Here is a 144179-nt window from a genome sequence, read left to right on the forward strand (position 1 = left end):
AGGACAAAAGAAAGCTAGTTGTCGTGTCCAAATGGTCCATGTACTAGAATCAGAGCTCCAAAATGAATGCATTTTTTATGAGTCTCTCACTGTAGTACAATTTGATCTATCACCTATGGACCCTTCCTCAACCAACCAAAAGAACCTGTGAACTACTAAATCAAGAGCCCCCCCATGATAATGCTAAACTACACAAATCAACAATGCTATGAGCATCAAGAAGCTCTGCTCCTAAAATCTTCAATTGCTCCTTAACTAGAGCTTTCTTCACACATGCTCTTGCTCCATCATGTTCCCCTTTCCCATGGACAGACTCAAAAAAACTCTAAATATGAGGCACCCCCTCTCTACGTGCATCCTATGCAACCAATAAGACATGGGAGCATTATTGAATTGACATGTATAGTTGTTTGACCAAATGATATATCTGCCCATAGCAACCGCATGCTCCTGTAAGAAATCAAAAAAATTCTTGAAACAATGTTGCACAAACTCGTGAGATTGAGATCTATCATCACTCGTATAAAAATGATACTCTCTAATAATCTTATGATTATCTTTCACACTATCAAGGGCATGTCTATATGTTATGTGGATGAAAATAGCAATCTGAATAGAGTTGTAATACTAAGATTGTGTCTCATTTTGAGGTTGCAATGTGTAGTTCTCAACAAAGTCAACAACTGATATAATAGTGTCAATGGGAAAAGTCTCCTTACACATTCTAAATTGTTGATCTAACCACTGAGACCTGTGACTATGTCTTGCATACTTGTAGAAAAGATTTGTCTTGAAATCTAAAATAAAACTAGCCACACTAGTTTCTTTTGCAACCAATTCACATCTAGAACCCTCACCTCCACTCTTCAATGTGTATTTCACCATTTCATATACCTTTTTTTAAACTATTGTCTTTCCAAGATCTTGTTTGTACACCTCATGGAAACATGTGTCAAACTTGGATAAGCCACCACATTCTAAACACTTCTCATTTAAGCAAGCATTTCTATAAAAGAAACAACCATCAACTCTACGACATAAAAATTGGTCTAGCAAGTCTCTTGATAATTTTGGAGGCCCACTAGCACCACAATTCTCCAACATTTCTTTACTATGCAAAGTAGAACGGATGGAGCATAATAGTTCATGGTGCATGGAAAACTCGACATGATATTTGCAACAATATGTATTTCAAATTTTAAGTGGCACACAATAAAATGGCTTCAAAGATTCAAAAACCCTTTTTGATATATGAAGACCTGGATGACTCTCTTTAAATTGTTTAAACAACATAGTTTGACTTACCTCCAAATAATGTTTAGGATGTGGCATGCAGTCGCTGATGTCAATTCTCACCTTTAACATGTCTTTAACATTGGGTGATACTCTTGAGCTAGAGTGTCAAAATTGTGTAATTTCTTCCTTCACATCATCAAATAGCTTCTTATCAAAATGTGGAAGTCTCCCACCAAAAGTCCATGTTTCATTTTGAAGAGGATCATCAATTCTCTCTAGCCTACTAAGTGCTTTTCTCAAAGTAGTATGATTTAGGTTCAAGTCAATACAAGTTTGTCTCATATATCTACCCTTTCTCAAATGATGACTTACCAAAGAGGTTGTAATAACCCTTCGAGCAGCTCTCGTATCCTTCTCCCTGCTATTTTTTCTAATGCTATTGAGAGAACTAAAAAGATTCTTCATAATAATGACATTTCTTTTCAATTTTTTATTGACACGAATCTTCAATTTGGAAAGCATAGGTCTCATCATTTGTGTCTTTAATAAGTGCATAAAAAGCTAACATTGCTCCACCACTATCTTGTTGTCGAAAAACAACTTATATAGTCTTGAAGCCCATTACCAAATGGTTCTTTCTTATTTTTTCCCTTCCAAATTGGTAATAATCATTTCATCAATTTCAACTATCCATTTTGGTGTTCTAGAACCTTTCTGTCGATTATAATTAGTAGATATGTAAGGTTCTTGTGCATTGTCATGTTCAGCATGGTCAATCATGCAATTTACATTATGACCTAGTAGCATTTCATCCTCCAAATTTTAATTCTCTAAATTTCCAATCCTGATATTATTTTTATCAATCGGTACATTTTCATTCCCCAACTGCACATATTCATTATCTGACTCTATGATTTCACCTTCGACCAATACATCGTCAACTTGACTCGCATTTAATATACCTTGTCTTTTCCTTCAGTGATTTACATTGTCCTTTTCTCTATATGCCATAATGTCTTCATTGGATACCTTCCTTTTGTGTTTAGTCTTTCGACAACTAATGCTCCCCATTCATATGACAATATTGGACACCTAATGATATATTATCAAACCTTTTTCAATCGTTTGGGCTCCAAAAAGTTAGTTTTTCCAAAACTTGTGAAAATGACCCACAAAAAGTGATGTCCTCAGGTTTGCAGTGACAGGAAATATGTTGGAAAAATCATGCTAGTTTAATCGGGTATCCGATCTAAGATCCGATACCCGATAATAAATTAGATATCCGATTTCAGATCATTTGGAGGGAATTATGGGCAATGCATGATGATTAATATATATATAATTATTATATATATATATATATATATATATATATGATTAATATATATATATATGATTATTATTATATATGATTTATTTAGGATTATTATTATATTATATTAAATTATGGTTATTATATTATATTATTATTAAATATAATATTATATGTTATTATTATTATGACCTATAAATATTATATATATATGTGTGTGTGTGATTATAATATTATATTATTAAAAAAATTACTATAATTATTAAATATATTATAGACAACATATATTATTGTTATTATTATTATTATTATTATGGCCTATGATCCATTTGGTTGGTTCCAATGCGTCGAGAAGGGTCGTAAGTTAACTTATGACCCTTATTAATGCATTTCATGACCACATATGTCCCTAGGGGCCCTAGGACCCCTAGGAAAGCATTTGGTTGGTTCTAATGCGTTGAGAGGGGTCATAGGTTAACCTATGACCCCTCTTGATTCATTTCATGACAATGTATGTCTCTAGGGGTCCTAGGACCCCTAAGGACGCATTTGGTTGATTTTAATGCGTCAACCTATGACCCCTCTCGACTCATTTCATGACAACATATGTCCCTAGGGGTCATAGGCCCCTAGTAACACATTTGGCAGGTTCCAATGTGTCACAGGTCCCTAGGGACACATTTGGTAGGTTCTAATTCTGTGACCCCTAGGGATGCATTTGGTTGGTTCTAATGTGTCGAGATGGGTCATAGGTTAACCTATGACCCCTCTTGATGCATTTCATGACAACATATGTCCCTAGGGTCCCTAGGTCCCCTAGGGATGCATTTGGTTGGTTCCAATACGTCGATAGGGGTTATAGGTATCAACACATTTCATGAAAATGTATGTCCCTAGGGGCCCTGGGACCCCTAGAGAAGCATTTGGTTGGTTCTAATGCATCAAGAGGGGTCATAGGTTAACCTATGACCACTATCAATGCATTTCATGACAACGTATGTTCCTAGGGGACCTAGGACCCCTAGGGACACATTTGGTTGGTTCTAATGCATTGAGAGGGGTCATAGGTTAACCTATGACCCCTCTCGATGCATTTCATGACAACGTATGTCCTTAAGGGTGCTAGGGCCCCTAAGGATGCATTAGGATGGTTCCAATGCCTCGAGAGGGGTCATAGGTTAACCTATGACCCCTATCGACGCATTTCATGAAAATGTATGTCCCTAGGGGCCTTAGGACGCCTAGGGACACATTTGGTTGGTTCTCCTCTCGACGCATTAGAACTGACCAAATGTGTCCCTAAGGGTCCTAGGGCCCTCAGGAACATATTTTGTCATGAAATGCGATGATAGGGGTCATAGGTTAACCTATGACCCCTCTCGACACATTAGGGCACTTAGGAACATATGTTGTCATGAAATGCGTTAATAGGGGTCAGGTTAACCTATGACCCCTCTCAACGCATTAGAACCAACCAAATGCGTCCCTACGTGCCCTACGCGTCGAGATGGGTCATAAGATAACCTATGACCCCTCTTGATGCATTGGAACCAACCAAATGCGTGTCATGAAATGCATCGAGAGGGGTCATAGGTTAACCTATAACCCCTCTCAATGCATTGGAACCAACCAAATGCATCCTTAGGGGCACATTTTGTTAGTGTAGTTTTTTTATTTTTCCTATTTTGCTAGGTTTTTCCTACACTTTTAATAATCTTGCTTAGGTTAATAAAGCATGTCTTATTAGGTGAATGGCTGTGAGGTGTCACCTTCCTACATGTGAGCATCCATTAGCTATCTTAGGAAGATACTTTGCTATCTTTAGTCCAATAGATGGTTGCTCCTCATTGGTTGGTGTTGTCACCTCCTCCCTCTTCCTAGCCTATATAAGCATGCTACCTGGCTTGTATTTGTATCTCTTGTTTTTGCACCCTCTTAATGCTATTTTGCTTCCAGCATTTGCATTACTCTCTTGGAGACTAACTCTATGATGCTATTTTGATTTTGTATCATTTGCATTCATAGTTTAGATATTTACTCTTTGCACTAGTTTTCTGGATTATTAATCTTTTCATATTCTAACACATTTCATGACAATATATGTCCCTAGGGACCCTAGGGCCCCTAGGGATGCATTTGGTTGGTTCCAATGCATCGAGAGGGGTCATAAGTGAACCTATGACCCCTATCGATGCATTTCATGACAACATATGTCCCTACGGGCCCTAGGACCCCTAAGGAGGCATTTGGTTGGTTTGAATGCATCGAGAGGGGTCATCAGTTAACCCATGACCCCTCTCGACACATTTCATGACAATGTATGTCCCTAGGGGTCTTAGGGCCTAGAGGGATGCATTTGGTTGATTCCAATGTGTCGAGAGGGGTCATAGGTTAACCTATGGCCCCTATCGGCACATTTCATGACAACTTATGTCTCGAGGGGCCCTAGGACCCCTAAGGATGCATTTGATTGGTTCTAATGCATCGAGAGGGGTCATAGGTTAACCTATAACTCCTATTAATGCATTTCATGACAATGTATGTTATGCATTTGGTTGGTTATAATGCATTGAGAGGGGTCATATGTTAACCTATGACCCCTCTCAATGGATTTTATGATGACGTATGTCCCTAGGGGTCCTAGGGCCCCTAGCGACATATTTGGTTGGTTCCAATGCATCAAGAGGGGTCATAGGTTAACCTATGACCCCTATAAATGCATTTTATGACAACGCATGTCCCTAGGGGCCCTAGGACCCCTAGGGATGCATTTGGTTGGTTCTAATGTTTCGAGAGGCTCGATGCATTTCATGACAATGTATGTCCCCTTAGGGATGCATTTGGTTGGTTCTAATGTGTCGAGAGGGGTCATAGATTAACCTATGACCCCTATCAACATATTCCATGACAACGTATGTCCCTAGGGGCCCTAGGACCTATAGGGATGCATTTGGTTGGTTCTAATGCATCAAGAGGGGTCATAGGTTAACCTATGAATCCTATCGATGCATTTCATGACAATGTATGTTGCTAGGGGCCTTCAAACCCCTAGGGATGAATTTAGTTGGTTTTAATGTGTCGAGAGAGATCATAGGTTAACCTATAACCCCTCTTGATGCATTTCATGAAAATGTATGCCCCGAGGATTCTAGGACCCCTAGGGATGCATTTGGTTGATTTTAATGTGTCAAGAGGGGTTATAGGTTAACCTATGACCCCTATCGACACATTTCATGATAATGTATGTCCCTGGGGGCCCTAGGACCCCTCGGGATGCATTTGGTTGGTTTGAATGCATCGAGAGGGGCCACAGGTTAACCTATGACCCCTCTCTATGGATTTCATGACAACGTATGTCCCTAGGGGTCTTAGGGCTCCTAGAGATGCATTTGGTTGGTTCCAATGTGTCAAGAGGGGTCATAGGTTAACCTATGATCCCTATCAATGCATTTCATGACAACGTATATCCCTAGGGGCCCTAAGACCCCTAGGGACATATTTGGTTAGTTTGAATGCATCAAGAGGAGTCATAGGTTAACCTATGACCCCTATCGACACATGTCATGACAACGTATGTCCCTAGGGGTACTAGGACCCCTAGGGATGCATTTGGTTGGTTCTAATGCATCAAGATTGGTCATATGTTAACCTATGACCCCTATGACAATGTATGTTCTTAGGAGCCCTAGGACCACTTGGGACACATTTGGTCAGTTCTAACGCGTCAAGAGGGGTCATACGTTAACCTATGACCCCTCTCAATGAATTTAATGACAACATATGTCCCTAGGGGACCTAGAGCCCCTAGGGATGCATTTGGTTGGTTCCAATGCATCGAGAGGATTAACGCATTTAATGACAACATATGTCCCTAGGAGCCCTAAAACCCCTAGGGACACATTTGGTAGCTTCTAATGAGTCAAGAGGGGTCATAGGTTAACCTATGACTCCTATTGATGCATTTCATGGCAACATATGGTCCTAGGATCCCTAGGGACACATTTAGTTGGTTCTAATGTGTCAAGAGGGGTCATAGGTTAACCGATGACCCTTCTTGACACATTTCTTTACAACGTATGTCCCTAGGGGTCTTTGAACTACTAGGGACACATTTGGTTGGTTCCAATGCATACCTATGATCTCTATCGATGCATTTCATGACAATGTATGTCCCTAGAGGCCTTAGGACCCCTAGGGATGCATTTGGCTGGTTCTAATGCATCGAGAGGGATTATAGGTTAACCTATGACCCCTCTTAATGTATTTCATGACAACATATTTCCCTAGGGGCCCTAGGACCCCTAGGGACATGTTTGGTTGGTTTTAATGTGTCGAGAGATGCATTTCATGGCAACGTATGTCCCTAAGGGTCCTAGGGACCCTAAGGATGCATTAGGTTGGTTCCAATGCATCAAGAGGGGTCATTGGTTAACCTATGAACCCTATCAATGCATTTCATGATAATGTATGTCCCTAGGGGCCCTAAGACCGCTAAGGACGCATTTGGTTGGCTCTAATGCATCGAGAGGGGTCATAGGTTAACCTATGACCCCTCTTGACAAATTTTATGACAATGTATGTCCCTAGGGCCCCTAGGGATACATTTAGTTGGTTCTAATGCATCGAGAGAGGTAATAGGTTAACCTATGACCCGTATTGATGCATTTTATGACAATGTATGTTCCAGACGCATTTGGTTGGTTCTAATGCATCAAGAGGGGTCATAGGTTAACCTATGACCCCTCTGAATGCATTTCATGACAACATATGTCCCTAGGGGTCCTAAGGCCCCTAGGGATGCATTTGGTTGGTTCAAATGTCAAGAGGGGTCATAGGTTAACTGATGACCCCTATCAACACATTTCATGACAATGTATGTCCCTAGGGGTCGTAGGGCCCCTAGGGACATATTTGGTTGGTTCTAATGCATTAAGACCTATGACCCCTATCGATGTATTTCATGACAACATGTGTCCCTTGGGGTCCTCAGGCCCCTAGGGATGCATTGGGTTGGTTCCAATGCATTGAGAGGGGTCATAGATTAACCTATGACCCCTATCGACGCATTTCATGATAACATATGTCCCTAGAGACCCTAGGACTCCTAGTAACGCATTTGGTTAGTTCTAATGCATCAAGAGGGGTAATAAGTTAACCTATGACCCCTCTTGATGCATTTCATGATAGCCTATGTCCCTAGGGCCCTAGGATCCCTAGGGACACATTTGGTTGGTTTTAATGCGTCGAGAGGGGCCATAGATTAATTTATGACCCCTCTCGACATATTTCATTACAACGTATGTCCCAAGGGGTCCTAGGGTCCCTAGGGATGCATTTGGTTGGTTCCAATGCATTGAGAGGGGTCATAGGTTAACCTATGACCCCTCTTGAAACATTTCATGACAACATATGTCCCTAGGGCTCATAGGTCTGCTAGGGATGCATTAGGTTGGTTCCAATGCGTCGAGAGAGGTCATAGGTTAACCTATTACCCCTATCAATGCATTTGATGAGGACGTATGTCACTAGGGGCCCTAGGACCCCTAGGGACACATTTGGTTGGTTCTTATGTGTCAAGAGTGTTGGAATAATGATACATTTGTCATTAGTTACAACACTTATTTGATTCTGAATGCTTATCGAGTTCATCACTCAGTTTACAGTTCATACCGAGCATTCGTTGGTTACCAAGTATGTTCAGCAGTGTTTACCGAGTTAGGAAGGTAAACAAAGGTTTTAGTGTTTACCGAGTCAGAAAGGTAAACAAAGGTTTTAGTGTTTACCGAGTCAGAAAGGTAAACGAAGGTTTTAATGTTTACCGAGTCAGAAAGGTAAATGAAGGATTTAGTGTTTACCGAGTCAAGAAGGTAAACGAAGGATTTAGTATTTACCGAGTCAGGAAGGTAAATGAAGGTTTCAGTGATTACCAAGACAGAAAGGTAAAAGAAGTATTCAGTGTTTACCAAGTGAATCGAAGGAGTTAGTTTCTACCGAGTGACACAATGTTTACCGAGTCACCAGTGGTTACCAAGTTCCAAGCTACTCAAAGTGATTAGTATGGACCGAGCCCCTACCTCTACCGAGTGCATGACGATGCTGTGTAATGTAGTGGATGCCGAGTGTCAGAAGGTCACCGAGTGAGTTTGAGGAACCTGAGTTTTCTACTATCTGGCCGACTCAGTAATGTTTTGTCCACTTGTGTTTGGCCGACCTTGTTGCTGTAAATATTGGAATGGTATATATGTAATGTATTGTGCCATTTGCAATAGAGAAATGATGAAGAGAAGTAACAATGAAGTAAGAGCGAATTGAAAGAGAATCAGCAGCGGAGTATTCAACAAGGTTATCAAGGAGCAGCAAAGATATATCCATCACATCAAGTGATCAGTACATAAGATCTAATCAGCAAACCAGTTGCAAGCAGATCCACTGCTTCATCCTAACAGGTGAATCAGTTTTGTAAATCCTTTAACAGGGTAGACTTAATAGTCTTTTGTAAATCTCCTAACAGAGTGCATACTTCATTGTATGTTTGTAAATCCTCTAACAAGGTGGATCTAGCAGTCCTACTTGCTCCTAACAGGGCAGATCACCAGAAGTGATCATTGTAAGCCTTAACCGGCCAACTTTATACTGCAGTATTGAAGTTTTGTGGGCATCATCCCCACCCCAGTTTTACTTTCAATTTGAAAGGTTTTTGGGTCACCAAATCAGTGTGTTAATCTTTTCATACGTTCAGTAAAGTAGATGAATGAATGGTGAATTTGTTATTATGCTGAATTGGTTTAAATTTTAAAGCTTACTGATTCACCCCTCCCCTCTCAGTAACATTGTTAGACCTGAATATTTCCAACAAAGAGGGGTCATAGGTTAGATGCATTTTGTGACAACATATGTTCCTAGGGGCCCGAGGACCCCTAGGGACGCATTTGGTTGGTCCTAATGTGTCGAGAGGGGTCATAGGTTAACCTATGATCCCTCTCGACACATTTCATGACAATGTATGTTCCTAGGACCCCTAGAGACACATTTAGTTGGTTTTAATGCGTCGAGAGGGGTCATAGGTTAATCTATGACCCATCTCAACGTATTTCATGACAACATATGGCTAGGTCCTAAGACACATTTGGTTGGTTCTAATGCGTCAAGAGGGGTCATAGGTTAATCTATGATCCCTATCGACACATTTCATGATAACCTATGTCCCTAGGGGCCTTAGGACCCCTATGCACCCATTTGGTTGGTTCAAATGCATTGAGAGGGGTCATAGGTTAACCTATGACCTATGACCCCTCTCGACGCATTTCATGACAACATATGTCTCTAGGGGCCTATGACCCCTAGGGACACATTTGGTTGGTTCCAATGTGTCAAGAAGGGTCATAGGTTGACCTATGACCCCCTATTGACACATTTCATAACAACATATGTCCCTAGGGGCCGTAGGACCCCTAGGGACCCATTTGGTTGGTTCAAATGCATCGAGAGGGGTCATAGGTTAACCTATGACACCTCTCAATGCATTTCATGACAACATATGTCCCTAGGGGCCTATGACCCCTAGGGACGCATTTGTTTGGTTCCAATGCATCAAGAGGTGTCATAGGCTAACTTATGACCCTTATCGATGCATTTCATGACAACATATGTCCCTAGGGGCCCTAGGGCCTATAGGGATGCATTTGGTTGGTTTGAATGCATTGAGAGGGGTCATAGGTTAACCTATGACCCCTCTTGATGCATTTCATGACAACATATGTTGCATCGAGAGGGTTCATAGGTTAACCTATGACCCCTTTTGATGCATTTCATGACAATATTATATTTAATAATAATATAATATTGTATATTGTAATATAATAATAATATAATACTGTATATTTGAATATAATAATAATATATTATTAGATTATATAACAATAATAATCATATATATTACTAGATTATATATTTAGTAATAATAACCATATATATTATTATATCTAATAATAATCATATAATATTACTCTATATATTTAATAATAATAATATTTATCAGATATATTACTATGTTATATTTAGTTATAATAATAATATTTATAACTATATTATAATTATTAATAATAATCATGCATATTACTATACAATAATAATTATAATCATATTTAATAATAGTTAATAATAATAATCTTAATCATATGTAATAACAGAGGTAAAGCACCAGGACTTCCTAGGAGGCCACCCGTCCTAGTACTACTACAACTTGAGTGCTTAGTTATGGAGTTTCCTCCATGGTTAAACCCACTCTACTTGCAGCCCCATTTCTGAAACCTTCACCAAGTGTTATGTCTTATGAACCATTCATTAACAAGCCCCTTAAGCTCATCAATTGAGGAGTAGAAGATATTTTCCACAAGTCAAATTGTGATATTGCTATCAAGATTTAACTGTGTAGTTTTTGAGTCAAACTCATTGACCCATGTTTCATGAGTAGCGATTCACTGAATCCATATCTCATGAGAATAAATGGAACACTTAGCACTCATTGGATCTAAGTGATGCTCACAGAGGTGAAGCATTGGGACTTCCTGGGAGGTCACCTATCCCAGTACTACAACTCGAGTGCACTTAACTACAGAGTTTTCTCCATGGTTAAAGCCACTCTTCTTGCAACCCCATTTGCAAAACCTTAACCAAGTGTTGTTCCTTATGAACCATTCATTATAAATCCCCTTAAGCTCATCAATTGATAAGTAGGAGATATTTTCCACAACAAGTAAAATTGTGATATTGTTATCAGGATTTAACTGTCTAGTTGTTTAGTCAAATTCATTTTACTCATGCTTCATGAGTAGTGATTCACAAAATCCATATCTCATGACAATAAATGAAATACTTAGCACTCATTGGAACTAGGTGATGCTCACAAAGGTGAAACATCGAGACTTCCTAGGAGGTCACACATCCCAGTACTACTACAACTTAAGCACTTAGCTACAAAATTTTCTCCATGGTTAAACCCATCTACTTGCAATCCCATTTGCAAAACCTTCACCAAGTGTTGTTTCTTATGAACCATTCATTAGAAAGCCCCTTTAGCTCATCAATTGATAAGTAGGAGATATTTTCTATGTCAAGTCAAATTGTGATATCGCTATTAGGATTTAGTTGTGTAGTGTTTTAGTCAAACTCATTGACTCATGTTTCATGAGTATTGATTCATCGAATGCATATCTCATGACAATAAATGGAACACTTAGCACTCATTGGATCTAGGTGATGCTCACAGAGGTGAAGCATCTAGACTTCTTGGAAGGTCACTCATCTTAGTACTAATCTAGCTCAAGCACATTTAACTACAAAGTTTACTCCATGGTTAAACCCACTCTTCTTGCAACCCCATTTGCAAAACCTTCACCAAGTGTTATGCCTTATGAACCATTCATTAGAAAGCCCCTTAAGCTCATCAATTGAAAAGTAGGAGATATTTTCCACAACAAGTCAAATTCTTATATTGCTATCATGATTTAACTATGTAGTTTTTTCAGTCAAACTCATTGACTTGTGTTTCTTGAGTAGTGATTCACTGAATACATATCTCATGACAATAAATGGAACATTTAGCACTTATTGGATCTAGGTGATGCTCATAGAGGTGAAGCATTGGGACTTCCCCAGAGGTCACCCATCCTAGTACTACTACAACTCAAGCACTTTACTGCATATTTTCCTCCATGGTTAAACCCACTCTGCTTGCAACCCCATTTGTAAAACCTTCACCAAGTGTTGTGCCTTATGAACCTTTCATTATAATGCCCCTTAATCTCATCAATTGATAAGTAGGGAATATTTTCCACAGTAAGTCAATTTATGATATTGCTATCAGGATTTAAAAACTACTCATGAGTCAATGAGTTTGACTAACACACTACATAGCTAAATCCTCATAGCAATATCACAATTTGACTTGACATGCAAAATATCTCCTACTTATCAATTGATGAGCTTACGGGGCTTTCTAATGAATGGTTCATATGAAACAACACTTGGTGAAGGTTTTGCAAATGGGATTGCAAGTAGAGTGGGTTTAACCATGGAGGAAATTCCATAGCTAAATGCTTAAGTTGTAGTGGTACTAGGATGGGTGACCTCCTACGAAGTCCCAGTGCTTCACCTTTGTGAGCATTACCTAGATCCAATGAGTGCTAAGTGTTCCATTTATTGTCATGAGATATGGATTTGGTGAATCACTACTCATGAAACACGAGTAAAATGAATTTGACTCAAAAACTAGACAGTTAAATCCTGATAGCAATATCACAATTTTACTTTTTGTGGAAAAGATCTCCTACTTATCAATTGATGAGCTTAAGGGGATTTATAATGAATGGTTCATAAGGCACAACACTTGGTTAAGGTTTTGCAAATGAGGTTGCAAGAAGAGTGGGTTTAACCATAGAGAAAACTCTGTAGTTAAGTGCACTCGAGCTGTAGTACTGGGATAGGTGACCTCCCGGGAAGTCTTGATGCTTCACCTCTGTGAGCATCACCTAGATCCAATGAGTGCTAAGTGTTCCATTTATTCTCATGAGATATGGATTCGGTGAATCACTACTCATGAAACATGATTCAATGAGTTTGACTCAAAAACTACACAATTAAATCCTGATAGCAATATCACAATTTGACTTGTTTTGGAAAATATCTTCTACTCATCAATTGATGAGCTTAAGGGGCTTTTTAATGAATGGTTCATAAGACATAACACTTGGTGAAGGTTTTTTAAATGGGGTTGTAAGTAGAGTGGGTTTAACCATGGAGGAAACTTTGTAGTTAAGTGCTTGAGTTGTAGTAGTACTAGGATGGGTGACCTCCCAAGAAGTCTTGGTGCTTCACCACTGTGAGCATCACCTAGATCCAATGAGTGCCAAGTGTTCCATTTATTATCATGAGACATGTATTAGGTGAATCACTACTCATGAAACATGTGTCAATGAGTTTGATTGAAAAACTACATAGTTAAATCCTGATAGCAATATCACAATTTGATTTGTTGTGGAAAATATCTCCTACTTATCAATTAATGAGCTTAAGGGGCTTTCCATCGAATGGTTCATAAGGCACAACACTTGGTGAAGGTTTTGCAAATGGGGTTGCAAGTAGAGTGGGTTTAACCATGGAGGAAACTCTGCAGTCAAGCGCGCTCGAGCTGGAGCATTACTAGGATGAGTGACCTCCCCAGTAGTCTTGATGCTTCACCTCTATGAGCATCACCTAGATCCAATGAGTGCCAAGTGTTCCATTCACTGTCATGAGATATGGGTTCAGTGAATCACTACTCATGAAACACGAGTCAATGAGCTTGACTAAAAAACTACACAGTTAAATCTTGATAGCAATATCACATTATGACGTAGTTATGAACATTGGATATGGAATGTATAATGATCTTGATGTACTGTTTAACCATGCATATGATGGCCATATGATAGATGTATGATGTGCATATCAACATCTAAGTCAATGTATTGTAATTACATTTGATTATGGCAAACTAAACTGTTAAATCTTGATTATTGGACAATGAATGATTATTGACTTTTCAACTGAATCTTTATTTGTTTAATTCCACATTTCTCACATTGTATGATGTGGCAATTGTCGAATAGAACATAACTCTTACAAAATTTTCTTCACATACAATGACAAACATATATGTATTGAAAGTCTAATCATGCTTAATATAGAATCACACCCGTTACAGAATATGGTGTAATCATGTTCCAAACACCATGACTTTTTCTCAAAATGTCACTTTTAACAAATCTTAAAATTCACAATGCCAATCCATCTAATTCAACTTTTACCGATATAAATTGAAAAGAAATGCAACACAGGGAACCCATCGCAATTCTGTCATCAGTTGGATGTTCACAGGCCTCGTCCTTCCACGCTTGAAGATGAAATATGAAATACTTAATAATTCTCTTAACCTTTTTTCGAAGGCACGTTAGGAACTTTTTTTTGGCAGTTTTCTCTAATATTTAATTTAAATCACAGTCAAATGTATAAAATTCAACAAAGGGAGAGAAAAGTAATCCGGGTTGCCTACTGTTCACTGAAATGTAGCAAATATGAATTTCGAAAAGTTGTAAATGCGAATTAAACTCACCCACAATTCTTCCTGTGCACAATCAAGTTGAACTGAACTGAATTTGGATCATTAAGCATGATTCGAACCCGCAACATCGATCGATTTTCTCTAATGGCAACGATTTTGGGTGTATTAGTAATTTTAAGTCTCTCCTTGACAGTTTCTGGGCGTCAAATTCAAGGGCCAAAACGCTGGAATGAACAGTATCAAAATTCCAAGTATGGAAAACTTCAACTTAATAATGGACTCGCCCGCACTCCACAGATGGGCTAAGGCTCTTACGCCGATACAGTTCTCTTTCTTTAATTCATCTAGTTTTCCGTCTTTGCAGTTTAAGGTCTTATCTCTGCACAGCATCTAGGTTATCGAGTTTTTTAGAAATTTCCTGATACCGATTATTCAGAAGATAATTTGTTGTCAATTAATTCGGAGGACGGTATTGAGAGGGCATTTTGTTTTGATAGCTGGAATTTCTTAGTGCTCGTGGTAAATTCTTTATTCTTGTTAATTTTATAGGTGGAACAGCTGGAATTTCTTTGCCTGTGCTATAAATGAAACTGTCATTCGGGAAACAGGTGCGTCAAGTTAAATTTAGCATATTTGAATATTAAGAATGATTATCGGGGAAGATTATTTTGTTTAGCATTTGGACGTAAATTTAGTAGTTCAATGAGTAAAATTATGCTCTCTGAAGCAATTTTATTAGTAAAGATTATGTTTTTCCCTGGTAAAAATGATTTTACGTTGTCTTTAAAAGAAAGTAAAATTATTTTGACACTTATTTGTTGGAAAATTTTGAATTTTTTTCTTATTTTGCTTATGAAAGCATATTTACTCAATGTAATGAGTACATTTATGCATCCTTAAGTCTATTGATAAAGATTATGCATTTTTTTATGTTGAGATTAAATTTACCGATTTTGGAAAAGTTTATATTATTTTACTTTTCAAATAAATAAACTTTATGTTATTATGCCGAGAGGCATATATAATGGGAGAAACACTTCCGCACAAAGAATATTTCAAAGAATAATCCGTGTAAGGAAAAAAGATTTGGTGAGAGTTACAAACGAAATTAAAATATGGAATCTCATTTGGCAATCAAAAAGATTTGGTGAGAGTTACAAACGAAATTAAATAATGGAATGCCATTCGACAATCAAAATGATTTGGTGAGAGTTACAAAAAAATAATAGGCCCGAAATAATAGGGCCCGAAAAAGTAGGGCCCGAAAAAGTAGGGTCGAAATAATTTCAATATGATTTTTTTTTTGTTAAATATAATTTTGCATGCACATTCATACTTGTTTTTTTGTGGGGAGTGGAAGAATTTGAAACAAATTCGTAGAGTGTGAAGAGACGTCTGTTGAGAGATATAAAGAGCCTCTCAGAAGTTATAAAACCAAGGCTCACCATTTCATTTTCATTTTATGTTTTTGCAGGAAGGAAGAGGTGGAGGTTATTGGAGGATTAGATTGGAGTTTTTGAATAGGAGTAGATTGAAGTTTTGGAGTAACATTTTTGTAAGTGAAATTTCTATTTTTTATTTACATTTTCATTTAGATTTAGATGTAAATGTAAATAGAAATTCAAAATTAGTTATAATATTCTACTTTGATTTAGATTTCAATTTTAATTAATTTCATTTAGATTTAGAATTTTGTTCATAACTATTTAGGCTTGCATTTAATAGTTTAGTCTTTCATGTTTGATTTAGATTTAGATTTGTATTCAAAATCTATTTGATTTATATATTTTATAATACTTTTCATTTACATATTTTAAAAGTGCATGTTTCAAATTAGTTTTATATTTGCATGTTTCATATTAGTTTTAGATTTTCATATTTCAAAATAGTTTTGGTTTGCATGTTTTAGATTTGAATGTTTCACAATAGTTTTACATTTGCATGTTTCTAAGTATATATATTTTCATATTTCAAAACATAATTTTATCATTAATCTGGATGAGAATGCCACCATATCAATAAAATTTATAGTTTATTAAAGTTAATGATTTATTTAAAGTAGATAAATCATATATTTAGTATATATTTTAACATTATTGAATTATAAAATAAAATAAAATTTTCAAAATAATAGCTAGCCAAAATAATATTAAGCCAAATGGATGCTGAAATAATAGAACTTGAAAAAATAAGGCCAAAAAAATAGAATGCAAGAAAATAAGGCTGAAATAACTTAATTAAAATTTTAAATATAAAACATTTTCTTTTTGTTAAATATATTTTTGCATGCACATTCATGCTTATTTTTTATGAGGAGTGGGGGAATTTGAAACAAATTCATGGAATGTCAAAAGGCATCTATTGGGAGATATGAGGGTTCTCTCATAAATTATAAAACAAATGCTCCTCATTTCATTTTCATTTTGTGTTTTTGCAGAGAGGAAGAGATGGAGATTATTGGAGCAATTAGAGTTTTTTAACAGGAGTAGATTAAAGTTTCATATAGTTTAGCCTTGTATATTTGATTTAGATTTAGGATTCAAAAACTTTTTGATTTAGATATTTGATAATACATTTCTTTTGCAGATTTTTAATGTGCATGTTTCAATTTAGTTTTACATTTGCATGTTTTACATTAGTTTTAGATTTGCATATTTCAAAATACTTTTGGTTTCCATATTTAGATTTGTATGTTTCATAATAGTTTTATATTTGCATGTTTCAAAATATTTATATTTTTAATGTTTCATAATTAAATTTAATCGTTGATGCGGACAAGAAGTTCACCTTATCAATAAAATTTGTATTTTATTAAAGTTAGTGATTAATAATAGTGGCACGTTGTGATGGTTAAGTTGTTGCGTTGTTATCCTTGCCATCAAGGTTCAAATCTCATGGGGATGAGGTCCCCCGTTTGTGGCCTCACTGGTTCATAGCTCCAGGTCAAAGCATTGGTGGTACCGGTGGGCATGTCGCGCCAACGCTACCGGCCACGTTAAAAAGTTTACCAGGCGCATTTAAAAAAAAAAAAAGAAAAAAAAAGTTAGTGATTAATTTAAAATAAATGAATCATATATTTAGTTTATATTGTCATTATTTAATCAGATTATATATGTGGCTACTAAATATATTAATTAAGAAAGAAAATCATAAGTCTAAATAGATTCCTTAATGATAGGGAGATTTATTGATTACAATTCTTAATCATTGCAATAAAAATTGCATTAGTATTATTAAAAATTCAACAATATATAATGTTCTCACATCATCATGGAGAAATAATTAGAGTTAGAACTAGAGTTAGAGTTAGAATTAGAGTTAGAGTTAGAGTTAGGGTTAGAATTAGAATTCGAATTAGAGTTAGAATTAGAATTAGAGTTAGAATTAGAGTTAGAGTTAGAATTAGAGTTAGAGTTAGGGTTCAAGTTAGAGTTAGAGTTAAAGTTAGAGATAGAATTGTGATCAGGGTTAAATTAGGTTTAGGGTTAGAATTAGAGTTAAATTAGGGTTAAATTAGGGTTAGGGTTAGAATGATAGGGAGATTTATTGATTACAATTCTTAATCATTGCAATAAAAATTGCATTAGCATTATTAAAAATTCAACAATATATAATGTTCTCACATCATCATGGAGAAATAATTAGAGTTAGAGTTAGGGTTAGAATTAGAATTAGAGTTAGAATTAGAGTTAGAATTAGACTTGGAGTTAGACTTGGAATTAGAGTTAGAGTTAGAATTAGAATTAGAATTAGAATTAGAGTTAGAGTTAGAGTTAGAGTTAGAATTAGAATTAGAGTTAGAGTTAGAATTAGAGTTAGAGTTAGGGTTCAAGTTAGAGTTAGAGTTGAAGTTAGAGATAGAATTGTGATCAGGGTTAAATTAGGGTTAGGGTTAGAATTAGAGTTAAATTAGGGTTAGGGTTAGAATGATAGGGAGATTTATTGATTACAATTCTTAATCATTGCAATAAAAATTGCATTAGCATTATTAAAAATTCAACAATATATAATGTTCTCACATCATCATGGAGGAATAATTAGAGTTAGAGTTAGAATTAGAGTTAGGATTAGAGTTAGAATTAGAATTAGAGTTAGAGTTAGAGTTAGAATTAGAATTAGAATTAGGGTTAGAATTAGAATTAGAATTAGTATTAAAATTATAATTAGAGTTAGAGTTAGAGTTAGAGTTAGAATTAGAATTAGAATTAGAATTAGAGTTAGAATTAGAGTTAGAGTTAGAATTAGAATTAGAGTTAGGGTTAGAATTAGAGGTAGGGTTAGAATCAGGGATAAAGTTAGAGTTGGAGTTAGGGTTAGAGTTAGAGTTAGAGTTAGAGTTAGATTTAGGGTAAGAATCAGGGTTAGGATTAGAATTAGCATTAGAGATAGAGCTAGGGTTAGAATTAGGGTTAGGGTTAGGGTTAAAATTAGAGTTAGAGTTATAGTTAGGGTTAGAGTTAGGAACAGAGTTATAGTTAAGGTTACAATTAGGTTAGGGTTAGAGTTAGAATTAGGGTTACGGTTAGAATTAGGGTTAGAGTTAGGGTTATATAGGTTTGGGTTAAGATTAGGGGTAGAATTAGAGTTACAATTACAGTTAGAGTTAGAATTAGGGTTACATATTGAGTTAGAGCTAGAGTTAGGGTAAGGGTAATAATTAGGGTTAGGGCAAGAATTAGGGTTACAAATAAAGTTAGGGTTAGGGTTAGGGTTAGATTTAGAGGTAGGATTTGAGCTAGATTTAGAGATAGAATTAGAATTAGAACAAGAGTTGGAGTTAGAGGTAGGGTTAGAATTAGGGCTAGGATTATGGTTAGCATAAGGGTTATGGTTAGAGTTAGGGTTACCATTAGGGTTAGGGTTATAATTACTGTTAGTTTTAGTGTTAGTGTTAGTGTTAGTGTTAGGGTTATAATTGGGGCTAGAATTGAGGCTAGGGTTAGGGTTAGGGTTAGGGTTAGAATTAGAGTTAGAGTTAGGGATCAAGCTAGAGTTAAAGTTGGAGATAGAGTTGGGGTTAGGGTTAGATTTAGGGTTAGGGCTAGAGTTAGGGTTAGCTTTAGGGTTATATTTAGGTTTAGAGTTAGAGTTAGGGTTAGAATTAGGATTGGGTTTATGATTAGAATTAGGGTTAGGATTAGAGTTAGAGTTACATATAGTGTTAGGGTTAGTATTAGCATTATATATAGTGTTAGGATTAGGATTATGAGTAGGATTAGGGTTAGAGTTAGGGTTAGTGTTAGGGTTACAATTAGAGTTAGAGTTATAATTATAGTGAGGGTTAGAGTTAGAGTTAGAGTTAGGGTTAGAATTAGGGGTAGGGATAGGGTTAGGGTTAGAGATAGAGTTGGAGTTAGAGTTAGGGTTAGAGTTAGAATATGGGTTTAAATTAGGGTTAGATTTAGGGTTAGAATTAGCATTAGAGTTAGAATTAGAGTTAGGATTAGAGTTATAGGAAGGCTTAGGGTTAGGGCTAGAATTAGGGTTAGGGTTAGAATTAGCATTAGATTTAGGATTATAAAGGGTTAAGGTTAGGGTTAGGGGGAGAATTAAAGTTAGAGATAGAGTTAGAGTTAGAGTTAGGGTTAGGGTTAAACTTTTATATATATATATATATATATATATATATATATATATAATGCCGAGAGTCATCCTTCTCGAGGCACCTATTTTAATTCAAATCGTATCCAACACAAAAAAACCATTACGATTTAAATTAAAATAGGTGCCTTGAGAAGGATGACTCTTGACATTTTATATATATATATATATATATATATATATATATATATATATATATATATATATATATATATATATATATATATATATATATATATATATAAGCTAGTTTTACTTTTCAAATAAATTTATCCATCCAATAAGAAAATTTTGCAACTTCTGTGTGAATTTTTAATTTGTAAATATCATGTTATTTTTTATTCTATATAAATATCTTTATTGGATGATTCTTTTAAATTATGAATATTGGTAAAGATCAGTTTGTTTTACTTTAATGATTAATCTTTGGAAAGTAAATTTAAGTATTCATGGAATGATTCAAGTTATTGCCAATCTATTGACGATTGTTATTAAAGATAACTTTTTACTCTTTCTGAATCAATTTATGCTTTGATCGATTAAATTTAACCCTTCTATTGGAGTGTTATTGGTAAAGGTTTTGCTGTATGAGTTTTGAGAGTAAATTTAGTTGTTTCTGGAGTAATAAAGGAGAACTATTTAGGAGGTTTCCTCTTTTTTTCAAGGAGATCTGACAGTTGAGCAGATGATTCCTTGGGGGACCACAGAGCCGAGGAGGTGCCTTTGAGCAGTTTCTGGAGATCGGAGCGAGGTTCCTACTTTTCAGGGCGAGTTCCTATTTTTTAGGAAGAACTGTTACTTAGCTTGCAGGGTCCAGTCAGCATCAAAAATCACAGTACTTTAAGACAAAATTCAAGGTCTAGAATGCATTTTATGAATTACAAAAGGAGATATTATTCCCTAAGGTGTGGATATCAATAAATAAATAAATATTAAAGTGATATTATAATTAGTTTATCATAAAATAAGTTATAATAAAACACGTCCCTTTATCCTAGGGGGAAAATATTATAATAATAAAATATTATAATAATAAATAAATAATATTTAAAGAAAGGCATTGGGAGGTCATTTTACATATCCAAGTTTGAGAAATTTTCATCTACAGCAATTTTGGAGAGCTCCTTAATGAAAACTCTTGAGATTTGTCAGGTTGAGCGACACCGCAGCTTTCAGGAGAAAGGAATTTCAGTGTTATCATCTTATTGGAGCAATTGGTACTTGAATTTGCTTTTAATTATTCATATTGGATAGAAATGGAGCGAAATTTATCACCAACCATACAAATTAGGTTTTTTGCAGTGGATAGTAGCATTCCGGATCACCATACAGGCCAAAAGCTGACATCATTTACTAAGGAAGGGTTCTTTTGCATATCTTTGGAGTTTGTGGAGGTCAGAAGGCTATCAGATTACAGATCGCTTGTATAAGAGGCAATTGTGATAGTTTGGTAATCATTTGTCAGCAAAGTAGAAACCTCTAAGGCTGCCGTACAAACCCAGCACGTCTGTAATTTTATCTACAGCAGAAACTGCAGTTTCAGAAGTCAACTTTAGGCACTTAGAGGTCAAATTTAGAGCATAGACAGCCTATACTAGCTGACGCCAGCCCTGGGAAACCAACAGCAGTGTGATGTGGAAGAAAAATAAGAATTTGTTTATGTATTACACCTACATATTGAATCAAATGTGCATTCTTGGCCTGGTACTAATTCTTGGAATGATCATTTGTTTGAAATTTAAGGAGTTGACGTGATTTCAGTTTAGTGCTATTAGATTACAGTTAGTTCTTTCAATATTGTTGTTTATTGCTTCTCATATTTGCAAAAACCACAAAAAAATCTGAAAATTACCAAATAACCCCAAAAATCAAAAGAGTAGAAAACACAAATTCTTTTACATTGGCTGGTCAAAGATTACGATTCAAACAAAAGTCAGTGATTTTCAACACACAAACCTAGTCCGCATCTTTCAGCAAAACCCCCAGAAATATAAAGATTGCTTATAAGCCTTCAGGCACCAAAAAGACCAGTCTTTATTGAACTAAAATACAAGTACAGACCTATCATACTGCATTTAAGGATTTTGAAGTAGACAGAACTGCTTGCAGTATTTACTTGTTTAAATAATTGCACAAAGCCTGGGATTTGTTTGTGGCATCTGGGCCAAACAGGTGAGTCAAGAGAACTGAACTCACCTCAAAATTGGTTTTCGTGTGTCATGTCCCTCTCTTAGCAACATAATTATAACAGGAGATTTGCCTATCATTGACTCTCGTAGGCAAATAATTATGGGAAGAGGGTCGATTTTGTCTTCCAATTAAGTAAGCGGGGCCTACTCATTCGAATATTAAATAAAGGTTGTATTCTAACTTTATAAAGTTAATTATTTAATTTTATAAAGTTAATATTTGTAGTGCAAGATGATTCCGGATAATTTCCAGAAACTTCCCGGCAAAGAGATAAATAGAGGACATAGGGCTCCCTTTGAAGGAAGCGATTAGTGGATTCAATTTCTTTTTCAATTGAGGCAATTTGTAGCCATCGGTCTGCAAATTCCCAGAGGTCTCTGAGAACGAAAACTCTCTTAGATCTGCATAACTGAGGAGGTGGGATATCTTCCGAAGGGTTGCACATTGGAGATGGTCTTCAGCCATTTCATGCTGAAACTATTTTGGATCGTTGCCGGAGTGACATCTTGGAGCTCCGAGGATTGGAGAAATTAGAATCATTTGGCCAACAACAACAGTCAGGGTATTTGGGAGGAACAAACAATGAGCCAACCAACGCATCAGGAGCAGATTTATCGTGCATCCGTTTGGGGACATTTGATTTCATGAACGGAGCCGTTTTAACAGAAGCGCACTGGATTCACATACTGGTCAAACTTACCCTGCAATCCGTGGTCTTTACATTTCCGTTGGGGCGCAATAATCAGCGCAGTCTTCCCTCGTCACCACCGAATCGCTAGGGTTACTGTGGGCACGAAGTAACGATCCGTCGGCCGACCAGATGATTGGGAATCGGCGGTTTGATTAGCAGACTTCCAAGTTTATTTGCGGAGGGCCAAAAAAAGGATTAGCGGGTGTTCCTTTCGAAATCCGACCAGGATTCTCTCCCCATTAGCCGTCAGATCACCATGAACATGGAGGACGCGGAATAAGTCAGGGGACAGTTGGGTCACGAGCCAGTGGAGATTGTGGATCGACTTTCAGGGAAAAAGAAGGACAAAACAATAAGGTGCGGGAGCCGGAATTCCATCTGAGACAGCAATGTATTCTCCGGACACTGATTGCGATTCATGGTAACCGCCACTGTCAGGTCTCTCTCTTTTGACATTGTAAGTCAAAGACCTCAGCTATTCAGATTGTTTGCAATAAAGTTATTTTCTAAAATTTGTTGTTACTAAACTAATCCGCTGCATTTAGCTGCAACTTGATTGAGTGAAATAAACAAATCATGGATTAATTATGTCTCATGCCAAGTGTCCGACAAATTGCCATACTTCAGCATCGGCATTTCTTTTTAACTCATATAGTGAAGGTCAGAAACATCAACCCCTCAAAATATTAAGATTTTTGGCAATAACCTATTGAGGGTTATTTCAGTGGTATCAGAGCAGTAATCCTGCCATCCTGATTGGGTAAAGATACTTTAATTCTCAGTATTATATTCAAAAACCCTATTCAAGAACAGGGATATGGGTGAGAGACAGAGTCCGCCAAGATTTCCCAGAGTCAACGAGGATGAAACCAGAGAATTTTACAGAACCATGACTAACGGACAACAAGAAATAACTCAGACACTTCAGGCTTTGACTACCATAATGGAAAGAGTTATTCAGCCCAGGATTCAAAATCAAGGAAGAGGCACATCTGATCACGATGATAGGAGTGTGGCAGGATCACAAGGTGCTCCTAGACGCAGATCATGGACAGCAAATAGGCCTACTCGTCCCACCTTCCTAAGGGAAGAGGCTCAGGAGATAGGAGAAGATGATGCACCAGAAGATTTTCAGGATGATCTTAGGGCTGCTACGGCAGAATGGCAAGCATTACCCCCGCATGTGCGTGAGTTATTAAACTTTGATCGATAGCTAAACCAAAGAAGAGAACATATGAGGAATAACCGCCAGAATAGGAGACCTAGAGGAAGTCATGAAAGTGAGTTACAACGAGCTGTCAGTAAACTTACTTTGCCTTTCTTCGATGGGAGTGGTCAGATGACAGCACAAGCTTGGATTCATAAGTTGGACACCTTTTTAGCGTTAAGGCCTATGTCAGAAATAGACGCCATCAGGTATGCCACCTTGCATTTGGAAGGCGCAGCTCATGATTGGTGGTCACATGGAATGGTTACTTTACAGCACAATCAGGTAACATCATACCAGGACTTTGTGGATAGATTGGTTGAACGTTTTGATAAGAAGGATCCAGAAATTTATTTTCGCGACCTTGCTCAGTTAAAACAATTTGGCAATTTAGAGGTTTATATTAGTGAATTTCAAAGGTTGTCAGTCATGGTACCCGATGTATCGGAGAGGAGGTTAGTCATCTTATTTACAGAAGGATTGTCTGAACCCCTCAAGGGATGGATTAAGGCATTTGACCCACCAACACTGCAGGAAGCCATGAGGAAAGCCCGAAGTATGGAACTTACAGCCCCTTCTAGCCGGTTCCCTCCCAGGAATACTACCTCTTTCAAAGACAATAGGAAGTTTGATAAAAATAAAGGGAAAAGCATTGAAGCCAAAGGGAAATCTACCACACCCCTAGATACAGAAGCATTAAATGACTTGTGAAGGAAGAAACTATGCTTCTATTGCAAAGGTCCATATGACAGGGGTCATGATTGTCCCTTGCGACCAAAAGGAAAAGCCAATAGAGTTATGTGGGCATACTACGAAGGATCAGACTCCGACGGTACGGCAAGAGAGGATGAACACACTGGTTCAGAATCTAAGGAAGAGACGGGAAAGCCAGAACAGAAAGAAGAACCTGAATTGCATCTACAGCAAGGGCGTTTGTCTAGTATTCAACAGGAAGGATCTTTCAGGTTACGTGGTGTCCTAGCAGGGCAGAAGGTGATTACATTGGTTGATACCGGAGCCACACATAACTTCATTGACGCAAGATTGGTTGAGCGTCGTGGTATTAAGACGGAAGAATTTGAAGGTCTTCGTGTACAGGTTGCTGACGGATACACTCTTAAGTGTAACAAGATAGTCAGAGACATGCCTTTACGCCTGAATAATTATGAGTTCAAAGCGGATTACCACGTGGTCAATATGGGTGATTTGGATATCGTTTTGGGAATGACATGGTTACGTTTATTGGGTGAGGTTACTTTCCGACTCAGGGACATGGATATTAAGTTCGAAGTAGATGGGAGGCAGCATGTATTGAGAGCTATTCGGAATAGTGATATCCAAACGATCTCTCTTAGACGGTTGGAAAGATTGGTGAGACATGAGGATCTTGAATGGGCAGCCATGTGTACTCTCATGCCTACACAGGAGGAACAACCCAAGACAGAATATCATCCCGACATACAGATATTGAGGGAAAAGTATAGTAAGGTATTCAGCGATATCCCACCTGGTACACCACCTGATAGAGGGATCGAGCACATCATCGAATTGGAAGAAGGCGCAAAACCAGTCATGATTACTCCATACAGGCATCCCAAAAGGCTTAAAGATGAGATAGAGAAAACCATCAAGGAACTCCTCGCGATGGGACACATCAGACCCAGTAAGTCTCCTTTTGCTTCCTCAGTAGTTTTGGTTAAGAAGAAAGATGGTTCGTTACGGATGTGTATAGATTACAGGATGCTGAATAAGAAAACCATTAAGAATAGATATCCTATTCCACGGATTGATGAGCTAATAGATGAACTGCATGGGGCATGCTACTTTAGTAAGATTGATTTGAGATCAGGTTACCACCAGATTAGAGTCAGAGAACAGGACATTGAGAAGACGACATTCAGGTGCCACTGTGGGCATTTTGAGTTTGTAGTGATGCCATTTGGATTGACCAATGCACCAGCTACTTTCCAGTCTACCATGAACAAGGTTTTCCATCATCAGCTGAGAAAATTCGTGTTGGTATTCTTTGATGATATCTTGGTATACAGTCGAACATGGCAGGAGCACATGGCGCATCTTGAAACAGTATTGAAGACTTTGCAAGAAGAATCCTTGTATGCCAAAGAATCCAAATGCGATTTGGGAATGACTGAGTTGTTATACTTAGGTCATATTATCAGCCGAGAAGGTGTACGGATGGATCCTGATAAAATTCGTGCTATTGTAGAGTGGCCTACTCCTGAGAACCTAACTCAGTTAAGGGGATTCCTTGGTTTGTGTGGATTTTACCGCAGATTTGTTTGCGGGTATTCACGACACGCGGCTCCTATAACCGATTTGCTTAAGAAGGGAGCTTTCGTTTGGACAGCAAAGGCACAGGCTTGTTTTGACAGGTTCAAGGAGATCATGACTTCGTGTCCGGTACTAGCATTGCCTGATTTCTCGAAACCATTTGAACTCCAGTGTGATGCCTCAGGAGATGGTATTGGGGCTGTTTTAATGCAGGATAAACACCCAATTGCATATGAAAGCAGGAAACTCCGTGGGCCAGAGAGATCATTCAGCATTTACGACAAGGAGATGTTAGCTATCATGCATGCACTAGCTAAGTTCAGGCAGTATTTAGTAGGTGGCAAATTCTGCATAAAAACTGACCACAACAGTTTAAGACACTTCCTCGGGCAAAGGGATCTCAATGATAGGCAGCAGAAATGGGTCAGTAAGTTACAGGCATATGACTTCGATATATCTTATGTTAAGGGCACATAGAATGTGGTAGCAGATGCCTTGTCACGCAGGCCACATCTTAGTTCAATGATTGAAATCTCTGAGGATTGGAAGCATCTGATTATTGCAGAATATGCCCGAGATTCATGGGCATCAAGGATAGTTGATGGGACCCTTGTTGATACCAGGTACACACTTGTGGATGAATTGATTATTTACAAGAGCAGGATATTTTTAGTCCCAGGATCGAAGGTGAAACAATTCATTATGCGAGCTCTTCATGATTCACCTATAGCTGGTCACCCCGGATACTTTAAAACATATAGACAGGTGCGAGAACGGTTTACATGGAAGGGACTTAAGAAGGATGTTTTGCAGTATGTTCGTGAGTGTTCCGTTTGCCAACAGAATAAACAGGAGCACACCTTTCCAGCAGGGCTTCTACAGCCACTTCCCATTCCGTGTCAGAAGTGGGAATGCATATCCATGGACTTCATTACCGGGTTGCCCAAGGCTCAAGGACGTGATTGCATTTATGTGGTGGTGGATAGGCTAACAAAATATGCTCATTTCTTTCCCATCACCACTACTCATACCGCAGTACAGGTAGCTGAAGTATTCTTCAGGGAGGTTTTCAGGTTACATGGGATACCCCGCAGTATTGTCAGTGACAGGGATAGTAGATTCTTGAGTCATTTCTGGCAAGAGGTGTTTCGATTATGCGGCACTGAGCTCACACCCAGTACTAGTTATCACCCGCAAACCGATGGTCAGACGGAGATAGTAAACAAATGGGTGGAAGGCTACTTGAGGAATTACGTAGCTGATCAGCAGAAGGCTTGGGTAAGATGGATTTATTTGTGTGAATATTGCTATAACACCACTTTCCACATGTCTATCCAAATGACACCTTTTCGAGCATTATACGGCTATGATACACCCAGTTTCATTGACTTATTGATGAGTGATGTTCGGGTTCCACGTGCTGGGGAATTACTGCAAGAAAGTAAAGATATCATTAGCTCTCTACGTGATAACATCGCTCGAGCACAGAATCAGTATAAGCAATATGCAGATCAAAAGAGGACGGAGAGAAGCTTTGAGGTGGGCGACATGGTTTACTTAATGCTCCAACCATTCCGACAATCTACTCTCAAAAAGAGTGGGTCAGAGAAGCTTAAACCCAGGTATTATGGACCATTCAGGATCAGTAGGCGAATAGGGGAATTGGCTTATGAACTTGAGCTTCCAGCAGACAGCAAAGTATATAATGTGTTTCATGTATCACGTCTCAAAAAGGCATTAGGACAGAATGTGATACCTTCTGCAGTCTTGCCGCCTCTGGATGATGAAGGGAAATTGATCATGGTACCGGAATTCATTTTAGAAAGCAGAGAAAAACAGCTTCGCCGAAGAGTAATCAGAGAATATTTGGTTAAATGGAAGGATCTACCAGTCGAAGATGCTACTTGGGAGAATGAGACCATTTTGCAGCATCCAGCTCTGAAATTGCTTGAGGGCAAGCAATATCCGGAAGGGCGGACTGTCATGTCCCTCTCTTAGCAACATAATTATAACAGGAGATTTGCCTATCATTGACTCTCGTAGGCAAATAATTATGGGAAGAGGGTCGATTTTGTCTTCCAATTAAGTAAGCGGGGCCTACTCATTCGAATATTAAATAAAGGTTGTATTCTAACTTTATAAAGTTAATTATTTAATTTTATAAAGTTAATATTTGTAGTGCAAGATGATTCCGGATAATTTCCAGAAACTTCCCGGCAAAGAGATAAATAGAGGACATAGGGCTCCCTTTGAAGGAAGCGATTAGTGGATTCAATTTCTTTTTCAATTGAGGCAATTTGTAGCCATCGGTCTGCAAATTCCCAGAGGTCTCTGAGAACGAAAACTCTCTTAGATCTGCATAACTGAGGAGGTGGGATATCTTCCGAAGGGTTGCACATTGGAGATGGTCTTCAGCCATTTCATGCTGAAACTATTTTGGATCGTTGCCGGAGTGACATCTTGGAGCTCCGAGGATTGGAGAAATTAGAATCATTTGGCCAACAACAACAGTCAGGGTATTTGGGAGGAACAAACAATGAGCCAACCAACGCATCAGGAGCAGATTTATCGTGCATCCGTTTGGGAACATTTGATTTCATGAACGGAGCCGTTTTAACAGAAGCGCACTGGATTCACATACTGGTCAAACTTACCCTGCAATCCGTGGTCTTTACATTTCCGTTGGGGCGCAATAATCAGCGCAGTCTTCCCTCGTCACCACCGAATCGCTAGGGTTACTGTGGGCACGAAGTAACGATCCGTCGGCCGACCAGATGATTGGGAATCGGCGGTTTGATTAGCAGACTTCCAAGTTTATTTGCGGAGGGCCGGAAAAAGGATTAGCGGGTGTTCCTTTCGAAATCCGACCAGGATTCTCTCCCCATTAGCCGTCAGATCACCATGAACATGGAGGACGCGGAATAAGTCAGGGGACAGTTGGGTCACGAGCCAGTGGAGATTGTGGATCGACTTTCAGGGAAAAAGAAGGACAAAACAATAAGGTGCGGGAGCCGGAATTCCATCTGAGACAGCAATGTATTCTCCGGACACTGATTGCGATTCATGGTAACCGCCGCTGTCAGGTCTCTCTCTTTTGACATTGAAAGTCAAAGACCTCAGCTATTCAGATTGTTTGCAATAAAGTTATTTTCTAAAATTTGTTGTTACTAAACTAATCCGCTGCATTTAGCTGCAACTTGATTGAGTGAAATAAACAAATCATGGATTAATTATGTCTCATGCCAAGTGTCCGACAAATTGCCATACTTCAGCATCGGCATTTCTTTTTAACTCATATAGTGAAGGTCAGAAACATCAACCCCTCAAAATATTAAGATTTTTGGCAATAACCTATTGAGGGTTATTTCATCGTGGTGCCACCTCTCCCTTTGCTGACGATATTACTCTAGTAGACCCACTCTTTAGACTTGTTTTGTCAATATTAGCCATTGATTGTTGTTTTGACAAAACAGGTTGACCTCTGCACATTGATGTCATTTTTTCATGTTGAAATAACTCTTGGATTTTTCACTGTACCCTTTCGTCTGATTATCTATTGTTGGTTGTGTCTTTTTTAATCTTTTTTCAATTTCTGCAGAAAGTGACTAAATTTTAGTAGCAGTTTTTTTATCCTGTGGAAATTGAAACGAAAAGCCAGGGGAAGTGAGATCTAGACTCATGAATGTATCTATAAGTGCTCATCATGTCTCTATCCTTTTATGAGTACTTCAAGTCAGATTCCTTCTCAGGCCTATAAATAGAATGGTTTTAATGTTGCGAGGGATTGTACGATTACCTGTGGGTCATACTTTGCTAAACATTGCCTATATCTTTTTCAGCTGTTGATGTGCTCATGTTAGTCATTTCTGGTGTGTTATTTACTTCATGCTAGTTGATTAATTGCTTGAGAGTGTTCATTGTCCTTTTGTTGGTCTCTTAGCAATGGATTAACTGATATTGCTCTTGCAAGATGTCTTTTTCTGAAGTCACTTGTATCAGTGAGGGCAATTTGATGATTATATCCATTTCAGTGAGTTTTGTTTTATTTCTAGTCAGGTATCTGCACTTAGTTTCTTTTACATACATTCTAGTCGTTTTTGTAGTTTCTGGTTACATCCAGAGTAGTATGAAAGGTTCAGGTTTACCACTGTACTGATTATTGCATCAAAATTTTATCATCTCATCTAACATAGATAGTCATTTTTCATCGTATGCTCAGTTTCCTCAGGTAAAATGTCTTATTTATTTTCATAACTTGCTTACCAAGTATTTGAGTTAATTACATTCTTGCAAGTTTGTAGGTCTTTTCAATCCACTATAAGGGTAGGGTGAGTATAGAAGGGCTACTATAGCCATAGTAGCAGAGTGGTTCCTTTTTGTCAACAGAGCCAGGTCAGTGATGGGTCCTCTCATTAGAGTTGCTCTGTCCTATACTATAGATTCTGTTCAACTATAATTGAGTAGGATGTCCAACAACTAGTATAGGTGATAAGTTCGACACTCAATGAGCCTAGCAAAGCAGACTTTAGAACCAAACTATAGTATCATCTGACAGGAGAGATAGTAGGAGCAGACCTATCCATATTGGTGGGGATTGCATGTGGGGGTTGGCTCTGAGTCTAAAGATCCATTTCCCTTGTCTGGTTAAGGTCTGATACGTAACACTAAGCATCATATCAGTCTTATTTTATTTCTGTTACACCCATAAAACATATTGCATCATTTAATAAAACCAAATAAACTTACATAACTATCTGCAGGTCTAGCTTTCAGTCTAAGCTTGGTTTTAGAACATCCAATAAATCATCCTTTGCTTGTATATTTTCAAGTCTGCATTTAACATCTTTCAGATCATTTTTTTTATGCAAGATATTTGAAATTAGAGCATTTAAGCCTTAAGGTGTCATTTTCATCTAGTTAGAACCCATTTTGCATTTCATATAATTGAGAAAAGTCTAATTCACTGTTCTCAGTCATATATGTTGCATCGCTAGAAAAGTTTCAAAAGGAAATATGTTATAATTTGTATAAGGCATGATTTATTTCGTCTTAATTCACATAAATGTTTTTTAATTTATTCGAAAAAGTTTTAAATCACTTAAATGTTAATGTATTTATTTTAAAATTTCTCATTATTCCCACAATCATCTGCAGTGTCGTGTCCCCCATTTGAAACCCTAATGGTGATGTCACCATCATTCTCACATCAATTTTGTGTAGTCGCTAGAAGAGACAAAATTGTAATAGTATATCTAGAGTTCATTAGCAACAAATAGAGATATGGAAATATTAGTGTACGAATCATTGATGCAAATTATTGAATAAGTAGAAAGATGCCATGCATCACGTCCATGTAATAGAGACTACTAAAAATATTAACAGTAGCAATCAAGATACTTACGACTTCACTCGATTAGGCAGTAACTCTATTGGAAAGGATTGCCCTTGAAGATAATTAAAGCATTATTAGACAGTGATGTTGAGCAATATAGACAATACAAAGCAAATATACTGATATATGTAATGCAGCACTGAGGAACCATGAGACAAAATGATAGAGGGGATTACGTAGTGATCACTATCATAAAACAGATAAGACATAGCACTCATAGAGGCAAATCCATAATATGCAGAAATAATATGATATAACAGTCTTTGGAAGAAAAGACAATTATAGGGGGGTTGAATCAGTCTAATAACAACATTGGCAATTTAAAACTTTTATTCAAATAATAACTTTAAATAGTGAAATAAACAATTATGCACATCAACACAATGACGCAATGTTTTACATGGAAACCTAATGCGAGAGAAAACCATGGCAAATAATTATTTTATATATAATCTTGTTCTTTGACAATGTTTTGGAGGCTTCAACCTACTAGAGGCTCCAACCCCTATGTTTATGAGCACCGACTCATTCGAAATTCCAACTCCCACACTGCGTAGGCACCAACCTACTGGCGGCACCAACCCCACTACTGTCTTTGCGAGCACCAACCCACTGTACACAAACTGCTTTTCCACCTTAGCGATGTTGCTTATTCAACTAATGATGGATACTATCTACAGATCTAAATACTTTTTCTTCCTTAGTCTAAATTTTTTTTTTTTAAAACATATTCTTCTCATACTCTGAATTTAATATATAACAGCTTAATAAATCTATATATTTATACGCACTACCTTTTTAATACCTTATCATAGTCCTCTCCACTGCTTATTCTTTTGCATTTCTTATTTTCATTATTTTCTTCTCTCTCATTTATTCTACTTCACATATATTTTATTCTCACTCATCACACACACATATATGTCGCGGGTGTCCCTTTTAAATAGATGTGCCTTTCCATATGATTTACAAATCTCATTGTATAATCAGACCGCAGCTTTTCATAGATCGTTTAATTTATATCTAATCACTCCTTTAATACTCAGTCTTTTATTATAAAATATAATCGCAACTTTACAATATTCAAATTAATCGCTCCTCTTGAAATTTCTATCCCACAAGCTTTTAATTTCTTTATAATTGCAGATTTATATTATTGGCTATGTTTCTTTCATCCATCGTATCTTAATTTTTTGTAATATCCTTATATGCTGGCACCGTTATCTTCTAGTCTATATGTTGATCATTGTCTTTAATTTCATCGTCAACGCTATAAAATTCGCTGCCTCTTTATCTTTCATCGGGCTGCGTCTTCCTTAGTTTATTGTCGTTTGTATGATTTATAAATTGCTGCAACTATTGGTCTTTGGCCTGTCAATTACTTATTCCTGGAAACTATCGTCTTCATTACTGATGATATCGCAGTCTAATGAATTATATTTCTGCCGTATATGTCATGCTTGCTTTAGTGTAAACATCTCATTCTGAGGCATCTTCTATAGATTTTGATAGTGTTTGCTGCTGTAACTTCTTTTTATTTGTGTTCACCATGTTTATTTTGGATGGAGAGACGACTCATTATTGTCATTGCCGTAGCTCTGTATATTTGTCCATTCGAATCTTTTCGTCCCGATAAATTTCTTTGATTACTCCCGATGGTTGCTTGTCACACATCATTATTGCTGTTTGATACTTTCGTTTTATTCCCTGTTATTTGTTGAATATGCTATAAATACATGTATGAAAATACCACTGAAGACTCAATGCTGATTAGAGATCCACGAAGATATGGCATATGATCACTCCAGAATATCTGACATTGTTGCTGCATACTCTAGACATATCGAATGCTGTGTATAAATATACATTGGTAAAATCCCCACAAGCATATTTTAATGCTTACTTGGGAACTCTTGACACCATCCGTATACTTGCGTATATTTTCTTTTGCCGAATGGAATAAATTATGCATTCCTTTGTATCCAATATGAGGTTGACTTACTTTTCAATTACCAATATGATTACATTTTAGTTTTCACAATTCCATATTTCATAATAGAGAAATGTATCTATGTTTCTCACATGTGATAGCAAAGAGCTGCAATCTTGTGCTGAACTTTCGACATTTTTCAATATGACGTTACTATGCTTGGCTTGATTATTTTATTAACTGGACCTTTCCAAGTATCGGGCTCGACTTACTCTATTTTATAATTTCATTTTGTTTGCTGGCAACTCTTTTGTCGTTTATTTTTTATTTAAACATATCTGCTTTCTTGTCAACAATCTCTTCCATGCAACCAATGTTTGCACTCATTCTATCTATCAGTCTTAGCCATACCTCTTTCATACACGTCTTTCACATTTTATCCCTTTGACATTGATGATGCTTATAGTTTAGCTCATACTTTGACATCAATGACATTGTCCTTATCATTATCATGGGGAAATAAAGATTAATCAGACTGAAGACTCTTATCAGCAGAGATACCTCAGTTGATATGACCGAATATATTGTTAAACATCTATGATATAGTTGACTATACTAAGTTCGAATATTATCGTACGCGATACTCAACGACTAATGTAAAGATTGCTTCCATGGCTTTGTAAACTAAATATAGCGAATAGCTGTTCATACAGTAAAGCAGGATATTAAGTGATGCACATGTATACTTTAGCATTCAGAATCTGTGGTTATGAAGGGAAAATGACACAAGGTGATAGCAAGAGAGTTAGAATTAATTGGTGACATTCAACAAGTCAATGATTACGATTAGTAGTGGTACTGGTGACTATCAAAGAAAAGAAAATTCATATATTAAATAACCGACTATCCTGAAGAGGTACACTTTGCATGTTATGGGAGTTACGATGGAGAAGACACATAACGCGTGCCTTCTAGTCTGGCAATCCTTCCCTTCGTTTAAGAGCAAAGTCAATCACACTTCAGCAGGATTGGAAGAATCAGTTCATAGATTATATCTGGTATTCACCCAAGAGGATATCAGAAAGGAATAAGTCCATCTTAGTTATTAGCAAGCACTGGTTATCAGCAAGTATATGCTGTAACTTAGTACAAAATCAAATCCAGAAACAACAGCACTCAGCATTATGGATTAGTGGAATCTAATAGCGTTAATTATGTGGTATTCTTGTGCATCTTGCCAAGAAAAGGGCTTAAGTCCTAATGAGGGGTCTTCTTTCCCTCTTTGGATCTTGGTTGGGATGGGAACATGTAAGGTTTGAATGCAGTAGAATTGGAGATTGATGGTGAATGGGTGATGCTCAGCAACCTTTAGTGGAAAATTGGGGTGTGTGTAGGGAGAATCTATAAGTTACTTTGGTTTCTGCAACGTGTTCTTGCTTGTGTGTTGGGTGGAAGCATCTCATGATCCTTTGTTTTGGTGTCTCTGACTATGCAGCATTCCTTTGATAGGAGCAGTTCATTAAGGAAGTCATGTAGTTATTTTGTCTAATCGTCCTTTTTGATGTTAGGGCCAGTCCTTATGATATTGTAATGCTTTTCTATAAAATATTTTTGGATGATGACCCCTATAGCGTGTGCCTTATCTCTGTACAATAAACTTTCTTTGAGAAGAATGATATTTATTTCAATTTTGCTAGAATCAACGTCATTTTAATTAAATTCAAGATGAAATCCATGATTATTCATCACACAAATGATAAGTTACCTGTTTATATTGATAATGGTTACAAGTCAAGGGGACCTAGTTGCACACAAAAACCCTTAACTTATAACAGGCTAGACCAAATGAGGAATAATGAAGTTTTTTCATTTGTGTAAAGACTTTCGATGGAGCTCATCTTGGGATAACTTAAAAACATATGGGTCAAATTCCATAAAAAATTGGAATAATTGAAAATGTTCATGAAAGCTTTCGCTTAATAGAGAACTATTAATACTTAATTTACTTGATTTTTAACTAGGATGTTGTATTTACAGCTGATGCACTTATATCTACCGGCTTGGCTGATCTTGGCTATGTATATGTTGATATTGGTAAATACCTATTTGCAAATGTTCTTTTCTTCTTCAGCAAAAGCTTTTTCATTATTATTTCAATTAATGGAAAATAATCCCCTCTCATCTTGTTTTCAAATGTTTATACAGATGATTGTTGGTCATCAATAACACGCAATTTAAAGGTTTGGATTTTCTTGAAGCACTGTGTAATCAAACTGAAGTAGTTTACAAACTCGCAGAAAATATTTGCTATTAATTCTATAATTATTTCTTATTTTCCTGAAATATAGTACACATTGAAAGAATCTTGTGGAGTAATAATTCTTTCATTCTGAAGCACTACACACTGAAAGTTATTTGGGTACTGGCCATAGGTAGAGCTTTAGCATTAACACTAAAGCATGCTCATCCACTAACAAACTATCCATCATTGCTCAGAATATGACTCAAGTGTTGAGCTAGCATGGAATAGTTGGCAGATCATTTCAATTACTGCTAGCAGAATTTGATGGCAAATGAACATTAAATATTAATTTATTACCATAGTTTGAATGTACCTCTACCAATCAAATAAAGGAGACAGGCAGAATAAATGAAACCTCATCCCTGCATAGGTTGTTCACAATGTATAATAAAAAATGCTAGGATGTATACCTAATAAATATATGTTTCTATCTACGATGCTTCATGTGGATTTGTTAAGTTTTTTTTTCTGTCTACCATGTGATCAAACCTATTGAGATCCCAGAAAAATTTCATGAAGGATAAAAAGAAAGCTCACTTCTAGGATACAATGGTAGCGATGTTTGTTGAAGCGTGAGATGTGAATGGCTCAAACTTAATAAAGTGCATTTAGTTTAATACATTTGGAAAAGAAAAACACTTGAATAAAAATGACATTGAATTTTTTGAAGTATTCATGCCAATAAATTTGGGTCTTGTAACTGACTGATGGATTGGTAGATGCATTAAGGGAGCTATGAAGAATTGAGCAGAGACTCCGTTAGACTTTCAACACAAGGCCATTGATGCTAACCGTTCTTCCTAGGATCGAACAACAAGAATTGCAAACACCCACTTTGATTGAATCGATGAAGCAAATCAAGCAGGATTGGGTTTTTCGAGGATGACATAAGCACATCTCTCACAGATTATATAGAACTACGAGTGAAGTATTCATCCTTTGAGAGTAGAATATGCTACAACAATAATCTGAAGTGGCAGATTGACAAATGGCTACACGACACCTTAAATCCTAAAGAGGATAAGATGTACTCCCAAATCCACCTCAACAACATGAGGGTACGGACAAACAAAAGACAATAATTGTCCCTTCAAGTGAAGAATGCCTAAACTCTCGAGTTAGTCGCAAAGGTGAAGAGGATTCTTGCACAAATTTCATCAAATCAACATTCGTTGATCAACTTGATGAAAATGCAAGTTCTATCAGTAACCCTTTCAATGTGTGAACTCTATTGGTGGTTGTTCAGTCACTTAGTGATACCGACTTTATCTATGATTGTTTGCGAGATCAATCTCTACAGTTGGTTGAATATGGAGTTTACTCTCTGGTTGGGCATGAGGCGTGAATGATTGCCATCTCTTCATGTGAAGGGCTTCCTCATGGAGACAAGTTGCACTTGAGCAATGGGATTGCATAAGAGTTGGATGAGCATGATAGCATTGAGGCTTTTGATCTTAGCATCGATGTGTTTTATGATTGGCTTCTATGAGATTCTATTGGTTCCAGGCATGACAATTTTTATATTAGAGTGGCACAGCAGAAACTTGATGGTGATATACGTCTCAAATACATTCAATTGTGTGCCTGTGATCATCATGAAGCTTGGAGCTTTTAGCGGATACGAATACTATCATGTATTCTTGGTTTGCAATCCTGGAGCTTCGTAGTGTGCAATCAGTTTGATGACAGATTGCTTAAGGGAAAGCAATCTCTAGGGAGGATCTGTAATGTCCCCATTTTAGCAAGATGTTTTCATTAAATTAACTAATAAAATATGAGAATTATTTTAATAAAAAATTATACTCAAATATAAATATTTAAGATATATTTTATAATTAGATAAGTTAAATAAAAATAGTTATATAATAAAAATATGAATTAGTAGATAATACTTTTAAAATATTTATCACTAAAATTTTCTTAATATATTTAAGAGCACAAAGTTGGAGAATGGTATTGATTATTACTATCACAATATAAAATTTGTTATTAAGAACTTTTACAATATGTAGATTTAATAGGTTAAAAAGTGGAAAAGTGGAAACACATTTTGTGTGGTGATAAGACAAAGTGTTAATACCATTCATTAACCAATATAATATTTGCTAGCTCAATCTAAGTTTTAACAAACATGTCACTGCAATTGAATTGGGATTTAGTGTCACTATTTTTATTAACCTTTAAAAAAGGTAATTTATGTGGAAGATTATGAAAATGACAAACATTTTGGTATTAGAATTTATTTACAGCATTACATTTAGTCTTTTTTGTTATTATAATTTCTCCTTTTGCTACATATTTCTAATAAGTTTTTAAATTTATTATTTAATACTTTGGCATCTGATGGAGACATAGATGTGCTAATATCCGAATTAAGATAAATTGAAATCATAAATGACAACTATGAAGCTCTAAAATTCAACAAAGAAGGTGCAACAATAATAATTAAAAATGAATGTAAGAGAAGGGTGAATTTAAAAGGAGGAAATAAGTAATAATAAAGATATCAAATGTAAAATCTCACACATGAATAGAACTTTAAATATATTTTAAAATTATTTATTTATTATTAATAAAAGAATAACTTGAATACCAAATCTTAGAATCTAAAGGGAGAGTTACTAATTTACGTTTATAAATAAGAACATTTTAATATAAAATATAAAATCTTGCACATGTGAACTATAAAAGTTGCATTGAAAACATAAATTCTAATATAAAATATCATGTTTTTTATTAAATTCAATTTGCAAAGTTTAATATACACTGTTATACATAATGTCTCTTCAGACTCTTGTAAAACACTACCCTTTCTTTTTATGTTTGTCTTTTCTTTATTTGCAGATTTCTACGAATCTCATCAGCTCTTCAACAATTCCAATGAAGTGCTAGTGCTCTGTTCTGGCACCAACCTGTAATTAAGTGACACTATCATTATGCCATTGGTTTTCATAAAGTGCAAATAAATGTGTGGCATTCCACCCAGGCTATGGAAGGAACCGCAAAACCTCTACTGTGAAAATAGATCAGCAGTGACAGTTTGCAGTTTTCTTCATTTCTCAGTTTTTGTTTAGCTTTTTAAAATTTCAGAATTGTTTCTCTACTAAATAAATTTCACGAACCTAAACATCAAATTAGAGTCTTTACAATATTGATAATTTTACACAAGATAATTTTATTATTCCACCTAGCACTTCTAGCGATGCAACAAGATGTAGATTTTTTTTGGAAAGGCGAATTGGAGATCAGTTCTTGTCTTCTTTAGTATGGTGCCTGCTCTTATCTTCTAGAAGAAGGAATTGAGGATTTTGTGCGGAGAAAGGGTATGAAATGTTGAGTTGAATCCAATTTGTATCGAGCTCCTCAAATTCATGCCGCCGGCCTGGACAAAGCTTTTATCAGGCTGTTAATGGGAGGCAGTAAACACACTTTCTGGTAAATTGCTCGCCGTTTAAAACTTTTGGGTGAGACATCATGATTTGTTGTGGGAAAGTCTCTGCATAGGTGGTCTATCGACTTATTAAATAATTAATTAATTTAACTATTAAATAAAGGGGGCCAAATAAAAAATTAATAAACTATTGTTGTGTCTGTGTCATTGTAACTTTGTCAATGCTTGGAGTGTTGATGTTTGGTAGCTTCAGTCAGATAAATCTATAGCTATATATAATTATATATGAGATATAAGTCTATATAACTATGATTATATTTGTTATTATATTAATTTTCAAATTAACAAATAGACATGTCCCATGAAGGGACATGTCTCTTCTTAGCCTTTGTTCATCATAAATAAGAGGTCGCTGCCATTTGGAAAACACATACCAATCCAACAATGCTAAGTACATTTGCAGTAGATCCTCTGAAAATCAACATGGTATCGGAGCCAAACTGCAAATGTAATTGAGCAATCAAATACATAGTAGAAAGATTTTGCGTCTTTGATAAGAGATGGACAAACATTGGACTTTGCAATGTGTAAATGACCCGCAAAATCTTCGAAAGAGTCAATATCCCTATGAATGGAAGCATCCAAATTAAAACAACAATTCAAACTCAGTCATTGAGTCAGGCATATAGCCAAAAAAAATCACCACATCCCACTAGAGGGGATTCAATGATCTAAATTTTGGTTTTTGGATGTTGGATCTCTATATTTGGATTTCGAGACCTTTGAGACTTTGTGTTCACTCAAATGGGTCCACTAAGAACTAAAATTCGTTTCTTGTCATTGCGTAAAGCACTTTCCAAGTAGATAATGCCAAGTGATGAATCAGGCACAAAAGAATGAACAAGGAAAGAACTAAATGTACTACATATTGTGAAAGGAACACAGAGAACACTCAGTGCATAACTTGTGTCACTTGAGTCAGAGTAGAATTCAATCCTGAGACCTACATTGAGAAATTTCAACGTTTAAGCAAGACAAAGGATGGTTGATTGTTGCAATAGGAGTTGAATGGGCATGTTAGAATTGACATTTATAGACAATACATCATCACGACCTAGATGAACCCTCCTAGGGGTCTACACCAACAGATGGCTTGCGACTACTATGAGCACTTCTTGGAGACACGTGACAGGATTATTGTGCATCCCTTCTACTTGAGCCGATGCTAGAGCTACACCCTCTGCTTCTCTCTGGGGTCTTTCAGAGTTGGTTCCCATCGGCTTCGTTGCCAAACAAATCATCATTTGACCAGGGACGAATAGATTCGCCGCCTTTGCACTTTGTCCAAGGTAGAGACTGAGATCCACTTCATCTTCCAGTGCCCTATTTATTATGAGATTAGAGACAGGTTCCATTGTTTATTCAGAGACTACAGATCCCTTTCAGTCTTTTTCATTTATTTCAACTAGTGGTGTCTTGCCCTTTACCTTCGGGAGACTTCACAGCTCCATGATCTTAGTTTACAACATAGTTATAGGACTCGGACTCGCCTTTGACTCGAAAAGTCAAAATTTGACTCAGACTCGAACTCGACGACTGGACTGGGCAAAGACTCGAAAAATTTTAAAACCCATGAAATTCAAAGATTTTTAAAGATTTTAAGATTGTTTCATGCATCTTACAGTCAATTAACATCAAATACACAATAATTGAAATAAATAGAAGCTACTTAATACACATAAACAATTTTGCATAGATCACATAAGTATAAAAGCGAATTTCTGAAAGAAAAAAATTGAATAACACAATATATACTATAAACTATAAAGTATAAAGCATAATAAACATAGTGTCACTCCAATGTCAAAGACTCAAATGTCTACAATATTCATGGATTATGAAATCCATGGTATCAAAAGTTCAAAACATATATCAAAATAACAACTAGAAGACTAAGGCTCATAGTTGTCTATGTCCTACAAGTACGCCTAAGATAAGTCATGGAAGATCGTAGAGCCATCCTCTCTCCCTATGTCTGAGGCTAAACCTCGTCCTCATCCTCACCCACATAATCCTCATCATCATACTCGAATCCATCACTCCTAGCTTTAGGGTCCTACACTCCGTCTCCTGACTCTCCTCACGCTCTAGCCACCTCCATTGCCATCGTTGCTACCTCAGACTCCTGATCCACCTGATCTACCCACTCCACATCTTCATCACTGAAGATATGATCAACAATCTCTATGTTCCACTCTGCATGTGGATCAACATTCTCTAATACAATTGGTGATGTATCAGTGCCCAGGATCTATCTATGGTGCAGGCGAAGGTTGTAGTGAACAAAGACAAGATCATTCAATTTTTTCACCACCAACCTATTGTGCTTCTCCAAGTGTATGTGCTCAAATAGACTCCAATTACGTTTGCATCCTGATGCACTAGATGGCTGGCTCAAGATGTGAATCACAATCCTTTGTAAATTTGGCACCTTTGTGCCAAACATCTCCCACCATGCATCTAAAATAAGAAATTTTAAAATCATATCAATAAATTTGACTTTATCAAATTAAAATGGTAATAGAATTAGAAATTAAGATGTAGAATCAAAGATTTTTACCAAACATCAATTCTGTCCTATTTTTCTTGCACAACTCCCATGCAAATAAGTTCCCTTGAGCTTTCTTAAACAACTCAATCTCACGGACTACAATTGTTCCAACTTTTAAATCAAGTGGCATTCTCTCTACAACATCGTAGAGGCTACTCCACACCTCATCATCAGCCTTGAAATGTGGGCTGAATTGGTATGCTAGATTAAGGAAGTAGGCTACTGCATGTATAGGCCTGTGAAGTAGATTGTGTCAATGTCTATCAATGACATCCTATATAGGCCCATGCCTATCTCGATTCCCTGCAAAAAAAGAGCCAATGGCCTCCTTCACCCTATCCATGCCTTCATAATGTTGCCCATTGAGGGCTTCTCTCCATCAATAGTTCGTAGGAGAACAAGCGGCTTTACAAACTGCAATCATTATGAAAGTTGGAAGAGAAGTAATCGGCTTTAATTTTTTTTTTTTAAAAATGAACAATAATTTATAACATAATTTCATAAACAAAATAAAGTTGAAATAAGGAAAAAAATTACCATAACAATATCAGCAATCGATGTCCAAAAGGAAGCCTCATAAAAAATGTGATCAGATGTATCAATCTCTGTAGTGGTCTTTGTATAAGATGATGCAATCGACTCTTCACTAACAAACATGCATCTCAAACCTCCCTTTGAATCAAGCAATGATTTCAATGTGAGAAAATTGGTTGCAAATCTAATGACCCCTGGATGAAACAACTCTTTTTTCTCATTGTGTTTCCTCATGAGGTTGATGACCCATGTATGATTATATATGAATTTGCATACACTCCTTCCTTGCTCTATAATTGTTTTTATCCAAGGTAATTTACTAAGATCCTCTAACATGAGGTCAATGTAGTGAGCAACACAAGGGGTCCAAAATATGTAAGGGTGTCTCTCCATAAGAAGCTTTCCTGCAGCAATATAATTTGTTGTATTATCTGTAACTATCTGCACCACATTCTCCTCGCCCACGTCCTTTATTACTTCATCCATTACCTCATAAAGATATTCAACATTCTTTGTTTTTCCTGAGGCATCGATTAATTTCAAAAAAATAGTGGCACCTGAAGAAAAAGAAAAAAATTAGTATAATGATTAATGATGAATCATGATTCATAATTTCTAAAGTTATAAACTTAATCACTTAAGTACATGTTCTACTTCTATATTTATAATATGTAAGACTCTAAGTACAATTACTTGATGAGAAGACAAGAAAGTTGAGTTTCTACTCCTTCTATCAGTCCAACCATTAGTCATGATGGTGCAACCCTTCGTCTTCCACACCTTACGCTACTCCTTGATTGCACCTTCTACATCAACCACCCTTTGGGTCAAAATAGGCCTCCTAGCTCGTCAGCACTAGGGGCTTTGAACCCCAGACCACAAACAGTAACAATATCAATTGCAATTTGCCAATAACGGGACATAAAACAAATTAAATAAAATTTAAAGTTAAACAAATTAGTATATTATAAATAAATTTGAAAAAAAAATACAAATTAAAATAAACAAAATAAGCATATTATTGTCTCTTGAAAGTTAAAACTTGAAAGCAAGAGAAGACATAAATTTAAATTTAAATAAATCTATGCTCCATGGAGTTTCTGGGATGGGGATGTTTTAGGGGACGGGAACGTGTTTTCGATACGGGTATGGGTCAAGCCAAAATTTAGGGGACATGACCTTAGGGGACGGTTATAAAATATAGGGGATCTAAAAAAATTTATATATGGAGAATTAGACTTCTTTAGAGATATATTTCAAATATGCATATCATAATAATGATAACATTGATAAACCATTCACCATAGAATACATGAAAATTGAAAATTATCAAAATTAAAATCAAAATGAGAATATGAAATGATGATATATGATATATCCGAATATCGCATACAATTAGCAAAAATGCGCAAAGGCTCCAAGTATCAATGGATCATCATCATGCTTGAAATCAAAATAACATAATGAAAGTAAATACTAGAAGTGTAAATGGGATGTCCAACTCCATAATAATCAAAAGCAATAATGTATCTGAGTATCTACAAAGCGGAAAGCTAAATATATGGCTGTCCTCTAGGAATCTAAATCTCTATCTAAATCAAAATCATCGTCAGTCTCTTCCTCTGAATCACTGGTAGGGGTAGGCAGAGGGTTCTCATCCAATGGAACACCAAGCAACCTTGGAGATGTGTTATCCTTATCACTCGCAATGCATTCTCAGGATTAACATCCCAATGTAGTGTTGGAGTTTGTCGATACTCAAGACTCTATCGCAACTATAGTCGCGATACACTATGAATAGCCACAAGCTTCTCCGATCGTCTAGAGGTAAGGTTGTTCCTCTTGACTGATTAGATGAAGCTATATGTAGACCAATTCCTCTCTGCAACAGAGGAACTTGCAACCTGTGAGAGAAGACAGATGGCAAGGCCTTTCAGCTCAGGTGCATCTCTACCATGCCATGTCCACCATCGAATCGGGTCCCTTTGAGCTAATGTAGCTTATCAGTCCTCGCCTCTAGTTTGCCAAATGTTGAACCACGAAGATTGGAAAAGTCAAGCCATTTCCCTCGAATTTTTGCAGCATCCTCCGCATTGCACGTTTTTGAAAGGGCCTTGAAGAAGCCCTCCATCACCTCTATTGAACAAACAAAAAATAAGAAGTTAAGAGTTTATAAACTTTACAAATAAAATAAAAATTTTAAAAACATATTATAAAATCATAAATCTTTAATATAAATTAAACTCACCTCCTCATCACTAGATGGAGGCACTCTCCCAGGCCTTGGTGCATACCATTTTGGATTGACTGCATAGGCTGCCATATGAAGTGGGGTTTTCATAGTGTTCCACCTTTTCGTTACAATAGGCTTAAGATGCTCCTCATAGAACTCCAAAGTAGGTTCCTTCTCTTTAATACCTTGCTTGATCTGCCCAAGCATGCTATCAAAAGTCTCATAAATCTCTCCAAGGCTAGGAGAGTCAGTATCAATTTATCTAATGACCTGCACAATAGGGTCAATGAAGGAGAAAATGAAAGAAAATTGCAAGTGAGAAACATCATATGTTAAAAAAATCAGCAAGTGCTTAAATTAGAAATATTTTTATTAAATTAACAATAACAATTATAATGTCAATTATTTAAGTTCCTTACCTCATTGTGGTCCACCAATTCTCATCCAGGATTCTTTGTTTGACAAGTCTTCCATCCGGGGTGCTTGATTCATGCCATCTATTCCATTCTGCATTGACCACCATGGATTGTAAGGCCTCTTGGACCTGAAGCATCCTGTCCAACAAAATGAAGTAGCTAGCATATCGGGTCTCCACAAGCTTGAGGAATTCTTTTTTGGAAAATGTCCTAAATAATGCAAGAGATGTGTGATGATTGCAAATAAACATTTGCACATCTCTAGCCTTAGAAACCATAGACTTTATCCAATCAATTTTTCCAGAGTCCTTCAAGGTGTTATTTAATGCATGTATACAACATGGGGTCCAAAAAATGTGTCTATAGGTGCTCTCTACTATCAATCAAGCTGATTTACACACTTGGGTTGAATCAGTGACTAATTGCACAACATTTGAAGCCCCTACCTCTTTTGTATCATCCTTCAAAATCTGAAATTGGAAGGATGCATCCTTCTTTTTCCCCAAACAATCAATGGCTCTAAGAAAATAAGCCCCTGCTGTACTAGTGACAATAAGATTGATGAGTGGCTGATGTTTGATATCGGTCCAACCATCCATGATGATAGAACATCCATCACTCATCCATGTTTGTCTCATATCCTCCATCAAAATGTTTAGTTTTGAATACTCTTTGTCAAGGATAGTGGTGCGTAATTTAGTCTCTCCTATTGGTACATATGAGGGATCAACAGCACAAATATCTTTGCACATTTGTTTATAGAATGAGGAACGAGAAACATGGTATGCTATGCCACAAGCAACAAGAAATCTGTCAATGGACTCTTCAAATCTCTCCTTTGCTTGTACGTTAAATAAATCAGCCACATTGGTATCTCTCTTAGTCTTGTCCTTTCCCTTCCCTTTACTAGCAGTGCTAGCGGGAGTGAGTGTGGGAGTGAATGAGGGTGTGGGTGTGCTACTTGTAAGACCCTCGGATTTCAATAACTCCCCCTCCACATACAACCTATTGACCTCAAGTTTTTCATCATCCTTGATATTTTTTGCAACCTTTCACCCCTTCCCCACCTATCCATAAAAGATGACAATACACTCTTGTGTAGCTCTCAAAATAATGCTTCTTACATATATGACACTCCCATTCCCTACTACCCCCCGAATTTTTCTTCTTATTGTTGTCTAGTTTTGTGGCAAATTGTAGGAGAGATTTCTTAGGGTTGAATGGGCCTTTGGCATATTCCTTTAGGGCTTTGGAAGGGCACTCAAATGGATTAGGCATTGCATCTTCCATAGGGACATCTGTATTGGGCTTATCATCCATGGCTGCCCTAGGTCTTTTTCTTGGTCTTTGTAAATGTGACACTTGAGTTTCTTGCATGGAAACATCCATTCTATCACTTCCCTCACTCTCACTACTGCTCATATTTTTGCCTTTGGATTTTACAATGTTTTATACTGCTGCAAGTTATGGAAAAAAAAATATTTCAATGTTCCATTCAACATGCCCTTTATGTCATTGGAAAAATTGAAAAATGGCAACAAACGACAATAAAGTTTGAATCAAACAAAAAGAAAATAAAAAACATACCTGGAATGAAGTAGAAATGAAGGCAAAACCTCCTCTTGCACCTCCAAAACACACTTCTCTTTTGTTGTTGTTGTTTTCCTCTTCCTCCTCCCAACTTGCAAACAACTCCAAATGAACAATGCTCTTTTAGTATTTACCTCTTGTTATTTGAAGCCACATTAGGGTTCCCTTATTTTAGAAACCTCCAATGTCCATCTAGGGCCTGAGCAGAATTGAAAAAATTAAAAAAATTTGGGCTCTTAACTTAGCCATCATCGGCTGGGAAAAAGGAGATGGCATTAGCAAAAGGGGAGGGTCGAGGGACGGGAATAGAGTCCTGGGTATGGGATTCTGTATCCCCATTTCTTAACAAAAAAATTTGCAAGTTTCGAGGACGGTACCCTTTTTTCCCAATTCGAGACATCGTAGGGGATGACGAAAATAGGTACCTGCGTCCCCGTTTTGTACTCGGTATGGGGACAAGCATAAAAGGTCTAGAAATGCATCCCCATGGAGCATAGATGAAAACCCCTAGTTTGTTTAGTGCTTGAGAAGATGAATAAGGACCAACACCTATTGTTTCCAATTATGGGTGATTCTATCCCAGAGTCATCATTGTGTTATGGCGGTGTGAATTTGGATTTTGCTATAGTGCTGCTATGGTGTTTTTATTTGCATCCAATTTTCAGATTTTCATGGTTTGTTCAGTTTGTGACAAATAAGAATGAAAACTCATGGTTTGTTTGATGGAGGATACTTCCCTTAATAACATAGACAGATAACAACAATAGAGAAATAACAACTAGTTGCAAGAACAAAAGTTGGCTTCTTATTATCTCCAAAAGTATGGAATTAGAAATTTCAGAAGTAAAACATACGAAGTCACAAGGGCATTTTCCTTACATTATTTTGTAAGCCAGAGCCACCAACAACATCCCAGAACTGTCCTAGACAACTCAAAGAGATTTCTTTTATTAGGCAATTGTCCACTGCCCAAGAAGGTTCTTGGAATTTAACTCTCGACCTTGACGTCGACCATCGGTAAATTATTATTATTTTTATATTTTATTACACTAGAGCAGGCCTCATGAACAACATCATTAGTCTTCTTGTAGGGAATAAATTGTGACATCTTTGAAAACTTATGAACCACCACAAAAATTGAATCATGACCTTGTTGAGTCCTTGGTAAACCAAGAACAAAATCCATACTGATATCCTCCTATGACTTCCTTGGTATAGGTAATGATTGATATATCCCTGTATTCTTCTTTGCTCCTTTTTCCATCTGACTTACTCGACAACTATGTACAAACTTCTTGACATCTTGTTGTAATTATGGCCAATAATAATTCTCACAAACTAGAGCAATGGTTTTATCTCAACCAAAATGCCTAGCCAACCCTCCACTATGCTTCTCCTTAATGAGATTCTCCCTCATAGGACTCCTCAGTACACAAATGACTTCCTCTAAATAGCATACCATTTTGGATGATAAAATGCAGTCACCTAGATCTATATAGAGTAATAGGTTTTGTACAAGCATTCCAAGCTTCACCAAAATTAGGGTCCTCTAGATACAAACTCTTGATTTCTTTGAACCCAATAACCTCAATTTGCATCTCTGTCAACAAAATTTGTCTCATGCCAAGAACACCTACAACCCTGTTAGACTTCCCACTTCTTGTTTCAAAATAAATATATAGCTTTGCAAAAACCCAACCCATTATAAATGTCACTAATTTAACTTTCCTTGATTGTTCAAATATTGTAAAGCTTGATGATTAGTATATATAACAAAAATTCCTTAGGAAAAAATTAATGTCTCCACTTCTTTAATGCCAAAACATAGCATAAAACTCCTGATCATAAGCAAAATATTTCTGGCATCATTTATTTTCTCACTTAAGCAAGGAACAGGTCTACCTTCTTGGCTCAAAACAACCCCAATTGCATTATCACTAGAATTGCAGTCTACTTGAAATGCCTAAATAAAAATCTAAAAGTGCTAAAATATGTTGTTCTGTAATTTTTTGTTTCAACAATTCAGAACTCTTGTCTACTCCTATAGTCCACTTAAACTCCTTCCTATGCCCTCTCATTGTTTTAGTCAAGGGTCTACAGACATTGCTAAAACTCCTCATAAACTTTCTATAAAAGTTAGCTAAACCATGAAAATATCTAACCTCACTCAAAATTCTTGGAGTAGGCCATTTGAGGACGGCCTTCACCTTCTCTGGGTCCATTTTTGGACCTTTTGTTGAAACTACAGATCCCATATATGCTAACTACTTCACAAAATTGCAATTTTTCATATTAATCGATAATTTCATTTTCATTAGCCTATTAAAAACCTACGAATATGGAATATACGCTCTTTTAATGTCTTATAGAAGATCAAAATATCATCTAGGTAAACAATGACAAACTTACCCTAAAACTCTTTTAGTACCTCATTCATGAGCCACATGAATATGCTTGATGTGTTGGTTAGCCCAAAAGGCATGACTAACCACTCGTACAAACCCTCCTTTGTTGTGAAGGTTGTCTTCCATTCATCTCCTTCTTGGATCCATATTTGATAAAATCCACTTTTCTTATCTATCTTTGTGAAAATATACTGATCCACTCAAACAGTCCATAATATCATCCATCCTTGGAAAGGGAAATTTGTATTTGATAGTGATCTTGTTGATGGCTCAAGAATTTGTACACATCCTCCATTCATTATTTTTCTTTGGTGCCAATACTATTGGTACAACACATGGACTTAAACTCTCACGAATCAACCCCTTCTGCAACAACTCGTGTACTTGTCTATTCAATTTTTTACTATCTACTAGAGTCATTTTGTTAGTTGCCTTATTCAACAAACTAGCTCCTTGAATCAAATCCATCTGATGACTAATCTTTCTCATAGGTGGCAATCCATTAGACTCATTATCAAATACAATATGCTTAAACTCATTCAACAAATCTACGACTTTTGCAGGTACATCTTCTACTTCCTCTTTACCAAATTTTGGAATTAAAGAAAAACACATGTTCTCATGCCTCATGCCTTTTAGAAACTTTCTTCCATCGACTAAACAGATTTTGGCATTACTAGATACCTTTTCTTATATTTCCTTCAGTGGCTTCAGCTTGTGTCAAACTCCATCCTTTGTAAGGGAATAGGTATTTGCACGACTATCATGTAGAACACACTAGTCAAACTGCCACACCCTCTCCAACAACATGACATGCATCCATGGGTATGATGTCACATAGTACCTCATCATGATAGCTCCCAATCTTGAACTTCACCGAGACTTGTTTGTTGACCATGACCTTGTGGTTGTCCTGAACCCAAGCAATCTGATGTGTACGTGGGTGTTTTTCTCTCTTTTTCTTTAATTTTGTGACCATCTCCTCTAACACTAAATTATTAGTGCTCCGACTATTGATAATCACATCGCAACACTTATCCTCACACTTGCATCTAGTGCGAAACAAGCTCTTCCTCTAATCCAACTCCTTTTCATTTATCAGGGTTCTCCTGACAATGAGGGTTTCTCCACTCTCGGCATTATCAAAGTGCTCAAATTGAGCTTCTTCTTCTACATGTGGAACTCTTTCTTGGCCCTCAACTCTCCTATTTTTTTTTCCTTGGCGTTGGGGATATTCATAGGCTCGATGCTCTTCTTCACCACAATGGAAACAAGTTCCATGAAAGCCTCCTCTTGCTAGTCCTTTCCCTCTTCCTCATCCTCTCTAATCCCTATTATTTTGATAATGGAAATGATTGAAATTATTTCCCCATTGGTTTTGACTATTGCTGACCTCATTATTATTTTTCTGATCTTCATTACAACCTCCATAAGACCGTCAACTAGATCTTCCACCACAACCTCTTCCACCTTGATTTCTTTCAAACTTATTGTTCAACTTTTCTTCTAGTCTTAAGGAAAATTGATATGCCTCTTCATTACTAGTCATTCTAACCAGACTCAACTCCTCCTGAATACTTGGCCTTAACCCATTAAGATAATAGACAATTTTTTCCTTGTCAGCTTTCACATGACATATTTTGATGAGAACTCAATAGTACTCTTTTGTATACTTTTGAATCGATCTTCCTATTTGCTTGTATTCTTGCATTTTCTTTAATAGATCAAGTGCATAATTGAAAGGAATAAATTGCCTTTTCAATTTCTCCACCATTTGATCCTCCTTGTGATGTTCTCCTTTCCCTTATAATTTATTCTAACTGAATCTCCTGCCATTAAACTTTTTCATGCCCTTTCAGTTTGGCCTTCGCAAATTTGACCCTCTCAGGATCTTTGATTTCTTTATGCTCAAAATATATTTCTAGATTATTGATGTAGTTGATCAGCTCCTCTTGGTTAAGATTTCTTGAAAATGGGTCTTTTTCCAATCTTGGAAATGGCTCTGAAAAACATATCCTCCTCAGGATCCCTTGTTGTTTTTGCTCCTTCCTATTCAACATGCCCTTCTTCAAATCCCTCCTCATTTTCATCTCTTAATGCAATATTCATTCCTCTACAAATTTCCTCTTGCGATGCTTGCACTCCTCTCTAGAGGGCTTTAAAACCCTCTTCTGTCACACCTCCAACTCTTCAGCCACGGTTCCTTCACAGTGGCATTTTTGCACTTAGCAGTCAAACCCACAACCATGATCATGGTGTAGACTGCCTCTTTAGTGATTTGTCTACAAACACAAGAATTATTGCTCTAATACTATTTGATGAAGGGTACTCCCCTTAATAACACAAACACATAACAATGATAGAGAAATAACAAGGTGTAAGAACAAAAGTTGGCTTCTTATTATCTCCAAAAGTATGGAATTACAAATTTTAGAAGTAAAAATGCAAAGCCATATGGGCATTCTTCTTTACATTTTTCTGTAAGCTAGAGCCACCACCAACATCCTAGAATTTCTACGGACCTTTGTATAGGTAATTTTCCACTGCCCAAGAAGGTTCTAGAAATTTAACCCTATACCTTAAGGCTGACCAACCCTAAATTATTATTACTTTTCATATTTTATTACATTAGAGTAAGCCCCAACAACTTTTCAAACTCAAAAGAAACTTCATATCTACCCATTTCAGGTGGCACAACTTCCAAAGACCATAACTCATCGATAATTGCTCCAATTGACTATTATGACCCCATTTCGAAAATGCCACGATTTGATCTACAACATTTAAATTGTGCAAGCTCCAGTCAATGGAGGTTTGACCCCCTTTTTGGTGCCTTTAAAGCCTTCAAAATTGAGTTCAAAGTTTTTATACCTTGCTGCCAATATTGAAAAATTTCAATAACTTCACAAATAGGTTTGATATTGCCATGAAACTTTATTGTCAGAATGATATATCTAAGATGAACCTCTAGGGATGAAATCAGAACATTCAAGCTCAAAGAACCAACTTACTAAAAATAGTAAGCCTCCAGAAATAATAATTCTGCATTGAGATAGCCCTTATTAAAAGACAAATCAAGAATATTTTTTTGGGTGATGCAAGATTGCCATTACACCCAAGATGCTCCCACATCATTGTTTGAGGTTTGTGATGACAAAAACCCTTTTGACTTTCATATCTAGGATCAAGAAAAAAATACCCTTGTTTCCAATCTTGGTACTTTTATTGGGAAATGTGATTGTGCTGATTTGTTGTATATTTGAATCAGCTACAATGCTATTATAGTGTTTTTGTAAAGAAAAAATATTAACACATTATTGAGGGTTCAAATTTTGAGTTTCTAACTTTTGGTGAAATTTTGGACATCCTAAATAAAGGGCCGGATTTGAGTTACGAACCTACAGACATGCCAGCTGCTATTTCATATCATTTGAGACTTTTCACACTATTTTTGAAAATCATCCAGTTGCACTAAAATTCAAAAAAATTATTTCAATGGAGGCAGAACATTTTTCTCAGATATTTGTAGCTGATTTGGGAAGTGCAAACTGTTAGGACAGTCAATATATGCTTATTTGGCACTTTTAGATTTAATTTGTGTTTTTGAGGTCTAAAAAGCAATGCATCAGCAGCAAGGAGGATTAAAAATAGTTTGTTTGGATATTGCAAGCTCCTAACACAACCATAGAACCTAGTTGGATCAGCCAGCTGTACCGCTCCCATAAGGTTGAGTTGTAATTTTATAATTTCAGATCTGATTTTGGATATAGAGTGATTTCTAGCTTGTCAGAATTGCAAATATCAATAATAACAATCTTTGAGGGCTTTCAAATTTATATTTGAATCTGATTTAAGCATGTGGAGTGACCTAGGGTTTGTACCAGCCATTAGATTTATCAACTTTCGGTTCATATTTGTCTTACTAAGTGCCTAAGGGTTTGATCAATTATTTTGCATCATTTTTTTAAATTTTCACTTCACTGTTTCTGTTTGTTTACTGTTCCAAAAAAATTGAAAAATACAAAAGATGAATTAAACTGTGATTTTTTTATAAAAGGTTCATTACACAACATAAATGATAAAACACCACCACAAAAAATGGACTTATCAAGGTTATCCAGTATCCTAGTCATTTGTTGCCATACCTGTAGGATTCTGTTGTAATACGGCTAGCTATTGATCTCTATCAAGTAGGTGATTATTCATTTTGAGCTGCTCAAGGTTGTGTCTATTGAAATTTTGGTCTCCATCCTTGATGCATTTATCATTTAAATCTTTCTCTTAAATACTCAAGAACTAAACAAATAAAGAGAAAAATTCATCTAATAAAATGGTGTTTTGACTAGACATTGTTTGAATATTTGATTCAAGTTTTTGTACTCATTGACCTGAAAGTGTTTCAGGTAGCAATTCAACTATTTTTTTCTATTTTTGTAATATTAGTTCATGTTAATGAATTGTATGAAATATCAATAATTGAGTTATTATCCAGGGTGACTTGGAGCCAGACAAAACGACATTTCCTTCAGGGATCAAAACACTATCTGACTACATCCATGCAAAAGGTCTAAAAATTGGTATCTATTCTGATGCAGGGTGAGTTAACTATTAAATATATTTCACCATATTTTGTTTTCATTCTTTATTAAGGATTTCAGAGTTCTGGGTCAGTTGAAAATTTGCATTTCAATTATTTATATATGTAATCTAATTAGACCTAGTACAATTCTAGGATATTTACCTGTAAAGTTCAACCAGGCTCACTTGGCCATGCAGAGTTGTTTGCATCTTGGGTAAGTAACTATGAATTATCTTTCTTTCCAATAAATATTAAGTTGATGTAAAGTTTTTCTGTATCTAATGTGTTTGAATTTTTGAGTGTCTAAGCTAGTCAGAAGAAAATCTTGAATTATGAAAGGCATCATAGTAGTTGTGAGAAATATTAAAAATTAAATTTAAACCTTTGAAATATTTCACTCGGCACCCTAAAATTGCTTGGCACGTGAAGGTGTCGAGTGCCAGTTTTACTCGGCACTTGATGGTGTCGAGTGACAGATTGCTCGGCACTTGATGGTGCCGAGTCCCAATTTGCTCGGCACTTGCTCGACAATAATAGATGCCGAGTAAGCTCGGCTTCAATAGAAAAAACTTAATATAATTTTAATGTGAATGCTTTCACCATTAAAACCAAAGAGCCATAGCTTTAACCTTTCAAATAAATTATTCAAATGCAATGAATAGAAGAGGAAAAAGAATGGATTCGAGTATGCCTAATTTCTTGTATTCAACTGGGATTAAAAACATTACAAATATGGGAGCATTCGGCTTCAACCAGAAAACCCTAAATTTACCCTAAAACTGGAACAACTTTAATAACTTTAAAACTTTAAACTTGCAGCTCTAATGGCTACATACAATAATGCCTGGAGCAATCACTGCATCAATAGGACGAATCCAATAACCACGAACTTACAGTATGAACAGAGGAAGAATCACGTGCAGCTGCAGGCACAAACTTCTTTCCTTCTTCTTCACTACTCTTCTCTGCAACTTCTAATCTGATCTGCTTGATCTGCTCTTCATAGAATGAATGTTAAAACACTCCTTTTATCATATTCTTCCTTTCCCTCTCAACATTCAAATTTCAAATTCTCACCTACCAAAATGAATGCCTCAGGGTAGATGGGCGTGAGGCTCGAGGATAAGCCACAGACGTTGACGTTAATTTCCAACACTCCCCCTTTGTCCTGAGACCCACAAACAAGGATCACTACTAATCCAAATCAACTACACCAAGACTCTGTCTTAGGTGCACAAAAGTTCCAATGCCTAATGGCTTGGTAAAAATGTCTGCTAGCTACTGCTCTGACTTGCAAAAATTCATTTTGATATCCCCATTCTCCACCAACTCTCTGATGAAGTGATATCTGATTTCAATGTGTTTGCTTCTCCCATGGAAGACTGGATTCTTGGATAATGCAATAGATGAGATGTTGTCACAATAAATTGTGGTTCCATCTCCTTGCCTTTCATTCAAATCTGTCAAGATCCTCCTTAGCCAAATTGCTTGACATGCTGCTGCATTTGCTGCTATGTATTCAGCCTCTGCTGTAGATTGAGCAACAATAGGTTGCTTCTTGGATGCCCATGAAATTGCACCCGATCCCATATGAAACATGTATCCGGAAGTGCTCTTCCTATCATCTATACTTCTAGTCCAATCACTATCAGTGTAACCAATCAACTTGAATTCATTTGATGCAGTATACAAAATTCCAAATCCCTTGGTACCTTTCACATACCTTAGGATCCTTTTTCCCACTTGCCAATGGGAATCCCTTGGGGTTTCCATAAATCTGGAAATTAGACTTACTGCATGCATTAGGTCTGGCCGAGTTGTTGTCAAATACATTAGACTTCCAACCATGCTCTTGTATAGTGTTGGATCCACTCTCTTACTAGAGTCTTCCTTGCTCAACTTCAGACCTACTGATGTTGGTGTGGGGGCTACCTTACTATTCTGCATTTTATGTCTCTCCAAGATCTGCCCTACATATTTTTCTTGAGAGATGAAGATGCCATCATGCATTTGTTTTACTTCTATGCCTAGAAAGTATTTCAAGAGACCTAGGTCTGTCATTTCAAATTCACTTTTCATGGCCCTTTTGAATTCACCAATTAGAGCCTTATCATTACCAGTAAAAATCAAATCATCTACATACAAGACAACAATCAATACATTACCGTCTGCTGCCTTGATGTAAAGAGTGGGCTCACCATTGCTTTTTCTAAAGCCATTGCTCATCAAATATGAGTCAATTCTACTGTACCATGCCCGTGGAGCTTGCTTGAGCCCATAAAGAGCTCTCTTCAATCTATATACTTTATGTTCTTCACCTGCAACTTCATAACCAGGTGGCTGCTCCACATACACTTCTTCTTTGAATACACCATTTAGAAAGGCGGACTTCACATCCATTTGAAATACCTTCCACTTATGCTGAGCTGCAATTGCTATGACAACACACATGGTTTCCATTCTTGCAACTGGGGCATAAGTCTCATCATAATCTCTTCCATACTGTTGTTTGTAGCCCTTGACTACCAGCCTTGCCTTATGCCTATCAATCTTGCCTTCAGCATTGCATTTGGTCTTATAGACCCATTTCACTCCAATCACTTGCTTCTTGGGAGGAAAATCTATTAGCTCCCATGTCTCATTCCTTTCTATAGCATCTATTTCCTCATCCATGGCATTACACCATTTCTTCTCCTTAATAGCTTCCTCAAAATATATTGGATCACTATGAGAAAATAATGCAAAATTAACACTCTCATCATAATCTTCATACCTTTCATCTTGGTATATCTCCGTAAGACTCTTGGTCTTTCTTGGTAGCAGGGAGGAGAGTGTGGGATTAGAATCTTCATTGTTGTTGCATTGTCGACTAGGTCGGTCTTCACTGGTACTCGGCACTGACATTCGGTCATGCCTAGAGGAGCTCGACACTGTCTAAATCTACTTGCCTTTTCTTCTATCTGCTTCTTCTTCGTGCTGTTCATCAACATCCTCTTCACTCATAATTGGCACTTTAATAGAAGTGCTCGGTGACTCATCAGTTGAACCATACCAAGATTGATTTTCAAGAAATTCCACATCTCTTGAAAGCACCACCTTGTTGTTTAATGGGTCATACAATCTGTATGCCTTTGATTCTAGGTTGTACCCTATGAAAATGCATTTCACACCTTTGTCATCAAATTTTTTCCTTTTCTCTTTAGGTACATGTGCATATGCAACACATCCAAACACCTTTAGGTGTTTAACTGTCCATCTTATTCGTGACCATGCTTCCATTGGAATTCTGTCACAGACTGCCTTTGTAGGACACCTATTAATTAGGTAAACTGCTATTGCCACAACCTCTCCCCAAAATTTAGTTGGGAGACCTTTCTCTTTCATCATGCTCCTTGCCATTTCAACAATGGTCCTATTCTTTCTTTCAACCACTCCATTCTGCTGTGGTGTATAGCTTGTTGTGAGCTCTTTCTTAATGCCATGTTTCCTGCAAAAGTTTACAAAAGAATTGGAGGTATACTCCCCTCCTCTATCTGATCTTAGGACCTTGATATAGTGTCCACATTCTCTTTCAGCCTGGGCTTTAAATTCTACAAATTTATCAAATGCTTCATATTTATTCTTTAAGAAATACACCCATGTCCTACGACTAAAATCATCAATGAATGTCATGAAATAAGTACTCCCCCCAATGGAAGTAACTTGTATAGGACTGACTAGGTCAGTATGCACTAACTCTAATGGATATCTAGCCCTCCTAGAATTTCTAGAATTAAAGGGAAGCCTATGTTGCTTACCCAAAATACAAGCCTCACACTTGTCACAAGAATTTCCTACATGTGGCAAACCTTCTACCATTCTTTTATTTGACAATAAATTTAAACCAGCATAGCCAAGATGACCATACCTGAGGTGCCATAGCCGTGAGGGGTCTTCAATCACACTCCTTAGAGCTAATTGTGTGGGAGGTGCAACACAAACTTGAGATGAGAAACATGTCTCTATCCTCAAGGGAAACATTCTGTTCTTTGTCATTTGAACTGCTGCAAGTAGGTTTTTGCTCCCATCCTTTTCTTGAATGACACACATGTCATTATCCATCACCACTTTGTATCCATTTTGAATGAGCTGAACAATGCTCATCAAATTGTGCTTCATACTAGGGGCAAAATACACATTTTGTATTTCCCTTTTCACACCTTTCTTGGTGCGGACCATAATAGATCTTTTGCCCACAACTGGTAGGGTTCCATTGTTACCCATCTTAATTTCTGATTTGAAACTCTTGTCAATGAATGAAAACAAGGTTTCATTACCACTCATGTGGTTGCTACATCCACTGTCGAGGTACCAAACCTCAGGGCTTCCTTCTTCACCAACATTACACATGATGAAGGCAGTGTTTTCACTTCCCATATTCACATCAGCCACATTTTCTTGTCCTGACTGATCTTTCTACTTCTTCCAACATTCATTTGCATAATGCCCATATTTATGATAGTAGTAGAATTCTACATTACTCTTATTTGAGTTGTAGTTTTTATTACCTCCTCTTGAAGTATTTTGTGAGCTACTTGCTCCATCCGCTCTATCTAAGCCTTCTGCTGCAACATTTCTTTGTCCTCCATTACCTCAACCTCTGCCTCTAGAGTTCCTACCTGAGCCTTTTCTTCCTCTCCCCCTTTCTCTTGGATTTGACCGAGCCTTGAATGCTTGCTCTTGGGAAGATGAAGAAGTAGATCTATTGATCCTGTGCTCATGGGTTTGAAGTGTACCCATCAACTCATCCATTGTCAAAACATTGAGGTCTTTTGCCTCTTCTATGGTCATGACCAAGTTGTCATATTTATGAGGTAAACTCCTCAATATCTTTTCCACTATCCTTTGCTCTTGATAGTCTTCTCCATTTGACTTCAGCTGGTTAATCACATTGGAGGTCCTTGAACTGAAGTCTGCAATTGATTCATTTTCCTTCATCTGAAGGTTCTCAAACTCCCTTCTTATATTCTGTAGCTTTACAGTTTGAACTTTATCAGTCCCCTTGAAGTTTTTCTCAAGGATATCCCATGCTTCTTTTGCATAATATGCTGCTGCAATCTTTGGGAAAACTGTCTCTGTCATTGCTGCCTCAATCAAACTCAATGCCTTAGCATCCTTCCTCCTTGACTCTTTCAAATGAGTATTCTGTGCATTTGTGAGGGCAACATACTGAGTTGGATCAGTCACATCATTGAATCCATTAACTACAAACTCCCACAAATCATTTGCAACCATTATGGTCTTCATCTTCTTTGCAAATATATCATAATTCTATTCATTGAATAATGGTGGCTGCTGCCATATTTTTCCTGCATCTCTTGCCATGTCAAATATCCCAAGAAAACAAAATGCCCTAACTCACTGTGGATGTGGGGCCTCAAAGCTCTAATACCATGTGAGAAATATTAAAAATTAAATTTAAACCTTTGAAATATTTCACTCGGCACCCTAAAATTGCTCGGCACGTGAAGGTGCCGAGTGCCAGTTTTACTCGACACTTGATGGTGCCGAGTGATAGATTGCTCGGCACTTGCTCGGCAACAATAGATGCTGAGTAAGCTCGGTTTCAACAGAAAAAACTTAATGCAATTTTACGTGAATGCTTTCACCATTAAAACCAAAGAGCCATAGCTTTAACCTTTCAAATAAATTATTCAAATGCAATGAATAGAAGAGGAAAAATAATGGATTCAAGTATGCCTGATTTCTTGTATTCAACTGGGATTAAAAACATTACAAATCTGGGAGCATTCAGCTTCAACCAGAAAACCCTAAATTTACCCTAAAATTGGAACACCTTTAATAACTTTAAAACTTTAAACTTGCAGCTCTAATGGTTGCATACAATAATGCTTGGAGCAATCACTGCATCAACAGGACGAATCCAATAACCACGAACTTATAGTATGAACAGAGGAAGAATCACGTGCAGCTGCAGGCACAAACTTCTTTCCTTCTTCTTCACTGCTCTTCTTTGCAACTTCTAATCTGATCTGCTTGATCTGCTCTTCATAGAATGAATGTTAAAACACTCCTTTTATCATATTCTTCCTTTCCCTCTCAACGTTCAAATTCCAAATTCTCACCTACCAAAATGAATGCCTGCCGTCCATGAATGCCTGCGGTGATCTGACAGGGTAGATGGGCGTGGGGCTCGAGGACAAGCCATAGACGTTGACGTTAATTTCCAATAGTAGTTTCATTGTGATTTTCATTCACTTTGTCAGTCACCAAAAAAGTCTTTCTTTTAATTTGGATGGATTTCAGGGGATTGACTATTTGAAATATGATAATTGTTACAATCTTGGCATCAAACCACAGGATCGGTTAGTCCTTTCTTATACATGGTTTGCTTAAATATGTAACAACAGTGACCTCCATAGGGATACGAACATGATGCTATTCTTTGCTTTCATAACCTTAAATTATTGTGAAATGACTTTAGATTCCCACCTATGAGGGAGGCAATAAATGCAACTGGACGTACAATTTTCTACGCACTTAGTGATTGGTGATGTTTTTGTTCTAACTTTACCCTTGCTGCTATCTACTATTTTCAACATGTTTATCTAGTGTTTAACCTATTTGCATCTCAATAGGGGTTTGGACGATCCAGCTTTGTGGGCAAATAATGTTGGGAATAGTTGGCGCACAACTGAAGACATCAGTGATTCGTGGGGAAGGTGAGTGGGTTATGGTGCATAAATTACATTTTATGAAATATTTTGATTTGTGCATTTTCTTGTTTAGTGATTTCCTCCTTGATTGCAGTCTAAGTGTGATCTATTATTTTTTTGTTAGTATGACAGAAATTGCAGATTTGAATGACAAATGGGCAACATATGCTGGTCCCGGCGGATGGAATGGTAGATTCAAATTTTTGTTTTTTAGTATATATGTTATCATATTTTTTGTCTTTTCAAATTTCTTTTTTTAATTGCTTTGTAGCTGGAAATCTACAAGCTCATGGAACTGAGTACGAGTTCTGGAATATGTAGCTTAAAATGTAGTCATGATTTTTGGTCTCTGCAGATCCTGACATGTTGGAGGTTAGGAATGGTGGCATGCCATATGAAGAATATCACTCACATTTTAGTATTTGGGCGTTAATGAAGGTTCAAAAGTTGGTCTTATTCCTAAAGTAGTTATTGTGTTCATGATCTTGCAATTGAAAAATTATCTGTTTTCAATTAGGAAAAAAATGTCTTTGTTCAAATCAATATATGTTATAAACTAAGTGTAAGGGATGATTGTCAGAAAATTTTGATGCTTGAACTAATTTCACTATCATAGATTTATGGATAGTGGGCCTAGACTGCAAGTACAAATGCATGCTGTAGTTGTGTTAATATGAAAAAAATATTATCATCCATGAGTTGAGCTTTTCTAAACAATATTAATTAATTGGAAAAAAGAAGAAACATGGTACATTTTCAAAAACCACAGTTTTGGATGTCTTTTGATGGGTATAAAATAGATCTAATTTGGGGTATTTGAAGTTTAGCCATGTTTGTCGAAGAGTGACATTATAAAAGCCCTCTTGTAATTAAGCTAATACCTTTGATTTGTTGGAATCCTTTGGGGGCTAGGTAAAGGTATGGTTGGTGTAAATCCTAGGTGATATGAAAATATAATATTTTCAATTCATCCCTCTACAACACACACAACACCATATATTTCATTTTTTCTCCACTTGCAAACATTGGACAACCAATTTATTATTTTCTAGTGAATTCCAATAAATTTGTACCAGGTGTTTCGGAAGCTACAACTAGCATTATTATAAAATGCTTAGGATGTTTAATTTCACGGGCCCAAATTATTATTTAATTTTTTTAACAACTTTATTTTATTATATTTAATCAATTTTTTGAGCCACTTTAGTTTAATGAATTTCCTTTTTTCTCTTTTATATGTCGCCCACAATAATTTGAAAACTTTTATTTTTAAATTGCATAAATTGACTTTTTAATTTTTAATTTTGGCCCTTCAAAAATCATTTTAATACACAAGGCTATATTTAAATAAAATAATTTTAAAACTGAAGTTGTTCAAAAAATGACAATGCAAGGCATCTTAAATTCAATTAATTAAAATATTCCCTTTCCAAGATCCAAAATTAGAATATGGGAATGAAATAGGCTAAGGGGCCCTTATTGAACACCAATGTCAAAGAAGGGGACATTACATGAACTTGGATATGCCTAACAATGTCTGTCTGTGACTATAAAATCTTCATATCATATCATTAACTGTACAAATGAAGATGTTTTATAAATAAATAGTTTACATGATTGATCCATAGGATCATTAATGCTAGTATGATGTTTAGTTCAATCTAGTTTTCTTGTAAGAATTACAAATTCCCAGGTGCTATATATATTTAAATTTTTATTTCTTTTCATGGTGTTGTGGATGGTAGTCTTGGGTGCAGGATCTAATAACCCTGCAAAGGGAACACAATTTTGATGGCAGTAAACCATATAGATAAAGGTTAGAAAGGGGATAAATAATTTAATAAATAGGCATTGAGCACATCTTGATGTTACTTAGTATCTACTGAGTGGAAAAAATCAAATGGATGGCACTTCCATTCATGGAAACCATTTGAGGGGATGCAATTGTTAATGCAAGCCGCTTCATGGAGCATTACTCCTATTAATATAAATAGTACTTCGATCACACCCTATTATAAGTAGTCCTGCTTAATATATAAGAGAAGGAGAAGGTGTTACATCTTAACATAACAAATGTGGGATAACAGAAGAGTAAGAGAAAAGAAGAGACAAAATGAGGGATATAGAGAGAGAAAAGTACAATAATGTACACGCGGTGGGTATAAGTTGAATAACCATAGTTTGCAAACTCTGCAAGTGCTCTTTATCTTTTTGGTTCCACAATTTTTTACAAGTCTAACTCTTGAGTTTTTATAGACATAGTAAAAACATGGATGAAGATGCCAATTTGGGTAAAACATTGGTTAAAACACATTTTCCACATGTTTATTGGCTATAAAACCATGTATTTTCTCATTTGAGATGTCAATTCTTAATTTAATATATTTTGTAATTGAATTTTGCAAAAGGAAATGTTTTTTAAGAAATTAAAATTTTAGTACTCTCCAAGTTGCTTTGTTCTTACCAATTCAACTTTTTTGGACTTGCTGAGTAGCCTCCATGTCCGTGCCTGCAAACTGTGAGTATAATTGTATAAAAATTGAACATTGTTCTTTGTTATCTTAAGATTTATGGGCTACTTTTTGTCCATTAATTTGTTAAAAGAGGAAGTGGTTACTTGTTATTTAATCCTACCCTTGGTGTCAAAAATCAACAAGATCAAGGTTACGATGTGCATGAAACACATATTTTGAAGGTATTTACTAGCATATATATTCATACTTTGTCCTAAGTTCAAACATCTACTTGGTGATTTTTATGATTCATGGATAAAGTCCTTAAGTATGTATTTTTAGTGATAGCCATAAAAGATAGACAACATATGCCATAAAACATAGATCTTCAGTGGTAGTCATTGTGCATTCCTCTCTTTTATGAAGATTGAAGTAGACTTATTTCAACTATAAAAGACAACTCATGAATCAGAAACTCTACCCAACTAGAGTGAGGATGTAATTTATCATGCTCTTTATTTTCATAGAACATTCTTACACAATTTTCTGGTCTACAAGAGGAGAAATCTTTATATCAAATGAGTACTTTGCTTTAGCCACTATAGTACAGTCGTGGCTTTATGACTTTTTGGGACCTGAAAATCCTAAAACAAAGGTGGACCCTTTTAAATCTAGGATTCTTGTAATTTGCTGAGTTTGTAAATAAATTTCACTAATACAGGGGGGCTTTTTCTTACAAAAGGACAATCAGATGGCCATAAATATTCATTGTATGATACTTGTGCCTATGCACTCTATTCTCTTCTTTACTCATTTTTGCAAATGACCTCTTGAAATATATCGATATGTTCAATTAAGTGGTTTGTTGTAGCTTTTTAAGTTGATCTTTTTTATCCATCAATTTTAATACCAGCATTGTACATTGTGTTTTTTTACATCTCTTTTCATTTATTGCTAGTTGTGTTGAGATAATGGGTGTTGCACACATTCCATAATATTGTTATTTTATTATTTTATTTTATTATGTAATGTTGTACCTAGATGGACGTGCAACATGTAAAGATTCCCATGGAATATTCTTGATGAGTTGTATTGTAACATTGTAAAAATATTTTATGTAATTATTTAATATTGGGGAAAAGAATTAAATGCCCAATATTAAATGTGGGGTCAGTGGGTTAGGTAGCACATGGTTTTAGCACATGGTTTATGTAATACCACTTGGTAGTTTTGTGGGACTTGCTACTATATAAGCAGCCACAAGGGTAGTTGTTGTAGAGAGAGAGAGAGAGTGAGAGACAAGAAGAAGACAAAAGACAAGAGTCGAGCGGGACAAGGCTTGACAGGTTAGCCAAGGGAGCATTTGTGAAGGTTGAAAGCATGGCATGGGATGTGTGGATTCATGCTTGTTCACATAGTTTTCTCGGTTGTGGCTATGGCCATGAAGGCTTCCATGGATGTATGGCAATGGTATTTTTTGCTGAATAATACATGGTGATGGATGCTTTTGGAGGCTGGATTTTTCCCTCAATGAGGGTTTCCCAGGGTATATCTTGTGTCACAATTTTGTGGGTATGTTGTCTATTCTCTTGCATGTGGATTTTAATTCCGTGTTTATTTCAGATTTATTATGGGTTATGTGGAAACGGTTATATTCTTTGTTGCCAAGTTTCCTTACAAGTGGTATCAGAGCTATAGTTTTATTATTGTAACCCTAGATTGAATCCATGTAAATGCATGAGAGGATAAAAGAAAGGGCAAGATATATGAATGATTTATTGCAGATCTAAGGGTTTTGGATTTGCTGTTATGATGGGATGTTAAAAGATTTGGGCATGTGAAATTGTTGGACAAAAAGATTTTTCGGATGTTTCATTTAAAATGAGGGTTTTGGGGGGTAGCTTGCATAAATGACCTCCTGGGTAAAAACAGACCTCACCATTGGATCCGGGTCAACATTTCCATAAATTTTGATATATAATATGCCCTAGTTTGGCCATGTTTAGAGGAAATGAAAGAGTTTTTTAGTTTTAGCCCATGATGGCCATCAAATTTAATCCCGTCGGAATTTTCGTCACTGAAAAAATAAAAAATGAAAAATCGTACTGAAAATGGTAAAAAGACTGTCTTAGTAAAATGGCCATAACTTTCTCTCAGAATATCAGATTTTAGAGTTCTTATAGGCGTTGGAAAGCTAATTCAAAGTACTACAACATGGTGTAGATTTGGTTCTATGATTTTAAAATTTTGTCAGGTTTTCAGAGCCCTAAAGTCAGATGTTGTTTATTTTGAGCACGAATTGGGGCATAACTTGGGCATACGGAGTCAGATTTTGGACTTTGAGTAGTCAACAGAAAGCTCTTGGAGAGCTCTACACATTGGTTCAGATTTGGTGTAGGTTTGGCATAATTTATTTGTTGATATATTGATCTGAACAGTTTATAGATATATTTTAACTATGGTAACATTGTGAGTTTATGGCATTGGAGATTTAAGTTTTGATGTCATTGTATACTCAAGTTTGGTCTCATGATGATATGGTTATCAATGTTTGGATTTGGATATGCATGATGACTTGTTGGGTCTACAAGTTGTGCAGTGTTGTAAGCGGTCTATACTTACAGGTTGCATTTATAGCTTGGTTATGGGTTGTCTTTGCCCATTGATCTTTCATCATTGATGCATATTCAGATTGGTGGCTTGGATTTGGGTTGTCTATGCCCTAAGTCACATGATTTACTGATTTCTTCATGTAGAAGGGATGAGATGTTGTTACCAGGTACAGTCATGGTGGAGGATTGTGGTTGACTATGCTGACAGGTTGGACACTTTGAGAACCAGATGCTTGGTTCACGGATGTGATCATGGTGTCATGGATTTTGGCATGACATGATTGGTTATACAGGTACATCCTTGATGTTCATTAGCTTGGATTTCTGATTTGGTTATGGTGGTATATCTTCTTGGTTGAGGATCATGGTTATTTGGTTTTCTTTTGAGGAGCTCATGATGTGCACTTTGAGTTCTTTGATGGTTTGATGCCTTGGTTGATTCTCATGGTTAGACGATGGGTTTTTTCATCATGATGTCATGGATAGCTTGGATACACGGTTTAGTGGGAGCTTGTGACAGTGATGAGGTGACAGTGCAGGATTAGTTCCTGGTTTAGTTTGGATCTTCATATAGGAGATGAATTTTATGATACCATAGGTGACTTGGTACCACAATTGAGTGGGAGTTATTGGCATTGATATATTTATTGAGTGTTTGCAGATGTTGGAGGTTTGTCTTAGATCCTGTTGCTGCAGAAGCATCTTTGACATTTGCGTGGTGCACTTGTTATCTTCATGGTGTATGAAGATGGTTAGATCTTGAGGACTCATGGAGTTCTTGGTTATCTTCACGGTGTGTGGAGATGGTTCTTCCTGGTATGTGGAGATGTTTTTCTTCATGGTGTGTGGAGATGATTGCATCTTGAGGACTCACAGGGTTCTTGGCGAAGGTGTGGTTTATGCTTTTATTTGGCATGTTATCCTTGGTATGAGGATGGTTTCATTATTATGTCATGGTATACTCTTGATACGCGTTTAGAGTTGTAACAAGTTATGGTGTGTTCATATAGAGCATGTTATCTCTTTAGTTGAGATGGTAAGATCATGTTGTCATGTTTATGTTCCTGAGGCCATGGTTGGAACTTTGACATTGATCTTGGTTTAGTTTCTTGGTATTGAGTACACTGATCATAAGCTGGATACTTCATGATATTGCTATGTTGCATTTGGAGTTGGCATAGATTGATTGGTTACAGGTGCTCATGGATACTTAAAGATGGTGGTGATGCTGATTTCTCTTGAATTAGAGAAGTATTTGTTGGGACGGTTGATGGTTTCAGCAGGAAGTCCGAGGGGCAGTCACCTGATATGGACTTGAGAGGAGATTGTTCTTAGATGAGTCTTGGTTGGAGACTTGGGTATCTTGATGAGCATTCTCATTCCCCACTCTTGGTCTACTCGGCGATTTGCTACTTGAGAGGTATAGCCCATTATTTTCTCTCAGTTGCATTATATTTATGCTTGTCTTTCATGGATATGGATCTTGAGCTATGGTACATGAGTTAGTTTTGGAGGGTTCATTTGAGAGATGGTTAAGCATTGGTTATCTCCATGTGCATATGTTGTTATGCTGGTTGAGTTTGGGAGATGGTTTTATATTGGGCATTTTCCTTGGATTAGGAATGGTTATTCCTTGGTTTAGGAATGGTTTTATTGAGTTTGATCTTCTTGTGAGAGGCTTACATCCATGATTAGTTATATGGTATGGTTTGTGTGTTGTTGAGGCTTCTTTTTGGGGTTTTATGGAGGAGATCATACTTGCACAGTTTACATCTAGAGGTGTGTGTAGAAGGACATGATACAGATTATGATTTGCATGGTTTCTCTAGTCTTGGTTATCTTCCTGGATGTTTAGTTTTGCTTACTTTGGATTTGAGATTGGTTGGAGATTGTGATCACTGGTTTGTGCTCTTGTATGTCATGTGAGAGATGACATGGTTATTTCATTCTCTTTCCTTTGTTGATTGTGGAGAATTTGGGAGACTATTGGAGACTTGTTATGAGAGTTATTCTTGCAGGATATCAGTTTATGTATTGTGGATGTCCTTGATACTACATGGATTCACTTCTTTGAGATGTGTTGAGTGGATTGGTTATATATTTGACATTATCTTTTGCAGTGGGAGCTTCTTGGTATATATGTGGCAGGTATTGCTCTTGAGGCTTGTGATTGTAGGTTGCAGATTGGATATGTTAGTGATATGAGATTCACTTGTTATACCTTTGAGGTATGGATAGTTGGATGGGTTCGGCACTTTGCTGTGGGTGCTATTTCAGCTATGGATATTTTTGACAACTATGGATACATGTGATTACCTTTGGATCAAGTTTTCTTTTGTTCTTGGAATTTTAGTTGGTACAGGATTTTATGATCTTCTAATGCGACAGGTTGGGTGGTTTTCTCTTTGGATGGCTTCTATGTATGTCCAGTGGGAGTGGCATAATAGGAGGTGAGATCATTCATGTTCGAGATGCTGGATACTTTGATTTTGTTGCGGGTACCAGGATGGAGCACTTGGTGTATTTTGATCCATGATGGTGGATGTGCTGGGAGGGATTGTCCCCTTGCTCATTTATGTGGCTATGGATTGACCCTATGCAATGTATACAACAAGTGGGAGATTGTTGAGATAATGGGTGTTGCACACATTGCATAATATTGTTATTTTATTATTTTATTTTATTATGTAATGTTGTACTTAGATGGATGTGCAACATGTAAAGATTCCCATGGAATATTCTTGATGAGTTGTATTGTAACATTGTAAAAATATTTTATGTAATTATTTAATATTGGGAAAAAGAATTAAATGCCCAATATTAAATGTGGGGTCAGTGGGTTAGGTAGCACATGGTTTTAGCACATGGTTTATGTAATACCACTTGGTAGTTTTGTGGGACTTGCTACTATATAAGCAGCCACAAGGGTAGTTGTTGTAGAGAGAGAGAGTGAGAGACAAGAAGAAGACAAAAGACAAGAGTCGAGCGGGACAAGGCTTGACAGGTTAGCCAAGGGAGCATTTGTGAAGGTTGAAAGCATGGCATGGGATGTGTGGATTCATGCTTGTTCACATAGTTTTCTCGGTTGTGGCTATGGCCATGAAGGCTTCCATGGATGTATGGCAATGGTATTTTTTGCTGAATAATACATGGTGATGGATGCTTTTGGAGGCTGGGTTTTTCCCTCAATGAGGGTTTCCCAGGGTATATCTTGTGTCACAATTTTGTGGGTATGTTGTCTATTCTCTTGCATGTGGATTTTAATTCCATGTTTATTTCAGATTTATTATGGGTTATGTGGAAACGGTTATATTCTTTGTTGCCAAGTTTCCTTACAAGTTGGTCATGATTTGTTGAAAACTGGTATAATTGGGAAGCTTCTAAAGTCTTGTTTTGCTATTTATTAATTGTACAACTAAATTTATTTTCTTCTAACTCCATTCTAGGGCTATGGGGTTGTTTTTGGGTATTTTTAGTGGTAGCCATAAAAGATAGACAGCAAATGCCATAAAACATGGATCTTCAGTGGTATTCATCATGCATTCCTCTCTTTTATGAAGATTGAAGTAGACTTATTTCAACTATAAAAGATAGCTCATGAATCAGAAACTGTACCCGACTAGAGCGAGGATGTAATTTTTCATGTTCTTTATTTTCATCTAGCATTTTTCGATAATTTTCTGGCTTACAAGAGGAGAAATCTTTATATCAAATGGGTACTTTGCTTTAGCCACTGTAGTGCAGCGGTGGGACCTAAAACCCATACAACAATGGTGGACCCTTCTAAATCTGGGATTCTAGTAATTTGGTGAATTTGTAAATAAATTTCACTGATATAGGGGGGCTTTTTTCTTACAAAAGAACAATCAGATGGCCATAAATATTTCATTGTATGATAGTTGTGCCTGTGCACTCTATTCTCTTCTTTACTTGTTTCTTCAAATGATCTCTTGAAATATATCAATATGTTCAATTAAGTGATTTTTTGTAACTTTTTAAGTTGATCTTTTTTACCCATCAATTTTAATATCAGCATTGTACATTGTGTTTTTCTATGCCTCTTTTTGTTTATTGCTAGTTGGTCATGATTTGTTCAATACTGGTATAATTGGGAAGCTTATGAAGTTTTATATTTATTAACCCTACAAATAACTTTATTTTCTTCTTAAGTTCTTAAAATTTTCTAACTCCATTCCAGGGCTATGGGATTTTTTATAGGTTTCTAGAAATCTCCCTACTTATGCAATTAATAGGTCTTAAAATTAAATGAATGGCATAACTCAACCAAGATGTTTGATTCGACACTTATGAAAAGGCATAACCCAACAAAATTGTTGAACCAACTCTTTAATGAAATTCCTTACTCAACATCAAATGATCCCTATAAATCCCTTACAAGCTACCTACTGCAGCTCTCCTGGGATTAGCTTATGCATTCATTTAAATTTCATTATGAATTTATAGTGTTGGTTCCTTTGTCCTTGAGATTGTTTTCATTAATTTCCTTATGTATAGAATGTCTCACTTGTGTTTGATTGCTATGTTTTGCAGGCACCACTATTGGTTGGATGCGACATAAGAAATATGACCAAAGAAACATTAGAGATCTTAAGCAATGAAGAAGTGATCACAGTTAATCAAGGTCAATGTTTTTCACTTAACTAATCATTTGTAGGAGCATAAAAAAAATTGGAAATATTGCATCTTCTTGGAGACTTTATTAGTAAATAAAAATATCTAATGCCATAAAAAATTAAATTTTGACAATCCTAGATACAATTTTCCGTTCATTTTGAAGTGACCATTTAGATATCCATTATGTTTTTGAGCTTATACTGTTTACAATGTTGTGAAGTGGCCCTTGGCCATTTCCTTGGTAAGTGTGATGATTCATTTTGAGGTATAGGCCAAACTTGGTGATGCATAGCTTCACAGGTTTCCTGGCCTATGAGATAAACTCCAAGAGTTAGCACTACACCCACTTTCTCCCTACACCCACCCCCCGTTGTTGAAAACTTGAACTTGGACTTTTCGTAGACCAAAATTTTGACTTGTACTTGAGACTCGGCAGAAACAAAAACCTCATATTTACACCCAAAAAAATAGTCTTACACGGGGATGCATGTCCATTAGGTTTTTTAGCCATGGCCATCCCGAAAACATCCTAGGGACAAGGGATGCCTAGAGGACTTTGACTTTGACTTCTAAATGAAATTTGACTTCAACTCCCAATGTAACACAAATTTGGCATATGAATTCTGCTAATTCTTATATTTGAAGGTTCTATTATGTATAAGTGCACACTTTATCCATGTTTTCACATGAGTCTTTATCCATGTTTTCATATGAATATTTTAAATTTCTCTACATATTATAAATTTTTCTTATTGTTATATAGCCATCCCCTAGCTGTCCTTGAAATTGGCAAAATAACTTGTCACTTCGAAATCGTTCCCCTATCCCCTGCCATACTTGTCCCAAAAACTTGGGCTAACACTAATGTAGAATGGTTATAGTACAATATATCAAACTAGTATCAACACAATAAATTATTACCAATGATAATCATACCAATATTTGTGAGAATAAATAGTATTCATTATTTATTACCAAAAACAACCAGTCCATCATTCGTGTTCAAATGTTAAATAGTGTTTGGTTGTTTAGGGAGACCAACCAATACATCCCGTCGCTACCTAACTACCCAAACCCACTACTGACTATCTTTAATTACATTATTGTTTTATTATGCTCTACATTATCCCCCCCAAAAAAGAAGTCCTCTTCCGGTTGACTACCAAACAATTAACCAAAAAGAAACTCTACTTCAAAATGTAGGGTGTGGAGATGATCATGACTTGGATGTGTGTTGTCGCAGAAGCTGTGGATCTCATTTTGTTGCCATTTTCTTAGCTCAGACTCCTTGTAATAGTCGCAAGGCTTCCATCCTCTCCTGTTCCGCTAAGGCCAATTTCTATGTCTAGACCACTTTCTCCAATTTTCTCATCTTCTTTCATTTTTCTTGTCAATTTCTTTGCTTGTTGAAGTTCCAGGAATGTCCCCCTAAAGACCTCTTCCACGTGGGAAAGTGACTGCATGAGAGGTGGTTGCTCTGTGAATGTAGTTATGTTGTTTTCGGCCTTCCATACCTTTGTTGCCTCTTCGTGCCTTGTTCCACTTTGCATGAGTATGCTCTAGTCTTTATGATAATTTTCATAAATTACGCAAGGGACTTTGTTGCTTTGACCATGGTATCCATATTCTGCCCCTTAGCTTGCTTCATGATTTATTGTGTGGTTTGTTCCTTCTCTGTAAGCCTTTGAGGAGCTTTATATCTTTTTCCTCCAATGAAGGTACTTTCGTATCTAGCCCAACTAGTCCCATGTGTCTGCTCCGAACTTCCATCCTGTCTTCTTCTTCTTCTACCTCCACTAGTGTTGATGAAGATGGGGGTACATCTATCACTATATCCTCAACTTGTATCTTCCCCTTTTATGTTCCAGTCCATTATAGTTGCTTCCTACTATTGTTGGGCATCTCTTGTACCCCTTTTTTGTGCCGAGGTTACTAACAATGCAAATGGATGAGTGACCTCAACTCATTCAGGCATGTTGAGTTTGATAGTATGTGGAGCTTTCTTATGCAACCAAAGATCTACCACCTTAGTCTGGTTCATTTGTTTTGGTGGAACCAAATTTTCCATGGCCAAATTTGTCACTTCTGGAAATGAAATCCTTTTGGCCCCCCATTAATGGATGACCTCATTGCTAGTCCTTATGTACTCTCCTATGGTGTCATCGCACGACTATCTTTGTCAGGCGTATAACCTTGTCCTGCCACTGTAAGATCATCCTTTCTTCCCTCCGTACGACCCTACTCATCCTTGCGCATATAGTCACCTTCATGGGTTGGTTTCCTATGGTCTTCCCCCTTCTTACCTTCTGTAAAAGGATCTTGTGGATGACCTATCTCCATACTACTAATTTGTTCTTTTGTTTCTATATAGTTGAATATTGGTTCCTCTCATGGTATTGTGGATTTCGGTCTGCTGAGGTACAACTGTGGGTAATGGACCTTTGTGTACTAGAATAAATGTAATGTCCCTTGGTGTTCCTTTGATTTGACTTGGCCAAAATGCATTTACATCAAAAGCTGAGGAGGACCATGCTTCTCTACTTGCTCCTTCTCCGTCCGAGCTCCCGTCCTCTTTGCCTTGTTTTGTACTCTACGAGTTTGAATAGAAGCCTCCTGTGCAACTTTCTTATTTTTTTCCTCTATGGCTCTCCCCCTTCATTGTCTACTCCAAATGTATCCATATGGAACCAATATGCCATGGTTGGCTTGTAGGGTTCTACTCTATTTGTTGGTACAAATGATCTTCTATATTCTAGGGCTACCTATGTCTAAACTACTTCCAAGAACATGGCTATCATTTGATGAGACAAATAAAATGCCTTATGCTTCAACTCCAAAATTTCCGTTAATCACTTTGAAAGAAGTTGTGCCCAATTGTATACCCTTCCTACCTTCAACCCATTTAATAACGACAACATCCAAATGGCTATGCAAAATGTTCGGCTCCCACTAGTGAGTTTGTTTTTCACCAGCTCCACGATGCACCTCCACTCCTCATTTTCTATAAAGATTTTCTTCAGTCCCTGAATTGATCTTGCTTAGGATAATTTCCCATTCTTGTTCTGTGGGATCACTCCTGCACATCAATCCCAACCATTTTTTCTTTTCCTCCATTGCTATTTTGGTTGGGTTTTATGTTGGATCTTGCCCTCTGTTAGGAACCCCCAACACCTTGTTTATTTCCTTGGGCAACTATGAAATGGTAAAGGTTTTCTGAAAATACTGAATCACTAATTTATGCCCTTTCCTATCATATCCAACAATCATTGTTCTCAACATAGGGTCGAACTCTTTTAAATCAAAAATTGGCATGGAAATAATTTTATCTACCTCTGCCTTGTACAATACCTCCTTCAACACATGGTTTTCTTCTGCATTCTCCCACCATATTTTGCACTTGCTTCCCACCACACTTTCAAATGTGACACTGACCGCTGTAATAATTTTAGTGCTCTTCCCGTTAAGTTTCTTTGTAGAAAATAATAATTGTGTTACTTGTAATGCCTTGTCTTTTCTTGTATTGATAATTGTTCCCCTACTTGGATTACCTATGCTTGTTTTCACCATCTTGTGATTCTTTATAAATACCCTAGCTGATTTTGTGCTTCCACTCCCCAAACTATTTCTCTCCTCATGTCTCAATGTTTTACTGCTTCTTTGTGTAGGGACGCTACTTTTCCTAATGTGTAGGATCCTCTTTCTTCCCCACACTTCTTGCTCCCTCTATACTCCTCCATATGTTGTATCCTGTACGACACACTTCTTTCCAGTACTTGACTTCTTCCTTTCCCTTTTTACTCCCCTATACATTGTATGTTGTATGACACACTGCTTTTCTGTACTTGGAGTCTTCCTTTTCCTACCCATACACTATCTTCTCGTATACTGTAGGAAACTCTTGTTCTTCCATTAATTGTCTGAACAACGTATGAAACCCTTTCTATGTCGTCGTCTGTCCATACACCATAGGGTACTCCTATTCTACTATTGCCTTCCTATACATCATACGTCACTTATATCCTCTTCCCTAGTTTTTTGTCTATCCGTACACCGTACTATAGTCTTGCTCTCTTCCTTTGGCTGTCATATGGGTCCGCTAGTAGTTGCTTCAATTGCTCATATGCTCATATGCTATGGGTTCCTAGTGTCTATGGTTGCCTCATCCCACTAGGTGACTATATAGCTTGCTTGCGGTCCTCTTTCTTTTCTTTTGGTCTTTTTATATCCTAATTCTTATTTTATGTTTTTAAAGAGTTTTTCTTCTTTAATTTCTACGGAGTAATATCTCTAGGGAAAGTAGAATTGATAAGTGCTAGCAAATGCCGTCATACTAATGCGGTAATACTACAATTTGGAATAAATGAGCATCCAAAAAATTCTCATTCACTCCTTTTCGGACATGTTCTTCTAATTTAATCATGGACAACTAATTTGCAATCACATGGATTTTTCATGGGCGTACATTGATTTTAAAAGTAAAGTCTTGGAGGAGGATTAGCCACCTACTTACCCTTGTATAATAGGTTTGTTTACAAAGTACATTAGAGCTTGATGATCAACAAAAAATGTGAAAGGTGTGGCTAATAAATAATGTCTAAATTTTTGAATGGCATAAAACATACCTAGTACTTCTCTCACTTGTGTTATAGTTCCTCTCAGGTTCTGAAAGTAGTTGGCTTGTGAAGTACATTGGATGGTCCAATCTTCTTGTCTAGTTTGTGCTCATGTGGTACCTATTGCACAGTTAGAAGTGTCCACATGGACATGAAACTCCTTGTTCCAGTCTAGATTTATGAAATCCTTTTATGAACCTCCTATAGCATCCCACATGCTCTAAGAATGATTTGACCCTAGTTATATCTGAGGGTCTTTTCATGTTAAGAATGACTTTGATCTTGTTTAATTTTGTTTTGAATCCTTCTCTGCAAACTATGTGGTTGAGGAGTTTTCCTTGGGGGACCATAAGTTTGCATTTGTTTGGATTAAATGCTTGCCTTGCCCTCCAACATCATTCCATGCACTCTTTGATGGATTTCAAGTGGTGCTCCTTCCCACTATAAATTGGCTAGTCATCCAGGAAAGCTTTGAAATTCCCTACTGACATTCCATGAAAGATATGAAGTGTAATTCTCTGGAATGTGGCAGGTGCATTGCATAGTCCAAATGGCATCTTATTGTAGGTATAAACCCCATCTTCCACTATGAATGTGGTTTTTAGTTTGTCTTCTTCTGCAATGCTAATTTGGTTATACCCTGAAAACTCATCCATGAAAGTGTACACTTCATGACTGGCCACTTCTTCTAAAATGCTACTGGTAAATGGAATTAGAAAGGGATCTTTTATTGTTATTGCATTTAAACATCTAAAATCTACACAAATCCAAATTTGGTTCAAAGATTTTTTCAAGAATATAACTATGGGTGAAACCCATTCACTGGTTTGCACCTTAAATATTATACCAACATCTAGCATCTTGGTGATTTCCTCCTACACTTTGGCCGCATAGTTTCCGTTCATCCGATAGCATCTTTTGTGCACTAGATTTGATCCAACTATGACAGGTATTCAATGGATATATAGTTCTGGTGGCACCTCCTTTAAGTCCTTATACATCCATGTGAACATGTCCTATATGCCAGGAAGATTATAAAGGTTGCTGCTTTCAATACTAAGTCGTAGCCATCTCTTATTAGAATCTCCTTAGAATGGTCTTCCTCCCCTAGATTCATTCTTTCCAATTTAGCTTCTTCATAGTCTATTTCTTTGTCCTTGAATTTGTGAGCTAGGATGTCATCAAGTTTGGTCGTATCCTCCTTGTACTCCTTATAGGGCCCTGAGTATTCTTCCTGAGATTCTATCTCTCAAATCTGCAACATATTACATTCTGGTTGAAACACTTCACTATCTCCCATTTGCCAGTGGAATAGATCATTGAGGGAATTTTTTCCATCTTCTGAAAAATCTCCCAGTCATAATAGGGCTTCTTCATTTGGCTCTATTCCTTCATCATCCTTCCCCTCAGCTTCTAAATTAGATGCCAACTCTTGACTTTTGTTTGGTTCCGTAGGTCAATTATATACTTCCGCTTGTGTACTTCAATGGAGATTTTTTTTTTTTGCAAATTATGATTTGCCTTATTGAATTATCAGGATCATTGCAAATGTACTAACATTGCCATAGTCATAGGTGTGTTCCAAATGTAGATTTGAATCTCATATAAATATGAGAGGAGAAATGTCTTATGAAGAGACATGTCTCTATGGTTTAATCATCATTAATTGATAATATATTAACAAAAATAATAATAAGTATAACAACATAAATATATATATATATTGAAATCATTTACAAATCTTGTGCTCATTCAAGCAACAACATGAGAATTACAAACTTATTCAAGCTCCTTTTGAGCAACCACATTAGAAACAACATTTGAAAGACCAAGAGTGACAACTTAGAATCCACCTTTTACAATGAGACAAAAACAACCAATAGAAGACCAAGAGTCACAACTTAGAATTCCACAAAGATATCTGTCATTTGAACCTCTACCATACGACCATCTTGGCCTACCATATGGATATTTAATTAACTTCCCTCACCGTACATCCAACCTCCTCAATACCATAAAAACTTGCTATTATGTCGTATGACCTTTTCTAACTCCTTCCTGTAGCTGTCGTATAGTAGTTTCTTTGCCATTAGACACCAATGTACGGTCAATTCCTAACAAACGATTGATAAATCCGAGTAAGGTTGTGACAGAAGGGAACAAATCATCACAGTGGTATTAGAGATTCAATATTGCCAGCCTGTGAACAAAGAATGAGAGTTTATAGCTGAAAGAGAAGAAGAACCCGTTCAGTTGATAGAATGGTTGTAAAACCAGAACCCACAACTATTGAACTCATGGCACTACTAAGAAAACTTGTGAGGAATCAGGCACAGATCAATGATACTTAGTGCCTCATGGAAGAAACTCTCAAGAAATTGGTAGACAATAAAATATTCGGTGAACAAAATGGTCACAGCGCAAACTTAGTGTCAGGTAAAGAAAACCCTCTTTTAGTACGCTCTCGACCTTCCATGTCTTTTTCCCCATGGACAGAGGCACCACATGTAGGGAAGCAGCTAACCTTTGAAGAAATGCAAGAGCAACTAAGAGAAGACTGGAAGAATGCAAATTTGGAGGAAAATATATCCTACAAAGATTACGTAGATTTGAGAATGAGATATTTAGGAGGCAAAAATCGAGGATATTTTAACGATGATCTCAGGGGGAAGTTGAGTAAAGTAAATTTTTCACCCTTTGATGGATCTGGATCCATATTTGTGCAACCGTGGGTAATGAAGGCAAATACTTCTAGCTTAATCCCATACCAGAAGAAGCAATTAAATTTGCAGCCTTACACCTGGAGGGAATAGCGCAAGAATGGTGGCATCATGGCACCATCACACTCGGGCATGATCAAATAAATGCCTATGTAGAATTCACTAAGAGATTGATAGATTGGTTTGATGGTAAAGATTTGGAACTAAATTTTAAAGATTTGGCACAACTGAGAAAATTGGATCGGTTGATTAGTACATTGCAGAATCTCAGAAACTCTCTATTCTGGTCACGAACATTTTTGAAAGAATAGGGATAGTGCTCTTCATGGACAGATTGACAAAACCACTGAAAGGTTGGGTAAAAGGCTTCAATCTTGCCATCCTATTAGAGGTCATTAAGAAGGCATGGAGTATGGCATTATCATCAACGTCATCCTCTCAAGGTTACCTACATTCCAAACCACCAGTGTTTCCAAGAGACAAAAATAATAAACCTCCATCGATGAAGTCGTTGCTAGACGAAGCTACCAGATAGGAGCTCTAAAAGAAGAAACTATGTTTCAACTGCAAGGGACCATGGGACCTTTGGTATAGATGCCTCAAGAAACAAAAAATTCACTATATTGAAGTTGTGTCCGATGATGAGGACGAACAGGAAGATCTACCCTCTGAAGACAACCATCCCCACAAAGATATCAAAATGGTTAGTCTGAAATGTACGAAGAGAATTGTAGCATTAGTATGGTAGGGAGGAACTATCACCTTTGCAGGGAGCCCAAGGTGTATGGTGTTTTGTGTACATGGAACCTTTCAAGGACAAAAATTAATGGTGATGCTCGATAGTGGAGCCACTCTCAACTTCATAAACTCATCCCTAGTGAAATGGAGAGGTCTACCTACTAAGTCACACATGGATTCCAAGTCAAGGTTGCTAGAGGGACCCTGCCACTCTGCACACACCTTGTTCCTCAACTAAGTGTCACAATGGAAAATCACACAGTGACAGAGGATTTCTTCGTAGTGGACCTAGATGATATGGAGGTTATTTTGGGCATATAGTGGATGGAGACACTTGATGAATTCACTTAATGCTTCAAATGGATGGACTTCACTTTTGTGGTCGATGGGAAGAAGGTTGTTCTTTGTGGAATGGCCAATGAGGGATTGAAAGAAGTTTCTACACATCGGATGGAGGCAATTTCTCGGTGCGATGATGTTACTTGGGCTGCACACTGTTTGGTCTCAACAAAACCCATAAAAGGGCAATGAACACCACCCCAGGATGATCTCTAGAATATCTTGAGTGATCATGATGAAGTTTTTATAGACAATTCCTCCTAGCATACCTCCCCATCGAGGGTTTGAACATACTGTCAATTTGGAAGTAGGCGCCAAGCTGGTCATAACCAAACCCTACCACCATCCCAAGAAATTCAAAGATGAGATCGAAAAGACCATTCATAAACTACTTGAGAATGGATGGATCTGTCCTAGATCTATCCCTTTTGCATCATTAGTGGTATTGGTTAAAAAGAAGGATGAAACGATGCACATGTGTGTGGATTAATGTGCATTGAATAAAAAGATGGTAAAGAATAGATATCCTATTTTGAGGATCGATGAGTTGTTGGATGAATTACAGGTGCAATTAATTCTTTCAAAAATTGATCTCCATTGTGGATACCATCAAATCCACATGAGGGAAGAAGATGTGGAGAAGATGGCCTTTCATTGTCACTACGGACATTATGAGTTCTTGGTCATGCCATTTGGATTAACGTATACAACTGCTACATTCTAGTCATGCATGAATTGTATCTTCACCAAAAAATTGTGTAAGTACTTACTGATATTCTTTGATGATATCCTTATTTATAGCAAGACATGGGAAGAGCACTTGAAGCATCTGGATAAAGTCCTAAGGATCATGAAGGATCAATCTTTGTTCACCAAACAATCCAAGTGTGAATTCAGTATGATAGAAATATTATACCTAGGGCACTTTGTTAGTAAATATGGAGTACAGGTTCATCAGGAGAAGATTCAGGGTATCCTTGACTGCGCCCCCCCCCCCCTGCCCCAAATCACTCTTGGACTTGCGAGGATTTTTTTGGACTGTGCAGTTATTACTGGAGGTTTGTAAAAGATTCTCTCATTTCAGTGCACCATTAATAGATCTGACAAGAAAGGGCTCCTTCTAGTGGAATGAAAAGGCTCAACTCATGTTTTGATAAATTGAAAGAAGCAATGAGCACTTGTCCCACACTCGCCTTACCCAATTTTACTCAACCTTTCATTCTAGAGTGTGACGCATTTGGGGAGGGCATTGGTACTATATTGATGCAAGATAGACACCCCATAGTCTATGAGAGTTGAAAGATTGCACAAACAAAGTGCTTATACTCTATTTATGACAGAGATGTTGGCCATCATACATGCACTGACTAAGTTCCGACAATATATGGTGGGTGCCAAGTTTGTCGTTTGTACGGATCACAATAGTTTGAGATATTTTCTGGAGCGACAGGACTTGAACGAGAGGCAAAAAAAATGAGAAGCAAAGTTCAGGCTTTTGATTTTGACATTATATATGTGAAAGGAAAAAACAATTTGGTTGTAGATTCTTTATCTAGGAAACCCGCCATCCTCTTACTGACCTAGATTTATGCTAACTAGAAAGCGCATTTGTTGGTAGAATGTTCCAAAAACACTTTTTCTTATGAGCTAATGGATGAAAACACCCAAGATGATCGGTACAAACTGGTGGATGACATCATTTACTATAAGAATTGGATATATTTAGTGCCAAAATCCAAGTTGAAGTAGAAAATCTTGAAGGAGGTTCATGACTCACCCTTGGTAGGACACCTCGGCTTCCTCAAAACTTATAAAGGTCTTAAAGGAGATGTATTGCAGTATGTAAGAGAGTGTGCGGTCTACTAGCAAAACAAATCTGAACATACTCTACCTATCGGGTTACTGCAACCTCTGCCTATTCTAGAGTAGAAGTGGGAAAACATCTCGATGGATTTCATTATTGGACCTCCTAAGGTGAACAGAAAGGATTGTATCTTCATGGTGGTTGACAAACTAATGAAGTATGCACATTTCTTCGCCATCCCTTCAAAATTTTAGGCCACACATGTAACCGATCTATTTTTTATAGAGAAGTCTTTCATCTACATGGGTTACCTTGAAACATTGTTAGTGATTGGGATGGATGATTTATTAGTATCTTTTGGACAAGACTGTTTCGACTTGTAGGGATAGAATTGTTGCCAAGTACTAGTTACCACCCTCAAACAGACGGACAAATGGAGATTGTGAACAAGTGGCTTGAAGGTTACCTTCGAAACTACGTTTCAACACAACAACAGATGTGGGTCAAATGGATGCACCTTGGGGAATATTTTTATAATACCACGTACCACATGTCCATCGAGATGACATCATTCAAAGCACTATATGGGTATGAACTCCTTTCCTTCATCGACATAGTTCTGGGTGATAGTCGTGCACCAAGGGTGAAGGACTAGCTTCAGAAGGGACAGGACATTTTGAGATGCCTGAGGGAAAACTTACAATGGGCACAGAATCAATAAAAGATATACGCCAACAGAGAATGAATAGAGAGGAGTTTTGAAGTGGGAGGCTTGGTCTATTTTAGGCTCTATCCATACTAGCAATCCTCAATGAAGGAAAATGGGAAAGAAAAATTTAAGCCATGATTTTATGGCCCTTATCGTGTGGTCCACTGCATTAGTGAAGTCGCTTATGAGCTGAAACTTTCAGAGGGGAGTTGTATTCATAACGTTTTTCATGTTTTCTTCTTGGAGAAAGTCATGGGACAGAATGTTACTATAGCTGTATAACTTTTGCCGCTCAATGAAGAAGGAAAGCTCATATTGAAACTGACCAAGATCATCGAAGTATGTGAGAGGATTCTGCAAAACTGCACGGTGAAGGAATATTTGGTACACTAGAGACACTTGTCATTGGACGATGCGACGTGGGAGGGCAAGCACATTCTACAACATCTGGCATTCCATTTTCTTGAGAACAAGCAAAATTTGGGATGAGAGGACTATAATGTTCCCATCATAAAATAAATTAATAATTTAAACTATTGTTAAAGAGCCGATTGATTTAGTATATCTTGGACCCATTATTGTTTTGTTTCCGTAGGTTTGTATAGCTATCATCTATCTTGGTACACCCTAGGAAAGTTTTCCTCAATGGGTATTTAAGCATGACTTGTAGGTAGTTGTTAGGTATGAATTTTAGATTATTTCTTTGTACTACGAATTCCTATTGGAATTTTGGATTTTTCTGCCATTTTGGAAGTGAAGATCTTCCCTATTTGGCTCATGTGGTTTCAGTGGGATTCAACCCTCACCCTATTTTTTTGTTGCATGTAATACTTTGCTCAAATCTGGCAAATCGGAGCACCATCTTTTGACAAATATTAGTTGAAGATTATTTGTGTTCAACTCTCCATTTTTGTTTGGATGTATTCGAGATTAATAGTTTAGGGTGCAGATCTGAAACCATTTTCCTTCATACCCCATCCGCTAATCACAACACTCAGTGCCAATTCTATATAGCCTTCAAGCTCAGCCATACTTCCTTTAGACCAACCATATGACCTTCATACACAATCATACGAGCTTCATACACATGTTGTATGGCCCTTCATACACCATCATACAGATACCATACGATTTTTATTGTTGCTCCATACCTAGCTAATAGACCTCTACCGTACCACCATCTTGGCCGACTATATGACCATTCAATTGACTTCCCTCACTGTACATCCAACCTCCTCAATAATCTATGGACCTGCTATTATGTTGTACAACCTTTCCTAACTACTTCCTATAGCCACCGTACAATAGTTTCTTTTCCATTAGACACCAACATACGGTCAATTCTTGGCAAATAATTGATGAATTCAAGTAAGATTGTGACAGAAGGGAATGAACCATCACAATATTTTAGTTGTAATTGTGCATGCCTCAGTTTGTATAGCTGAATCTATAGGTGCTTGTTGAGATAATTCCATCATGAACATATCAAAACCAGAAATTGAAGTGTCAAGTTGGGAAACTTGTCCTTGTATGGGGGTTGGGAACTCCTCAAAAACATCTCCCAAGTGTTCACACCATTTTGCCATGAGAATGGGAGGATTTTCGAAAGAGATAGGGAAAGTTGACACGTTCACCTCTGAGGTAAATGTAAAGATAGTGGAGAATGAGTCCATTTTGTTGTTTATATTATCCAAAAGGAGTTCCTCTTGAGTAGGCAGTTTTTGTGCATTTGGTGGCCTTGGAGGAGAAATTATCATGATTTCTCCTTCCTCTTCATCAGATTCTTCTTCAGATGTAGTTTCTTCTTCAGCTTCTTCTTTCTAAATTGGTGCTTGAGAGGGCTCCTAAGATGACTTTGACCCTTTTCCACCTTTGAGCTTAATCTTGAGAAATTTCTCAGGTCTTGAAGAAGATGCATCATCTTGGCTTATAATCTCCATCTAGAACTGCTTGCAAATAGTCCAGAACTGTTGCAGTCTAATCCAAGCTTAGGATATACCTTGCTTAGATGGTTGATCTTTAGCCATTTTTTGGTATTTGCCTAGATGGACTGGGATTTATCAAGGATAGAGATGCATTCCTTGTGTTGGCAAGTGATGGGAAATGGACAATGCTTGTCAAAACCTGCCGATGATATTTTGGATCTAGAATACTGTCATTGTCTCTTGCCTAAAAATTGGGTGGAATCTCAACCATGTTGATATCAATGATCTACTACAAGGTGAGCCTACAGTAATCCATCTTCATAATATCTAGGTCCGTGCACATATCAATCCATGAATTCCCCATGCGATGAAAATGACGAAATGCTTTCTTGATTTTTGAACTCAAACCTTGGTAATCAAAATCATACCTAGCCTTGAACTTCTTCATATTAATCTGCTGAAGTTTTGTCTCCATGTCTTTTGCCTTATAAATTGAGTTGAGCATATATTGCTCAATCACCAAAGGGTTAGCGGTAGTGATATCAAAATTTGACTTATGTAGAGTATTCCGATATGATTGTACCTCCATAAGCTGCTTGGCTAACTCCATAAGAATGATCATGTGAGTAGGATACCTTGGTAGTGTAGATGACTCTCCTTTGAAATAACCAACCCTTAGATAAGTGAAAGTTGAAAACTATAGAAAGATGCAACCAAATTGATTCACATTATTCCAAGCTTCATCTGATACTCTCCTGATCACCAAATCCTTATCAAATTGACATTTGAAATGTCCAAAGAATGCATCTTGGACTCTCCTATAATGTACCTTACTTTGTGTCCTCATGATTTGTTCATAGTGATTTCAAATGGGGACCAAAGCACGATCTCCCTTGGTAAATATGCCTAAAATAGCTCCAATAATTGCAGCTATGTAAACCAAGTATGAATTCATATAGAATGGTGTTGAAGTTTCCATGTTAAACAACTGCTCACACAAAGCTATACGGATGAGCTCTCCCCAGAAGATGGGTTCTTCATTATCATTGTTGAATTTTCTCAAACCGCTGCACATGTACTAAGCACTGCCATAATGTGATATGTGTTTCTCAAATTCAACATCCTATCATATTTATATTGAGCATAGGTCATGAATAGACATGTCCCATTTCCCATGGGGCATGTCTATTCAATAATCAAATAATTAATATTAAGTCATAGTTATATATATAATATAAACTTTAATCATATATATATATATATATATATATATATATATATAGACACACACACACACACACACACACACACACACACACACACACACACTTATGTCTCATATATGATGAACACACATTTATAAAGGATAAAGACATCCAAATTGACTAAAACTTTAACACTCCCACTTAGTCAAGAAGGATAAATACATTTTGATAATCAAAGGTAACGTACGATCAATATTTTGAATAACCCAAAGATGATTAATGAGATGATATCTAAGCTTTTAGTTATTAAAATACCTAGTTTACATTTATACAAACAACCCAAAAATAATCAATTTCATGATATCTAAGCTCTTAGTTGTTAGTATCAAAAAATGCATACTTACCTCATACCCAATATGCATCTATACAAACAACTCAAAGATAGTCAATTTAATGGCATCTAAGCACTCAATTGTAAGTCTTACAAGATACATATTCACATGATTCAAGTACAACACTTACTCAAAATGTATAACATAGAATTTTAGCCAAATGAGGTTGCCATACATCAACACTCCTATTAGTTAGAGAGGATAAACACATGATTGTTAGAGTAAATTATTAATTATTAATTATTAATTATTAATTATTTATTTTATTTACTTAAGTTTACTTAGGTTAATACATTCATTTAATTGTTGTAGTGATGAGTTGTTGACAACACGAGAGTTTGTTCCCTTCTAGCATGTTCCACCTTTTTGTGGATACTTAGTTGTCAACCTTATCTTTTACCACTTTCTAGCTTGTTCTACAAGCTTCCATGAGGCCTTTATATTTAGGCTCTCTCTTTGTAAACACATCCAATTTTTCATTGTAAATACATTTTCTTTATTTCGCAATATTTTCTCTCAAGTCCGTTTAGGGTTTTTCCAAGCTCCACCTCTTCCTTCTTTGGTTTCCCTTTGGTAAGTTATTTGCATGTAGGTGATCTTGGCAAGTTGTGGAGTTGGATTTCATCAACTCCTACATGGTACCAGAGCCTCCCTGCTGCTTCTTGGTTGATTGATTTTTGAAGTCACAATTTGGAGACACAAACCATAGTTTGTGCATTTTTCTTCAATACGGGGGAAGAGCATTTTTTTGGAACACTTTGGGACCAAACGGACATTTCCATTGGATCCGGAAGGTCGTTTACAATCAAGATTCATATAAAATTTTCCGATTTTGGAGAAAGCCACTCTAGGAGGAAAAATTTTTTTGGTTGCAGGTTGTATGGACGTAAGGATGAATTTGAGCAAAAAAATAAAAAAGAAAAAATTTAAAAAGGCACACCACCACGGCACCACCCAATGGCCATCGTGGGGCCACCCGTGTGCCATGACGTTGGCCACGTCACCCTCGCGACGCCCGACCACCTCCTCAGCCCGTACGACAACACCCCTTGTTTTCTCCACCGGTGGTGCACTTGTCTCCACCGCCTCCATCGACCTGCTCTGCTTGTCCATTGGTTTTGCTCCTACACTCTGCCTTGCACTATCAGCTTGCACACGTGGCAGTTTAGTCCCTTCTTGCATTGTTGGTGTGACACATGGCTCCTACCTCGTTAGTAGCCACGTCATCATTTTTGCCATGTGGTATCCACGTGGCACTTCCACGTAGCATGTCACGTGGCTTATTTTTTGCTGCGACAGCTTTTAGGCCATCAAATTGCTGACATCAGCCTTCTAGGGTCCTTTTTTGACCTACAGTTGGTTTTTTGGCCATATCTTGAGCATATGGAGGTATTTTTCTAATCCAAAAGAAGTGTTGAAAAGTTGGTTTTGAGACAGAGACATTGGTGTAGGTATTTTTAGGTTTCGATGCAATTTAGTTGCTCATTTTTGCAGTTGAAGTCCAAAGTTCTATTTTTGACTCCGGTATGCATATCTTTTGCATCCCATGTCTGTTTTTGAAAATGTTATATTTTTGGAAAACTGGTTTTGTCATATTTTCAGAAATGTTGTCATTTCCTTTAGATTCTAACCCATGCTCTTTCTATCATGTTTTTGGCATTTTTTCTCTATGGTGGATATCTTGGGTGTTCTAGGTCTGAGGATCATTTTCATGGCATGGGATCTTTTGTTTTGGGTTGTACTATCTTTTGTATTAGCTTTTTTCCTTTTTTGATCATTTTAGCTATCATTTGTAAGCACTTTTATGTATACACACTGAGATAAAGTGCCACTCTTGCATTTCAGGTTCATGAATGTTGTTTTGAGACAGTTGTACTTGCACTATTTTTATAAAGCACCATGGGGGGGATAGTTGTTTTCTGGTTTTGGCCTTCTTCCTTTTGTTTTCCCATGCAGCGTCGGTGTGACCATCTCTTTATAGGTGTTTGTACCTCTTCCTCTCTCTCGTTGTTCTTGGTTCTGTTTGCAGAGGATTTTGGCCCACCTTCTCAGTTGCCTGTCATCTCACCCCATCTACATTAAGGGGGGGTTATTCTGGTGTTCTAATGCATCCTTGGTTCAATGGTTCGATAATGTGAGCTATGTATTCAATGGTTGATCCTATATACGAGGCGATTGTAGTGGCTAGCTACCTATGCATTTTGGTGAGATGGATCATCTACCATATAGACATGTTCAGTTTGTGCCTTCTTCTTCCATGGAGGTTCTTCAGATCAACAGTTTCTTTTTTATGGAAAATTTTGTGGCTTCTTCATGCTTCAGTGATGCTCTTCATGATCACTCTTTGTTCCTATTTTATGGAACATTCCTCTAGTTGGAGGCTTCTTCAGTCTTTCACTAGGTTCGTACCTTCTTTTGGAGGAGGGTTTTTCCCATGTGGTTTTCTCTCTTTCCCCATTTTCAAAGGTTGCATTTCTTTGCATTGTACATGGGTACCTAACATGGCCTTGTTGTCGGGACCCATTCTGCATTTCATCTTAGGTTTTGTGAGCTTAAGGCATTTCCCTAAGTTGCACTTAAGGGGGGGTGCTAGAGTAAATAATTAATTATTAATTATTTATTCTATTTACTTAAGTTTACTTAGGTTAATGCATTTGTTTAATTGTTGTAGTGATGAGTTGTTGACAACACGGGAGTCTGTTCCCTTCTAGCATGTTCCACCTTTTTGTGGATGCTTGTAGTCGGTAAATAATTATAATGACCCGACGGGTAGGATAGTATATATTATTTGTTATGTGGCCGACTTGTGCTTGATGGGTTCCTTCGGGAACCTTCCGAAATGCCCTTCGATGAGTATTTATACCCCCTTCAGGAAGCATTGTAATCATGTCATATCATTAAGCATAATGTATTGTTTTGGCATATGCGAATAAAGGAAGAATTTTTGTTATTTCCATCTATTGTCTGTGCACATCAATCAATTAATCTATGCGGTAAACATTTGGTGCCGTTGCTTGATGGACATAGTATGATGACAAGAAAATGAAGACTAAATGCCGAATTAGTTGAACAAGAATAAGAATAAGTTGACAGAAAAGGGCGAATTACGCATAGCACAGGAAAATTTAATTTTGGCACAATAGGTTGAACGCAGACAGAGATTTCAGCAAGTTACTGATGGACACATAAGCACTAAAAAATTATTGGACGAGACTTGATAGTAGCTCTATTTGGTGGAAGAAGCAAGGGAGGAGTTTCTAAACCTGTATAAGCCGAAGAAAGAGAATCTAGACGGAAGGTGATCGACTCGCACTGCTCAAAGTGCTGAGGGAGCATGAGCGTGGGGTGAACTCTTTGTTCGAGATATACTTTCGAAACAAATAGCTTCAGTTGACGAAAACCCTTCTTCACAAAACAATGCAGGTATCAAAAACAGCGCGGGTGTTGAAAATAGTGCGGGTGTTGAAAACAACGCGGGAGTGCAAAACAATGCAGGTACACAACAAAACCTACAAATCTAGTAATAATGGCAGGACCAAAAGAAAAGTTGCCTAAATTTGATGGTGAAGAAACCGTCAATCCAATTCGACATAATAGAACATGTGAAACGATTTGGAGGGCAAATGGCATAACATATACAAATGAATGGATCCGACAGTTTCCCACTACCCTACGGGGTGTTGCCATTTATTGGTTTACTAAGATAGATCTACAAAAGTTAAACAGTTGGGATAATATTAAGAAATAATTTATTGCAGAATTTCAAATATTGCGAGATGATAATGAGATTGTAGTGGAGATATTCAATACTAAGCAAGGGAAGAATGAAACAGTCCTAGTCTTCACTAGAAAGTTAAAGGACCTGATCAATAAAATGGAGAATAAGCCAGCTAATGGGCTACAAAAGAGATGGTTCATTGAAGGCCTTCTCCCGAAGCTACAAAAGAAGATGAAGATTGTGCCACCATCGACATACATTGAAGCATACAATTGGGCAATGAACCTCGAAAGTGAGTAGAAGACAAAGAAGAAGAAGAAAAGCATCTTGTAGTTGGAGGCAAAACTAGGACCACTTGCTCTTGGAGAACCCCTGATCATGCGGTGGAAGCACTTAGGTAAAACCACGAGGCAGAAAGGCGCTGCAAGACAGAAGAGGCCTCGGATGGACACGGGGGTGATATGGATAGTGGCTATTCGGAGACATCTTTGGAGGAGAACAGTATAGGGGACAAAGAAGGGGAAGAAGATGATGATGAGGAGGTTCAAGTTGTCATGGCTACCCCTTGCTATTTTTGTGCAGTACAGTTCCTGTTACTCCCTATTTGGTGCTAGTAGGTTTGCGCATGGCTCACATTCTAGGGTTTGGACAGGCAAGGTAGTTGGTACTAATGACCGGTACACCCTAGCAGGCAGTCACAGTAGTAGCACCATGGTAGCACGGGGTAAGGCCTTCTCCTGTTCGGCTGGGAGTTGGGTTTGCCATAGGATTTGCTCAGACGATAGCACCCGCCAGCCGAGGGACTTTTTCAGCCACTACTGAAGCACTTCCGGTAGTAGCACCTGTGGCACCTACTGTATCTCAGCCAACAACAAATGTTGTCATAGCGCAGCCAGTAGAAGTTTTTGTAGTGCAACAAGCTAGAGTTTTCGAGGCACAACCAGCAGTGGAAGTCACCGTAGCACAGCCAGCAAGAGTTTAGAAACCTTCAGTAGAGAACGTACTGGATGGAGGAGAGGAGATGACCATGGAGGTAGCTGATCTTCCAGCACCAGAGTTAGTAGATGGACAGAGTATTTTGGGTGTACACTTGGATGTCGTAGGATCTGATGCACTGGTGACGATGGATGCAACACTTTTGGCATCATCAGAGCAAGATAGAGAGAGTCGCATTCAGGAGGTCAGTACTTTTTTGAGCATGCAGTTCCATCATGCTTCGGCTCCTCAGACAGTTTGTGTAAAAACTCCTCTGCGTGAATATATCCTCAAGGTAGACACTCAGCCACAGGTAGCACAACCAGTTTCGAATATTGGACTGTTGGATAGTACTGTTGAGCATATGGCTGATGCTGTGGAGATGGTTATTGGTATGCAGGGGCATTCATCGACACGGGAGGTAGGAATGAAGGAGGCATTTCTTGTCAACTTCGTAGCTCTAGCCTCACGGGCTCGTCAGGTGTTGGATTCCATGGAGGCTCAGGTATTGGATTTGATTGTGAAGGAGCTGGAGGGAGTCATCTCGTTCATGCAACTAGGGTGCCCAGCTGCCTTCACGGTCTATTTTGAGGAGCAAGGTTGGCCGGATGTAGAGACTCATGAGATGCTTTAGGAGTGGGCCACTACGGCAGGTTTTGGTGTGGACAATTGGGTTGAGGTTTTGTTCCAGGAGTTAGTAAGGTTGCACAAGAAGGCATACTACACTCTTCGAAAGGTACAGGAAAATCAAGTAGCAACTGAGAGAGCTCAGGAGGAGTTAGCTGCCAAGTTGGCTTCAGAGAGTGCAGCCTAGGAATCCAAGAGGGCGGCTTGGCAATCCAAGAGAGAAGCCCTGCTAGCAGAGAAGGAGCAGTTGGCAGCAGAGAAGGTGCAAGTAGCAACGGACAAGGAGAAGGAGATGGGGGAAGTTGGAGCTATGATGTAATCCATGCTAGAGCTTCAGATGGAAGTGGAAGCAGAGCTAAAGGTTTGGAAGGAACAGGTCTACAAGCTTCGGGCCGAGTTGAGTGATCTGGGAGCATGGACCCATCCCTTTGTATAGCATTTTGGTGATTCCTTGCACAATTTTGTTGTATCGTCGTTAGGAGATGACTATTTTTTTGGAGGGGATGATGTAGTCGGTAAATAATTGTAATGAGTCAACGGGTAGGATAGTATATATTATTTGTTATGTGGCTGACTTGTGCCCAATGGGTTCCTTCGGGAACCTTCTGAAAGGCCCTTCAGTGAGTATTTATACCCCCTTCGGGAAGCATTTTAATCATGTCATATCATTGAGCATAATGTACTATTTTGGCATATGCTAATAAAGGAAGAAGTTCTGCTATTTCCATCTATTGTTTGTGCACATCAATCAATTAATCTATGTGGTAAACAATGCTTAGTTGTCAACCTTATCTTGTACCACTTTCCAGCTTGTTCTACAAGCTTCCATGAGGCCTTTATATTCGGGCTCTCTCGTTGTAAACACATATTCAATTTTTCATTGTAAACACATTTTCTTTGTTTTGCAATATTTTCTCTCAAGTTCGTTTAGGGTTTTTCCAAGCTTCACCTCTTCCTTCTTTGGTTTCTCTTCGACAAGTTATTTGCATGTAGGTGATCTCGACGAGCTGTGGAGTTGGATTTCATCAACTCCTACAGTGTTCATATATCACCTCAATGTAAGAATATCTTTGATCAAAAGATATTCAGTATTTCGATATCACATTTGATATCAAGAGTATTGGTCTTCTAGGATATCCATTTATATGATATTCACCAATTACTCAAATAGGGTTTTGATATCACATCTAATATCAAGAGTATTGGTCTCTAAGAATATCGACATCCGATATTTACCAAGTACTCAAATAAGGTTTGATATCTCATCTAATATCACAAGTATTGGTCTCCCAAAATATCATATGATATTCACCAATTACTCAAAAATAAGGTTTGATATCACATATGATATCAAGAGTATTGACCTCCCAGAATATCAATGATATTCATTGAATACTTGTAGTAAGGGTCTTCCAGAATGTTGAGATGTAAGACATTCACCATTTACTCAATTTATTGATCTCATAATACAAGTTATTGTAAGATCGTCACCTTACAAAAAAAATTTCAAATACAAGTGATGATCATGTGAAAGTCATCACTTCCTCATGATGTACACAAGGGGTAGGCCCATTAAAATCACATGGTCACGATGTATGAATTATGGTCTTCTTGACTGTGACAATTTATTGATCATTGGAGACTCCATCTCATCATGGTTTACTCCCTTTGAATCAATGATCAAAATCACCAAAGCTTGACTAAATCATATCCTCTATCTCACTCCCTCTCTTTCAAGGTTACCCATAATGAAATGTCAAGCTCCCACTAAATCTTAATCTACCTCTACCTGCAATAACATTCTCAAAGGAAAATATCAAAGCAAATAACTCTTCTAATACGTATACAAATACAAAAGTAAGAGCATGACTACTATAATATTCAAGGATAATGGTAATATTAGGAATTATAAGATATTCATAATAATCATAATAGTGTAATATTATTCCTTAAAAATAACATAATTGCTCTACTCAAGATGACATCTTATTAATATTAATTATTTTCCTTGTTTATAATTATATTTCATATTTCATTATATTCAATAACAATATTAGTAACTAGACATAATACTAATAAATTATATTGTTTAACATATTTTATATTACCAATTCCATTATATGTAACAATAATATGTATATTATTATTACATATATTTAAAACCTTCCTAGTATTTATAAAAATATCATATATCAAAAAAATTAATATTTTAGAAAGTATAACATACCTTTATACTTACTGTGGTGGGTGGGCACCCAAGGATATCACTATGCTAGCGATTTGATTTACCCAGGGTTAATTCACCAATAATAATTCACTCATTTCTTCTAAAGTGAAATAAGGTGATAGTGCCTTTTAACTCCTTTTGTCACTTCTATGCCTATTAGACAATGCATCACCTGGATGCCACATGGATGGCTTTAATTTGAACTCCTTCCCCGTCGCTCCTCCTATGTCTTCTTCAGATACATGGGTCTCATATCAGTACACATAGGTAATACCACGTAACAGAGAAGCCCATTAGATAAGACATTTGAAAATGAAAAGAGAGAAATTGCTAACATAAAGATTGGGCATTGCCTCATTACGAATGGTGTTTCATTCAATCTAGTGAGATCACCTTATTGGAGAAAGATGGTGCAAGCAATAAATGAAGCACCTCATGCTTACTGAGCCCTTGGATATGAAAAGTTGAGAACCACAATATTGCATAATGAGAGAAAAAATGTAAAAAATCTCCTCAAAACAATAAGAGATTCTTGGATCCAAACGGAGTTGAGCATTGTCTCTAATGGATGGACAGATTGCAAAAATCATCCATTAATAAATGTGATTGTTGTCTGCCCCAAGGGGGCAATGTTTTTGAGGGTGGTTGATTGTGAAGGGCAGGTAAAGGATGCAAATTTTATTGCCAAACTTCTCATTGAATCCATAGAGTTCGTGGGAGTTGACAATGTTGTTCAAGTAATAACGGACAATGCTAAAGTTTTTAAAGTTGCAAGTGCTTTTGGTAGAGCACAATATGAGCATATCTTTTGGACAGCATGCACTATCCACTCTTTGAACTTGGTGATGAAAGCAATTGGTACCCAAATTGAATGGATGAAAAAAGTGTATGAGGGTGAGCAGATCCAAATGTTTGTGTCAAACCACCATATGTCACAAGCAATTTTCAGAAATTTCTCCCGCTTGAAATTATTGAAGGTAAATTTTAAAATTTATTTAGCTTCATTTATCATTTTAAATATTTGTGTCATACTTTACATAATTGAATACATATTTTTAATTTTTTGTGTTATTATATTAACTTACAATTTGAATTAACATGCTAATAGGTTACTGAAACAAGGTTTACTTCACACACAATTGTCTTTAGACAACTTGTGAGGGTGAAAGAAGCATTGTCTCAAATGGTTATTGGTAACAAATGGGGTGGATGGAAGCAAACTAATACAGAAAAGGCTAAAACTGTAAAGGATTTGATCTTGAGTGATGATTTTTGGAATAGGGTGGAATATGCATTAGAACTCACCGAGCCCGTCATGTCTATGCTTTGGTATGTCGACACTGATAAGCCTTGTTTGGGGGACATATATGATGCCATGGACTCCATGCTAGAAAGAATGAAATCAGTAAATTTAAATTTTTATACAATACTTTATCCTTGTTTATTGAGAGATTTTGATTTTTGATTTTAATTAAGTTATTAACACTACATCAAGATAACTTACATGTACATCATTTGACATCCCAGGTCATTCAGAGGAGAGAGCAAGATCCTGAGGATATCTTGTACAATAAGGTGAAGAAAATTATTCTACATCATTGGAACAAGATGACTACACCTTTACACCTCTTGGCATATGCACTTTCTCCTAGATATTATAGCGGTGATATACTTTCTATTCCTGGTAGAGTGGCACCATATAGAGATCCTGAAGTTGCTACTGGGTATAAGAGGGCATTTAGCAGGCTCTTTAGTGATCTTGATGTGGCATCGAATGTTAGGAGAGAGTTTGTAGATTTTGTCTCAGGCAAAAATGTAGACCTTGATGCAATCAATGATCAAAGTAGAATGGATGCCATTGGATGGTGCTACTTACATAGGCAAAGTTGCATGTACCTCTAACCTCTTGCCATTAAGATCTTGTCACAAGTATGCATTTAAATTTTTTTTTTCTTTTCTTATGGCCACTTAGCTTGTCAAATTAGCACTCTTAAATTCCTATTGTATTGTAAAATTACAATTTCTAATTTTTTTAAATTATGTTGGTTGTCTCTCTAGGTTGCAAGCTCTTCTGCTGCTGAGTGGAATTGGAGTACATACTCCTTTATCCACTTAGTGAAGCATAACCGATTGGGTTTTCACAACTAGCACCTCCTATCACGTAGGGATCCAAGATATAAGAAGGGACCAGAGAAGTTTTGGGATGTACTACCTAAGACTTCTAACTTGGATATGACTGTCCACGATATATCTAGAATTTCCATGTTAGATGTTGAGGAGGATGTGGTTGCATCTAGGGCTAGTGGAACTGATTTAGATTCCAATGATGAGAAATATGATATAGATGAGGATGAAGCCATTGATCCCTCATATTTCGAAGACCCATTTAACCCTTGAAGAGCATTTGCATCTTTGATAAACTATGTTTAAACATTTGTCATTGACTCATTTATGATTTATCACCATGTTTCAAACTTTATTAAATTATAATTTATTATTTATCAATCTGATGAAGTAGTCTATGTTTTGAAATTCTATTTTGCATTTTAGTAATTCAATTTATGATTTTATTTACAACATTAACATAGATTAATGAGTGAGTATTTAATGTTTATCTTTGACAAGTGGCATTGACCAATAATCAAGTAACATTGATATATTCATAATATGAAATGACTTAGTTTTACAACTATGCGAAGTTTTTTTTTTTTCCATATATATATATATACTCACGAACCCAAATGGGGAAAAAATAATTTGCCTAAACCCACGAACCCGAATTGGCAACTTAGTGTTTATATTATTATAATAATGACTTTAAAAGATATTTTTAAAAAAACATGTTGGAAAGTTTCTAGTGTTGAATTCTTTTGGGAAACTTCCACAATTTCTAAAGTGGAGTTTTTTAGAAAACTTTGGCCAACGAAAGGTTATAAATAAGAGCTCATTTGATTGGGAAAAGCACACTTGGAGATTTATTTGCTTTATTGCCTTTGTGGCTTTTCCTGAGGTTCTGAAACTTGATGCCCTTGCTGAAGTATACGATTTTTTATGTTGAGAAGTGTTGGGTAATTTACAGTTGAGATATTGTGAATTTCCTTCTTGAAGATTATCTGAGATCACTGCTGAGGTAAAGTGATTTAGTTATTTGTTTAATCTCTCTTACTGTTATTGTCTGTGGCTGGGAGTTATTGTTTCTGCTGGGGAAGTTAATTGCAAAATTCTGAAACCTGCCATCCCAGTCAAGGGAAAGTTGATGTGCATTTAAGGCTGCCATTATTCATTCTGAGGTAGTGCATTAAGTCTATTTGGAAGCCTTATGTTAGGCAATTAATACCTTCTGTCAACCTATTTTGAATTACATAATATCAGCGCCATTATTTTTCTGCAATTTCCGTGGAACAATCAAGGGGGTTAGAGCGTTTGAATTTAGCCATACCTGCGAGTATTTATGCTTAGGGCTGGGCAATTTTACACGAAAAAATTGTGCAGGGGCATTGCAATTTGTGGCTTTGCAAAGAGTTATAAACCCTATCAGCTTCTATGTGTTTGCACAAAAATTGGGTGATTTTAATTGCAGATTTAGGGTGCACAAATTTCCAGAATATTGGTACCAGGTTATAGAGCTAACACCTTATTTTTGGTGAGTTTTTGTGGTGTGCAATTTTCCTTGCATTTAGGGCAGAGACTTATTATCCAGAGGGTCCAAAAATTATAGAGGAGCTGGGCATTATTCACCTTGAAGTTTGACCTAAGAACAGGCAGCTTGAGATCCACAAACAGACCTGGTTTTTTACACTACTTTGGGCTATCATTTTTATTGATGAAAGTATCATACACTGCTATCTAGTCACTGGTAGCTTGTTGGAGACTGAGATAAATAATTCAGGTTCTTTATAAGCAATTTAAGTTTGGAATAAGTTTATGATAGTTTGTCTTTACTTTCCATCAGTTTCGTTGGTAGAATTAAGTTAGTTTGTTGGCATTGCATTCACAGAATTGTTTACAAAGGGAATAGTTCAGTTTGTTAATTGATTATGTTAAGAAATTCCATGCTTCTTGCTGAAGCTTCATTAAATCAGAATTATTCCAGAAATTGCCTAACTTTTTTAAAATTATCTGAATGTGGAAATTTGGAAATTGAGGAAGTTAACATTTGGAGTTCATTGTCCCAAAAAACCAAAAAATACATACATTCCAAAACTACAAAAAAATTAGTTTTTCCTTCAGCATTCCAGTTAGAAGCTCCTTCAGGTCATAACACCTCCATGTCATCTAGTCAAGGAAGGAATGGCGATGAACAAATCAGTTATTCATGATAACTCTTGAATGCCCATTCACAACATTGAATCGTTAGTTTAAGTATTTGATCATGAAATCAATGGCATGGGACTGAATATAGTTAGCACAAAGAAAATGGACAAGGAATATAAAGAAAATCAGCAATAAGAAAGTGCTTGCATCATTAGCAAGCTCGATTGCAGGAATCAAGATAATTTTTTTGACTAAGAAGTCTACAATCACATAGACATGGACAGGGACATCCAATCACCATTTTTGTACCCCTGTGATATACAGTGGCATCATCGACATCCCATCAATAGTTGTGAATTGGAAATTCTAGTATACACTCACTGTGATTCGGTGATAATAGACTCAAACCACATCACCATTTATAACTAATCCAAGTCAGCAATAGTCAGATTCTCAATTCAATAACATATAGCCATCATCAGCAAGTGAAGTACAGGGAGATAGGCAAATTGCAAATGGCCAATAAGAGGAAGGTGATTTTGAAATGGTGGCAACCGACGGAGATAGGGAATACATAAAATACTAAGTCACTTAAGGGCATTACATTTTAGGAAGGGTGGAAAAACAGATAAGACAATTTGCAATAAGGGACACTAACATAAGGAATCAGGAGGATTATTAAAGGTGATTTGCACAAAATAGAGGGGAGAAAACATTAAGTATATGTGGGCCACTACGGGTAAAATTTTAGAGAATAGATATTGGCAGCCGAATACTATAGAAGAGGCACTGGATAAGAGGAAGATACATAATATATGTGGATGATGAAATATGGAAAATGTAAATAAATGGCAACCACCCTATTGTAAAAGATAATCAAGAAACACATAAAACAAAGTAATTAAAAGGGCATTATTAGATATAGAAAAGTGTCAAGGATTTAGAAGAAAATTAAGATTAATTCTCAAATTAAGAAAATGCTTAAAACAACAAACTCACAATTGGTCTTTCTCGTAGATCATCCACCAAGAAAATACTCAACGAATAGAAAGAAGGAATTTCGGTGGGCACGCAGATGACAGTAGCACACTGCAAGAATAAAATTTAAATCTTGCCTCCATCTAATAACCCTTGAGAATGATGCATGGGTCAACCAGAAACAAAGACATTATTGCCAAGAATAATTACAAGACGCACAACAGAAGAGGGTGAAAATCATTGATAGGCCAACACTAGGGAAAATAATAACAGAAGAATTAACAATTTTATGATGAAGTTTGGCTGGTCTATACGTGTTAATCTGAGAGCGTAAGCTTGTGAAAGGTGTTTGAGCAATATGCTATCAAGGGATGATAACTGTGAGATGAGGGATTATGAATGCATCTACAATACGCGAAAGCAAACTTGCACCAAATTGAAATGATTCTACGACAGGAATTGTCACTTCCAGCAATAGAAACTTAATGAAGTAAAAGCAACTCATAACAGAAATATTCTATGATAAAATAACTACAACTCTTAACAAATAATCAACTCATAATCTAATTCATATGAAATGTTATTATACAATAAAATATAGCTATTAAACACATAAACTAATATACTACGATTAAATCCATACTATGTAATGCTACGCTAATTAACATACAAATGAAAACCAATTTAAATGCACTCCAAACATAACTAACAGAAAATAATCACCGGGTAAGTTCAAAGTGGGCCCTTCCTCCTCAGCTATCTGGTGAATAAAAATAATAGTTTTACACCTTCGTAATCATGCAAATATGGAACTTATATTTCAGAATAATAATAACAGTCTATGTACAATGTTGTGTGTTCTACAGGACTGTACGTATCTCCTACTTATATCTGCTGTTGCTTATATAGATGCAGCTTATAACAACTTAGACCAGAATAGAGATAATGAAAACCAAATAGTAGCCAATGTATAAGATTATTTATAGGGTATAGGTAGTTGCAGCAGAGAATAAGAAATGACAATTTTGGTTCCTGCAATATATGAAGTCCTCCATCTTGTTTTAATCACCATACAAATAATACACGTGGGGATTTAATCAGTATTGTGTTATGCTAATCTTGGTGGCCTTCAGAAGACTATTTTAGAAGACACAACAACAAATGAAATAGCTAGTGGAGAGAAAGTCATGTTCACCATATCAGAATATTGACCTTACGTATCTTGTGATAAGTCATTCTATTATAACAGTATCTTCAAAGAAATGGTATAGTTCGGTAGCACATATCAAGCAGGTTCCATGTTGAATCATATCTCCAACAAATACATCCCCAATGATTGGGCAGCAAGTCTCCTACGTGAAACTGTATCTTCTGACTATTGAATATGAGATATTATTATTGTTTAATGTAATTATTGTAAGGTGTATAGTTAAATGAGTGGTAAAGAGGATAATGAATGATGGAAGAAGCTTCATTAACAATTCTTATCTCAGATGCAGCAGGAACATCTATACCCACTAGTCAACATGCTGAAATAATAAGAATTAGTAAAAAGTGACCAATAATGAATTTTCCATATCTTTATCCCAAAAAAATATTAAATACTACTTATTTATATTAAACCATATGCAACGTTAAAAATGGTAAAATGGAACGAAATTGGATGGAAATGGAATAGAGAAGTAAGTAGGAAAGTGTGTGAGATGGATTAAAATATGACATTAAATAGGCTTTAATCGGCTCTCATCAATCATTGGCATATTTTATTAACCTTTGATTGCATTGTAAGAGGAGCCTTTTCTATAGCCGGTAAAGGGACGAGAAGGAACCCATATATGTAAGGAAACAACCATATTATGGGACTGGTGTAAGGATTCCTTTTAAGGAGTCATTTGACTCATATGAGAGTTAGGGTTGAATAATTTAATGAAGAAGAGATGTCTATCATAACATATTTCTTACTCCATACAAACTCACCATTCAAAGGAAATTATGAACTTTTTACGGTGGAAGACCCTTTAATACAAGGAAGGTGAACAAGTTTGCAAATGACACAGCACACCTATAAAAGCATTGTCCTAAGAAGGTGATAAGGATAATGTAAAAGACAAAATATGAAAATGATATTTTGAAGAAATAGTGGCCCATTGTAGTCTCGCTGCCTAAGTAAGAAATGGTCATAGTCTTTGTGCACATCAAACGCCACCACTATCGTAAGATGACGATACTATCACCAAATGAAGGTGGGATTCTTTTGATGACAAGACCCTAATTATGGTCAAACAAGTATGAAGACCACATGGGGATTAAAGAGTGTAATGTCCCACTTATAATACGGTAAATTAAGAAATCCTCAAAAATCAACATAGGAAATAATGTGGAAAAGCGTTGGTTAATAAGAAGTCCACATTGAACAAATCGTTCTTTGAATTTGACTTATTATTGGAGCATTGTAATGTGGCGGAAAATGTGAGCCAAGCTCACCATTAGAAGTAGTCGTAGAAGGTTTAAAAGGGTCTGCAAGAAGGTATGAGTGGGAAAATTTAAACCCACATACTTATATTGTATGGTATCCAACGTTGGTTTCTTTGTCATCATCTAGCACATTGTGGGAGAGGATGATTCTTACATGGAGATTGTGCACTAATATCAGCCCTAGAGATGTGAGTGGGTTGAGTATTATTAGTGCTAAGAGTGTTATCGTCTATTGTATCACTACAACCTAGTTGCGCTCTAAAACCCTCTTCCGTCACACCCTTGACTCTCTTGCCACGATTCACTCACAAGGGTATTTTTACACTTATGACTCAAACTGTAAACTTCACTCCTAGTTCATACTACCTCATGTTTGGTAATTTTCTCTACACACCGAGGAACTACTCTAATATGAATTAATGAAGAGTACACCCCTTATTAAGAGAACCACACATAATAGAACAATGAAATAATAACAAATTGCAAGAACGTGAAACTTGCTTTCTATTGTCTACAATGAAATATAATTACAATATTGAAAATATGACATGTAAAGCCACTTGAGCATTCTCCTTACAATATTATCCAAGCCAAAGCAATCTTATACATCACCTAAATAATCCTACATTCCTTCTTTATATACACAATTTTTAACTAACCAAGAAGGTTCTAGAATTTTAACCCTAAATTTTGAGGCCGACTAACCCTAAGATTTTATTATTTATATTGTATTACATTAGAATGGGACCCAAGAAACTTCAAATTTTAGAATACATTTTGAGGGGATTTCATTTTCTTCTATTTCAAGTACTACAACTTTTTGAGACCATAACTCATTGCTAGTTGTGTTGATTGGCTATTATGACCCCATTTCATAAATGAAATGAACTACTTTGCAATGCTTGATTCGCACGAGTTCCAAATAGTCAAGGTTTGGCACCTTTTCAGAGTCTCTATAGCCTTCAAAGCTAATTAAAAATTTTCAGCAACCTATTGCCAATATTGCAAATTTCCAATGTCTTCCAAACTATATTGATCATGTAATGAAAATTTATTGGTTGATGAATATATCCAAATTCAACCTTAAGGGAGAAATTAGAACATTCTAAGATCCAAAAAAACAATATAATAAAAATAGTAAGATTCCAAAAATAATAACTGTGCATTGAGATATCCCTTATTGATAAGATATACTTGATAATATTTTTGGGTGATGTAAGAAAGCTCTTACACCCACGATGCTCTTGTATGATCAAATTTGTCTTTGATTATAATTAGTCCAATCCATAATCAATAGAAGATAAAGTAATAATTTCAAATATGCATGAACACATGAACATCAGATTCACATAGGAAACCTAATATGGAAAAAACCATGTTGAGAAATGTACTCACTATATCCAAATATTTGATTACAATGTTTTGGGCCAAAAGATAAGGAAGTCAATGTCCCTACCAATTTTGGTACACTACCACTGATTACTCACAGTCATCAATAAACATAAATATAATAGAATCTCAATGATTTAACAAAGATAAAACCGAATTTTCCAATTCATTGTAATGACTTTGTCTGATCCTTCAATAAGTAACTCAATTATGCCTTGTTTGCAAAAACTCACATATGCATTTGAATCATTCAATCTTCACAACTTTCTCATAGTCTCTTATCAATTTTATTCCCTTTTTGCACAATCTCTTCACAATCTTATTCCTTTTTGTAAAAGATATAGAATATTTCCAATTGGAAATATCAATAAGATTGTTCATAGAAAAGTAAAAATATTAATGCAAGGTCAAGCACCTTGAACAAAATACTCAATATTGTCCACTCTTGAAAATAAAGAGGACCCAAATATCCCATACATATTCTCCAAATGATAAATCTGTTCATATGCATCACAACATATTCCAAAGTTGGACCCAAAAGTAATGTGTGAAAATGCATTAAAAATAAGTTGATAGTCAAAGAGATTTTTTTCTAGTCCATGCAATGTGATCTAAAGCATGAAATGTCATTGAAAAAATATCTCTAATCTATTAACACTTCCCTTAATCTATATTTAAACCCAAACTACTTAAATCAATTCACTACGACTGTTTGAATTGGTCAAAAGCCAATAAAAATAGTAGACAAGAGCATGTAACAAAAACTCTATACATGTGAAGAAAATAATCAAGAGACATCTTAATTGAAATAGCAAACAAACCATTTAAACAAGTATTTTGAGCCACATACTCTAAAATCCCATTGTCAAGATGGGCAAAAGGAAAAGGGAAGCAATGTAAATAGGATTACTACTCGTTCATTTCCAAATTACACATTTGGAAGGAAGATGTTCCAAATAGGATCAAGTAAGGAATTAATCATTTAATGGGGTAGTTATCATTAAATTAATATAAAATTTCAAAATGAAAAGAGGAAATATGTGATGTAAATGAAAAAAATAGAAAAGTAGAGAAAAAACTAGAAATATTAGATTGATAACTGACTACCAAAAACATGTAATGACCTAAATCAGAATCAAAAAAATTAAATTGACCTATAGGTGAAAATTGGTCTAAAGATGTTAGGTACAAAAAAATTCAAACATCTTATACTTGGGAACATGGCATTTCAAATGTTTTATTGGAATATTTAGAATAATTGAGGTTTGGTGGGGGGGTGGGGTGTGAATAAGTTCCAAATGTATAAATAAAAATTTTCAATTCTCACCAAACATATAAGTGCATGCATTGATTAGATCATCTAATAACTCTATAACTTAGTAGGTCACTGTCCTAGGTCAAAATAACTTTGCAGAAATATAAACATTAAACATCACAAACTCATTCACACAATTTGACACAAGGATTTAATGTGGAAACCCAATTTGGAAAAAACTACCAATAACATGCTACCAATTTTCAGTCTTTAGAAATGAGTCCTATGAAGAGCCAACCTTGTTAAAGTATACAATGCACACTATTAAATGTGACCTTGATTAAAGGATTTCAATCACCCTATTAGGAGTGATCCTTGTTAGAGGAATTTAGAACATTCTATTAGAATGTGACCTGGTTAAAGGATTTACAAATGACTGTTAGGTAAACCTTAATCCTAATGATTTATCCAGATTGACATAATGGTTATAAAGTAGCAGTAGGACTTGATTTGATAACTAAAACAACTAACTTGGAGATTAAAGATCTTTGGTTCAGTCCTCCATTCTACGTGGCAATCATACCATTCATCTTTGATTTCTTGTTCACCCTTCAAGCCTTCAACTCCTTAAGCCTTCTTGGTCAATATGCCAATTGTAGATTCAACCCTTCGGCCACCATATCAAGCAACACCTCCAAATTCTTAACAATTCTTGTTACTTATGGCCTTGTAGATACCCTTATATAGAAAATTTTGATCTTTTGACATTTAACCACAATCGTCCATCTTAGGGTTAGGTCAGATTCATTAAATCCTCCCTCTTTCCATTTGGTTCCATCTAGAAACTTCTCTTATAATCCTCTTAGATTCATCTCAAAATGGTTTTCCTTGAATTCTATGCCACCATCTCATTATACATATCTTCAACGTGTTTCACAAAATTCAATAAATCAATTTTGTTGGCTTAGATTTGTCAAATCTTTGATTAAACTCTTTTTGTTGTCACTCAGTATTTGCACTGTTCACTCAACAATAACAATCTTTTGATCCTCAACCAACACTAGGTTTCTCGGCATCAACTAAGTCTTCCATTTTTAGTCACCACTATTATTTTCCTGATGCTCAAAACCTACCAACTTTATTTTCTCAGGGCATACCAACTTTCTACTCGTCTTGAACTAAATTTTCTCGCCTTACACTATTTGCTCGATCAAGCTTGTAGACACTTTTTATGAAAACACTTCTTCTTGGTTTAACTTAAGTAACCATTCAATTTAGCCTTAAGTAGATCAACAATACATCATATCATCAATGTCTTACTTGGTCTGAGTGCTTCTTTTATACACCATATAACTCAACCTTTGTTTAGGTACTCTTGTTATCCTTTCTTTTCAAATCCTCTTTATCAATCAATCAAATGACAACATTTAGACCAAAAATGCAATTGTCTCACAAAAAAGTAGCATATTTGACATCGGTAACAAAATAATGATTGTTCCATGATAGGTCTCTTACTTCAAACAATCTCTTTTCAAAAATCTCCTTCTTTGGCATTGATGGAAAACCAATACCAACAACAATACCAATGTAAGGCACACAACCAACATAGGAAAGAGATAAATGAATAACAATGTCATCCATCACATGACATACATGAGCACAAACTAGTGATCGCAATATCTAACCAATCTTAAATCCAATGTAAGTGAAACTGAACATCCAAGAAGATAACCAAGACCAAAGAGAGATCATGCAAATCATAACATGTATCATGTTCTTCTACACACACCTCCAGACGTAAACTGTGCAAGTATGATCTCCTCCATAAAACTCTAACCAAAAAGCCTCAACAACAGCCAAACCATTCCATATAAATAATCATGGATGTAAGCCTCTTACAAGAAGATCAAAATCATAAACCATTTCTAAGCCAAGGAATTCCATTCCTAATCCAAGGAATATGCCCAATATAAAACCATCTCTCAAACTCAACCAACATAACAACATATGCAAATGGAGGTAACCAATGCTAATCCAACTCTAAAATGAAACCTCAAGAACTAACTCATGTACCATAGCTCAAGATCCATATCCATGAAAGACAAGCATAAATATAATACACTTAAGATAAATAATGGGCTATACCTCTCAAGTAGTAAATTGCCAAATAGACCAAGAGTGGAGAATGAGAATATTCATCAAGATATCCAAATCTCCAACCAAGACTCGTATAAGAACAATCTCCTCTCAAGTCCATATGAGGTGAATTCCCCTCAAACTATCTATTGAAAATATTAACTGCCCCAACAAATACTTCTCTAATCTAAGAAAAAATCAGCATCACCACAGTTTCTAAGTATCCATGAGTACTTGTAACCAATCAATCTGTGCCAACTCCAAATGAAACATAGCAATATCATGAAGTATCCAAATTATGATCAATGTACTCAATACCAAGAAACTAAACCAAGATTAATGTCAAAGTTCCAACCATGACCTTAGGAACATAAAAATGACAACACGATCTAACCATCTCAACCAAAGAGATAACATGCTCTATATGAACATACTATAACATGTCAAAAATCTAAACATGTATCGAGATTATATCATGACATAATAATGAAACCATCCTTACACCAAGGATAACATGTCAAATGAAAGCATAAACCACATGTTTACCAAGAACCCCATTAGTCCTTAAGATGCAACCATCTCCACATACCATGAAGAACCATCTCCACACACCATGAAGATAAAAAGTGTACCATGCAAATGTCAAAGATGCTTCTGCAACAACAAGATCTAAGAAAAACCTCCAACATCTGCAAATACTATAATAAATATATCAATGCCAAAAAAATATCACTCAATAGTGGTACCAAGTCACCTATGGAATCATAAAATCCATCTCCTACATGAAGATAATTTAGGTCTATACACACAACCAAAGAGTGAGTACTAAGTGAAACCAAGATCCTCAAACCAAGAAGATACAAACCAAACCAGGAACTAATCATGCACTATCACCTCATCAATCTCACAAGATCCCACTAAACCATGTATCTAAGATATCCATGACATCATGATGAATAAAAAAAAGCCATCCTTTAACCATGAGAATCAACCAAGGTATCAAACCATCAAAGAACTCAAAGTGCACATCATGAGCTCCTTAAGAGAAATCAAATAACCATGATCCTCAACCAAGAAGAGATACCACCATAACCAAATAAAAAATCCAAGCCAATGAACATCAAGGATGTACCTATATATCCAATCATCTCATGCCAAAATCTATGGCACCATGATCACATCTATGAACTAAGGATCTAACTCTCAATATGTCCAACCTGTCAGCATAAAATAGTCAACCACAATCCCCCACCATGACTGTACCTGGTAACAACATCTCATCCCTTCTATATGAAGAAAAATCAATATATCATATGAATTAGGGTATAGACAACCCAAATCCAAGCCACCAATCTGAATATACATCAATAATGAATAATCAATGAGCAAAAACAACCCATAACCAAGATATAAATGTGACCTATAAGTATAGACCACTTACAACACTGCACAACTTGTAGACCCATCAAGTCATCATACATATCCAAACCAAACACTGATAACCATATCATCATGAGACCAATCTAAAATATGAATTGAGTATACAATGACATCAAATCTTAAATCTCTAAACATACAATGCCATAAACTCACAATGCTACCATAATCAATATATACCATAAACTATAAAGCTTAATATATCACCAAATAAACCATGCCAAATTTGCACTAAATTTGAAAAAATGTGTTGATCTCTCCAAGATCTTTTTGTTGACTACTTGAAATGTCAAAATTACAGAACCAAACCTACACCAAGTTGTAGTGCTCTAAATTATCTTTCCAATGCCTATAAGAAGTTTAAAATTTGATATCCTGAGAGAAAGTTATGGTCGTTTTACTAAGACAGTCTTTTTACCATTTTCATTGTGATTTTTTTTGTGACAAAATTTTTTGACATGATAAAATTTGATGGTCATCATCGGATGAAACTAAAAAACTCTTTCATTTCCTTTAAACATTGCCAAACTAGGGCATATTATATATCAAAATTTATGAAAATTTTGACCTAGATCCAATGGTGAGGTTTGTTTTTACCCAGGAGGTCATTTCTACAAGCTCCCCCTAAAACTCTCATTTAAATGAAACATCCGAAAAACCCTTTTTTCCAACAATTTCACATGCACGAAATCTACCAATATCTCATCGCAACAACAAATCCAGAAGCCTCAAATCTGCAATAAATTTTTTTGTATATCTTGCCCTTTCTCTTATCCTCTCATGCATTCCCATGGATTCAGTCTAGGGTTACAATAATAAAACCATAGCTCTAATACCACTTGTAAGAAAACTTGAAACAAATAATATAACAGTTTCCACATAGCTCATAATAGATCTGAAATAAATATGTAATTGAAATCCACATGCAAGAGAATAGAAAACATACTCACAAAAATTATTGCACAAGATATACCTCGGGAAACTCTCATTGAGGCAAAAACCCAGTATCCAAAAGCATCCATCACCATGTATTATTTAGCAAAAATTACCATTGCAATACAACCATGGAAGCATTTAATCCATAGCCACTACCAAGCAATCCATGTAAACAAATATGAATTTACACATCCCATGCCATGCTTCCAACCTTTAGAAATGCTTCCTTGGCTAACCTGTCAAGCCTTGTCTTGCTTGACTCTTTCCTTTTTTTACTTTTGTCTTCACCACACCAACAACTACCCTCATGGATTCTTATATAGTAGCAAGTCCTACAAAACCACCAAGTGGTATTACATAAACCATGTACTAAAACCATGTGCTACCTAACCCCCTTGAGTCCACATTTAATATTAGAAATTTAATTCTTTTCCCTAATATTAAATAATTACATGAAATATAATCACAATGTTACAATACAACTCATCAAGTATATCTTATGAGAATCTTTACATTTTGCACGTCCATCTAGGTGCAACATTACATAATAAAATAAAATAAAATAATGTAACAATATTATGCAATGTGTGCAACACCCATTATCTCAATAATCCTTTTGTCATCTTCAATCATGACCTTGTCCTCTTCAACTTTATTTTCCTTCTCGGTCACCTCACATAGTAATAGTGATTGGACTTCTTGTTCTCTTTTGAGATCTTTGACCTCTTCAATTAGGGTTCCATTCTTTTCCACCATATTTGCAACCACTGCATTAAATTCATTAGTGTTTCCATCTATAAACAATTCAGTAGTGTCAATCTCTTGGTATTGTGTGTCATTCTATTCAATAGCAATTTCCTTCCTTCTCTTCAACGATATCTTCAAATCATTTCTTGCTTCATTTAGCTAATGTAGGGCAAGTTGTATTTCAATATTCTGGTTCTCAATAGTCTTTCCCAACTTGTAGACTTCCATCTCCAATATCCTTCCTCAAAGCTACGAAGATTTACTTTTCAGAGAACTCATCTCTAATACCAATTGTTGGAAATACAATAGGGAAGTAAACTCTAAAAGGAGGGGTGAATCAACACTTGAAACTTTCAACCTCTAAAACTATTCACCACACATCCATCTCGTAATCTATGCATATAAACTAAGATACTAAATTAAGCATATACATCCATATCATGAAAGTAAAATATTTAACACATGTATGACACAAGATATTTGGTTACCCTGAAACCCTCCAAGGAGAAGGTAAAAATGGGGTGGGGATGACACTCAAAAATCTTCATTACTGTAGTAATTAAGTGTATCCAATGAAGGTTATAATGTTTGATCATGAAACATGATCTACCCTATGAAAGGTCTTCTATATTAAAGGCTTACAAGATTGTTAGATCTTACCCTGTTAAAATATTTAAACACCTTGCTAAAAGTGTGCCTAGTGAAAGGACTTTAAATTATAATGAAGTAAGCAACCTATTGAAGGATTGACAACAACCTGCCAAGACTACTCTATTAAGAGATTTAATTGATTCACCTGTTAGAATGTCTCAGAAATGATCATTTGGTTAACATTGTGTTGCTTGATGTCAGATCACCTCTATCTTGACGTATACTTGATCCTTTCTGATCAGATGTATCTTTGTTGTCCTCTAATTCCTTTCCTTTGTTCCCCTTTAATTGATTTTGCAATGTAACTCAATCATAACACCTTAGTCACCATGAATACTCTATTTGCACATGCAAACTCTCTTCAATTAACCTTAAGGATTCCTAAAAGGTTTAGGGTTTGTCTTCCTTAAGAAGACCTATGTGACTTAGGGTTAGTTATGAATCAATAGTAGTGATTCAACCATATGTCGCTTAAACCTTCCCTTTTTTTTTGATTGGATGCATGTAATGCATAGGGATTCACAATAAAGATTCATTCTTATCATCAAAGATTGTAAAAATATCCTTAAGTTAGCCCAAAAATGGTTTACATATAAGTTTGTACCATTACAAACATCTATATCAAAACTATGTAACTGGGCACTTGAAGTCCCTGATGCTCAGCATCGACTTCAACTTCAATGCTGTAACTTAGCCTTTGAATGAGTTAGCATCCACTGGTCACTCGACATCTAAATGGTTTGGCACATCCCATCTACTCAACACCTAAGTGATTTGACACTTACTAGTTACTCGACTCACACTAAATATCTATGGCTCGACATATACTATCTGACAACTTTTTCTTAGTATGTATTACTTTTTCAGCATTAACTAAATAAATGACTTAAGTATATTGTCACTCATATGGCACAACCAATATGAGATTAATAGTAACAAGTTCACATCCTTTCATAAGGAATTTATATATTATTACATTATTTTGTGGGCATCATCCTTGATATGTTTTTCCCTCTAATAAAGGGTTTCTCTAGCAGTAAAAAATTATTCTATTATGGTGTCTGGTCTATTACTATTGTGCATCATTAATTTGATTGTTGGAGATCATATTTATAATTTTGGATTTAATTATATTTTTCACTATTGATTTACCTCTCTCTCAATTTTGTGTGGACTTTACTTCTTAAAATTTGGCATGCGAAAAGGAGGTTCTATTTCAAAAGGAATCCTAATAGCTTGAGGAGATCTACTATGGCTTACAAGAAGGAGAGTCCTAAATTTAATGGTGATAATTATGATTTCTAGAAGAACAAAATGTGAACACATATGATCTATATGGGAATTGATGACTAGTTGATTGCAAGGGATAAATTAAATGTCAAATCCTTAAGCAATCTATCTTCATGCATTGATTAGGAGAAGAAGATATTCTAGATCAACATGATTCTACAAGAGAATAATTTCTAAGTGCTCCATCTAAATCAAGGTTCATTAAGGTAAAGGAACTTCACCTAGCATATGATATTTGGGCTAAATTTTAAAAGTTATATAAAGGTGATGAATGTACAAAGAAAAAAAAGGTTGTAGGATTGGAAAAATAGATTAGAGAATGATAGAATATAGGAATACAAAACTATTAGATTATATGTACAAAAGATTATTGAAATTTCAATCGGGATAAATAGTGTAGGCATAACAATAACAAAAGATAAATTTCTTCAAAAGATTCTTCGATCATTAACAACACCCTATGAGATCAAGGTAAATGAAATTGAGGATGTCATTCCTCTCATCAAAGGATTCAATGAGGAAATGTTGATTGGTAATTTACAAGATTTTGAAACAAGAATATTCAAAGACTCTTTACCTAGAATTGAGATTGCATTTAAAAGCTATTGTGCATAACGATAAAATAATATAAGCACTAGTAGAAGAAATATTGGAGAATATGCAAGTTAATGGGAAGAAATTCAAGAAGAAGATAGAAAAATGAATGAACTTGAAGCCTTGGTTTCAAAGATAGAACAAAGAGGTAGGGAAAAATTCAAAGGCAAGTTGCCTATATACTATTAAAATTGTATTTACATAGGTCATTTTGCATCAATATGTTCTAAAGAGAACCTAAGGTTAAGCCTAGACCTTACAAGTTAGAGTTTCATAAAGAATTTCTTAATGTTAGTGATGATGAGATTGAGATTAGATAATTATTTTGAGGACAAAGATAATAAGGACGAATTTGGATTTGTTTCTATTAAAGAGGGAAGTCATATTAAAGAAGAAAAAACATTTTTTTTGCATGTTGAAAAAAAAAGAACAAATTGGAGCATAGACAATAGATGTTCGCATCACATGACATGTGACAAAGATAGGTTTGTGGAGTTGAAAAATATCATGGAGGTATTACTAGAGTTGGTAGAAATGTACCTTTCTTGATAAAAAAAATGGTTCAATATCACTCGATGGTAAGACTAAGATTGATGATGTTTTATTTGTTGATGGACTTATACATAATTCTCTAAGTACTGGACAACTTGTAGACATGGGTTATCATTTACAATTTATTGATAAGAAATGTTCAATTAAGGATAAGGAAAATAATGAGATTGTAACTAGTACAAGGACTAAAAGCAATGCATTTTAATAATTGAATCCATGTAAGATAAGTTTTTTATTGCAAAACTTTATGACACTTGGTTATGTCATAGGATGTGTGTGTGTGTGTGTGTGTGTGTGTGTGTGTGTGTGTGTGTGTGTGTGTGTGTGTGTGTGTGTGTGTGTGTGTGTGTGTAGTGAAGGTCAATAATTCCTTTGCGGTTAGAGATTTAGGTAAGATTGTAAAACCTTCTAACATGATGTGTGAGGAATGTTTTATGGAAAAGAAGAAAATGAGTACATTTTAGAGAAAACAAATTACTACTTCAAATAAGTTAGAGATTGTACACACAGATTTGAGTGGACCTACCAAAGCAAGAACATTCTATAATGAGATAATTTATTCTTTTCTTTGATGATTCCACTAAGATGATGTGGGTTGCTTTTGTAAGAGAAAAATCTAAGGCATTTGATAAGTTTAAGATCTTTAAAGAAAACTTTGAGAACGAATCAGGTTCTAGGATAAAATATTTGAGGTTTAATAGAGGTTGAGAATTTACATCTAATTAGTTCAATGCATATTTTGAGGATAATGAGATTCACAAACAAACTTCAGCATCTAACACACTATAGTAGAATGAAGTAGTTCGGAGAAGAAATAGAATAGTCAATTGAGAGGAAGCAAGAGAGATATTACTTGAAGGAAAAGTGTCACATGAACATTTGAGAGAAGTAGTAAATAAAATATTTTCACCTTGAACAAAGTTTAGATTAGAGAAGGAATGGGTAAAAAAACTTTTGAACATTGGTTTACTCCTACTATTAATTATCTGCAAATATTTGCAAGGAAATGCTATATCAAAGAGATGATGAAATAGGAAAGTTCGATCCTATAAGTGATGAAGGTATATTTCTTGGATATATTACTAAAAGTAAAGCTTATAGATGTTTTTACTTAAGGCTAAAGAAGATTGTTGAAAGTGAAAACGTAAAAATTGATAAAAGATTTCAAGTAGTGGAGAGTACTTTTGAGTGTGATTTAGATGGTGATACAAATCAAGCAAACACAAGTTAGAGATCAATACAAAATCGTTAAAAAAAAACATGAAGTACTCTTTGAGATTGAAAGTGAAATTTATGTTTAACTTTATGAACCTAGGAAAGAATAGAGAACACAAAGGTAATGGGGACTATGAACATGATTACTTTTTCTTTATTAGTTTGTTTACCCTTCTCTAATTTTATCTCAAAGAAAGTGGTCCACTTATTACAAATAATTAGCATTTTCATTATATTACACATTCTCTCTTAGAGTAATAGAATATACATATTACATCATAATATATTAAAAATAGATTATATATATATAATTTTATTGTATGAATATAAATATTTCTAACAAGAGAAACATATTTATTATATTATTTTAACTAAGAATTTATGTAAAACATAGTTTGATGATGATAGAATTGTTTGATTTGCTTCATACTCTTGTAAAATCTTACCATGTTTATCTATTTTTTACACAATTGAAGTGTCGAACCCTACAAAATATCAGCTGTCTCTTTTGGGTGGGTAGTGGAAGAGAGTAGCCAGCATATATAAGAAATTGGAAGGAGAATATGATTTCATATTTCTTTCATACTTCCAAACGATGAAAGAGTCTGGGTATTCTCCTGTTCTATCATTTTCGAAACAGAAAATACCTACTGATATTTCTTATTAAGCCAAATGAGATGGGACAAAAGAGAAAGAAGAATATACGTGATGATGAGGATTCTTTGAAGATTTTAATGCTGATATTTTATTCCACTTCAGATTCAAAGGCTTCAAACATAAAGATTTCGGTCACTCACGTCCACAAAATCATGGTTACTAGAAACAAATAATTTAATGGAGATGGTCATAAAATCTAATTTTCCATGGAAGATGTGCTTCAGCTAACTTATGTCAGCAAATATGTTACACTAATAAGACACCTTTCTTTGTACGAGTAATAATTTAGCCACCTTTCTTTGTCCACAATACAGTACATGAAAGTTAAAGTTATAGACGCACTCAGTTGATGGCGGTGGCATTTTTAAAATTATTATGTTTTGATTTTGATTTTATTTTTGGTAGATGATTAGAATGATATCTGGAATCTAGCAGAATATGAATATGTACCATTAGTTAGTGTAACAGTATGTTTAGTGGGGGTTTGAAGGTATAAGGGAAAAACGGGTTGGTTGGTCAATTTTATAATTTGGATTACAAATTGGAAATGGACAAGTATGTGATCATTAAGTTGTTTTTATATCTTTGAATATGTATTAAAATGGAATAAAGTCTTGCTTGAGTGGTAAGAATGGAATAAAGTATTGTCTGAGTGGTAAGTATGGAGAGATCCTATAAACATGTGGATAAGATGATTGTACAAAACTGTATGTCTAAAGGGATAGGTTGGGAATATATAATTTATAAGAATATGTGTATGTGTAAATCGATAGATAGGTTAGAGGAATGGAACTACTATTGCATTGACACTTGTCCCTATGTTCATGTATCAAGGCATTAGCTAAAACTACACACAAAGTTAAATGAAATTTAATTTGGATATAAATATTTTAGTATTATATTTTGCATACACAATGTACGTGAGTATGATAATATATCTCTAGATATATAGCATTAAAAATCATACATGTAAAGTAAATATTTTACACACTAAAAGGAAACTATCACAGTGTCCATAAAAATTTAAAAAATATAAGATGAATTTCCCACTGATTGCTTGTACCCATGGGATATAAGGAGTTATTCAAAGAGTGAAATTTTGCTCATGAAAAGTAAGTTTAATCTCAACATGTAGTCATAAGATTGTAGAAGCATATAAAGCTTCTAACCATGTGTGTAAGCATCAAATCATATAATAGTTTAAACATATAGAAATAAGCATAAATTGTGTAGCATATAGGCATATCATAGACTAGAGATGATGAAATAAGAATGATACTTAAAACATCAATAATATGTACGATTTAGTGGCCTCAAAATACTTGTATAGCTATATAAAGTACTAAGATATGTTATGCACCCAAATGTAGTTCTCAAAATAATGAGGACACAAATTTACTTGATAGAAATGGAGAAAATGATATAGAATCAAATTTATAATAAAATGATCAAATCATATGCTATAAATCTAACATAGGAGGCATACAACCATGAAAAGGAGAAATACCCTACAAAAATGTGTAACATTAACATGATGGTGTAACCACCAATGTATATCAATACTAGACATGATGCAAAAATATACAACCATGGTGCCCCTACATATCCATAGAGGGGGGAGATCTTAGTACCATGACCTACAATGTAAAGGCCTAACACTAATACATTAGGGGTCAATTTGCGACGGCAAGAAAAGATAATGTGGTTTTGGCTTTTTTTTTTCAATTTTAGCCTGATGGCGTCGCAATTGCGACGCCAGTGGGATATAAGAGAAAAAAAAAAAGCCAAAAACCCTCATTTGAATGAAATTGCACGACACAGGGTTCTTCTGAAAGGCGCACGTGGGAGAATATCAGAACTCATTTGCATCAGGCATCCTTAAAACTAGTTCAATGGAGTTCATTTTTTGAATGCAATGACCCATTCTATTCTCTATGTTTGGGTGGCAACTTGAGATCTCCATTCACAGGTGAGTCCCAATGACTCAAAAAGATTTTAAGGCATCGGCGTTTTGCACACTTTGAGGCTGCATTTTTTCAAGGCAGGGCACCGTTTGCAACCTATGTGGATGTTTTATCAAATGGGAGCAGCTAGTTGAAGGAAGGGTGATTAGCAGGAAGAAGGATCTCACTGCCAATGTCTGGTATGTACATGTAAATGTGATAAATTTGTTTATTATTTCTGTGTTTTTTGGATTACTAATTATACAATCTCCTTTAATCTGTCCTAGAGACTTGACTAGCAGCCTAGTAGCCCAAAAACCTTTGTATGACTATTTTGGGCCAACACCAACATATTTCTATGGTAGATGCTCTATTTTAATTGCATAAATTCACCAGATTAACAAAGGAACTATATGTAAGACACTTCCTAACACCTTCAACTCTTGGAAAATGCCTACTTATACTATCAAATGGTCAATTCCAAAAGGAATTAGCCCCAAGAATTCTGCAACACCCGAATCCCCAAATCTGGACTCCAAACCCCTATTTTAGGGCCTCCTTGATCTCTTGTCTGCACATACTCTTGTAACCAATTAAAGATGGGTTCACCATCTACTAGACATCACATAATATTCCCAATCACCACCTGTCTCCTTTGCTTGGCAGATTAGCCGCTGCTACACTTTGTCACACCTTTACAACACATGGTCGGACTGTCCTCAACAATGATCACCTCTGTCCCAATGAATTCTGCATATGCATGGTCAATATTATATAATACATGTTAAATTGATTCATTCCATGAATATCAGGCCTACATATTCATGGAATGGTCACCATTTCTCTTAAAACCCGACTGTGGTAAAAAAATGTTTAAAGAAAATTACTGTTACTTCAACAGGCGCCGCAGCAGTGAATTCAAAACAATATGGAATTCATCAACTAGTAACTGCAATAGTTAAAGAAACTCTTGTCAAATCCTATGAACTCCAATGAATCAATAAAGACTTCCAAAAACCAAAGAATAGTAGAAATCTCAGAGTTTTTTTATTCACCAATGTTACAAACCCACACACCAATCTCATTCACTGTCGCATAACAGAGACTCCACAAGATTAAATAAGTTAAGAAACTATCTCAACCAACTTGTCATTGAATTGAGAATAATTCACTAAACAAAGCACAACTAAACTCTAACTTCACTCCAATCCCAAACTAGCCGTTTATGTTTAAATATTTGAATATTTAACTAACAAAAGGTTTTATTTGAATATTCACCCTTAATTTTAATGTCTTGGGATTACCTCCTACCCAACCTAGACTTATCAAACATTATTAAACATTACATCCCAATACTTAGTCCTTTGTGGACATGACCAACATTACACAATGAAGAGTACTCCTTTAAGGTCCTTGTAAATATGCCAATGTAGTGTACTACTTGAAGGTCATGATTGATGCTAGGTTCTTCCAACTGATCCTTGGACTCCGCTTATACATTCCAAACCTCTAATTTTCTTGGAGAGTTTTGAAGGTCTTCATGATCCTTAAGCCTGACTTGAGTGTTTGAGATGCTCTTGCACCAGTATATTTATTATTTCCACATATATATTAAATATACAAATATATATTCAAACTCATATCCATTCCAAATAATAACCAATATAGTTCATATAGAATTCAAGATTAATTCTATATTAATCCATTACTGATATGACTAAAACTATAACACTGACAGCAATATCATAGATTCATGAATTCAAATACAATTGGCCACAAACAATATAGGCTTATAGAACATACAAGTATATACCTATGCTCCACAGTATAATGGCCCGCCTAGGGCAAGACATGAAAAATAGAAAACTGCATTTTTTCAACCCAATAAAGATATAATACACTATACATTGAATGCCCTCAAAAGGTTGTGAAACACTGTGGGAGTTCAAGAAAATGGCATGTTTATTCAAGAAACCCTAGTTCTGGCAGTGAATAGGCTAGTGGGTTTGGAATTTTATTACACTGTGCCAAACTATTCACAAAGATCTACCAAAACATATAGAGCAAGGAATCAAAGCAAACTAACTAAGAATAACAAGAAATTGTGAATTTCAATTCATATTAAGGTAGTTTCTCGAGTTGCAAGCCAAACTGTGACAAAATTGCAGTGTAAATGTTATTGCTTGCTATTAAGGTTTGAGAAAAACCTCAACCAATACATACACCAGGCCTTGGATGACCTTATATATCTCCATATGCCATGTTCCAACTATTGGAACTGACCCATAACCACCTTTGGAGATTTTGTAAAATCTTTCCCAAATGTTGAAGTTAAAATGACAAATTTACAACTTTTCAGCATCTTGACTCCTATCAACCTACCATCACCTCAAATCGATGTAGAATGCCTTCCTCAGCTACATGAACCATGTCTCCATCCTTTTCAAAAAATTATGCTAAAAGTGTTAGATGATACTCATCAATGGCAAGTTAAAGCAATGTAAAGTTCTTCTTTGCCTGCAACACATATAACAACAATGTAAACTTATCTTGAAACTTCTTCTTTTCCTGCAACACATATAACATCAATTATAAGTGCTTGCAAGGTATATACTTATGAATAAATATTACATCCTGATTTAAATGTATGAAAACAATTTTCATTCCTTTTAAGCTTCATTCATCTCGAGGTGCAATTCACAAACTCAAGAATAGTGGTTTTTGTTCTTCAGGATACCTTTGGGGGAAGAGTATGTGAATGCCCCCTCGTTTCTGGAGTCCAGTTTAAAGGAGATGGCTATTTACACTACTAAGGTTTGTTGAATCTAATTCTGAATAACATTGCTTGCTATTGTATCATGACATAAATGAAAGCAAATGATTTAAGAGTTAAAACAACAAAATGGATTTTTTGAAAAGGCTTTAGAAACTTTCAAGTAAATACTATTGCTAATGATTTATTGCTGCTCTATTTTGGTATTTGATGATTGTCCATGCTTAATCATTTAATGTCATTATGGTTATATGAATGGATTCTTTGCCTTATAACACTATCATCTTCAAAATCCCATATGAAATCTATATGACCATATCATTTCTTCAATATGCCCTATGGATGTCCCTATCTAACTTTATATCTTTTAATTGCATATAATAACTAATTTATGTGCTTTTTCATGACTATGTTTGACTCATATAATTGTGATCTCTCTAACACTATGTTGTCATTTAATATTTCTTGCTAAAGCTTGTAAATTTTGTTCCTTTGCCATGTCATGTAATATGTCTTGCCTTGTAGCTTATATGTTTTGAAATTTTTGTTAGGCCTTGTAGCTTGTATGATTTGATTGCTGGAGAGCTTCTACAACTAAGCAAGAAGGTCGTTGCACGAGTTATAGCCTCGCGTTCGGGTATGAAAATTGTATATTTTTTAATCTAATGTATATTTTAACTAGACTTGTAGGTTATATGTTTTGAAATTGTTGTTAGTCCTTGTAGCTTGTATAATTTGATTGCTGGAGAGCTTCTATAGCTAAGCAAGAAGGCTATTGCACGAGTTATAGTTGCATGCTCGGGTATGAAATTTTATTTTATTTTATTCTAATGTATATTTTAACTAGACTTTTAGCTTATATGTTTTGAAATTGCTTTTAGTGGCTTAATGTTGTAAGGTCTCTTGAAATAAGACCTTCAGGCCGTTGGTCAAAGTTTTACAAATAATCTTAGGAATAAAGTCGAAGAAAGTATTTTTAAAATATTAAAGTATTTAGCTAGGTCTAAGAAGATTTGTGTACTTTCGACAGTTTTGCTTAGTTTTTGAAAGTTGCAGTAGACCGAAGTTTTCATAGCCTAATTTTTGCTTCTTGCAAAGAACGATCATGTCAGATAATATAAGTGAAGAACAAAACAGGGAGACAATCGCTAGATTGTGGTCTAACTTGAAAAGAAAAGGTGATGGAAAATGTTATTTTCCTTGCAATATTTGTAAGGGCTTAAACCGTAGAAGACTGCTAATCAAAATAGTTAAGAGACATTGTAGGGAGAATGGTCACATTGAAGGGGGGCATGACTATCATCCACTGGTAAGTCGTTCATTATATCATTTTAACAATTTATATACATATGAAATCACTTGATGATGAGTTGATAATCATGGTTTATTTATGTTAATCAATTTTATATAGGTTGATCTTCCCAGGGAAGTACATGATATGAACCACAACAATCCGAAGAATATGGTTTTCGAAGTGGAGGAACATGGAGGTGCAAATATCGAAGGTGAAGATAATGATCCCATGGAAGATGACGGTCATGCGCCAGAAAAAAAAAAATTGAAGAGGATGGTATAAATACATTGATCCATGACACATCTTGTCCAAGCGTATCTGATCATGATGATGATGATAGCCTTGATGTACCTCTACTTCAGAAGGCATACGAGCCCCTATACAAAGACTCCCAAACAACTCTTCTCTCTGTTGTATTGTTGTTGTTGAACTTGAAGGTTATGAATGGTTTATCCAACATAGCAATGTCACATATGTTAAGGTATGTCATATATGTCTTTATAGTTAACAAAGGGTGAATAATGTACCGCTAATATTGTTTATATTAACAACTTATATTTTTTGTTGTAGATTGATAGGCGAGTTTCTATTACCATCATCAAATATTCTACCTCGCTCATATCGAGAATTAACTGTTGTTATGAAAGATATTGGAATGGAGTATGAAGCAATACATGCTTGTCCCAATGATCATATTATATATTATAAAGAACATGAATTTGCAACACAATGCCCTGTATGTCATACGAGTAGATATCGAACAGATCGACTAACAAAAAAGGTGCCTCAAAAGGTTCTTCGTTACATCCCCATTATTCCACGGATGCGACAATTATTCAGGTGTAGTAGCTTGGCTCAATTTATGGATTATCATGCATGCAATAGAAGTCGAGATGACATTATTCGAATCCCTGCGAATGGTTCTGCATTTATGCACATAGAGGAAAAGTGGCAACACTTCAAAGAAGAACCTCATAATCTCAAGCTTTCATTGGCAGCGGACGGTGTTAATCCATTTGGAGAGATGAGATCTGTTTACTCGGTGTGGCCTATTTTTGTTATCAACAATAACATTCCTCTGTGGATGTCAATAAAGAGGGAGCACATTATGTTGGCAATGATTGTTCCAGGTATCTTATCATTTGATAGTTATTTATTTACACGTACTTACAAATCTTGCAGTAAAACAGTCACAATAACTATGTAATGTTACTGTTGATTCAAGTAGGTAAATATCAAGTAAAAGATATGAATGTATATATTGAGCCTCTTATTGACGAGTTGGTGGAGTTATGGAACGGTGTCACTATGTATGACATGTCTAGACCAATACGAAAAAGACAATTTCAATTCCATGCAATACTTGCATGGACAATACATGATGCCCCAGGGCTAACACATTTTTGTGGTATGTTATAGTGAATTCAAGTTGCGCACAATAATTCTAATTATAAAAATCAACATATTTAATAATCCAATTACATCATTATCTTGTAGGTCTTCAAACAAAGGAAAAATTTGCATGTCCAGTTTGTGGTCCAAAGATGAAATCTTGTCATTCAAAAAGTTTAGGAAAGCAGGTGTTTGATGAGTGTAGACACTTCCTCCATAGGAATCATAAGTATCGAAGTACGAAAAAACATCTTTTCAATGGGAAAGAAGAGACTACATCAAAGCCACGAAGAATGACACCTCACCTATGGAAGTTGGAATATAATAGAATTAATCGTCGAGGTAATGTCGTTCCACCTAATGGTTTATGTTTGTAATTTATATATTTCTATTGTGATTTTTGTTGACTAATTGTGTAATTGATGATCATGAAGGTCGTCAAGGCAATACTGACAACCTTCCAAAGGGACTAAAAAGCTATCCCAGATAATTTAGTAGGTTGCCCTACTACGAGCACTTACAAATTGTGCATTTGTTTGATACTATGCATATTGGAAAGAATATAACAGAGACATTGTGGAAAATATTGGATGAAAGGCGTGAAAAAGAAAAAATTGTCAAAATTTGTAATGACATACATGAATCCAATCATATTGCATTGAAAAATTTCATTCACTCAAATAGCAACAAAGATCAGATTAATATAAGTGCCCTTCCATGGTTATTAACGGAGCAGCAAAGTGATGCCATAAAAGAAGTCATACGAAAAAATTGATTTCCCATAAGATTTGCTGCGAACATAAACAATCTCATATAAAAAAAAAGTGAATTTGGGCCAGGGCTCAAAACGCATGATTGGCATACTTTCGTCAAGGTAAGTTATGTTCTTCTGTATTTACAATATATTCATAAACTACGTGAATTGTTCGTTATGTTATGTTAGAAAACAATGAAATGATTGGTTTATAATTACTGCAGTACGTGCTTCCTCTATCTCTCCCAAAGCACTTCAACAATAACATCAAACAAGTGATATACGATCTTGGAAAATATATGAGGTAAGCAATAATATCTGTTCAATTTGTTGTATATATTTATTATATTCGTGATTTGTTTTTCTTGCTATGTAATCTATTGTATATTATTTTGCAAAGTCTCATATCTATATATTTTTTGTGACTTGAATCTCTTAATGTAGGTGGTTGTCATCTAAAGAAATCCATAAAGAATATATAAACTATTGGAAGAGAAGAATTCCTCATTTACTGTGTGAAATGCAAAAGTGTCTACCTCAAACTTTTTTCAATGCACAGGAACACTACCTCATACACCTAGTTGAGGAGATTGAATTGTGTGGACCTGTACACACTAGGTCAATGTGGATGGTTGAGAGGCATTTGAAATCTTTGAAGGCTTTGGTTCGACAAAGAGAACATCCTGAGGGTTTTATGGTAGAGGGATATATGGTATACCAGACTATGGTGTAAATTACTGAATATCTTCCTAAGTTTGCATCAAATATCCATGTAGATCGCATTTGGGATCTTGAGCCTTTTAAAAAATTAGAAGGGGAGTACTTGATGGGGAAAGGTACATTGAGGAAAGTGAGAGGTAATAAATTATAAGATGTTATTGTAATAAATTATTTCTTAATCTTCAAAATAAATCGATTGTAAGTTGTCTATTTTTTTTTTTGTACAGGTGCTCGAGAGTGGGATGCACTACATTTGTATATTGCAAACAATCTTGATTGTATGATGGTATGGATTGAACGATGTCAACATTCTAGTTGCACATTAACATGGGAAGGTGTATCTTCATTGGTTAAAGAAGCTCATCGTAATGGAGATTCCAATGTTACGCAAAGGGAAATAGATTTAGCACGTGGTTCAAGAGATTTCCAGGTACATACAAATTTATTAATCACCCGTATGTTTATCAACTCACGATACAATAATTTTGATATGTTTCACATATTATTGCAGGTTAAACACCACAAGGCTATGTTCTGTAATGGTCAAAAATTTCGCATCAAAGTGTTGGATGACACGAAGAAAACTTGTGATTCAAGAATAACTACAGTCTTTCAAGTGACTAATATTTCATCTAGAAATGACTTACATCCTCAAGAGTTTGAAAATCGATACTATGGCATTTTGGATGAGATAATTGAGTGTGACTTTAGTTCCTTCAAATTAGTACTCTTCGTTGTCAAATGGTACAGGCTATGACTTAATCCAAATGATCCTGATAGAACTGTTATTGAACATGATAATGGATTTACAATGGTTAATACAAGGTCGTTTGAGCCAGTTGGGGATGAGCCTTATGTTCTTCCAAGCCAATGTGAGCAGGTATTTTACTCAGAGGTTCCACATAAACCGGGTTGGTCATTTGTTGTTAGACATGAACCGAGAGGAAAGCCAATAAAGTATAATGCGCTGGAAGAAGAAGATACTGAAGAAGTAGAAGATGATGTAGATGGTGATCATGATCGACAGTTATTGGATGATGTTCCTGACACAAATTTTCATGAAGAAGAAGAAGAAGAAGAAGATGATGATGATGATGCTACTGATGATGATGATGAAGATGATGTTGATGTTGATGATGATGTTGATGATGACGATGACGACGACGACGACGACGATGATGGTGAGGAGGATGATGATGACGAGGACGACGATGATCATGATGATGATGATGACGACGATGAGGATGATGATGATGGAATTTAGAGGTATGCCATCAATCCTTAATCTATTTAATATTCATTTTTTGCTAGAAATATATTTGTCTTATATATATGGTTGCATAGTTTATTCATTATATATTTTAAAGCTACACGTTTCAACTACAAATAGAATACTGCTAATCCATTTTAAAATTATTATAATGGGTTTTGGAAGAAATTACAGTTATCTTAATTAATATAAAATATCTAACTGAATTTCAAAATGTTATGCAAGTGGCTTTAGTCTAGGTGTTTCCTCCACCTCCACACACATCAAACAACTTCAAATAGCATGTCCCCAAGGTGACTAAGCCCTCAACTCATTAGCTGATACAAAAACCTAGTTTTATCCCTTCACTAGGCCTACTTCCCTAGTAGGCTTATAATGTGAGCCTGATTTAAGTGTTTTATTGTGTACCTTTTAATGTTTTTAATTTTTATGTGATGCTAATGATGGATGTGATTATGATTATGATGTGATTATGCTCACAATAATTGAATTACATTTGTAGGAAATTCAACCCCTTTCAGGAGCATCTCGCACAGTCTCATGGATCGACAGGTATAAGTCAATACTCCTTATAGACAGTCTATTTAATACACTTATCAATAGTAAGATTGATGTCTTCTAAGATCTCTCCCATTTGTAGGTACCAGCGAATAGGTATTTTTCAGAAGTGTCTTCCTCGAGTGAGGGAAATATAGGAATAGAAGAGGAAAGTGAGACATGCAGTTTATCTAGAACAGGGAGATTAACTAGAGGTCAAATGACTAGAAGGAAATTCAATAAACGCATGAAATTTTTCCTTGCTCAAGGGGGGTCATGTTCTTATGATGATGAGATGGAAGGCGACATCGAGGTGCACTTGAGGTACCAACATCTACAGAAACATTGGGTAACCAAGGAACTTCCTCCAATAAACACTGATTTTTGTGTTAACGAGAGGATATATCGCATAGCACCATCATCACTACATGGTTTGGGCCTATTTTCTATGGACGACATAAAGGTGTCTTACAACAAAGTTTCTGAATTGATGGAGTATGTTGGACCATGTTACGATTACAAAAGTTGGATGCATATTCTTAAATATAAAAAAAGTATGCGTAGGTGTGCCCTCTCGAAAAATTATATACAACAGCAAGACAATAATCAAAGTAAAAGTGTGGCTATATACATTGATGGAAGGCCAAAAGAAATAGGGAATATTGCGGGTTTTATAAATAGTACACAACCTGGGTCAACTATAAAGCAACCCAATTGCATATTTGAGGTGCGCGAGGGAAATTGTGTATTCATTTGTGCGATAAAATCAATACGTGTAGGGGAAGAGCTTCTTATTGATTACAATTTGAACCTCATAGATACAAACGAGGCTACTATCATGGGGGTGGTACATACTATTAAACCAACTTCTAATCAATGACTCCAACATACCATTTAGTCAATAAATTTTTGGCTAACATTTTTATACTTCATCTTTGACACAGGGGTACACTATGGAGCAACCGCCCGGAGGGGATGCTGATGATGCTCCCATCTCATCTACAAATGAGCAGAAAAAACTCATTTGTAATTGTGCAAACTAGATAGAAGCAAAATGTTATTTTTTTAATGTTGTTTTCTTTATTGTTTTGGAGTAATTTTGATAATACTAATACTACTGTTGTCACAGAGGGCTAGTGGTTGGAGGGAGGGAAAGGAACCTACAGTCCCTCAGCAGGCCCCCCCTGAGGAGGACCCTTTCTATATCGATTTAGCAGAGACTGATGACCCGATCGGTTCAATTAAAATTAATTTAAAGAAAATTAGCAAAGAAATTCTACGTTTGGCAACCATAAAGCCTATGACTCAACAAATAAAAGATAGGGCATCTGAATTGTTGCACACCTCTGAGTCCTTAAAAGTAAGTATTAATGAAATTTTTAATTATAACAAGAGTTCAATAATGGTTTTTATGTTATGCTCTTTTATGGCATTAATTAAAATATGGATGCATTGTCTTTACAGAGTTTTTTGCTTGATTTCGAGCCCCGTTCCCATGATGAGGGTGCTGCAGGTGGTTCCGGTAGATCGCATGTTCCATTCGCCACTTTCGTTTTCCACTAAATATATATAGGAATGATCATAATCATTGACAATACATGCTCGAAAAATCATTTTTTTTAATGCTCTAACAATCTTGTCCATGCTAGTCCACGCGTTCTATATTTATGCATGCTCTAACAATTTTATTCTTCAGCTTCACATCAATTGAATCCTACGATGACACCGCCTCCATCCAGGACAACCACAAATCTCTTTTCAACTGCTGAGTCAGCAACACGCAGCTTACATGCATCGACTGTTGCACCATCTGCTGGTACACAAATCCCTCTTTTCTCTCTTATGACAGCAACAAACAGTTTCTTTTTTACAACTTTATAACATCAATTATCATTTTTTCTTTTATACTTTGATCGTGACAAAGACTTATGAAACTTTTTACAATAGGACCTGCAACATCATTTCCTGGATGTTCCTATGTTCCTAGTATGGGAATGGTGAAGGATGTCACATTGATCGTTAGCGACGATGAAGGCATTCCATTAAAAGTAGCCAAAGTTCCAGGTACTTTAAAGTTATTATTATTCTATAGTGATATAATAGTAATTTATTTTTTGATCACTCTTCATCGACTAATGATCCCATGATTGTTTTGTAGGAAATGATCTTTTTTGGAGAAAACTTGGTGATGAGTGTTTGCGAATATTTGGGCCCACCATGCGTACCTGGTGGAACATCATATCCTAACTAAAACCCCAAACCACTATTTTGATTTCATATCATTGCTATAATAGTTTTCCTTTTCGTCCATTTCTTGAACTATATTAAAGGTAGCTTCAGTTAATTTATGAGTCTAACATGTTCTTTTTTACTTAAAAGGTGGAATCAGCAACGCAAACCGTTGAAGGATGATCTTATAGAGAGCATGACCCAACTCTTTGGACCTCGTGCATTCGAGAGAAACAAGCTCCTTGAAAAAGCTAGTTTATGTTTGAAGTATATTAGGGACCAGTACAAAAAAAATTTACGGGATAACCCCAGGTACGAGCGTCCGCCCTATGTTCCTAAGGCTGAGTGGAAGGCTCTGATTTTGGATGGAAAGTATAAAGCTGACAAGAAAAATAATATTACACCAGTGGAGAGTACAGCAAGGTATGTGATACTGTTGAGAATCTAATTATGTACTAATTAACCTCCATATTTATACTATCTAACATATTTCAAACTTTTCATAGATTGGCCTGACACATCAAAGGCAACAAAGGCAAGACTAGTAAAGCACGGGACACACAAGCTCGGCTCTGGTGGTTTTTCGAAACTTCAAGCAAGAGTTGTAAGTATTAGTAAATGAAAAATTGTATCAAATTTTTTATATAATGTGAAGGGAAATTCTAGGACTCCCTTATTTAGCTCATCAATTATAAATAGGTCAATAGAATATAATAACAGTAGTGGATTTTCATATTCAATATAAACAATTCAACAATTGAAGTCAAGACTCTGCAATCTAGATTAGTGAAGAAAACTTGTGATTCACTAATATGACATTATTTAAAATCTCACCCTTGACTGAATTTTCCTCCAATAGTTGAGAATAAAGGCAATGATTGAAAGAATGAGGGAATGCAGCAGCACTTGCAACCATTTTTATTTCCAAAGAGCTGAACTAACTCTTACCCAACTTAAGAATTTGGAGAAAATATGTTGGTACAAGCAAAGCACACAAACATGCAATATTTATATAGTAGATTGCTCCATCAAAACTGCTCGATTTTTGTCCTATTATATTGTGATGGATATAGATGATTTGCTGTTGATATTTTAACTACCCTCCATTGGTTGATGAAACAATGCAAGTAAAATTCACCATACCACGCAAAAATGCAGGGCTCAGAGTTCAAGAGATGCCTCACAGAAGACGATAAGAGAATTGGCTTCCAACAAGGCTATAGAGCCGTGGCTGAATGGCTACGAGCTGAAATTAGTGTGGAAGGTTCTAATGCTGATGCATCTCAGCCACAGGTAAATAAGCTAAATGAAATTTATTTCAAATTGAATACTTTACCAATTAGTCTATTTGATGTTAAGTTCCAATATAAAGTGAGTATATCTGTTTTAAGCAAGCAATGATAACAATGCGTAGGATGTTGGAATGCAGCCTGACAATCCTTCTACACAATCTGTGGATGTTGAAGGTTCGCATGATGTGCATCCCAATGGTGGAGGTATACATTTGCTATTAAATTTTTTATATGTAATTGCAATTGGTGTTTGGATTAATGTAACATTTTGTATAGCAGCTATAGAGGATCGAGGGGTCGATGTTCATGACCGTGTTGACGTTGAGTCCAGACAAAATGATGTGGTCAGATCAAGTAAAGAGACACAGTTATGTTATTTAAAATAATTAAATAATTGTAACAATTATAATAAATTATTTTTAATTTAACTCTTTTATTTGTTATTGCAGAGGACCCCCCTTTGCAACAGCATAGGAATTTGAGATCATCAAGAATAGAGAACAGAACAATTGATGAGGGGGGAATTGATGATGACACTGATGCTCCTCTTAGAGCTTACATAGAAAAAAGAAATAGAAAGAAAAAAAAGAAATGATTGTCACTACATACCTTAATTGATAATGACTGTATTTTATGTCTCAATGAATTTAATTATGTGCTAATGAATGTTCATGAATTATGTGTTAATGCAGAATATTGATGAATGTTGCATGTTAACGAATCTAATGTATTAATGAATGTTATCATGTGATATTGATTGAATGTTATCATGTGATATTGATTGAATGTTACATTTTATTAATGGTTGAAAGAATGAATGAATGTTAGATGTTAACAGGGAATGTAGAGTGATGTTAGGGGGAGGGGGGTGGGGCCAAATGAGCTTCCACCTTCACGTGGTTGGCCCTATTTAGTAGAGAATATTAAACTATTCTCGAAACAAAGTGAAGCTCAATAAGATGTAAGTGAAGCTCAAATTGGCACAAATAGGGAGTCTATATGATGTAAGGAGTCATTTGAAGTCCTAGGGTGTCCTAGGAAGAGTTATGGGTGGATGGTACTGTTTACATGATGTAATAGGCTATTAAAGCCCCTAAATGATGTAAAATGCACTCAAAGTGCAAGATCCGTTATTTCCCGCTCCTTCCCCAATATCAAATGCTTTAATTTTGATCTCCCTAAAGTCATGTCGGAGGCTCCCAATTACATCGATACATGGATGCAAGAACACTGGCAACAACCTCATGTGTTAATAGGATATGACATAAAGCTGCACAAGATAGATATTTTTGTTCTCAATAAGATATCACAGATAGACTTGAGACTTGATACATATTCCAAATTGAAATAAGTCACCATCTTTTCCTGAAGTAACCAAATTGCATAAATATGTTACCTTGGATATTTTAGTCTTACAATTTATGTACATATTATTTTATAGTATGACTAAGTATTGTTAACTATGTATATTTACTATTTAGTTGTATAGGATACTTAATGAAATAAATTAATGTAACTTTTTTGTTTTTTTTTTTTTGTATGGAGTTACCCAGCCCCAAAAAACATTGTTGTATTTGTATGTTGTATGCAACTACCCATTCCCAATTATGATTCCAATTTGGCAACTTAGGAGTTGTGAGAGCAGTTCAAATCACTCACTGGGGAAGATGGTTCATAATCATTTCCCCACTTGCTTCCTTGTATTGTCATAATTGGAACATAGGCATCTCTCTCTAACTAATGCTTACCTCTAATTTATTAACCATATTGTTACTATGGATATAACACAATTAAATTTAAATCTCTCGATATATGGATCATCAATTCGAGCATGGCTGTAGAGAATCGTAGCTATGTAGACACCAAATTTGAACAGTCCACTTACAATTGAGAAATAGATTATTGGTAGTGTCCTCATCTACTTGATAGATTGAGCATGCAAAAGCTTGGTAGGTGCCTCAAACCTAGCCCTAGTTTCATTGCCAACCATAAATTTGGTGTATACACGAAAGCTGTTTTGATCTTGTGAGCATTGAATATCAGGATCTCCATTTGAATTCTCGTTATTAATGCCTTGACTCACTATTGCTGGATAAACAACCTAGTTGAAGTCCAGTGCAAAGAGGTTTCTGGCTACCAAAGATTTGATAAGTGTTATGAAAATATTCACTGTAACAATCTCCTTCTAAATTGAACTCCCGATGAATATTAATCTGGAATTCTTTTGGCACCATCTTTTTTACTTGTTTTTTAATATTCTAAATTCCTACTCTAGCCTCATTGCTCTATTTTTGTTTTTATTCTATTTAATTATATATGTAATATTACAATGTGAAATTCAATGTTCAGATGTTTGTGGATGAAGTAATGGAACTTGTGGAGCTCACTTCTTTGAGAGGTGCCTTGGTTGGGCTTCCTAGACTGAATGGCCTATCTACTGAATAGCGTAAGCGGTTAACAATAGCAGTAGAGCTTGTGGCTAATCCTTCAATTATATTCATGGATGAGCCAACTTCAAGCTTGGATGCTCGGGCAACAACTATAATTATGAGAACAATAAGAAATATAGTTGACACGGGGAGAACTATTGTTTGCACAATCCATTAGCCTAGTATTGATATCTTCGAGGTATTTGACGAGGTAAAGATTTGGTTTTCTTAAAATAGCTTTGTGAAGCATTTGAAATTGGCATCTTCTTAAAGCTGAATGAAATATGTTGCAGCTATTCTTAATGAAGCGAGGAGGTCAGCTTATCTATGCAGGTCCACTTGGTCACAATTCTAACAAACTTATAGAATATTTTTCGATAAGATGCCATCCACTATAGTTTTATTCTGTTGAGAGATTTAGATCTAAATTTGGTACCTTTTGATGAGCAGTTTGAATTTTGGAGTTGTAAGTAGTCATAGTTTATTGTACTAGAACCAATAGGAAGTTGATTTTATATACAAGGAATTGGTCATGCCGGATAGTGTTGACCACTAAGCTTTTAGCAAACATTCTCAATACGTTGAGCTTAAGAGTCAAGCACTAGCTGCAATCATCATATATGTTTCAGCTAATTGAAAATGATTCATGTAGGCCATTGAGGGGGTTCCATAGATCAAGGAAGGTTATAATCCAGCTACGTGGATGCTGGAAGTAACTTCTATGTTAGAAGAGCATCGTCTAGGTGTCAACTTTAGTGAAATCTATAAATCATCAGACCAGCTTAAAGCATGATTTTTTTTTTTTTTTTTTACTCCTTCTATCGTCGCAATTGCGACGGTGTTTTTGTCACACCTACAGTAACCCCGTCGCAATTGGAGGGGTTGGCATTGCAATTGCAACGGAAAACACGACAATTGTGACACGGTTGCCATCACACCTACCCTCCAATTGTGACGGGGTAGCTATAGGTGCGACGGAAATCCCATTGCAATTGCGACGAAAAACACAAGAATTGTGACGACGATGATGGGACAACATGGTGGCTGCATAGCGACGGATAGGCGTCGCAATTGCGACAGCGAGGGTAGACGTCATAAATTGTGACTAAATAACTACAACGTCTATGTCTGTCATAGTGACGACACATTGCTATTGTAATTGCGACACATAGCCATTGCAAATCGATGCCAAATCTATTAGTGTAACCATGAAGGTGTGACTTTTATTGTTTATTTTGAACTATGTCCAATGTTTAGTTAGGATGTTTTAAACATGATTTGTTTATGTTCAAGTTCAAGACTAATTTATCAATGTGATGGGATATATAGTGAATGCAAATCATTTGTATAAAGCTCTACCTAAATTATGTGGGGATCATAGAAGTTAGTGATTCAACTAAAAATAACCTACAACCAAAACACCTACCACAAATGAAAATAAAAAAAGATAGATTTTATCAACAACTTGATAGTTATATTGATGCATAAAAGATTATGAATTATAATAAATGGATAAATCCTTATAGATAGGAAATTTCCTTGTTTCTCTTGAAGGCTCCAATCTCTCCAAAAGTATCTAGAAATATTGTGAGTTTGTGATAAAATTTTCTCATTAAAAATAGATGTTGACACAAAAGCTTGCACCCTTGCCTAAAGTCTTACCTAAAGGCAGCCTCATGTAACATGGAAATAATCTCGAAAGTGTGAGACTTTGAAACTTGAGATTGAATCTTTGGAGAAGGCTAGTTTCCTTACTGTCAAGATGCACCTAGCTATATCTTGAGAGGAAAAGGGAGAAGAAATGCATGAAAGAAAACTAATTGATCTAATCTAAAAGGAGGGGATACACCAAATAGTATGTTCAACTTGATCTTTACCTAAAATTGCACAGTTCATCAATACAACCTCAAAGTATACATATTCAATCCTTGCTTAATCCAATAACTATATGTAGATTAGAACCAAAAGAATGCTCTAAGGAAGAGACTTCACTTTATTTCATTCCAAAAACCCAAGTAGATACAATGATACAATCAAGAAGTGAAGACAATATAAATTAACAAAAAGGCAAGAAAGTATTACATAGTATATTAATGGAAGAAAGAGATACAATAGAGGAATATATTGACTTAGAGGCAAAAAAGGAAATCATAGTAGCAGAGCATAGACATACAATACTATAGAATTAGAGAAAAATATTGACCCTAAGAAGGGTTACAAAATATTTTTTTATAGTAGAAGAATAACTCAGATAAGTTCTACCCTAAGGAAAAACTCAACAACTGCATTCAAGATGGTAGAGAGCAGCCATTGCAAATCTAGGAAAGATCTGATCATGACAATATCTAGACATAGGAAAATCACTTATTCACCAAAAATATCTCTTGAGAAGATAGAAACAGTGGTCATTATCATTATGACTGATTAGATGGACCAACAGGCAGTGATGGAATGTCCCTTTATATTTATCAAACATGGAGAATGATGAAAGTGGTTGTAGGAGATTAAAAAGATCAGATCTTCCATCAAAGAGTTGCTTCCTTTTTTATCAACCTGCTAAGTCAGCCATATCATTAGTCAATTAGAGTCAATCCCTAGTGTTTTCCATGTGGACCTATCATACTTTATCATTTTACCACCCTGCCAATTTTCAACTTATGTTTCCTTTTTTACCACCCCTGATTGTAGCTTTGCAACCACCTTTCTTCATTAGCTACTATTTCTTGTGAGGCTAAAAAAAAACCATATCACTGCTTCATAGCCTATCCTTAGCATCTTCCTCTAATTGTCTTGATCAGGTGACAGTGTGAAACTGGTCTCTCACATCATCACCACTTGATATCCAACCTAGCATGAGATGGTTGCAACCATGTATAATCATGACCAAAAGTGCTAACATACCATTCATGTCATCACAGCTTGAACCCTGACTTGATATAAAATTCCCATGACCATGCAAATCAGCAAGGATCACGACATCACAATGCTAACTATAGTGTAAGGCATAACCCCAATGAAACTGTGACGACCATTTGGTTTGCTCATTTCATTTTATCGTTGCTTTGCAACTTCCTTCTTTAACTCGTCACTGACCCTAGTGACCATGCACATGAGATGATTCATGACTTTTCCATCCTAACCCTGGTTAACACTAAACTTTCTCTAATCATGCAAATGAGGAAGGGATAATGATATTGTAACTTAAACCTAGAGTTAAGATCATACCCCGGTGACTAAGCGATAAAGGGAGATCGCAACATCGCCACTCAAAACTAGATGTTATCTTTTTCAATCATGAAGTTGTGCCAACTACCAAAGAGACCATGTCACTCATTCATACCTCCCTTTACAGTTAAGCCATGGACTGTAGTGACTGGGAGATGAAGGATAGTCACATGATTGCAACTTAAGTCCACAAAGGGATAAAACATAAAAGGCTTGAACTTAGGAAAATAAGGGATAAGACAAAGTTTAAATGTATCCTTTATTTGATCATTTGAGTATTTGAATAGATATGACCATTGGCCACACTTGATAGGAAAAGCTCAACTTTTGGGAGGAGGAAAAATATGGCTAACAATTTTGGCGACTCAAAGGGGATACTAGCCTACTATGTATATGACCAGTGACCTTAAGCATCCATTGGGCTATGGATTCATAATCATGCCTCTGACCTTTCTACAACTGCAAAATTTCAAAAAAAATTGTCATCTTACAAAGAGTAACTTGTGCTCGACAATTCTTGGAAAACTATAACTAACCACTCTAATATACACAAGAAACCCTAACCCTCTCTAGAAGTAGGATTTGAGGTAAATCCTATTAATTGGAATGTGTAGAACATCACCATTGGGCCTAGATAGCTAGAAAGCATTGGCCTTCTTGAAACTAGTGATAATGTAAGGTCTACTCCAAATAGCATCAAACATAGAATGCCTTCATGGCTTAGCTCTATCAGCATCCCACTTGAAAATCCTAGCTGTAGCCTTTCTATCAAAACTTCTTCTAATTCAATCTGTTATACTAACCTAATTGTCATGGGATCATTTTCTTCTAGCTCCAATTGATGAGCTAGCTCAAGAGAGGGGAACTCTAGTGAAATAGGAAGCTTGGCTTCCCTTCCATAAACTAGCATAAAAGGTGAATTCCTAACTGCACTCTTGGGTGTAACTCTATCATCCCAAAGGGTTGTCTTCAACTTGGCATGCCAACTCCTCTAATTGTCTTCAATTGTCCTCCTCATGATTTTGATGAGATTCTTATTAGAGGATTCGGTGAAGCCATTGACCTAGGAATAATAATTTGAGGAAATTCTCAAATATATCCCATATTTTAGAGCCCAAGAACATATGTGAGCTCCAAAAAAAGATTTTACATTATTAGATATGATAGTTGAGGGAACACCAAATCTTGTCACAATTCCATCAAGGAATTTAATTACCGAGGCCTCTGTTGCATCCTTCAAATCCAATGCCTCAGTCCATCTTGTGAAATAGTTTGTGGCTACCAAGATCCATTTATGACCATCACTAGAGGGTGGATTTATTGGACCAATGAAATCCAAACTTCATTGGGAAAAAGGTTGGTCAACTAGAATGGGATGTAGAGGAAAGATAACCAATCTTTACTTCCCTAAGAATAAAGCACATTTCTCACACTTTCTTACCCACTTATGGCAGTTGTTAAATAGGGTGGGCCAATAATAGCCAGCCCTCATTATCTTCATCATAGTGATCTAGCTAAGAAATGGCCACCAATAGGACCATCATGAAATTCCTTCAACAACCTACTGAACTGATCTATCTAAATACAATTGAGTAGGACTCCACTTGAATCCTTTTAGAATAATATTCCATCCACCAAGACATAGGGAATAGCCTAAAATCTAAACCATCTCCTCTAGGCTCTATCTAGGCCTTGGGGGCATCTTCCTTATATTAATAAGGCAATCATGTCCTATAGCCAATCATTCTAATCTTCATTCTCCACTAGTTTCTCATTCTAGATTAAGAGGGCAACATTTTTATGCATCCCAAAAGATAAAGCCATCTTCTCACACAATCCCTTACCTCTTACCAACTTGGTGATCTTAATATCAACATCATATTCTATGACCTTGGGAATCCATCCAACTCTCTTCTCATTGATATCCTTGTTCAAGAGAAAATCCTTTACACTTGCATGTGGAACTAAAAGTTGGACTTTATTGTGAGACAAGAGATGTCTAAATTTTTTGAGAGCCCTTATAATAGCAAGGACTCATTTCTCTACATAATTGTATCTTTCTTCATAATCATTAATCCCTTCATTGAAGAAAGCAATGTGCTATTCCAAATTTTCATCATTCAATTGTGTAAGAATAGATGAAATGCTTGACTTTCTTCCAAGGGAGTAGAGAATGAAATCTCTGTCAAAATTGGGGTTGACAAGAGTAGGGGTTGATGCAATTGACTACTTAATTTCTTCAAAACTAGCCCTTCCCTCCTTGGTCCAATTGAACACAATGTTCCTCTTTAACATATCTATGAGAGGCTTCACCATAGAAGCAAGGTTAGGGATAAACCTCCTTATGAAGTTGATCCTACCAAGGAAACTCTACAATCCTTTCTTATGGGTGGGAAGTGGGAGAGTGAGAATTTCTTGTACCCTCTCTGGATCTATTTAAAACCCATTTATTGACACAATATTCCCTAAGAGATTTCCTTGGTCAGTAGAAAATACACACTTCTTGGGATTCAAGGACATGCCATACTCTCTACATATTTCAAATACCGACCTTAGATGATCAAGATGATCTACTGCATGATTTGAAAAGACAATTATATCATCCAAATACACTAGTACAAATTTTTCCAACACACCTTTGGAGGTCATCTCCAATGCCTTCTAAAACATGGCTTCTACATTGGTTAGTCCAAAAGGGATCTTACAATAAGCATAGGTGCCCCACTTAGTAGTGGAAGTAGTCTTATATCTATCAAAATCTTGTACTAACACCTGATTATAGCTTGAAAAACCATTTAAGAAAGAAAACCTTTATGAACCACAAACCTTAGATAGGACATGTTCCATGGAGGGAAGTGGGTGGTGATATTTAAGAGAAGCCCTATTAAGGTCTCTAAAGTCTACACATAGTCTAATTTCTCCACTCTTCTTCTGAATAGGAACAAGGTTAGCTACCCATGATGAGTACTTGATAGGGAAAATAGTATTGGGATCTATGAGCCTTAACAATTCTTTTCTCATTAGTGGCTAAATCTTAGGTTTAACTGGCCTCTTCTTTTGTCTAACAGGCTTGGAATTAACATCTAAATCTAAGATGTGATGAGATAATTTTGGTTCAAAACCCTTTAGGTATTCATATGTCGAAGAGATAACATCATTTCATTCTTGACATAATTTAATGAATACTTTTTGTCCAATATTAGTGCATACCTTCCCCAAGTTGAGGGTTCTTCCATTAGCAACAATGATAGGTGTAAGATCATCCTTTCTTGTTGTCAAGTTTGAACCCTTGCCCTTTGCTTGATCATTAGAGTTGAAAATGCCTTCTAAGGTGATTAGATTTTTACATAACTTGTTGGAGTTTAGGTTCAAAATATGGTCCCTATATTGACTTTGAATTTTACATTGATTTTTAGTAGAGAATGCTACTTCATTTTGCAAGAAATTGACAATCTACACATCTGAATCAAAAACATGCCAATTTGTGCAATTATTAGGAACAACAAGCCTTACAAAAATTCTGATTTGTTGCTCCTTTTCATTAGCAACATGCTTTGGTATATCAAAAGAACAATCAATTTTTGCAAGCCTATCAACATGTTAATTTTCTCTTCTAGGGACACTCTGGATGTTGAATGCTTGGAAGCCTTCAAGAAAATCCCAAACTTTATGCTTGTATGATTTGAGGAGGTTGTTTTTGGTAACATTCTAGCTTTTTACTTGATGAACAACCAACTCAGTATCCCATATACCTTCAAGGATTTTATTCCTTTCCTTTGGGCTAGTTGAAGACCTTGGATTAGAGCTTCATACTCTACTACATTATTAGTGCAATTGAATTGGAGTCTATAAGAGAAATAGTACTTCTATGATTCAGGGTAAATGAGTATGACCCTAGCTCTTGAATCATTCTTATTTCTTGAGGCATCAAAAAACATGCTCCACAATCTATCAAAATTCTCTTCCTTCTTTATGAGATTAGGAATAGGAGCATCCCTCTCTAATATGAAATATGTGCCAAGGCCTATCTCTAGAAACTCTTGTTCTAGATCAAACTAATAAGCAATGGCCCACTCATCTAAAAGAAAGTCAGGTATTTCTGCTAATGAAGTAGCAGGGTCATGTGTTATGTCTCCATAATTTTCTTTAAAAATAGTGCAATTTATGTTTATGGAATTAGGGATGTAGCCTTCTATATGATTGAGGACTAGAGGCTCTACTCTTATGGAAGCTTTTGTCCCATACCTTGTTCGAAAAAAAAATAAAGACTAGTCAAATGAAATATAGCCACCTATTTGTATAGTAAAGTCTCTAGAAAGAGAAATGGAAAAATGTGGTTTGACCTTAGCTACTGATATATCTTGTGTTACAATACAACCAAGGTAGGCATGCAATGCCATTTCTACATTATTTAAGACTCCTACAATTTTAATAGAGTTTCCATCCAATTGGACCACATCTCTAATCATTGGTTCATTTTTTATACCCATGAGATTAGCTACACACCTAGGCATTACAAAACTACTAGCCCTTGAATCTATCATACAATTATGGACTAGTTTATCTCCTATGATTAAAGAGATATAGAGAGGAGGAGGCCTAATTTTCTTACTTGTGTTAGATTATGGTGACTAATCAGGAAAGTACTACACATAATTCATAAATTCTTTGGGGCTCAAGATTTTGGGTCGACATGTAATTATTAATTATAACCCTAAAGCGATAAAAATATTGTATAAAAGAGCTTAGGGTTAGGGATTGTTTTATAGTTGTGATGCAAAAATTAGTTCTTGTGACAGTATTAGCTATAAGGGATTACAGATTGTAATTAGGTTGTAATCACTGAATCATAATAACATTGGACTTGTTGTTTGATGGACATAGCCCAGGAATTGGGTGAACCATGTTAAATCTTGGTGTCTTGTGTTCTTTTCTATGTGATCTATTATTTTCTGATATTGGTTATATTTGCATGCAATTTTTATTTCTATCTATGGTTTAATTCTAACAAGTGGTATTAGAGCGAGGTTTTTTTTTAGTTATCTTTTGCAAGAAAGTCTCATGGTTGAGTGGGAGCAATGGTAGATGAGGGTAAGCTAAGGGTTGATAGGTTTAATGGACAAAACTTTTAGTTATGGAAAATGCAAATGGAGGACTATCTTTATCAAAAAGATTTATGGAAGTCATTAGAAGGCAAACCCAAGAATCAGGGATCTATGTAAAATGACGAATGGGATCTTTTGGACAGAAGGCACTTGCAAACATTCAATTGTGCCTAGCACCATTGGTGTTATTTAATATTACAAAAGTGAATACAACAGAAGAGTTGATGAAAACCCTAGCGATACTGTATGAAAAGCCCTCTACTTTAAAAAAGGTATTTCTCATGAAGCATTTATTTAATATGAAAATGACAGAAGGTGGATCTATTACAGATCATTAAATGAGTTTAATACTATTACTTGTTAGTTATCTTCTATGGGTATCAAATTTGATGAAGAAATTAGGATTCTCTTGATTTTGCATTCTTTGCCTAAAAGCTGGAATGCCTTGGTAATAGCTGTGATTAATTTTGTTCTTGAATCTAGTACCCTAAAATATGATGATGTGATCGATGTTATTTTGGGTGAGGAAAGTCATAGAAAATTCTCAGGTAGATCTACATCTAGAAGTGCTTTGAACGTAAAAAGTCAAGGCTGAACGAATGAGAGAGGAAGTAATTCTGGAAATTGTGGGAAATCAAGAGGAAAGTCAAAGGGTAGGATGTCTTAATCGAGAGGACCGAATGACTGCTAGTATTGTGGGAAACTAGGGCATAAAAAGAAAGATTGTTGGAATCGAAAGAAAAATGACAGAGATAAAACAGATGGAGACAAGGAGGAAAATGTGGCAAGTAACAAATTCAAAGAGGATGCTTTGCTTCTATCTTTAGAAAGTGTTGATGATTCCTAGGTTTTAGATTTTGGTGCTTCATTTCATGCTACACCTCATAGAGGTTATTCCATTGATTATTTCCAAGGGGATTTTGGACTTGTTTATTTGGGGGATAACAAACCCTATCAGATTGTTGGAAAGGGAAAAGTTAAGATTAAATTGTAGAATGTGAATCATTGGCTACTACGTGAGTTAAGACATGTTTCAAGGATGAGTAAGAATTTAATTTCAGTAGGGAAACTTAGTGATGAGGGTTGTGTAGTTACTTTTAATGATAAGAATTGGAAGGTTTCAAAAGGTTCCCTTGTAGTAGAAAAAGGTGTGAAAGTAGGCACCTTATATCTTTGTATAGGTCATATTGTTCCTTCTATTTTAATTGTTTTAGATAAAAATGAATGTTCAGGAACAATTGTTGCATTTGAGCAGGGATAACAAATAGCTGCTATAAATTCTGATACAACACTGTGGCACAAATGACTTGGGCACATGAGTGAGAAATGTATGAAAGTACTTAGTTCAAAGAAAGATTTGCTAGGCCTGAAATGTGTTAATATGGATTTTTGTGAAAGTTGTGTGTGCGAAAAACAAAAGAGAGTGAGTTTTGTGAAGACTAGAAAGTAAAACAAAAAGGAGAAATTAGAGCTTGTCCATACCAATGTATGGGGACCAGCTTAGGTATCTTCCCTTAGAGGCTCTCATTATTATGTTACATTTATTGATGATGCAATTAGAAAGGTATGGATTTATTTCCATAGACAGAAATTTGATATATTTCAAATTTTTAAGAAATGGAAATGCTTGGTTGAAAATGAGACTAGTAAGAAATTAAAATGTCTTAGATTTGATAATGGTGGTGAGTATTGTAGTCACGAATTTGAAAATTATTGTTCCACTAGTGGTATTTGTAGACAAAAAACTATTCCAAGGACTCTACAAGAAAATGGAGTAGCTGAATGCATGAACAGGATTATAATAAAGCATGCAAGGAGCATGAGGTTGCATGTTGGGTTGCCCTTACACATGTGGGCAGAGGCTATCAATACTATTGTATATTTAATTAATAGAGGTCTCTCTACTCCTTTGGGTTGTGGTATTCAAGAGGAAGCATGGACCAGTAAGAAGGTGAATTATTCTTTTCTTAGAACCTTCGGTTGTGAAGCATTTGCCCATATAGATTCTAAAAATAAAACCAAGCTAGAAGCTAAGTTAAAGAAATGTGTATTTATTAGATATGGAATGAATGAATTTGGTTATAGGCTTTGGGATTTTGAAAATCATAAAATTGTAAGAAGTAGGGATGTCATATTTAATGAGAAAGTGTTGTACAAAGACCTATTGCAGCAACATGAGAAGAAAGAAGATGATTATGTAGTGCTGGATGATACTCCAAAATATAATGTTCTAGCCATTCCTAATGATGTGCAACAACTACAACAACAAATACCACACACACCAGTGAATTTTAGATAGTCAAAAAGACAAATTAGACCTCTAGAAAGATTTTCTCCCTCTTTGTATTCTATTTTACAAACAAATACTGGTGAACTTGAATGTTATGATGAAGCTATGCAGGTGGATACTAAGATTCTATGGGAGTTTGCAATGAAAGACGAAATGGACTCTTTGCTGAAGAATAAGACATGGGTTTTATGCAAATTGCCTGTAAGTAAAAGCGCTTTACAAAATAAGTGGGTTTACAGGTTAAAAGAAGAAGAAGAGGAAGGAGGTAATAAAAGATTGAAAGCTAGGTTAGTTGTAAAAGGATTTTCACAGAAAAGAGCATTAATTTTGATGAGATATTTTCTCCTATTGTTAAAATGACTTTTGTTCGTACTATTTTAAGTATTGTGGCTACTGAAGATTTTAATTTGGAGTAGCTTTATGTTAAAACAACCTTCCTTCACGATGATTTGGATGAAGAGATATATATGGCTCAGCCACAGGGATTTGCAGTCAAGAGTAAGGAGAACTTAGTGTGCAAATTGAAGAAAAGTTTATATGGCTTAAAGCAAGCACCTCGGCAATGGTATCTAAAATTTGACAGTTTTATGCATGAGCATAGATACAATTGGTGTGATTCAGATCATTGTGTTTAGTTTAAGAGATTGGATGATGACAGCTAGATTATTTTATGTTTATATGTTGATGATATGCTTGTAGCTAGGTCTAACATGGATCATATTAAGGGATTGAAATTCTAGTTAGCACATGCATTTTCTATGAAGGATTTGGGGGCAAAAAAAAAATTCCTTGGTATGAAGATTTGTAGAGATAGGAAGAATAAGAAATTGGCACTATCACAGGCTAATTATGTTGAGAAGGAGTCACAACATTTCTCTATGGGGAATGGTAAAGCTGTTAGCACGCCTTTACCTAGTTATTTGAAGTTGAGTAAGGAGATGTATCACAAGACACAAGAAGAGGAGGATAAGATATCCAAGATACCCTATGCTTTAGCTGTAGGAAGCTTGATGTATGATACAGTATGTACCAAGCCACATATTGCACATGCAGTGGAAGTTGTTAGTGGGTATATAAGTCATCCAAGAATTGAGCATTGGAATGTAGTCAAATGGATTCTCAGATATTTGAGAGGAACATTCAATAAGTGTTTACACTTTGGGGGCTCTACTACTAATTTACAAGGCTATGTTGACTCAAATTTGGCAGGGATATTGATACTAGATGGAGTACTATAGGCTATGTCTTTATTGTTGGTGGAGTAGCCGTGAGCTAGGTTTCTAGGTTACAGAAGGTTAATGCATTATCCACTATAGAGGTAGAGTATGTTGCTGCTATAGAGGCAGCCAAGGAGATGATATGGCTTCAATTCTTCTTAGAATAATTTGGACATCCTCAAAAGGAAAATTATTTATTTATAGATAGTTAGAGTGCCATTCATCTTGCAAAGAATTCAGCTTTGCATTCCAAGACCAAACACATACAATTGTAGTACCATTTCATTCAATCAGTTTTGGAGGATGGATAGTTAAAGCTGGACAAGATACACACAAATGAAAAGCTAGCAGATATGTTTACAAAGGTAGTGACAAAGGAGAAGTTGAATTCCTCTTTAGCTTTGGTTGGTCTTCTAGACTAAATAGCAATCAATGAACAACATAGTACAAGGTGGTTTGATCCAATGGGAGCCTCATGGGGTAGCACTAGTCTCCAAGTGGGAGATTGTTGTTTAGTGTGGAGCCTGATAAATCCCGAAGTGGGAGATTATTAGATTGTGGTGACTGATAAGGAAAGTACTATACATCATAAATTCTTTGGGGCTTGGGTCATTGGCCCAAAAAAATAAATTTGGACCTTATTTTATCATGATTTTGGGCTAACATGTAATTATTAATTATAACCCTAAAGCAATAAAAATACTTGTATAAAAGAACTTACAGTTAGGGATTGTTTTATAGTTGTGATGTGAAAATTGGTTCTTGTAGCATTATTGAGTTGTAAGGGATTATGGATTGTAATCAGGTTGTAATCATTGGATCATAATAATATCAAACTTGTTATTTGGTGGATGTAGCCCAGGAATTGGGTGAACCACATTAAATCTTGGTGTCTTGTCTTCTTTTATGTGTGATCTATTATTTTATGATATTGGTTATATTTGCATTTAATTGTTATTTCTATCCATGGTTTAATCCTAACAACTTGTTTCTCCTTCTTTGGTTGGCTACACCAGGCTTGTTGCATTCTCCTCTCTAGGTGGCTGATTTTTCACTTCTAAGCTCTCTAGCTCTTGTTGTAGTAGCTTCTTTTGTGATGGTATAGTAGCAAAAACATCCCATATAGAGATATTGACATTAGTCTTTTTCATTTGATCTACCATATTGAAGGGAGGCGTACCAACTGTTTTGACTAAAACTTTAGGAACTATATAGATAGGTGGCTAAATTTGAGAAGTCTGAGGTCCAATGAACTTTTGGTTTTTCACATCTTATCTCTATTGAGGAGTAACATCATATTTTCTATTCATCACTGGTACATGAGGAGCAGCCTTTGAAGATGAATCTTGAACTAGTGGAGGAATGGCATCCTCAATAGCTCTTCTCTTACTTTTAGTGTTATGATATATAGCATCATGATTAGTATGGAAATGTTCCTCTGAATGATGGTCTGTGAAAGAACAATCACCTTGCTATTGTAGTTGAGAAGCATCAGTATGTTGATTAGCATTGTGTTTCTGATCTACTACTTGCTCTTATGTAGTTGATGCTAAGTGAGATTTTTCCTTTTGATACATGCAATATCCATAAGAGTAGTTACAAGAAGGGTAGAAATTTTGATCTTGAGCAATATTATTCTAAGGGACTAAATTCCCTATTTAGGTTGGTATTCATAGTAGGGGGGGATGAATAGGTCTATTTTGATTGTAGGGGACATGACTTTGATTTGGGGATCTATTATGTATGGTACCCTGATATTGAAGTTGGTGAGGCTTATTATTTTGAGCTTGTTGCCTCTTCATAGTCACCAACTCATTACTCATTTTTTGCATCACTGCATCATTTTCCTCCATCCTCTTTTCTTAATCCTACAACCTCTTATCTATATTCTACATCAATGTTTACATCATGGAATCAATCTTATCAACTCCATTCGAAGAGGTGGAAGCTATTGGGACCACAACAAGGGACTAATTTGTAGAGGAAATAGGAATAGGGGCTATTATAGGTTGATGATTGGGCATGTTACAAAAGAAAGTAATTGGAGGCCTTGTAGATAACATCCCTCCTCGTATCAAGATATTCTCAACCCTTATGGCTATCTCATAAGCATCTCGTAAAGTAACCCCTCCCATAGATTGCAGAGTGGTAGCAATATGATTGTTAAAGGCTCTAAGGTAATACAAGAATGAATTACTAGGGGAAGGCTTTACTATAGTGGGTATTATATCCCATGTCTTTTGAAACCTCTAATTAAAATTAGTCATATATTCATGGGGCACTCTCCTTATGGTTTTTAGTTTCTCTAAAAGTGATAGGTGATCACTTTTTTCTTCACAATGATTACAAAGCCCTGCTCCTAACCCATCCTAATCATTAATAGAGTTATGAGGCAAACCTTTATGCCATTGTAATGCTTTTCCTTTTAAGGATAAATCTAGAAGCCTAACAAAAAAATCATCCTCTATAATACCATGTATATTACAAACATTTGATATTTCTTGGATATGCTCAATAGGAAAAGTAGAGGTCTCACCAATAAAATTAGGCATGCTCTTTGGAGCTAATACTAGCATGTCATCTCTTTGGGCTAGTAGAAGACGAATTCCACCATTGAAGGTGGAAAATACATGTGCTCTAGCCATATAAACAAGTGGCCTATTGATATGAGAATTTGGTATCCTAGGTTGAGATCTATCAATAGGAAGTGCAGAGATGGATCT

At 36.0% G+C, this 144179-nt stretch overlaps 1 protein-coding gene across 1 annotated transcript; it reads left to right on the forward strand.

The window, feature by feature from the left end:
- The first annotated feature begins 25135 nt into the window (after window positions 1–25135).
- On the forward strand, window positions 25136–94728 carry LOC149565797 (uncharacterized). The gene is made up of 14 exons (XM_089816386.1): window positions 25136–25460; window positions 29019–29296; window positions 29518–29695; window positions 35989–36045; window positions 36157–36191; window positions 53926–54029; window positions 54166–54226; window positions 60319–60377; window positions 60497–60562; window positions 60651–60734; window positions 60853–60917; window positions 61084–61166; window positions 70345–70435; window positions 93948–94728. Exons 1-14 carry the CDS (start codon window positions 25136–25138, stop codon window positions 93974–93976), a joined length of 1515 nt encoding a protein of 504 aa, XP_089672512.1. The 3' UTR covers window positions 93977–94728.
- The last annotated feature ends 49451 nt before the right edge of the window (window positions 94729–144179 follow it).

Source organism: Cupressus sempervirens, chromosome 3, assembly GCF_028749045.1.
Source record: "Cupressus sempervirens isolate cs-2001-9-10 chromosome 3, ASM2874904v1, whole genome shotgun sequence".
NCBI lineage: Eukaryota > Viridiplantae > Streptophyta > Pinopsida > Cupressales > Cupressaceae > Cupressus > Cupressus sempervirens.

What these genes read in the sequence shown, in the direction of transcription:
- LOC149565797 (XM_089816386.1), top strand. Translation starts at nt 25,136, where the DNA reads ATGTGGGCATACTACGAAGGATCAGACTCCGACGGTACGGCAAGAGAG. An exon ending in TGACGGATACACTCTTAAGT is followed by an intron (nt 25,461 to 29,018) that starts GTAACAAGATAG and finishes TATCTTCCGAAG; the next exon opens with GGTTGCACATTGGAGATGGT. An exon ending in CAATAACACGCAATTTAAAG is followed by an intron (nt 36,192 to 53,925) that starts GTTTGGATTTTC and finishes GTTATTATCCAG; the next exon opens with GGTGACTTGGAGCCAGACAA.